The following is a 133,331-nucleotide window of genomic DNA, read 5'->3' on the forward strand; positions in this document are numbered from 1 at the left end:
GGGATGGGGCTGGGGATGGGGCTGGGGCTGGGGATGGGGATGGGGCTGGGGATGGGGCTGGGGATGGGGCTGGGGATGGGGATGGGGATGGGGATGGGGATGGGGATGGGGCGCCGTGCCCAGGGGAACCCCTCCCCAGCCCCCCCTGCCAGCAGACAGCCTGCCCTGGCGGGCAGCCCCAGGGCGGAGATCCCTGGCTGGGAGCCTGCCTGGCTGAGCCGGTGTGTGAACCCATCCCCTCCCGTCCCGCAGAGTGCAGGATGAAGCCGGAGGCATCGATCGTGCCTTGTAAGTTGATACGGGAACCCCAGAGATACCTCTGTGCCTCCCAGCAGGAGCTCTGGCCAGGGACCAGGCCAAGTTTACTCCATCAGTTCCCTCTGGAGAGCCATGGAGGGGACAAGTTGGCATCACATGGGACCTGCTGGGCCCAACTTCTGCTTGGGGGATCATCCCCATCAGATGACATCCTGCAGGAGCTCTCACCCCAAGTCTGGACATGGGGAGCTGAGCTCTGTTGCTGCTCCTGTCACCTCCTTACTGCAGGAGCGTGGCTCAGTTGGAGTGGCTCTCCTGGCAGACGTGTCCTTGCTGCTCTTGGCTGTTCTCTCAAGACCAGGAGTGTTATTTTTCACAGACATCCAAGCACTGCAGCTCTCACAACTCCTGTGAGTGCCACAGCAACCTGAGAGGGAATCGCTGCAGGTCCAGAGCCAGGAGCTGCTGCTGCTGAGCTCCTCTGAAGCTGCTGTCGATTCCCTTGTCAGGGATTCCAGCCTCAGGAGAAGCTGTCAGGACTAGCTTCTCTCATTTGAAGGCAGTGATAAATCCTGCTCTGGAGGGTGCTGGCTGAAGTGCTCTGTCTCCGTGCTGGGTTAATGCAAGCCACATGCTGCTGCATTCCTGAGCGGGCAAACACCCTCCAACACACTTCTAATCAAGAGCCATGGAAAATTTATACTGCCAGGGAGAAAGAGCAGGAGGTGTCCTGGGTGTTGGCAGAAATGAAGGGCACTGTGACAGCTGGAGATGTGTGTAACACCAAAACACCCCGTGTCACCCCATTAGCAGCTCCCAGTGGCCAGTTTCTCCCAGTGTCACCCTGAATTCCTCTTTGTGCCTAAAACTGTCAGTCCACATGAGCACAGGAGCGAGCACCCAGACCCTGGGACTTCCCCACCCTGTTCTCTCTCTGGCCACGAGTGATTTCCAGGGCGCAGAGGAAGCCTCTGAAAGCAAGTGATGCACTGGGCTCGGGATGATGCCTCCATGGCTACCGGGATTAGGGCAAGTAGGGGGAAGAAGGGGCCAAATACACATGGGAAAAGCTGCTGAACCAGAGTGCTGCCAATCTCTGGGTGGTTCGGCTGAGCTCTAGAGCAGCTCTGAGATCGGGACCCAGGAAATACAAAGCTCTGTGGGAGAAGGGGAGATAAGTACCGTGCTTGGTTGTTGCTAAGAATACAATTATCCACAGGCTAACGATTGCCTGCCTGATAGGATTACCAATAAAGACAAACGCAGTGAGGATCATGGCTTCACTTCCTTCCTCCCACCCGGGGATTTAATTCCACTTTTGTTGGAGTTTTGCCTTTCATCTGTCAATAAAAAAAACTCTGATCCTGGTGGTATCTCCGGAGCCTTTTCCCTGGAAGAAACTTTCTGGCGTGAATTCCCAAGTCTGCTCCCCTCACATGCATCCTGCTCCGTGCTGGTTTCACCCTGGCAGGAATAGTTTAGACCTTCTAATTTCAGCCTGAAAGGTTTCTGAAAGGTTGGCTAATCCTCCCAGCAGTCTTGAGAGGCAGGAAATCCCCAGTGGCAGAGTCTGGAGGGACCTGACAATTCCTCGGCCACTCTCCTTGCCAGGTCGTGATGGCTTTTGGGCACATCCTGGTTTTTGAGTCTCCTGTTTTTCAGACCTCCCTGCAGCAAAACGTTCGGGAGGAGGCTCTGGCAGCCCAGCTGCTCTCGGCACCAACTTCACCCGGTGGCTGTAACAGCAGTTTCTGGCACCGATATCCCCTGCAGCTCCCGGGGAAGGTGGAGTGATGCTCTGGAGCTTGGCATGGATGTGCTGCCAGATGCTGCACACCCAGGGGAGTCAGGACAGCCTTCCTGGCCCTGCCAGCCCCTCGGCTACCCAGCCAAGGCTAACAAGGTGCAAATGCTGATTAAACACTGTCCGGAGGCCAGCGGACACCCCAGTGTGTGCGAGCTCACCGAGCCCTGGGTGCACCGGGAGCGCCCCGGGAGACTGACACTTCCAATGGGATCCCTTAACGAGTGACAGGACAAGAGGAAACGTCCTCAAGTTGCGCCAGGGGAGGTTTAGATTGGGTTTTAGGAACAATTTCTTCACTGAAAGGGGTAATGGTCTTAGAAGTTTTTTCCAGTGTAGATGATTCTGGGATTTGACGGTGCAAGCCACCGCGAGCAGTTTGGGAATGACTTTGTGGATATAAGGCAGTGCCTAATGAAAGATCCCCTTGTCCCGAGCTGCACTCTCGCACGAAGCAGAGCCGGGCTGCTCGCATTTCAAGCCTTTCTCTCCCGCTCGCCCCCTCCCAGATCCCGGCCCTGGGTGCGGGTGGATGCGGGAGCGCATCCCGGGCGGGCGGGGAGCGGGGCCCGGCTCTGGCCCCGGCTCGGAGGGGGAGGTGGGTGCCGGGCCCGGGGGGGCCGTGGCGGTGGGCAGGGCCGGCGGATGACGCCGGGTAAAGCCGGCCGAGAGCCGGCCCAGCCCCGCCGCCGGCCGAGCGCTGCCCGCGCACCCCCCGCACTCGGGTCGGGCGGGCTCCGGGGCAGGGCAGGATGGACCTGGCCGTGGACTTGTACCTGGCCGTCCCGCTGCTCTTCACCGTCCTGGCCCTCGTCCTCGCCTCCGTCTTCCTGAGGCTGCGGGGAGGCGGCGGCGAGCGGGCGGCGGAGCCGGCTCGGGAGGGCGGCCCCGGGGGCCAAGCGGCGGCCGAGGGGCCGGAGGACGAGGGGAGCCGGCTGCCGGTGGAGGAGGTCGGGGTGGGAGACGAGGGGAAGGAGGCGATCGCCGAGCAGCGGGACGCGGCGGCGGAGCCGGGCCCCGCGGCCGAGCCCAGCCCCGCGGCGGCCGAGAGCATCCCCCGGCAGCCTCCAGAGGAGCCCCGGCAGCCTCCAGAGGAGCCCCGGCAGCCTCCAGAGGAGCCCCGGCAGCCTCCAGAGGGGCCCCGGCAGCCTCCAGAGGAGCCCCGGCAGCCTCCAGAGGAGCCCCGGCAGCCTCCAGAGGGGCCCCGGCAGCCTCCAGAGGAGCCCCGGCAGCCTCCAGAGGAGCCCCGGCAGCCTCCAGAGGAGCCCCGGCAGCCTCCAGAGGAGCCCCGGCAGCCCGGGCACCGGGAGGATGCGGAGAGCAAGGTAAGGCCGGCTCGCCGAGGAGCCTCACCCGGGACCGCCGGGGTCCCTCCAGTCCCCCCGTGGTGTCCCCTTCTCCACGCCTCCGTCCCCGCGGGTGGCGGGGAAGGAGCAGCGCTCGGGGTTTTTACCCCTAAAATAAGAGAGGTCCTGGCAAACTCCGTGTTTTGTCTTCGGGTGGGAACAAGCCCGTTGTCCCCCGGTTTGGGGGGGTATTTCTGGCTCCTTCCCTCCCCCGTCCCCTAAGGAATGCTCCTAAAAATGATCAAGAAAGTGACGATTTAAGGGAAGAGAAGCGTGTCTCAGTGTGAGCCTCTCCTGTGCGCACATCTAACCCCTGGGAGTCTTTTCCTTTCCCCAAGAGCTTATCCAGGTGCTGGGGTATGAACTTGTGTTTATTCTTGCCGTGCTCATCCCTTTTCTGTGCGCTACAGAAACTGTCCCCGTGCCAGCGCGGGTCCCTGCTGTCCCTGCCTGCCCCAGGGATGCTCCTCCCCAGCCCCAGCAGGATGCTGGCCCCAAGCTCTGACCCCTGGCTGAACTGGGGGCGGCAGCGATCTATAAACGCTCGATAAATCCTCCCTCCTCCCCCGGATCTTGTTTAAAAATAAAGGGGCGACCCACTGTCCATGGGAAGACCTTGTTCTGCTCTTGCCCAGCCTGGGTGGGACTCGGTGACAACCTGAGGCACCTGAACTCGCTGCCTTGGTGGCTTTGTCCCATGTGGCCGCTGTCCAAAAGCCGGGAAGGAGTGCTGGGGTGGCTCGGGGATGCGGGAGCATCGCCGTGTGCCGGCAGCGTGTTTGGCCCGGGGCTCGCAGGGCTGGGGCCCAGTCGCCTCCTGGCTATTATTAGCAGCATTTGTAATCCTCAGCAACTGTCTCCAGGCTGCCGGGCAGTGCGTAGACAGCCCTCGCCTTGGAGAGCACCTCCAGTGACTCACCGGACAGCCCTGGGCAGGTCCCGGGGGCTTGCACACCCTGCTCTGTGCTGTGATGCTCTGCAACACCCAGGGGTGACCTGCTCTCGGGCCTGGGACGTGGCTCTGCCTCCCTGCGCTCCTCAGCATCTCCCTTGGTGATTTGTGAGCCTTGGAGCTCTCTCTCTCCCCTTCCCGGTGCCCCCTGCCCATGGATACAGCTCTTGAGCAGCCCCATCCCTTGTCCCAGCGTCCTGGAAACCACATCTGTTTCCCTGTGGTGTGATTTATCGGTGCCTGTGAGTACCAGGATCTCTGGAGAGCTCCTGGGCCACCGTTAGCCAACTGGGTCCTGGCTGGGCCAGCTCAGCACTGAAGTTGGCCACTCAGGTGGAGCTGCTCTCTGGTCAGGGGCAGCACCATCAGGATAGAGGGCTGGATCCAGGGCTGCCAGAGCCCACAGGTTCCTCTGCTGCTAGTTCACATCTTGGGAATGTTTTCCTCCCCTCTGGCTGCTCTTCAGCCCTGATTTCTTTGAACAGGCACTGCTGCAATGCTTGTTGCCTTCAGAGAAGGGCTGAGCTCCTTTACCCCCACCCGGCACAGGTGCAGTAAAAGGGTTTTGTGTGCCTGGAATGAGTTCTTACTCCAGAAACGGGGAGTTCTGTGTCCTCCAGAAGCCTGGCTGGACTTTATGGGCCTGGGCTCCTCGCTGCCCTCAGCCCCTCTTACAGCAAAGGGAACACTGGAGCAGCAAAGGGTCCTGGCCAGCTTTTCCTCCAGGGAAATTGTTCCCTCAAGGCAGAACAGGCCTGGGCCTGAGCAGCATCCCTTTGGGAAGGACAGGGAGCAGGCACGAGTGATCTGGTGCTGGTGGGGAGCAGTGGGAGGGGGAGTGATGCTTCTCGCTGAGTGTTTGGGAGCTGTGGCCCCGCGCATGATCCCGCGGCTGCCAGCGCTGCCCGGGGCAGGGTGGCACGGCCGAGGGACTACGTGCACTTCCAGCAGGCACCAGCCACGTGTGGCACTGCCCAGTCTGCTGATCCAAGGGTTGGTCCTGTGGGCAGAGAGGGAGAGACCATCCTCTGCAGAATCTCCCTGCATTCCCTGGTTTAGCTCCCTATGAACATCCTCAAAGTTGCTTCATCCTTCCCCTCCTCCAGCACCACTCAGACCCGAGCCCGGCTACAGGCAGGGATGGGACAGGTCCTGGGCAGAGCAGTGAGTGCTTTGCAGGCGGCTGCTGATGGAATCGTTCCCTTTCCAGCCTGTCTTGGCTCGGCCCAGGGCTGCGGTCCCTGATGTGACTCAGCAGACGAGTCCCAGACCCCGTCCGGCTCCTGCAGGCTCAGGGATTCTCAGCACATCAGCAGGCAGAGGGCTGTGCTCCCCACTCGGAGAGCTTTCTTTCCTCATTTATTTTCTTTCCTTATTTTCTTTCCTGATTTTCTCTCCCTCCTGTTTGCTTAGCACGCAATGTGCCAGCCTGGCTCGGGCTGCCTGCAGCCATTAACTCCACCGAAATGCTGATGGATGAAGCTGCCCAGGGAGAGCAGGCTCGGTGTGCTAATGATGGGCTGGAGCCACACATCCCACTGCCTCCTCCTTCCCTGCTCTCTGCCTGTGCAAACTGGGATCTGCTGGGGCAGCTGCGTGTCTCAGCCTCCCTCCTGCTTCCACCTCCTGCACGGCTGAAGCTTCCCTGGCCCTCTCTGCAGTGACCAGGTCATTGCAGCATTGTGCTCAGGGCTACAGAATGAACCGGTGGCAGAGCAAGGAAAAGAGCCCAGGAGTCCTTGTTTCCCTTAACTGCTGGTAGTGGTTCCCCTTGTCTCTGCTTGCTCCCATCACTGAAAAAAAAATTTAATTAGTCTGTCATTGTCTGCTCTCATCCCCATCCCCAGCTCGTTAATGGATGAGGCAGTGCTGTCAAAGCAATCCCCTAATGAAAAGCTGCTGGGTGGGAACGGCAGCGTCGCTGGGGCTGTGGAGCGTGGTTCTTGTGAGAAACAGTCAGAAACTTCAGCTCTCTAATGAGCCATTCTGTCCTGGAGTGGCAGGTGGCAGGGACCGGGCAGGGGTTTCAGTGTTGGAGCAGAGCCACTGCTGGGATGCCATCCTGCCCAAAATGTTCTGGAGATGGAGAGTGGGCAGTGCCAGGGCACAGCAGCCTGGCTGCTTTGCCAAGGGTTAATTGCAGCTGAGGGCTTCAAAGGGAGCAGGGGAAAATGGGTGACAGAGGGGAGAGGGGGCACACAAACCCTGTGTTGAGCAGGACAGCCTGCAGGGCTGACACCTGGATAGCACAAAGGCGTCATCTGTCTCTTCTGCCAAGCTCCTGGTGCATTTTCCCTGTGCCCCCCACCCCAATCTCTTCCTCCCTGGGGGCTCCTGGTGCCTCTGGACACACCAGGCAGCACAAACCACACAGCTCCCACCAGAAGCCCTCTTTAAAAAGTCATAATTTCTCCCTCTAATATCTCCTGCCTGCCCTCCCTGTGCTGGAGGGGAGAGGGTGTCTAATTAAGTCTGGCTGTAATTGGCAGCTGTTCAGGCTGTGTCTGCACTGCCAGCAGGCTGGGACAGGAGCTCCAGTGTCCCACAGTGCACTGGGGAGGGATGTGGTGATGTGCTACCCCTGTCACAGCCTTGGCAGCAGCACTGCCAGGGAATGCAGGGCTCCCCACCCATATCCCTGACTGCTCAGATGTGCCCAGCTCTCACGCAGAGCAGCCTGTGCCAGGGACAAATGCATCATCTCTTGCAGTGGCTGCAAACTGGGAAGTGAGACAGGCTGCGTGTCACCCCCAGGGAACCTGTGCACGTGTCCAGCCTGCCCTGAACCCCAGCCACGGGGCTGGTGCTGGGACGTGGTGTGGGGCACTGGGGTCTGCACTGTGCTCCCTGCCCAGGCCCCTGTGGGCTGGGAAAAGCCCTGGGAGCTGTGCCAGAGCCAGGGCACTCTTTGCCTCCTGAGATGCCCACTCGTGTGAAGGGCTGCCAGGTGAGGGCCAGTTCTGCCTGCCACTGCTCCCAAGGATGCCATCCAGCTCACCTGGGCAGCAAGGGACGTCCTGGTGTTTGGTGTTTGCTTTCCAGAGGCTGTAGCATAAAGAGAATGTGATCCTGGGGGAGCCACGCTGGAATGTGATGGTGCCTGCAGGGATGGGTGCTGCTGAGCTGGGCTCCTCACCCTGCTGTGGGACACACCAATGTCTCCTCACCAAGCCTGGCACTGCCTGATCCTCATTAAGGGCTGGATGGTCCTGGAGCTTCAGAAATGCTCTGGTCACTCTGTGACTTGTCCTTGCCCATAGCAGTGACAGGGGAAGTGGCAGGAGCAGATACTCCCACAATTTAGTGGGCTCAGACCTGCAAAATGCCCTCTCCACATGAGGGACATCCTCTCCAGGCACCCCAGAGCTGGCAGGATCATCACCAGGACTGGAAAACTGCTCTTGTTCTGCAGCTGCTTCTCTGGCCAGCGGGAGGATGGAGAGCCCCAGTGGTGGCTGAAGGGGAGCTGCTGACAGAGCAGCTGCTCTGCTCTGCTAAACTCTGCCCAACGTTATTATTATTATTATTGAGTCTTTTTTTAAAGGCTTCTTCCTTCCCCTTTTCTCCTGGCTTTTCTCTTTCTGGCTGCCTCTCTCCTGTCTGCTTTCTTTCCCTCTTGCAGTGTCTTGCATCAGGCTTGGAGCACAAAGTGCAGCCATAAATGGCAACACACAGGGCCCAGGAGTTTAATCCAAGATAATTTTCTCTTCTTGCTTTGCAGCCTGGGATCTTCCCTTTTCCTGAAGCTGGAGCAGGGCACTTATTTGTCCCCAACCTGCCCATAAGTGCCAGGGCTGCCCCTGAGGAAAGAGTGAGGGACACACCACCCCCAAAGTTTCTTCTAGTCCTTTCTGAGAAAGAAGCCCATTGCTCAGAGGGGTTTGCACTGGGGGTGGAGGAAGTGGGGAGGAAATGGCCAGAAATGAGCTGAAAACCAGATGATGCTGCAGTGGGAAGCCTGGCTCCCATCTCCCACAGGCTGGGAGAGGGCTCAGCGCTGGCAGAGCCTTCAGGAGGCATTTTGGGGTCACAATGCCAAGCTCCTCTATCTGAGCCATCCTCCCCTGGGACATTCAGGGTTGTCCACGGTCAGTGTCCCAAAATGTCCCTGAAGCCTTGTCCTCGCTCTGCTTTGGTCCAAAGCCCGCTGCCAGAGTCAGCTTCACGCGTGGGCATCGCGGCCGCGGAGCTGAAGGGCAGCAGCAGCAGCAGGTTTGTGATGATCCAACAAACGCTTGGGCTCTGCAGCCAGGAGGCAGATGGATCTCTGCCTTGTTATTTAAGGTGGATGACTCGCTGGATTTTAACCCCAGCCTTTCCGGAGCCCTGGGCGAGCTGTGCCCAGGTATGATTGGGATGGACGAATGGATGTGCCCAGGTATGATTGGGATGGATGAATGGATGTGCCCAGGTATGATTGGGATGGATGAATGGATGTGCCCAGGTATGATTGGGATGGATGAATGGATGTGCCCAGGTATGATTGGGATGGATGAATGGATGTGCCCAGGTATGATTGGGATGGATGAATGGATGTGCCCAGGTATGATTGGGATGGATGAATGGATGTGCCCAGGTATGATTGGGATGGATGAATGGATGTGCCCAGGTATGATTGGGATGGATGAATGGATGTGCCCAGGTGTGATTGGGATGGATGAATGGATGTGCCCAGGTATGATTGGGATGGATGAATGGATGTACCCAGGTATGATTGGGATGGATGAATGGATGTGCCCAGGTATGATTGGGATGGATGAATGGATGTGCCCAGGTATGATTGGGATGGATGAATGGATGTGCCCAGGTATGATTGGGATGGATGAATGGATGTGCCCAGGTATGACTGGGATGGATGAATGGATGTGCCCAGGTATGATTGGGATGGATGAATGGATGTGCCGGCGGGCAGGGAGCGCTCCCAGCCCTGCACAGCCCCGGGGCCCGGCAGCTGCCGCCCAACGCGTCCCCTCGGCTCGGCAATGAGAGCTTTGTTTGCCGCAGCAGCTGGTCGGAGCGGCCCGTGTCAAGTCTCCTCCAGATGCTCCCGGATAATGACGTGCACAGCTCCCCGCAGTGCTGCTTCTCGCCTTGTTTTTATTCCTGCGGGGAGGTTTTCCTGCCCGGTGTGCTGATTCAGATCAGAGATGCTGATTTGGGCTGTTGGTCGGAGCACCCAGGTCCTTTCTTCTCCAGTTGTTCCCTCCTCACTCCCAGCTGCTCGAAACTCTCCCTGTGTTCTCCCCGGGCTGTGCTTCCTGCAGAAGTGCCTGGGGTGCCACCGTGTCCTCTTTGGTGTCCAAGTCTGTCAGTGTTGTCCCAACGCCTTCTCCTTCCCAGATGCTGGGACAGCAGCACCCACTGGCCATGGCAGGGCTGAGAGCTCTGAAATTCAGGGCTCTCCTCCTCTCTGGCTCACAGGGGCTGTAGGCAGAGCCAGGCTCGAGGTGAGGCTTTGTCCCTGCTGGCATTTCCAGCCAGCCCAGAGGCTGCTCCCAGCCCGACGCTGGTATTTCCCTGCAAGGCCAAGGGACACGGTGTCCCTGCTCCCTGCCCACGCACATCCTCCTCCACAGCCCTTCAGGCACCGCAGGAAAACCTTGATCTGTGAAGGTGTTGGACACGGAAAGCTGGCTGTGCACGAGGCTTGAGGCCATCCACAGCTGCAGTGGGAGTGAGAGGGCTGGGAAGCCCCAGGATTGCAGGATGGGATGGGGAGGTTTCCAGGGGGTGTTTTCCTGTGATGGAGAAGGCAGCTGGCAGAGCATTAACAAACCGAGCATGTCCTCTCCCTTCCTGCTCCTCCTGCGTGCTCATCAGCACCCCGGGAATCTGCCTGAGCCCCAGCAGGACACCCAGGCAGCCCAGCCTGGCGCTGGCACAGCCAGTCCCCCTCGCTGGTGGCTCCTTACACCGCTCCCATCCCACGGGCTGGGGCTGCCAGAGAGCTCCAAAGCCTGGCTGCAGGCTGGGCACTGCAGCTCTCTGTTCCTCGCTCCAGCAGCTGTGTCACAGCTGGGCACACGGGTCAGGGCAGCACAGGCTCGGGCACGGGGCAAGGTGGGCTACTGGCCACACTCAGGATTTGTCCATGTGTGCTGAAGCTGCCAGGGCTGGTTGGTTGAGCACAGGGGTGTTTGTGCTCAGAGATTTTGCCCTTTTCCAGATACCACCGTTGGGTGCCTCTCCTGGATCCGGCCTTGGGCACACAGGACAAGCAGAGGACATGAAGGGTCACGCAGCACTTTCCAGCCATGCAGAGGTGTGTGGGAAGGAGAGCCAGCCTGGGGAGGGTGGCACGGCTCACAGTGTCCCTGTGTGGGTGGGACATTGTCCCAGGTGGCAGTGACCGTGGGAAGGGGGGCAAAGCTTGCCTGCTGTTCTTCCCTGGTGGGGTTGGGTGGCCTCTTAATAACTCAGCCCATGTAAAACAGAAAGAAATGGTGTTTCAGGTGCAGGTTTGCTTCTTGGAGGTGGAGGGAGTGATGCCCTGGGGATGGGGGTCAATGAGACCCCCTGAGGTTTCTGGCTTTGGGAGGGAGCAGCCCCAGGAAGGCAGAGGGACAGGGATGTGGAGTCTGGGGCCACAGCCTGGGGGAAGGCAGGTGCTGGCATCTGTCTCCAAGCCATCCAAGCAGAAAAGTGTTGTGCTGTAGGGAGCTCCTGGCTGCCATGAGCAGGGGTCCCAGACAGCCCCAGCACGCTGCTCTTGCCTGCCAGCCTGGCATCCCTGCCTGTTCCCCCTCTGCTCCTGTCAAGTGTCTCTTCCTCTGTGTTGGAGCAGATCTATTTTCCCTCCTTGGAGGTTTGCCACCCAAATTTCTTGCTTGCTCTTGTTGTTAAATGCTCAGTTCCTAATGCCCAGGCAAGGAAGAGGTTAAAATCTCCTTCCTGTGTCTTCTGCTGGAGGGTTGGGTCTCCCAGGGGATGTCTCAGCTCCCAGGGAGAGGTGGATGTGATGGGGAACTGCTGCCCTGAGCTTGGGGCTGAGTCACCAGAGCTGAGTGTCCCCTCCCTGAGGCCACTCCTTTGGGTGCCTCCCCAGCCACCCTCAGGGGAAGTCTGGGTGTCCAGTGGGAAGTGCCCATGTTTGGAAGCGTGGCCCAAAATAGCCGTGGCTGCAGCAGGCAGGGGTCCCAGTGGCATCTCCTTCTGGGGAACAGAATGGCCAGAGGAAGCCAAGGGGCTGTGAATAATGCACATTCCTCCCCGATGACAAACTCACCCAGTTCTGGGCTGGGGCTGTGCTCCTGCAGCTCCTCCAAAGCTCTGCACTGCAAAGCCAGCACTCGGCTCTGTGCATGATCCTTCTTGGGTCAGCACCATTCCCCTTGGGTCTGCTTCACCCCAGCTTTTCCCACGTGTCCCCTGATAATGAGGGGCTTGGCAGCCTCCCTCCCTGCCAGGTGCTTTGTCGCTTTTGCCAGCCCATAGGGTGCACGAGGCCAGGAGGCTGCAGGAGAACACCCCAGGTGCTGGTGACCCTTGGGCTCAGTGCTCCCCTCTCTCCCTGCTTGGAGTTTCTGCACAGGACAAGGAATCTGGGCTTTATGAAGTTTGTTGTATCTTGTAGAAGGGAAGCCCTCTCACTGGAGCTCCAGGCTCTGCATCCCAGCCTTGCCCCAACCAAACATGGGTTATTCAGCACAGCACCTTCCCCTCATGGCTGCTCTGTTTTTAACTCCTCCAGGAGGAAGAGGTGGACTCAGAAAACGAGAAGCTGGTGGTGAGAGAGCCGGAGGATGAGGATGGTGAGTGCCAAGCAAGCCAGAACTTTGCAGGGAGATTATGGACAGGTCTGGAGCCCTGAGTGCTTGGGGGTGGTTTCCTTCCTCCAGGGAATTCCTACCCCTTCCCCAGATGCCCTTGGGCTGTTTGCCATGGGGTAGCTTTGTGATGCAGCTGCTCCAAAAGCTCCTTGCTTGAATCCAGGACAATCTCCAGGGGCTTTAGTCAGAGCCACGTTTAACTGTTTAGCCAATTAGTTGATTGGAAAATGATTCATTGACTAATTGGGGTGACAACTGCTGCACTCCTAAGAAAATGAAACAGATGGTGCAAAACAGGAATGTGTCTGAAGGGGACCCTGCTCTCCTGGGCAGCCCTGGAGATGCTGGGATGTCCCCAAGAGTCCTGGCTTGGGGTGGCTGGGGACAGCTGGGGCAGCAGGAGGCCTTGGGGTGCTCTCCCTTCCCTGCCCCACTTTCTGCCTGGCTGTTTGTAGGTGCTGTGTGGCAATCCCCCGGCTCAGGAGGATTATGCCTAATGCCACAGAGAATCAAATTTTAATCCTGGTGCCATTCCTGCAAGGCGGGGGAAGCGCTGTTGGAGACGGGCTTCCCAAAGTACACTCATTCCACCCCGCTAGGCTTCCTCGCAGCACTGGTGGCCGGGGATGTCACCATGGGGGGCTGTGGGAGGCCTGGTTTGAGGACTGATGGGTGTATCCTGCCAAATGGATGCTCAGCAGCTCTGCTCTGTGTCTGCTGCTGTGGGTTCAGCTCTGTTTTGGGGCACCATAGTGCATCGTTCCAAAGTGGCTGCAGTTTGGGATCGGGAGAAGGTGATGGCCCCAGGCTGTGGCCTGGCCAGCACTGTGTCCTCCCTAAGCACCTCCTGCAGGTAGCTCCTACCTCCTCTCCCGAATTGTTCACACCATTTCAGAAATATTACTTTCTGAAAGTAGTATTCACATGCATCCTGACGTATTCAGTATTTTATAATGGGGCTGGGCAAGGTGATGGCCCAGGCTGAGGAGGAGACAGTGGGATGAAGCTGGGAATACCAGCAGTGCCCTGGGATCAGCCCTGCTCTTTCCTTCACCAACTCCTGAGCATCCTGGCCCCACTCAACCCACGAGCAGGGATTCCCCTGGGGCGTGTGGGGATCCTGCAGGCATCTGTCACCAGCCTGGGATGCTGCCCTGAGCCAAACCCTTCCCTCCACTTTGGGCAGGGAGCTGGCAGGGATAACATGGATCACACCAGAGCAAGCATGTTCAGGGGAGAGGTGCTGTCTTGGGGCTGCTCTCACCCTGCCAGCTCAGGGTCACAGCACTGGCAGTGCGAGGGCAGAGAGAAGAAAGACAAATGTTTTCTTTAATATGAACTCATGGAGGCTCTCGGTAAGTAGGTCACCTCCTGTTCCTGTAGTGTTTTCCCTGTCTACGTGAAAACCCAGCCTCCCCTTCTCTGTGTGCTTCCTGAAGTTTGTTTTCGATCTACAAAGAAAGTTCCTGAGCTCAAAAACCAGCCAAAGGTTTCCAAAGCCACACACTGTCTCCTTTTTTTAATCACACCACGTGGGCAGAGAGATGGGGACCTTCCTCGTCTCCCTCCTCCCTTATTATTTTCTGGTGAAGTGGCAACTAAACTGCTCTTTTTTGGCCAGTGTAAATCCCACATCTCACTTCATTTGGCAGAAAACCACGCGAGGGAAACAATTGTCCTTGAAATCAGTCGAGCTTTACAAAGGTAATGAACAGCTCCTGCTCTGCACCAGCATAAGTAACAGGATGTTACACCCTCTTTTAATTTTTTTTTTCTTTCTCCTAATATCTCCCAAAGCAGCAGCCAGCTGAATTTTCTTTCCATGCACTTTATGGTTACTCAAAGTGCTGATAAGCTGCAGCATTGCTGCATGTTTCCAGCTGGCCAGGTTGGTTGGTTTGTTTGTTTGCCCATGGGGAGGGCTTCCCACCAAGGGAAGTGGAATATGGCCAAGCTGAATGTTTGGGGCTGCAGACCAGAGCTTTGGGCTGCTTGTCTTCAGACATTTGTGACAAAGCTGGATAAAGAGGTTTTCATCCCCTGGGAGCCCTGATGGCATTCAGGGATTAGAGAAACACTCCAGATCAGTAATTGAGCAGTAACCCACCAGGACTTCCCAGGGAAGCTCCCCAAGATCAGGAACCTGGAGATGTAAAGAAGTGAGGATTGAATGGGCATTAGCAGGGAGGAGGTCTCTGTGAAATTCCCATCCCACTCCCGTTGCTCCAGGCACAGTCACTGCAGTGAAGCCTTACATTGCTTGTTTCTGAGATCTCTGGCTTCCCCACCTACAAAACCAGGCTCTGACTTACCTTTCATAAGGAGGTCCCTGAGATCTGGCAGCAGCTGAATGTGGGCACGAGCTTGGGGTTGGAGAAATCCCAAAATCAAGGTATTAAACACAAGGAGAAAAATCCTTAAGGGCTGTATTGATTGGAAAATAGAGGGAAGCTGATGCTGATTCCTACGTGTGAGGAAGGGAGGGGAGGGGCTGTGAGGGGTTTTTCATTTGGGCAGGTGGAGGAGGAGAGACAATCATGAATATGACCCCAAACCAGTGGAGAGTATGGGAAGGGCCTTCCTGTGTTGCTGGGGGCAGAGGATGCATCCATGTGTTATGTCCAACTTGGGGCTTTCCCTCCTGCCAGGGGAGTTTCACCTCTCTAGGGGTGCTGCTTGGTGTCATCCTGGATATTGGTTTGTGGATAATATGCAATTTTTCAGGGCCATGCAGATAACGAAGTAACATCTTCCTTTTGCACCCCTTGGAAGCATCCCCAGGGCTCTGAGGGTTGGGAGAAGCAGCAGATGTTTCTGGAAATGTGGAAAGCACAGTGCTGGATGGTTGGATGTGAAGCAGCTGAGTCCTGCAGTCCTTGGGAGATAAAGGCTCTCAGATAAGCAGCCCACAGATAACCCACAAAGGCGACTCCTGGGCTGCCTTTTGGATTGACCTCCCCTCCTGTTGTTTTCTCCCATCTGTAGGAAGATAAAGCACAGGAGAGGTTTTTAAAAGCAAATAGTGCTCAAACAAAATCCGATTGGAAAAGGATTGGCTTTGGCTCAGAGTCTGAGCTTTGGTGCTCTAATTAGCACAGGGCTGAGGCTGGTGAGCCGGGTGGGAGAGTACCCAGGAGAAGGAGACCTCGGTTCCCTCCTCAGGGCTGGTGACAGAGGGTCTTGGACCCAGCTGTGTTGGTGCTCCTGGGGCTGCCTTGGATCAGTGCTGTTTGCAGCCTTGGGATTTGCCATGTGGCATCTTCTCTTTACAAGCTTTCTCAAGGGCTGCAGGAGATCTGCAGGCCTGTGTGGCCTGGGACAGCTCTGCTTGTGGCACCATCCATGAGCCCCAAGCTTGGGAAAGGGCCCCTGGATGAGGGGAGGGAGGGAGAAGGAATGCAAGTCTGGAGAGGAGAAGCGGAAAATGCTGCGAGTTAATCATGGCAGGATTAGCATGTCTTGATAAGCCAAGATGGGCCTGCAAGGCTTTGAATCCAGGGAGAACAATGGCATATGGTTCCTGTGCTGTAGGATTTACTTGGATCTGCTTCCAGCAGGCTGCTCACTCACAGCAGTCCTCGCTGTTTGCAGTGCTGCTGGGCTCCTGCCATCCTCTGGCCAGCAGCACCTTGGCTCTGCTCTGGGATCCACACTGCCTCCCTGACAGTGCCCAGGCTTTCTGGAGACTGGAGCTGACTCAGGGGATGTGCCAGAGCATTTGGGGTGCAGGAGCAGAGGACAGAGAGCACCCAAAGGGAACAATCCTGCTGCTGTCAGTTGTGGCCCTCAGGAGGTCTCTGTTTCACAGATCTCTTGCTCTCTTTTTGTCTCCCCTCTCCAGCTGCAGATGAGACCTTTTCTTTTAAATACAGTCCTGGAAAGCTAAGAGGAAACCAGTACAAGTCAATGATGTCCAAAGAAGAACTAGAGGAAGAACAAAGGTAAGTTTAGTTTCCTTTTTCTTCTTGCCCAAGCCCACCTGGCTGACATGCTCTTGGAGCAAGCTGGGCGTGCTCAGACCTTGCTCTCTCCCACTGCCCTCAGCGTCTCATTGCTCTGGAGTTCCAGGCCTCCTGGATATGAGAACAAATAAAGTCACACTGCTTTAGGAGATGGAGGCACTGCAGCCCTAAATACCTTTGGAGCTCCTCTGGATGCTTAGCCCAAATTTTCCAGCTGATGCAGCTGGTGTATTTGCCCTGATCCCATTAGTCCTGTGCTGATAGGTATCTATTGAGGACCTGATCTTTGGTTACTTCCCCTCCCTGGGCCCTGTGGATGGTGTCCCAACCAAGGACATGGGCATAGCTCAGAACCACTGGGGCAAAGTGAGGGAGCATGAGGTTCTAGAGCTCACTGAATGGGGCTGACACTGGACCTGTCCATCCCCAGGGCTGTCTCCTCAGCTGGATGTGGTGGGGATTTACCAAGTAGTGGGCCTGGTAGAGAAGGAGAATTGCACTTTTGGCTGAAGTATCCCCCTGAGCCCTGCATGAAGAAAGGTCGAACCTGTCCTGTCACTTAAAACAAGCTTTCTGGCTCGAGATTCCTCAGCCCATACAAGGAATAACTCCACAGCTGAGGGCTCTGCAACAGGCTACTCCCTTACAGGTGTTTGCAGCTCAAACCCTTTCCCTGAGGGTGAGCTCCAAGGAACTGATTTCCCAGTGGTGGCTCAACAAGCCCTGGGAGATGGTGTTCTCTCCTCTGCTGTTCCAAGGGACCCAATTCTCCACCCAGAGGTTTGCAGAGTGATGTAGGGGTATTTGTCACCCCTTGCCTGTCAAATTGTGTTCTAAGTACCACCACAGCTGGCCTGGTGTAAAGAACCAAGCAGAAACTTGAGTGCAGCAAGGAAGGCAGGGATGAGGGATCACACCTTGCCCCTGGCTCAGGCATCTCCTGCTGGCAAACCTTGCCTTGAGGCTCTTGGGCAGCATCTTTGTGATGCCACCAGCTGGGCTGCCTGAGGTTTATCTGTGTGAGGTGAGCAGGGCACTGTGGTAGGCAGAGTAAATCCAGGGACCTGCCCTGTGCTGGGGTCGGCAACAGAAATGAGCTCTGGCTTCCTCTGGCATGGGGTTGATTCTGCATTGGTGGCATCAGGAAAAAATGTTTGCTTTCTTCTTTTCCATGTATCTTTGTTGTGCCTGAAGCCCCCACCCTGTAAGCTGCTGAGCAGGGCTGTGAGTGTCACTGTGCTTTTCACTTGGGGAGGGTGGTGGGGGGATGAACTGAGTGAATATCAGGGACACCCATGGGGCTAGATGGGATTTGCTTTTCAGGATCCTGCTAAACAAAAACGCAAAAATCCACCTGCAGCTGGCAAATTCAAATCCTTTGACCAGCAGCTCCATCCAAACCAGCTGAGCAATCACTGCTCAGGTTTTCAGGGCCAGGAGTCCTGCAGGGCCTTGGGCTGGTTCCTGTGGGGCAGAAAATGATCTTATTGCCAGCTGGGGACACTGAGGGGACATTGGCTAAGGACAGCAGTGGGATGGGGGGTTTGTACTCGGGACTTTAGAACAGACTCTGGGGGGTGATGGACCTGTCCTGGGCACATGGCACTGCTCAGCCACCACTGCTCTTGTCTGTCTGGAGCAGTCCCAGGGCAGGACAGTGCACCTAGAACTGATGCACAGTGCCTGGGCTTTGCGTTCCTTGGAGGCTCTCGACAGCCACCCCCACTGAGGGCCACTGGCAGATGTGTTTTTCCTACTGCTCCTTTATTTTCTTCTCTTCCATATTTGTGTTGTTCATTTCTTTAAGGCAGCTTTGTGAATTTTTTTTTGTCTTGCTTTGTTGCTGGCTTACTTTTCCCCCCCTTCAAATCTTCACTGCGGCATCAGCAGCTTTTCATTGCAGGCCTCGCAGGTGGTGCAAGGGGGCAGGGCTGCTGCCAGGTAAGCTGGGAGAGCTGAGCACAGCGGCTCAGCCTTGTCCTGCATCCTTCTCCTTGCCCTTCCACCCCTCTTCCCCTCTCCATGCGCCCTGACCGTGCTGCTGACCTGCTGTGACCTGGGTTTGCCACCTTTATGTTGCAGGATTGAGCTGACCTCTGATCTCACATCTCTGTAGCAAGTACCTTAGGTCCTCGGCCACAAACATTCTTACAAATCTTTTTGGTAAGGACACGCTGCTGCTTAGAGGTAGTGGTACCACTGACAACATCTGCTCATGTCTTGAGTTATTTTGCTTTTTGGGTTATTTTCCAGGGGAGGGGTTGTTTTGAGCTGCAGTTGGTTGCCTGTGCCACCTCCCTCTCCACCTCCCTCCCCTTCCCTGCTCATAACAGATTAATGAGTCCACTCCCCTCTGCCTCCATCTCACTTTCCATGAGCACTCCAGAGCTCTCATGTTTGGATGCTCACATTTTTCATCTTGGATGCTTGAAGCCGGACGTCCCACAGACACTTCTTTGTACAGATTTGGGAAATTGCTGCAGAGTGGGTGATTGGTCTAAGGTGTGCTATCAAAACTGAGACAGGTTTAGTGTTTGCTTTTAGCCCTGTCACTCCTCCAGCTTTCTCATGGACCAGCAGGCTCCCATGTGAAGCAGCTGGTAAGCAACATCCCAGAAATGAAAGTTTTTCCTCAGAGGCTACTTGTTGTGTAGTTCACAGGTTTGAATTTTGGAACTCCTTGTTTTTGGAGATGCCATTGAAAATATTCTTTGTCTGTTCCAGGAAGAGCTGTAGGACTTCAGGCAGGAGAGTACAAACACGCAATAGATTAGGTTATTTTAGCAAAATACCCACTTCTGTTCTAACCTGCGTCCCTGCAGAGGCTGTGGTTGTCCTGTCTACAATTCACTTGAGTCTTGTGGCTTCCAGCTGGTGCTAAATCTGGACTAAAAGGGGAAGGAATGTGACCTTCACTGAGTGATGCAACTTCCTGCTTCTGGTGACTTCAGCCTTAAAAATTGGAGTGCTCACCGAGGGAGGAGGACAGTAAATCCTGTTGACAAATACATCTGCTGGGGTGGTGGCTGTGCTTGATCACACCTGGTGGGTCACCAGTCCTTCTGGAACAGAAGCACAGAGCCTTTGCCCCGCTGTGGGAGCAAAACAATCTGGGCAGGAAGGGGAAGAGTGCAGGGGAAGGATGCAGCTCTTGGTCCAGCCAGCACAGCTTATTTCCAAATCCTTTTCTTCTGCACCTGAGGCTTTTGGCCATCTGTTGCCAGTTGTAGCTGCTATGGTGCAAAGCTGGAGCTCAGGAAATGTGAGTTGTGGTGGTGCAGCTGCCCCTGCTCAGTCAGGGCTGAGGTGTGTGGGTGTGAGACACAGCCAGGCTGCCTGAGAGGGGTTGCTGGTCTGGCTGGGCAGCTCCTGTGGAGGAGGGAGGAAGAGCTCCCCAGTGTGTCTGCACTCATGGGTGGCTTGGAGTGGTCTCTGCCAGATGTTCTTCAAACATCCCTTAAGGTTGAAAGAGGTTAGTGGGGATTTTTTCTGTTAGAAATGAGTATGGCTGGGACTCTGCTGAGTGTTGACAGCTGCAGCAAGGCTCCACTCCTAAAACAATAGGAGAAATGGCCCCCTTGGGTCTCTGCTTTCAGTTCTCTCTTTCCATGAGGCAAAACAGGTCCCAGCCAAGCCTTGGTTGGCCTCAGTGCTGCCAAGGGATTGAGCTGTCTGTGCTCTCTCCTTGTCACTTGGCTAGGAGTGTTGGTGGGAGAAAGGAGAGCAGATCCCATCTGACAGGCTCGAGAAAGGTCTCTGCTCTCTGTCCTCTGTCTGGGATTGAGGAAGAGGTGGGGGTGAAGAGCCAGAAGCTGCCCCATGGCAGACCCATTGATGAATGGCACCAAACTGCTCTTGGCAGGGTCACTCCTGGATGGGGTGGCAGGAGATCTCCCAGACCACTGTCAGCCTCTGGAAGAGTGTAGGGAAGACAGGAATAGCTGCCTAGTTTCCCTGGCTAATGGGCTCAGTTCCCAGAGCCAGGTTACCCATGCAAGGAGCAAACTCCTCTCCTGCCTCTCAATCCTCTCCTCTCACCTCCTGGCCAGCCACGGATGGGTTGAGGTGACACTGTTTGAATGCAGATTGGGTTTAGGCCTAGGGCTCAACTGCAAATTGGAATTCATGCAATGGGAATTGGGTGGCTGTAAATACCAAGCTCAGCCCTTTTCTTAGTGGTAATTTAGCAATAGAAACCTGCCTCCTCCCCAGCTGTGTTCAGAGTGCCTCTTGGTTATGGGGCACTGCAAAAAACTGGGCTTGGACCCTGGAATTTCAGCAAGGCAGGGTAGACCCTGGTTATAAGGAATGTCAGAGAGGAGAGATTTTTTTCCCCTGCTCTACAAGGCATCCTGAATGAAAGTAGAATGCAGCTATGGCTTGAGGGACAACTGTGCTGAAGTTTGAATTTTGAATGAGACAGTGCTGGTGATGACAGCTCTGGAGCACACAAGGGCAGGAAGCAGCTGCAGAGGTTTAATGACTGTGTTGACAGACTTATTTCAAACATCTCCACTAGTAGCCCTCCAAAAATAGGTGGGTGGACAGGGCTAAGGGAGGTTGCATTTTGGGAGAGCTGTCCATTGGCATCTGTGCCTGTCCACCCCCTGCATTGCCATCACATAACCCTGCCTTGCCTGCTCACTCCCCTCTCCGTACAGCATGGAACTGGGCCTCTGCCTCCTCCTCTCTTCTGCTAACCCTCCCCCCACCCAATGGCTTTGCTGTCCTGTCCAGTCCTGTCCTGTCCTGTCCTAGCATGGTGCTTCTTTTGGATGAGGGAAGCTGGTAAGTTTGGGCTTTTGGGGGGCAGGGGTTATTATTTGTTTGCTTTTCATCTTCTGCAGCACGATAGTCGTCCTGGGCTGAGGGAGGAGGAGTAGCAGCGAAAGGTGCAGAGCCCAGGGCCATGGCTCTCTGCAGGGCAGGGTGGCCACTGCTTTACTGCAGCCACCAGCCAGGGGATGGCACCAGCCGTGGGCAAGTTTGCTTTCAGCTGCCAAACATCCAGGGCATGAGATGTGTTTGCTTCCCACCTGCCTCTTGTAGTAAAGGACATTGTATGTTTGGGGGTCCCTGCTGAGCTCCCCCTCGTGCTCACTCTGTAGGTGCCCAACTCCACCTGGAGGAGAAGGAAGTCTGCTGCTGGCCTGGTGCTGTTCCCTGCCTCCATATCCCTGGGGAAAATGTCCTCTGACCTATAAGATGTCAGTGGACTGGAGCCCTGGCCCTATTTATAGTCATGACTGAGTCATCGATCCCCAAAAGCTTTAAAAACAGAGTTACTCAGGATGCCTCCCTCAGAAAGCGGGGAAGGGGAGGCCAGGAAGCCCCTTCCCATCTCCTCTCCCACTCCAGAGGGGAAACCTTTGCAAACTCCCCTGCAGCCTTTGCAGGGTGTGAGTCACTGACCTTGCCTTGAGATTTTAGTTCAGACAGAAACTCTGCTTGAGCTCCTGGGTTGTTTTTTTTTGGCTCAGGTCCTGAATTGTCCTGGCTTGTGGCTGCTTCTCCGTGTCTCCCTCACCCAGTGCTCATGATTTGTCTTCATCTGCTTCTGCTTAACCTTGTGCAGCATGGGCAGCTGGCTGTTCTCTGCCTGCTAACTCCCTGGGAGCCCTGCTCTGCCTGTCCTGGGCTCCCCTGCAGCTGGGCAAGACCCAGAGATGCAGGGAACTGGGGCATCTCACCAGGCTGGGAGCAAACTGGTGTTCAGCAAGCTGGGGAACAAACACTGAGTGATGGAGGAAAGCACAGCCTGGCCTGTCCGTGGCTTTTTCCACTGCTGTGGTGTTGGCTGGGGTGGTCAGGAGTGTTGCAAGGGAATGGGCACACGACTGATGGATGGCCAGGAGCCTAAGCCATCTTCCTGGCTGTGCTCTGGCCTTTTCAGCTGTTGCTGCTCTGGCTGGGAAATGTGGGAAGCTTCTCCCTCAAAACAGTTGTGGGCAAGGTCTGATGGGGGTGATACAGCCCCCGACCCCACTGACTCCTCACCAGCCCCTGTGCTAAAGCCAATGAGATTTGTGCTCCCTGGTCACACTGGTTCTGGCAGCCTTGAGGCACATTAGGTATTTCCCAAAGCCCAGTCCATCTTTCAGATCCTCTATCCCAGTGGGGGAATTTCAGATTTGTTTTGATGAAGCTCCTTTTCGTACCTCTCACTCAGTTCCTTTTCTCTGTTCTAAGTACTGTCACCCTGTTCTGTATTTAAGTCCTCTCTGTGTTTTGCTGATTGGCTGAAGCAACTGGCTCACACTTTTGGGACCACCAGGAAAGCTTGGATTTAGTGTGTCATTCCTCATATTCTTCCTGCAATACCTCAAGACTGCATTATAGTCACCACCAGAAATGAGATGGTAGCTGCCCCCATGATAAAGAAACAGGGACATTGGTGATGGGACCATCCCCAGCAGGGAGATGGGAGGGAACTTCCTGGGTAGATTTTGACCACCCATTGCCAGGTCTACCCAGCACTAACGGCTTTTATTCCCTGCTCTTCATCCTCAAGGGTCAATCCTAGTTTGGAGTGAGAGGAGTCTGGAGCCATGTTGCTGTCCACCTTCCTTGCCAGGATTTCAGAGCAGAGGACTGATGGTCCTGACAAGGTCCTGAGCCAGGGAAAGGAGCTGGGAATGCTCTGTGCTTCTGAAAAATAATCTTTTGGAGTGAAACTATTCCTGAAAAGGGCACAAGCAGTTAGCAGACTGCTACAGTAGAATGTTCTGGGATCTCCTTAGAGTGAGTCAGGACTCCTTTGGAAAGCTGAAGTCTATGAATGGGTTACAGATTTCCTGACCTGCTGTGGATTTTTGCACACAGGAGAGACAGATGCACATGGGAATGCCACCAGTAACCTCTCTTTTTCAGAGCTGAGGTGCTGTCTTCTTGTCTGCCTTGTGTCAGTGTTGTGGGTGAGCTGGAGTGAAGGGAATGCTCCTGATGCTCCTGAGGCCACCTGAACATGCAGTTTCCATGCTTCTTTGAGACCTTCTGTCTCTGAGCTGCCCTCATATTCCAGGACCTGCTTTTGTCTGGGCTCTTTGTTATCCAGCTTTTCCTTGCACAGAACCATGTCCAGCTGACAAATCACGTGTCTTGGCTGTTGGCTTGGGCAAGAACAGAGATACCTGGATAATCTTTATCTGAAGAAAGGATACAGCTTCTGGCAAAAGATGACCCTAACCTGATTTGATTGATGAGCTGCTGGGGGCAAGCATGCTGATCCAAGGAGAATGGAATGGAGGCAAGAGCCAAGGATAAGCAGTGGCTCAAATCTCTGGGCCTCCATCCCAAGCTAATTAAGACTTTCAAGTTCTGTGGCTGAAATGCCAGAGCTTCTTAGCCTGGGGCAGTTATATGGGCCCAATGTCCCAGAGAGGGACTGCCTCATGTTCTTTAGTCCAATTTCTCTCACAGCTTGCTCCAGGACCAGAAAGAGGTATCCCTGATGTGCAGATGGCAATTTCTGGCTCTGAGGTACATCCTCCATTAGGGTCATGCTGGTTTTGAGATCTTCTCACCCCTGCTGTCAGCCTGGCCCTGTGGAGATGAGTATCCCTGGAGAGACTCACCCACCCTCTCTGGTGTCCCCCATCCCTCCCCACTCCAACTGTGGCACGCTGGAGGGGAGCTCCCCTCCTTGGCCCCCATGGCAACGAGCTTATGCCCTCACACGTGAAATCTGATTATGCTTGTGTGACTTGAGCGGGATGATCCTCTCCTCAGCACTGTGAATCCCGCAGAGCGATTATCCACTCCGGAAAATTTCCTTTCTTTGTCCTAATGGGACAGCCACTGAGCCTTGGAACATCGCTCCAGTAACCCCAGTCCCACATGATGCTTCCTTCAGCATCTCCCATCCGGGATCCGGGTCACCAGCTGTGCTCAGAAGACTGCTGGAGAAGGCAAGACTTTGCAGAAGAGGGAGGAAGAAATGACACTGTTGTTCACCCTCACGCTGTGGCTGGCAGGAGTAGGGGACTTCCAAATGTGGCTCAGGTGTTATGGACAGTGAACCTTATTGAACCCAGGAGGAATGAGGCTGGGGTGTGTCTGTATGTGTTTGTAGGGAGGTGATGGGTGTATAGCTTCCCTGTACCCCAGTGCAGGTCTCTGTGTCCATGGGCAGCTCTCCAGCCTTCTGTCGGGTGTTTCCTGATGTGGATGGCTCACCCATGAGATGCTGAGGCATTAAGGGCAGGGTGTCTGAAAGATTCCAGTTGAGAACAAGGGACCACATTTTTTAGACCCTGGTTCTGCCAACAACATGTGGAGGGAATGCCTGAATGTCCCCATACATTAAACACATCTCACCCTCCTTCCCTGGGAAGAGCTTCCCATCAAAAGGGGATTTTACCTCCTTGTCTTCGACAGACTTACCTGTAGAAAGACTGAGAAAGGTCGAGCAGTTCAGGCACACTGCCCTGTGAAGTCAGCACTTGTTCCTGACTACAGGAATCAGAGATGGTAAAGGGTGCCAGCAGCCCCAGGAGCCTCTGCACAGGACAGAGAGGCAGTAACCCCTGGAGTTAATTAGCTTGGCTTCTCCAGTTCTTATTAGTAGCTCAGAAGGGTTGTAACTTAGCTTGATGCCAGACAAGAGGATTTGCACTTCCGATTGGGTTTCGACTATCCTGCTGCAGTTGGTGAAGCAAAGTCCTTCTTAGAGGCATGAGGTTTGCAAACAGCAGCTTGTCCTGCCCTGAGGGGGAAGCTGCCTTGCCTTCTCCCCAACACACACACCGAGGGCTCTCCCTGCTCGTTTATGGGAATAATAATGAACCAACCTGAGGGGTGAAATGACTGAAATGATTTCTCTCCCTGTTTCTCTTTGCAGACCTGAAGACTATATGAAGTTGTCCCTAGCCTCCTCCTAAAGGCATCCCTTGGCATCATTAAAGGCTTGAGAGAAATACCAAAACCAACCAAACACACCCATAAGAGAAATCCATAAACCCTCAAAACTTGGGATCCCCTCTTGGTCTGAAGTTGAGTTCTACAAAAACTCCTGTCAAGTTTGAGGATATCCTGTTGTGTGGCTCCACGGACGGGGGCTGGGCCCAAGCAGTAACTTGAGTTGTGTTTGGGGGACTGGGAAGAACCTTCCTCCCTCTCCCCTCAACAAAACCCAAAGTGAACACTAAATATGCAACGATTCTATTAGCTGTGTTTGCTACATATATTAGGCCATGAAATCCATGTTGTTCCTTTCCTTGGGTGGGCAAACCATAGCTCTCAGACCAGCTAGGACCTTGTACCAGGATCTCAAGTTGTTTTGTCCTGGGGCCAAACTCCTCTTTATTGCTGGGGGGTGGTAACTGCCCGTGATTTCCAGTGTTGTACAAAGCTGCTTTACTCCGAGGGGTGGAGGGACAAAGTGGGGTCCATGTGAGGGATGGCTGGGCTGACTCAAATCTTGCTTCTGTAGTTATTTTAGCAGAGAACTGATTCTGTAGGTAGACAGGAGACTCAAGAAGTGATGAAGTTTGATAGTTTAGCTGTTCTGCTTGTGGTGGAGAGACCACACTTTGGCTGCTGTTATTATCTGCATCCTCACTTTTCCCTACTCCAATTCCCAAAAGGAGAGACCCAATGAGGCAGCTGTTGTATCAGGGGTTCCCTCTGGCTCAGGATGAGATAGTGGAGGTCCTGGGAGAGGCACACTCCCCATTTCTCTGCCTGCTTGCTGTTCCAGTGCTCTCTTCTCTTTCTGGTCCGTGGGAGCCAGAGCTCTGTGCTGCCCCTCAGCTCTGTCACACAGAGCAGATGAATTTGGCTGGGCACAAACTTGGTTTTAAATCAAACCCAGCTGGTTTTTGAGAGAGAGAAGAGGGTTTAAGTCATTTAGTGATGTAGAAACACCAGGCTGGGTGGGGATGTGTCCTCCAAAGTTTCTCTGTCACTGCCTCTTGGCTAAAACTGCAAACATATCAGGAACCCAACAGGCTGCTTCTTTCCCCCTCCTTTTTAATTCCTATGCAGACAATACTTGAAACCTTGTACACAGTTGTCCTTTCCAGCGCCTCGAGTTGGCAAACTCTCATAAATGGGCTCGTTTAAAGAACAGCAGGAGGCTTCAGCTTTAGAAGAGGCTGGGCTGCCCCTTCCCAGCCGACAACTGCAAGCGTGTTCAGTAGTTTGCATATGAATTTAGGCACATTTGGACCCTCTGCTTCAACATCCCGCTGGTACAGCCGCTGTGTCCCCTCGGTGCTGGCTGGCTGACTGTGTCCCAAGCACCCAACTATGCAAAGAATGCCTTATATCCGTTGTGTTTAAGTTACATGGCAATATGTACATCCAGCAAAGTCGGTAGTTAAGTCCAGATTTTTGCTAGTAGCAGCGAGTTCATTCATACTCTTTCTTCAACTCAAATGGCTGTCTGGGTATTTTTTACTTTTGTTTGTTTTTGTTTGTTTTGTATCTAATGGTGGCTCTTATACAAAGGACTGTAATTCTAGTGGCTTGAATCTGTAAAAATTGCCTTTGGTCCAATAAACCTTTGAATAGTTTATTTGGTTTGTGCTTGTTCTCCCTACCTCCAGCAGCTTGTAACTTCTTCCTCAACAGATTTGTGTTGAAAATCTGGATCTTAGGTTAGAGGTACATTCTGCCCTCCTATGACTTTTATCCCAGAAATGATAACATTCCCACAAATGATCAGAGGGCAAATCAGGGATATTCCCCTTTTTCTGCTGAAGCAATGCAGTGTTGCAGCAGGATCCTGCTCTTGTTTGGCTGCAGAGCAATTAACAACATTCCCAATGCAGAGCTCTGCCCAGGATTTCAGCTGCTGTGGACACGCTTAGCAGTGTGCTTAGCAGTCCCTAAACCCCAGATCTCTAACATACCTATGGCTCACAGCCCAAACTTCCAGCTAACTGTAAAAGTCTTGGACTGAAATGTCTTAAAAGAGTCTAAGTAAGGGAGCTAAGTATGCAAATGTAACTGCCTATGAATAAGAATTAGGCTGCTTCAAAAATCCTTAATTAATCTATTTTGTTAGCAATGAGTAAAATCCTGTTTGACCTCCTGAAGCCTAGTAGTTTCGAGGACAGCATTTATGAGAAGAGAGAATGATTTGATTTGTGAATGGGGTGTGTTTGATCTGAACTCATCCAAAAAAATACCCAAAACCAAACCAAGCTGAACACTACAAGGTTGTTTTGCAAGGTCGCCTCTGATAGGAAAAGCTCCTCTTCAAAGACAGTTTCATGTTTGTGGTGCCTTACTCTTCCTTCCCAGGCTTTTTTCTCTCTTTATCTTTATTTTGCTGTCCCTTTGTAGTAGATTATGTCGTGCAGAGAAGGAACAGCAGTAATAGCTCTTTTTTCTATTTTCCAAATGCACAGTCATGATATTTAAAGTTGAAGGGAGAGCCAAAATGCATTGATGTTGTGCTTCAAAAAAAGAAAGTGAATATTTTCTGTGATCCTGACTTTGGAGACAAGGAAATGGGCCTTTGGAGAGGTTTCAGCAGCGCTGATGTCTGTGAAACAAGAAGTGAAGGATACAGACCTGTGTGAGCACTCCCAGCTGGGATGCACAGCAGACCAGGAGACCAAGTGTATTGAATTTCTCCACACCAGACTGGCAATGTGCCCTCTGGTGCCCAGCAGTGATCTAAAATAAAATATTGATCACTCATGACCCTGCTTCCCTTCCTCTTGTCTGGAAAGGGCAGCTGGATGCTCTTCCTGTGAGCACAAAACATTACAGAGGACACAGAGAAATCCAGGCTTCCATAAGCGAAAGATCCCACATCATTATCAGGATATGTTTGGCCATAGGAACCATTGTATTTTAATTGCAAAAGAAAAGAACTGGTACATGAGCTTGTTTTAGTCAGAATGGGCTTGTTTTAGTCAGAATCTGCTTTTTTTCCTGCCCTGTTTGCTGAGAGGACAGGCTGCTACTCCTGCTTCTGCTGGGGTTTAGCCCAGGAGAGGGGAAAATGCAGAGCAGGAGCTCAGGAGCACAGGAAGAAGGTCCCTCTGCTCATTCTTGACTGTCTTCCTCTGATCTTGTTCGTGGTGTGGTGGCTGCTGGTGTGTTGATGCTGTCCTTTCTTTCAAGCAAAGATTGTGCCCTGGTTTTGCCTGTCAGTAGTTATTACTGCCCCTCCTGTTACTGGAACAGCTGATAACTCATCCACACAGGCCTTGCAGGAAGACTACCCCAGGTTATCCAGTGGCGTGCATTTAAATGGATTCATTAAATGGTTTAAAGTCCTGTGTGGGAAGCTGGTTGTGGCAGAAAAGAGGACTCTTGACAAGGTGACCACGTGGGAGTAAAATCCAGATTCTGTGTTTTTAGCCCACGGGAGGTCTAAGGGTGCTGAACAAGCAGGAAGAGCTGGGATTGTGGCAGGTCTGTGCTCTGAGCTGTCACTGAGTTCTGGCCTCACACTCATGCAGGGACAAAATGAGCCTTGAAGTAACAGGAACTCTATCTGCCTTGTTACAGCCATAAAGCAGCACATCTCCATTAGTTCTTTCCATCTCCCACAGGAGAGTCAGGAATGAGATGTGCTAGGCAATAGAGAAGCCTGATCCCAATCAGGTAGGAGTCTGGCAGTGGGAACATTCCATCCCTCAGCCAGCCTTGCCTGGAGCCATGTGCACATTCATCTTGCCCCAAAAGGGAATTTTGTAGAGTTACATCAGTTCATGCAAACAATGAACAATGGGTTTGCTGCCCACCCTCCTGTATCCCTCAGTGATGAGCAGTATAAGTCCTCCTATTAATAAAGCTCTGTCACAGATACCAATCTTCATGGGATGTACAATGGTTAACTGGCTCAGGGTAGGGAAAAATCCAGATATCTTCTGTTAGGGGGAGAAGGGTGTTAATCATCTACTATGAGACTGCGTGGGGATTAAAAATCTGAGCTAGGTGGTCCACTGGTGAGCCTCTACCTACACAGGGACCACCTCACTGCTGGACTGACTACCTGGGTCCATCTCACCATTGGACATGGCAGACAAACTCAAATCAAAGCAAATTCCTATCCAGGATCTTATCTTCCAGTGGCTGATTAAAGTCATGTCCACACTGGGAGGTAGTCTGCTCTCTAGTTTTAAGTTAGGATATGCATTTAAAATTTAATAGCTATTCCTGAATTGCTCTGTATCTACATTCTCTCATAAAAGAAGAAAAGCACACTGGGCTGTTGAATCTTAATCCAGGTTTGTACAGAGTCTGCTAAATTGGGATATGTTGGTGTTATAAAATTCTACATGTCAAGTTATCTTGAAAGTTTTAGCATAGATAAGCCCTAAGGAAGTCCAAAGGCAGTGTTAAAGCAGGCTGGTTTATCTCCATGTTTAGGGAGCTGCAGAGGGACGTGCAGGATGATGGGATAGATGGGAAGGGGGAGGAAGGAGAACCAGAGACTATCTCTGCCTTATCTCACATGGACAGATTTCCTGCAGCCAGTAAGGTTTGTACAGAGACCGGCCTTTGGCTCCATGTTTCATTTGACAGTGTGTTCTTGCTCCTGGACTGGCTATTCCTACTTCTCCTTTTCTTCTTGACAGGGTTCAGAGAGAGCAGCTGGCTGCCATCTTCAGACTGATGAAGGAAAAAAGTGACACATTTGGAGAGATGTCTGAAGGAGACATGAAGGAGCAGCTCAGACTGTATGATATATAACCCTGCAGCCAAGGGAGGCTGTGCCCAAAAGCCACCTTGGCCCTTGTTCTGCCAGACACTGGAGGCTGTAGTGCTTTAAAAGTGTCTCAGTAGTTATTTTGCAGTTCCAGTTTGTTTTACAAACACATATAGGCCTGTGTTATATATTTCAAAAGACTTGTAATTCCTCAGCCTTTTAATCAGTTTTCTTTGCAGAGCTACCATCTCATACAGCGATTTTTTTACCTCTTTCTGGCTGGGTCATATGTCTCAGTCCTACAAAACAGTTAAACTCATAGCTTTTTTCCTGGCTGTGCTTTATGCAAGTGAACTTTCAAGACTAGTCTTTCTCAGTTTGACATCTGAAGAAAGCCAAAGATGATAGGTGTAAAATGGATGAAAATAATAGAATAACTCAGGTTGAAGGGTCCTGTAGTCCAACCTCCTGCTAAAAGCAGCATCAGTTGTGAGACCAAGGTGGGTTACTCAGGGTTTTATCCTGTTGGGTCTTGAAAAGCTCCAGAGATGGAGACTGCACAACCTCTCTTGGCAGGGAGGCTTCCAACCCTACAGCTCGAAAACAGAGAGCCAAAAGCAAGGCATCAGTGCTCTGATCAGGGGCATGCTGCCCCTCATCTCCCTGGAAGGAACACTTCATCCTCCTTCACGCTGGCTTTTGAAAACAATCCAGGCTGGTTCCAGCTGACCTCATTGAGATCATTCTCCTGCCTGAGGAAGCAGCAACAAACTCCAACCTGGAAACACAAACATCTCACCTCCTGACACTGGTGAAAGAACCACAGAAAGGCTGCTGGGTTTGTCACAAGGATGGTTGAGTCCACCTCAGATCCCACTCTTCTCATACAAAACTATGTGGGAAACTACATACTTAGGAAATCTCTGTGATTTTATCAAGTATTTTGAACAGGCTTGACCATCCCTTGGTGGTTTGAATAGAGTAAATCAATGAGCATTCCTAATTATAACTAAATGTCTTCTGGTGTGCTTATCTCTCCTATGAAATCCTGTTAAATACTTTCTTATCCGGAAGGATTTTCTTGGTTTTAGTAACTGCTCACAAAGGGAAGCAACATTTTCTGATCCATTTTAGGGAATGATCACTTAAAAAATTAGTTTTGCTTTATTTTGTGTAATCCTCTTCAGTCTGAGAAACCTAATATCTTGTTATCTGGTAACTGTCTCCCAGTACAGGGTGTTCTATAACATCAGACACTTAGACTTTTAAGAATAATTTTATCTTCTAATTATTTTCACTTAGGTCAAAGCATATTTATAATGAGATCAAGCTGGTTTTACTACCAATCATGACTTAATTTAAATTTAATATCTGAAAACTAACTCTTCTTCAACACAAATGAATTAAGTGGGAAAAGTAGTCCCATGATGTGAAATACCATGCTAGCTTGCTATGTCCCTAGGACACATCTTCCTTTGTCAAGATGTTCAGAGGGAGAAATGTAGATAATTTGTATATGCAGTTTATCCCTAGCTCAAAACTGAAAGCAGAATCTTTTCCAAAACTCTTCATGAAAGCAAGCAAATGAGAGAGAAAAGGTGTAGTTGATTTTTAGTCCTTGTCTTGCAGACTTCACAGTTTATTTCCAAAATATTTTTATATTTCCTATGTTATGGTTGGGTCTTCTCTGAATAGGAACATTTCTGGGGTAGAAAAAAAAAATCCTCAAACCCTTCAGCTTCAGAGTATGCCAACAATGGTAACACTGTACAAGGGACAGCAGCTGAAATGAAACCTGTCCTGTCCACACCAGCTCTGAGCATTGTCACCAAAATGTTCAGATGCTGCTGACAACAGGACAGTGGTGAAAAACCACCATTTACTAGGCTCAAATTTAAGAAAGGAATGAAGATAAATAAAAAAGCCTCTGCCCCAAACATGAAACGAAGGGGTGTCGAGATGTAAAACTCATGGATTTTGAGCAGTGCATTCCTCCATGTGCATTGGCAAGGCTGTAATGAAGAGCATCCCAGTGGACACATCCCTGTGGGTCCATGGAGGTGGTGAGGAACGACCTGCAACTATGGGGTATGTCCAATTTGGCTGGGCAGCTTCTGAGGCACTTCTCCCGCTGGACTCATCAATATTTATACAGGAAATTTCACGAGCTGCTGCAGCAGTATCTCCCCTGGGTATTGTCCTCTAAATAATTGCAGAATCACAGAATCCATCACAGACTTATTTGTGTTACAGTGACCTTAGAGGTCATCTAGTTCCACCCCCACCCCAAAAGGGGATGGTGACTGTTGCAGTGAGGGTGGCTGCAACAAAACTTTTGGTCCCCTGACTTCAGGGCAGAGGGTGGCAAAAATAAATGGGAGTGGGAGCGATGGTTAGCACCAGGAAAGTAACACTTTAATAAGAAATAAAAGAAAATAGGGATGATACCCAAAAGCTGACCACAGTAACCCAGGGAACTCCATGGGGGGGCAACCAACCAGAGATAGGAACAAAGGAGAGTACAACAATATATAACTTTAGGGGAGGAACATTCTGGAAACAGAACCATATAAGGAACACAACTAACCAATAGAATAGAATTGGGACCACTTAACATAACAACCTCAAAAGCTCCTGGGAGGAGAACTCAGGCTGTCCTGAGTTAAACAAATGTTTCCCAGGGCTTAAAACTGAGGCTCGGCTTATCAGGGGTGAAATCCACCTGACCCTGTGTTTTAGTTGGGCCAACTCCCACATATGGCACTGGGGGATCTTTATCAGGGGCAAAGGCACCGGGTGTCCCCAGGAGAGCATGGCAGCACTGGGGGTCCCTTATGAGGAGATGGTGGCACTGGGGGTCCCCATAACAGGATAATGGCAGTGAGGGGTCCTTCATGAGGGGATGGTGGCACTGGGGGTCCCCATAGCAGGATAATGGCAGTGAGGGTCCCTCATGAGGGGATGGTGGCACTGGGGGTCCCCATAGCAGGATAATGGCAGTGAGGGGTCCTTCATGAGGGTATGGTGGCACTGGGGGGTCCCCATGATGGGATAATGGCAGTGAGGGGTCCCTCATGAGGGGATGGTGGTACTGGGGGGTCCCCATGACGGGATAATGGCAGTGAGGGGTCCTTCATGAGGGTATGGTGGCACTGGGGGGTCCACATGATGGGATAATGGCAGTGAGGGGCCCTCATGAGGGTATGGTGGCACTGTTGATGGCAGTACTGTTACCAAAACTGCAGGAAAAACAAAAACTCTCTAACATTTTTAAAGTTAGAGAGTCAAGGCATTACTTTATTATCCAGCCAGGATGTTTTTGTGGCCAGGATGTACCACAGAAATCATCTCGTTCACACATAGCCCGGGTGTGCAGAGAGAATTATTCCATGACACAGGGCTTTAACTAGATTTTTCAGATCTTCAGATACAGTCAAAACTCAGAAACTAATTGGGTCAGTGTTCACTGATCCCAAGTTGCATAGTTCTTAGTATTTGATCTGCTATTGGATCTGGATGTTTTCACTTCAGATGTGAATTAGATCTTCAATCCTTGATTTTCTTACCAGTGTTTCCCGTTGGAGATGTCTCCACCCGTGCCGGAGGCAGAGGCTGGGGAAGGCGTTCATAGCTGGCTGCTGATGGTCCCTGGTCTCTCGGGCTACTCCCAGCCTGTTGTTATGCTGAGCTCATCAGGCCTTACCTACAGAAACAATGGCCTGGAAAGAAACTTAAAATTCTTTTTCCCGGGTGAAAGGCAAACAAAACCCCTTGATAAAGTTACACAAAAATTTTTAAACTGGTATGTTTTCCAACAGTACGGGGGGGTTCCCATGACAGGATAATGGCACTGAAGGGTCCCCTGCCCTGTCAGGGGACAGCGGTACTTCCCATGGTCGCGGGCCGCCGCTGCCATGGCAACAAGTGACGATCGCCATTGGACTGACATGTGCCCAATGGGTTCCCGTACGGCAACGCGGAATGGACTCGGATTGTCCCTGTGCGCCCCCTGTACCCCGCCGCGGCGGGGGCGGGGCTGGCTGGAGACTCGCCGGGACGGGGGTTACTGGCAGCGCGCATGCGTGACGTGTGACGTCACGCGTTACGGATGACGTAACACCGTTGCTGCCTGAGGCGAGGTTGGTCCCGCCCTCACAGCGATGGCGGCCCTGAGGGGTATCAGGGTTCTGTGAGGGCTCTGTCAGGGCTCCCTGAGGCCTCCGATCTTCTGAGCTCTCCAGTCACGGACACAGAGTCTGGATGAGAAGGGACACATTGTTTATACTGCGCAGAGCGCAGGGGGGAGGTTTCCACAATCAAACCGCTAAATGGATGAAAAGTCACCTCTTTTATATAGTAAAATTCACATGAATTCACCTGTCTTAATACATATTTATTTGGGCAGTTGATCGTGGAACACAAAATTTGCTTTGTTCATCGAGAAGTGAGAAAATTCAGTCCGGGGACAGATAATCCAACTTGAAGATATCAAGGAGACACTCTTTATTGTGCACAGGGTGTGAGGTGGGGGTTCCACAAATCGAGTACACCAAGGGGTGAAAAGTTACCTTTCTATGCAGTAAAATAAATGTGAACCCATCTGTCTAATTCATATTCACCACCTACCTAATGCATGTTTGCTTGGGTGATGTAATTTTACTCAATGCTTGCTTGCTTTGGGTGAATCTTAGAGGATAAGAAAAAAAAGTTTGCCTTTTCCTCATGGAGAATCTTCTGTTGCAGAAGTTATTAGAAGCTACGTGATGACATCAGTTACATTTACAAAAGGTGAGAGAATTCAGCCTGGAGACAGATAATTCAAGTTGAAGACATCATCCACGTCCATCAGAGATCCAGGTTTTAAAAAATAATCTGGAATGATTTGCTAAAGGAATTTGATAGGTGGGGGAGGCAAAGGCAGGGGAAGATAAAAATGAACAGAATTCCCTTCTGGCTGTGCAGGTATCTTTTATAGATACCTGTGCAGGGATCTTGGATTTCTTTACAGATTGTTTAAAGGAGCTTTTTGCATGGGTTGCTTCTGGAATTGGTGAACCTTGTGCTCCATGATGTGACTGCAGGTGTTTTCCCCTCTTGAACTGGTATCAGTTCGGGGAGTTGGGCTTGTCCCAGCACTCACACCTTGCTGATAAAGTCTCTGCAAGAGAAGAGGTGGGTTTGCACTGTCCTTTTCTTGGAAAGAAATGTAGAATAGTTACAGGTTGGAAAGAGTGGGGCCCCACACATACCATGAACCCGCTGCTGTTTGCACCTACAAGGTTATTTTCCACCTTGTGTTGCCTCCTGTGCTGTTCAGGGACATTCTGGGATTTTTTGCAAACTATGTCAAATATTTTGAATAAATTCCTCAGGGGTATTTCTCAGAATGAGCCAAAGGCAAAATTCTTCACAAATACCTGCCAGGGGAGAGCAAGCTGGAGTTTCCAGACCAGCTTTGGAGTCAGAACACTAAAAAACACCCCACTACTTCCTTCCTGCCTCACCCTTCCAAGTCCCTCGTGTCTCTTAATCACTGTTTCCAGGCAGGGAATTAATTTAAAATAGTCAGGATTTATCCCCATAAGAACAAAGGAACAAAGTTCAAAAATCATGTGGGTAACAGTCCATTTGAGATGATATCATTTTCCCTGGAAGGTGAAATAACTCGTTCTGAAAGTTTTTGTACATAGTGCCTGTGGGGAATTTGGGCAGTAATTAAGCAGGGAGTGTGGGGCACAAGCAGCTCTTGTTTTAAGAAAGAAGCTTCACTTTTACTGCCTTTGTTTTGTGAATCACAAAATTCACCTTTGTTGGTGAATCACATTTTGATATGAGGACTGTATAAAAAGTAACCCCCTCAGCACTGAAGCCTTTTCTGTCTGCATTTCTCTGGAAGTTTTTTGACCAACATAACCTCAGAGGTGGTGAAAAATATACAATGGTGTCTTCTACCTTCTGGTTGTGGCAACTGAGTGGTATTTTGGGTTTTTAATTCTTTCTCCATAATATGACTAAAGTTGTTTTTACAAAAGTGACTGTTCTTAGGGATTTTGATGTGCCCTAAGAATTATCTTGTGAATTGTCTCTCTAAATATCAAATGAAGCAGCTGAGGTTACAGGTTCAGGAAGCAGCAGTAGATGATAAGAATTTCTAAAGATAGGCTCAGGAAATGGGGATAGAGTGCCAGTGCCATGGATTTTAATCTGATTTTGTGCTAGGACAGGGACAGAGCAAAACATGGAAGACCCTGTGATTTGCTTTGTTGTTTCTCTTTTTTAAACTTCCAATAGATATTATTCAGCTCATCCAGTCACTGGATCCCAGCCAACACTTCTGGAATAGTGTAGCTGTAAGACACTTTTTTTTTTTTTTTACCTAAAGGGGAAATTCTCCTGTCTGAAATACTTTCTTAATTCCCAAAGTAGGTCAGGAATGCAGCCTCTGAGGTTTGTGATGGTGTGCTCAGCTGTTGGGAATGCTCCCATTTGTCAACTGCTAAATTGCACTGGGAACAATAAACACAAAGTGGAAGTATTTCATAGTTTGTTTCATCTTCATTTGTCTCAAAGGAAGGAGATAATTGATTTTGTTTTCCATGAGAAGCTGGTGCCAAACCTGCTGTGGGGATTGTGACTTTTCAGGCGTTGAAGCAAGTCGTTAGGGCTGCTGCTACAGGGGGAGATGAGCCAACCAGCTGACATCACCCTGGGGAAGCACAAACAGCCTCAGCTCATCTCCAAAACCGGCAGTGGGACTGGGCCAAGCGTGGCAGGGAGGCTGTGAGCCTCCTCCCCATGTGCCTGGGGACTCACCCCACCACCACCACTGCCTGTGCCTGTGGTAAATCAAGGTGAGGGATGATGAGTCCTTACAGTGCAGTTTTTCCTCCTCTGCCTGGTGCAGAGATTGCAGCCCTGCAGGAAGGAACACTGGAGAGAGATGGTGCTGCCTGGCAGTGCAACGTGGGGTTCTTTCTGGAGGTCTTTATTACTGCCCTCCTGCTCACATTTGCTTACCCAAGGGTAACTTGAACGCAGCCCTGCAGTGCTCCCAGTTGGAATAAAGCTCATATCCTGCAAGTGTAGGGAAAGATAATGTGGTGGGAGAGGCAGAGCCAGCAGTGTTTATCCTCTGGATGGTGCTGTTGTGTTGTACAAACAGCAGAGAGGGCCCGCAGAGCTCCGACTGAACATTTCAGGTGCTGTTTGTTCCGGGGAGGGTTAAGGATGTGCTCAGTTCTTTTCTATTCGCAAATCTCTCGCAAATCCCATATGTTGTGATCCACCTGTTCTCCCGCATTCCTGAGACTGGCTAAACTTAGCTAATGACTACTGATGAGAAATATCACATTTTCTGAGCAATTCCTCCTGCTCAGGACCAGGAGGTTTTTTTAGCATCTTATTTAAAACTTCCCTCAATCCCCCAGCCACCAAGAGTTAAGTTCCATTTCACGTGTGGGATGAGTATTTGTTGGCTCGAGGGAGTGCACTGAGCTGCCTGGACTCACAGGGCAAAAAAATGCCCTTGTTTTCAGTCTTGATTAAACTTCACTGTGGGGGAAGAGAAGGCACATACCTTTGAGGAAGCTGACGTTCCAGAGGCCAAGACTCTGAATGTTGTTTGTCTTCATCACTTCAGATAAGATCTGAAATAGGTATTTCCTACTGTAATGTGCGTGACCTTTTCCTAATGGTCTTGGAACTTTATTGTTTCGTTTTATAACTCTGTCATAAAGATATAACTGCAATCCTTAAGGAGGAGAGGACGTTGTGGATCATTGCCTCTGTCATTTGTCTTCCTTGTCAACATTGTTATAACCCTTTTATCAGAGAGAAAACTAGCAGCCCGTGTGGTGTAAAATATTGTTTTGCAACTGCCTGTGACTCAGTTCTACTCCTGATAATTGATGGAGGTAGAAATTAACTCAAAATGCTTTTTTTATGGAAATGGGAGGGTGGTAAAGGAGTAGTAGAAGTGTTTAGTTTGTATTAAGTAAGAAAGGTCTCACTGGCTCAGTAACTCTCCTGAAAGATGGTGCCTTGACTTCGTAGTGCTTTCCAGCATCAGAGAACTGGCTGTCAACTTCCTTCTTTGCAGATACCCCAAACTGTGGGAGCAGAGCAGAGCATTGCAGAGAAAGCTGCAGTCTGCTGGCAGTAGCTGTTTCTGACAACCACTTGCAAGTCCATGGGGTACAGGTAGAACCCCCTGTGTGGCAGCTCAGAGCTGCATCTGCTGTCCCTGGGCAGGCTTGCGTCAGTGCTGGGTCCCTGCAGCAGCTGTGGGGAGCTGAGCAAGCACTGGTGGCCGGGATGTGTGCAGAGATGTGTAACCAGAGTCGGGGAAAGCAGAGGTCAGCAGAGGGAGTGTCTGACTCTGAGATGCCACGGCTTCATACGTGAAGTCCTGACTTCAGATGAATAACAGCATCAGATTCATGCTTTAAATGCTCATCCTACTGTAACCTGTTTGAACACAGTAGTGGTTCCCCACTGATCTTTTTAATCCCTCCTGTCACCCTGAATTCCCTTTAGCTGCCACTCTGTTTATGTGGAGCATGTCTGTTCATGTCAGCAAGGACCACTGAAAAATCCAGCTGTTTAATTTTGGAGGAGAAACAGCCCAGCAGCTAAAGGAGATGACTGTGACCTCTGGTGGGAAGAGGCACTTAGTGAAGATGGGACTGGAGGGATAAACCAGACTGCCTGGGGAAACAGACTTGCAAGGAGGTGGAACGACTGACTGCTCAGGCTTGTCCCAGCATCTGACTCTTTACTAAAAGTTAGAGCTAAAATGGAAGTGTTATTGTTTCTGGATATTTCCAAGATGTGGTCAAAATGGCTTGGGAGACTCACACCTGCCGATTTCTGAACTTTCTGTTTGGTTTGGCTTTTTGTCAGAAGCTCTCCTCTCTGTGTGCTTACCTACTTCAGTTTTGAAGAGTTTGATCAGATATTGTCCATGCCTCTTCCCTGTTCTTTTCTTTGTTTGTTTTTCCACTGTGATGTGAAGCCTGTGGATAACACAGGCTGTTATCTGCATGGCATCAGTAGAAACACCAGCAGAAACCAAATGGAGAAAATAGAAACCCCAGCTTTCCTCTGTACAGACCACACTAAAATTTTCACACCCACACACTTAAATCAACTTTGTAGTGGTGAAGTTTGACTTTTGGCATGAGCAAAAAAACTTCTATTTCAGGCAGCACGACATGAACATTTTAGTTTGGGTATGCCAATTCTTTCTTCTCTGTGGGCTGTGTTTTTGTCCAGCAGTAAAGGATTCCTGTGCCTCATCTGCTGTCCTTGTGGCAGGAAACAGCTGTGTGACTTTAGTGAAGGAGTGACACTGTGTCTGAACCCAGTGGCCTTGAGATAGGAGCAGAGGCATTCTGAAAACTTGTTTTTAGGGGAAAGGTTATCTTCTACCTGTTTTCAAGCTGCCCATGAACAGCCAAGAGTGTTGGGCCTCATTTTGTGTGTAGACCATGACAGTTTCAATAGCCCTACACAGTGGCACTGTTAGATTTGCAGTGCTGTGAGTGGGTTGATGGGATGGTTCCTAAATTTCCTGAGGAAATTGCACTGTCCTACACATCTCCTTTGCTTTTTAAAAACTTCTGGCAGCACAGCTGAGGTGGGAAATGGCTCCTCAGGGAAGTGGTCACAGCCTGAAAGCTGCCAGAGCTGAAGCTGTGTTTGGACAGTGATTTCAGGCACAGGGTGGGATTTCTGGAACTGTCTTGTGCAGGGCCAGTAGTTGCACTTGATGATCCTTGTGGATTGTATTGGGTTTGCATGGCCAGGTTTTGGTAGCAGGGTAGCTACAAGGGTGGCTTCTGTGAGAAGCTGCCAGAAATTTCTTCCATGTCCAGTAGAGCCAGCACCAGCTGGCTCCAGGGTGGACCTGCCACTGTCCAGTGCCAACCAATCAATAACACCTCTGTGATAACATAGTTAAGAAGGAATAAAAAGTTATTGCACAGAGGTAATTGCACTCAGAGAGGAGAGGGATCAGAATATGTGAGAGAAACAAGCCTGCAGACAGCAAGGTCAGTGGAGAAGGAGGGAGAGGATGTGCTCCAGGAACTGAGGTTCCCCTGCAGCCTGTGCAGAGCATGGTGAAGCAGCTGTGAAGGTTCACGTGGGTGCAGAGATCCACTACAGCTCCTGCAGGAGCCCACGCTGGAGCAGGGGGATGCCTGAAAGAAGGCAGTGGACTCCGGGGAAGCCTGAGCTGGAGCAGGGTCCTGGCAGGGACCTGTGACGTGTGAGATCCCATGCTGGAGCATGTGACCTTGTGGGGGATCCACACTAGAGCAGCCCATTTGTAAAATGTTTGAGTGCCCAGGCAGAGGTGTAGGACTTGCATCCAGTACATGTATTCTTTATGTAGGTATCCAGCAGCAGTGCTGTCTTGGATGGCCCCTCCATTCCCAGGCTGCTTCATAACACAAGTCTGTCTTTGCCAGCCAGCCAGCTCCTCCTGTGACCTTTTGTGGCAAATGGTTTCTTCCTAAAGGCTGGATTATCCTTGTTTGTACATGGATATATTGCACCTAGGAGTGGTTTCCATCGTGCGTGGCACTTTGGTGATATTTGTACTGACAAGCCCGTGATGGTGGGGCTGATGTCCCTGCTCACCTTTCTGCAACAAGAAATGAGTGCAGAGAGCCTCAAAGTGGTGTGAGCTTTATCCTGCTCTCTGCACTCATAGCAGCTGACTCAGCTGAGGAAAAGTGATTGTTGCAATGTCTTTGGGGGCACAGACACACAGACCCTTGGGGCTGGCACCTGGGAGCCCAGGACTCAGCCACCGTGTTGTTGTGAGGTAGGAGTGAATGTGGTGATGGTAATGGCAGGGTTCTGTCCCAGCAACCTTGGGGTCATCAGCAGGTGTCGTTATCCAAGGCCCCCCTGTACAAAACTTCTTTCTTTACTTTAAACAAACCTTCCAGAGCACAGGAGATCTTTTTCTTCCTTTGTGAGCACAAAATAGGACAAAATTATATGTACCTACTTTTGGAGAAGTTGGCTAGGGTACTGAATGTGTACACTCACCATGGTTATTTCCAGTCATGTTTAGGTGCATGTAGGAAGGGATGGTGTAAGGGTGATCTGCTCATCTCTTCCCCAGGTATGACTTCCACTTGCCAGTTGCAGTGTTGGAACAAAATTTGATCACCTAGGCTCTGCTCCGAGTCAAGCCAGGTAAATAAAAGTGTCTGCAGGCATGAATATGTCTCAGTTTGGCCTGCAGTTTGGCTGTGTTGGTGGCCACCAAGTCCTTTTTAATGAAGAATGCACTGATACATGGAACTGCTTCTGGTTTGCTTGAAGTTGTAAGGCCAGACCTTGTCAAATGTTGGTACTAATAGAAGCACGAAACTGGCTTGGATGCAGTATTGTACAGGGAACAGTAAACAACTAAAGGAAGTGCTAGGAAAACTGACCTTCAATTCAGCTGCAATCCCTAGACAAGAAATTATTTCACAGGATAACACAAAACTCAAACACTAACCACATGGCATGACAGGAACTTTTTATTCCTGGTTAGATTAGATAGCAAACCACGTGAAATTACACAAGTAAGATGCCATCTATTTATCTTCAAAGAGGAGGAGGCAAATGTGCATTTTGTAGATGAAGCTAATTCTCAAATCAAATTGTATATGAACTTCCATGCATCAAACAGTGCAGTTATTTTAATGTATTTGTAGAGTACTTGACATATCAACATATTTTTAATAGATTGGTCTCCTGAACAATGGTGAAATATTTTGGCAGTGGCAAAATAAATAACCCATCTTTGACTTGTGGGCTGCTGGAGCTTGGGGACTTCAGCCATCAGGGCTCCGAGGATGTTGTGGTGGAGCCATGAAAGATAAAAGCTGACAGATAAAGCTGAAAGCAAAAAGATACCTATGTCATTTTGGGCAAAAGCAGAGCTGTTGGCACCATCCTGGTTAAGTTCTTGATGTGATTAACTGCTTTTACTGCTCTGTCTCCTTTCTGTTTATTTCAGAGATCTGTCTGGGAAAGTGTGGTGCTTTAGGATGGCTCCTCATCCTCCTGGCAGCCAGGACTGCCTTTCAACATCAACTGAAGGACCCACAGTAAGGTAATTTACAAGTACTTCAGGGTAAATGACACAAAGTTTGTCAACCCAAGGGCTTGTTATTTCTCGGTGATTCTCAGAGCGCTTTACCATATGGTTTCACAGATAACACACAGAGTTAAACAACCAACATAATAACTTTTCATAGTTCTCATTTTAATACAGAACAATTTGTCTTCTTGCTCTTGCGTGTTTTATGCATTTAAGATGTTACTTTAGTTAACTGAACATGTGTTTACTTATGGTTACAATATCAAGGGGTAAATATGAGCTTAGATACTGAGCAAGCTGCCATGTGGGGTGGAGCAAAGGGGATAAAATGAGTGTGATGCAGTGGTGGAGTTTGCTTAGGGAGAGAGAGGGGAAGCTCAAACACTGAAAGATAGACAGGACCCAGCTGACATCTGCTTGGAATCCTGGGTCTGGTTAACAGAAATGAACACAAGGGCTGGACAGCACCCACATTTGTGGTGTGTAAACAACACTGTTTCTGTTTGTAGGCCTGATCATTCTCAGATGATAACTTCAAATGGGGACCCAAGGCTTGAGGTGCAAACTGCAGAGCTGGGAAAATGCACACTCAGTGTATGTCCTGCCTGACTTCTCTGTGGCACATGGTTTGGAAGTAGAGCTCATGGAGGAGATGATGAATGTCATTGCACATAATTAGTAGAAACAGGCTGGCTCATCCTCTTGGCTCTGGCTGAGACTGCAATAGAGGTGTCCTTCCTGAAATCTTTGAGACAAACCCAGACTGAACAGATACTAAAGAGCTCCCAGGGAATCAGGAGAGAATGTGGCCCTTCCTGAGCACCAGGATCTCACATTTCCACTACAACAGCACAGTGCTGCTCTCCTGCCCAGCAATTTCTTTGCCTGAGGATTTCCAAGTATGAGATTGATAGATGGTGTGTATCTGCTATGGCAAAGGTTTCCCTTTTCTGCATAGCTGAGAGAAGGCTCTGTCAAGTTAACAGGAGAAGGATGGAGATAAGTTACACCAGGTATGTATCTAAATAAAGCAGAACTGTTACAGAGAAGGCAATACACAAAAGGGAGAGAAGGGAAGAGAGGCATCTGATTTTCAGCAGCTCCTCACAAGACCCTGTGGCTGTCCCAGTCTTGCAGCTAAAAATGTGTCTGCACTTCTGTGATGTACCTATCAGTCAGGAACAGAGAGGAAAGCACTATGTGGCCACATTTTCCCAAGTGTAAGACAGGAACAGGATGATTTATACCACTCAAGAAGCAGGCTTACGTCTTGCATTCCCTGCAGCACTTTTCACCCCAAAGGATGCCAAATAGCACATTTGTCCTGCCAGAGATGTCAAGAGCAATGGTTTCTGATGTTAAGGTAGTGGGAAGAGTCTGAGAAAGACCTTTACCAAGAAATATTTCACTTCTGGCTCTAAAATTAATGGATCCCCACAGAGATGTGATCCTGTAATTCATATCTGTGCAGGGCCTGAGTTTTGCTGCCAGATATGACGTGTGGAGATAATATGCCTGCTTTTTTTTTTTTCTTTTTGCCAGGGATGTGGAGAGGAATTTGGGCTTTGTGATTCTTGTGTTTCTTTCTCTGGAGCAGTGGAGTTCTTGAATGCTCTTATTCCTGGCAGCTGTCAGGGACAGGAGGTGGATAAGCTGCTTTTCTGATGGGAGGCCAACTAGCCATGAGTTTAATAAATTACCTCTTCACCTGTCTGCAGTTCTGCCCTGCTCCTTGGAGGACCAGCTCTCTGAGAGATTCCCAGTCAAGGAACAGATTTTTTTCTTCCTTTCCAGCAACAGATTTTAAAAGAGGGGGAAAAACTCCACAACACCCGTCTTAGCCCTGAAGTGGTGTCAGTTTGTCTCTCTGTCTGTCAGCTCTGGGGTGATGTGCTAGGCTTCCTGCTGGGATGGCACAGACAAAAAGCTGCTGAGGGAGGCATTCGGATAAAGGATCCCTGGTTCTTTCCAGCCTATGTAACTCCAGATGATGTTTCCAGCCATTGTTGCTGGGAGTGTATTTTCCTGTGGTTTTTTAAAATTCTCACAAATGAAGAGGCTCATCAGTCTTCTCAGCATTGTGTGTCTGAGGAAGGAATGCTGGGAGCAGAGAATTTCAGTGAGATGGGGTTAATGTGAAGAGCTCGAGGAGCAGAAAGACTGAGTGATGGCAGACTTGGTCTGCTCCACTCTGTTCAGGGAGGTTAATTATCAGCAAGAGCTGTGGCCACAGGGAACTACTCAAAAGCTGAGTCCTCACTACGCTTACAGAAAGAACTAAAACAAGTTCCAGCAACCAGAGCCTGTAATAGGGCCAGATTCAGTGCACTTACCCCCCATCTCCCAGTGATTGCTCCAGGCAAGGACACTCCCTGGTGTGTGGGCACTGGCTGGAGGAACCTGCCCAAGTGGGAGAGGGGGAAATATTCTATGTTGGACCCATGGAATCTGCTGTTCCCACACAGATCCAAGGCAGTTTCTTTATGGGGCATCAAATGGCTGGGGCTGGACACCAAGCACACAAATCAGCACTAATGAAAACCTGAAAGGGTTTGCAATCTCTGCAGCTCTGCTCTGTGGACACTGAGCAGTCACTTGCTCTTTCCACCATCAAAACCACTGTGTCTTTCCCTCCTGGAGCATTTCAGCCCATGGAGAACACAAACCAGTTGACTAATTAAGCTGTTCCCTCACTCCTGGCACAGTTTACTGGGGCTTTACTCTGTCACAGAACTCTGGGTATTCTTAAAAGTGTCACTGTATAAGATGTGGGGGCTTTACTACAACAAATACTGTTGTCTCTGAGTGCTTGTTTAGTTTTTGAGAGAAGGTTTGGTGCAGAAGGGAAGGAACTAGCTGGAAAATGGACAGTGAGTGTGGAAGCAAGCTTGGGAGTTTCTGGGCTATCAGTTTCATTTGGTGAAAGCAAGACAAACAGCTGAGCAGAGTTTGCTCTCTTAATTTCTTCCCCTCCAGATTCCCAGCCTGAAAGCATTTGCTTCTGAAGATGACTGCTGAACAAGGAGGGAAAAACAAGAACCTAAGATTGCCAAGCCAAGCCTTTGCTAGCCCCAAGGCATGACCACTGAGCAGCTGCATGCTGCAGACAATGTAATTCTTTTTCTCCCCCACTTATATCAGTTCTTATATCATCAAATAATACTGTGAACATATTCAAACACCCCCAACTTTTTAATCAGTTTTATTCCACTGGCTTCTAGTCAAACACTGGTTTGGTAGGTTGTAGACATCACTTAAAGACAAGTTTATCCTGCAGCAAGGATGGATCAATCTGTAGAAGAGTTCTGTTCTTTGAGCACATCTTGTGATGTTCTGTTCTGTAGACCAGAGACACGGGAGAGTGGAAAGCACACAGGGCACAGGCAAGTAAACAAGATTTGATACACAGCCCCATGAAGAACGTGTACACAGGTAAGTTTATGGCACAGTTCAAATGCCAGCTCAGTTGGCACATCCACAATTTAAGATCTAATGACAATCAAGTTTGTTTGTGAATTAAAAAAAAAAACAGAACAAAACCAACAACTAGGTGAATCTGCCTTTCATATGTCCAGGATGTAATTAAGGATGTAGTGAAGTGGACATGGAATTAAATGGACTATTGGAGATCAAAAAGACAAAAAAACATCTTCACTTGATGATCCCAGGTGCAGTTTGCTTAAATAAAAAAGTCATCTTATTTTTACAGTACTGAAGAATAGAAGAACTTCTGCAATGGGCATTGATACTGAGACTGAGCACACCAGCAGTGCTGGGCTTGAAATCTCTACACCACAAAAGAAGCAGCATCTCCTGGGATTGGCAGGTGGGATTGCAAGTAGCACTGCAGAGAAACATGCATTTGGAAAAGGATGCTGTGGCCCTTGAGAGGCCATGCCCTGTGCATTGTGCAGTCTTCACTTTGTACCTTCCTGACCTTGGGCTGGGAGGCCTGTGTATCCCAAAAATTTTCTTACAGAGCTGTTTAAGAGACCAGCTCTGCTCTTGGCCTCAGTTTTCACCAGGTCATCCCTGGAGAGTTCCATACATCCCCATTTCCCAATCTGACCTCATGTTTGAGTGAAGCAGCCTGGTGCCTCAGTTCTGACAGGCTGATCTCAGCAGTGGGGGTGGATAGTGAGGAAATGATGCTCCTAGGAAGTGAAAGTCTGTACTCTGATGGGGGGGTTAGGTTTTCTTTTCTTGCACCAAGAAAGTAAAAAGTCCTGTTTTGCATATAGCAAGCCTGCTTTTGGCTAATGCACTTGCCAGAGATTTGGATATTCCCCCAAGTACAATCCCTGCTGAACAGAGAGTGCTACAGACAAGTTCTCCACAATCACCAGTGCAGATCCTTAAAAGCAACAAAATCCGTATTTTTCTGCTTGTAGGAATTTTTCTATCCCTTGTGGCTTTTGGTTTCACCGTAATGTTACATGGAGGAGATTAAAGGAAAATGTTTCCTAGCTCCAGAATTTCCCTTTGGGACCCCTATTAACAAAAAAAGTCTTGTAGTTGTGAAACCTGTTGACTGGCTTTGCTGTGATATAAAACAGGCACCTCCAGTTCTCTGGGTATTCAGTAACAGTGTGAGTGCTTCTGAGATTTGAGATACTGTCAGCAAAAGCTTTTTTTATATCTGAGCTTAATTTTTTTATAAGAGCTGTGCCAAAGCAGCCTATGCATAAGAAGTAATATGTCCATCTCTCCTTGAACTTTCAGGGTTAATGTTTAACAACTTAAAAAGTTAAAATAGCCCTTTGCTGTAAAACTACATCCCTGGTAGAAATAAACATTTCTCTGGCTGTGGTGTTCATTTTTGCAAATCCTAAACTCTGCTGGTGAGGTGATGTACTCTGGACTGCCAAAGATTGATTTCACACTGGCTGGGGATTTTCCTAACACAAACTCCTCTTTTCTGTGGTGTATTTGCACCAAGTCTTACTTTGATTTGTTTCAAACCAACCACAAAATAAAGTGGATGTGTATCTAGCTTCAGCAAAGGGGGCAGGGTTTGCTTCTGGATCAGAGCTGCAAGAAATTACTGTGTGAAGAATATCTGGGTATGGTTATGTCTAAAACCTTGGCAGGTGCTGGTATGAAAGCTTCTTGGGTTTGTAACTATGGCCACTTCCGTAGTTCACATGCATTCCCAGTGATGTTTCTTCCAGGAAGAGATAAGGGGTTTCCATTTTAGGGCGGGCCAACATCATTAAGATACAGGAAACTTCCATTGTTTGCAGCAAAAACTGTTCCTTTCCCCGCTCTTTGTTGAATAAACTTCTGGTGATAGACAGGAACAGTACAAAACTGATGCCTTGCCTGAGAAATTGGATCTGTGTGCAGAGTGTCTGGGAATGCTGGGAGACAGGGTGTGCATAGGGAAATCCAGAGGGAAGACCAGCCCAGTCCTTCCACACACCTTGGTGAGGCAGTGCCTGGCGAGCGCCTTTGGGCAGCGGCAGCAGCGCCTCTGCCACTCTCAGGTATCGCACCATGCGCTGTTCCAGGATAAGACTCCCGAAAATTGCCAAAGCCCTGATTTGCCTCGTTGTTGTAACACAGTTCTGCCTCTTCATTGTCAATTCCAGCTCCTTGTTTGATTTGGTGAAGACAAAGATTTTCAGGTAAGGGACCTGTACCTTCATGGCATGCTCTGTCTGGTGTGGATGGTTGTGCTCGTTTTCTCTCTCTGTCTTTTTTACCCTGCAACTTGCACTTCTGATCTGAGTTTAGTAACGACTTTACTTTAGCAGAGCATTGTGTTGGAAGATCTCCAAGTCAAAAGTCAAAAACCTGCTTCTCTTGGCTCACTATTTTCCAGGGCTTCCTTTTGTAAAGCAGCTTTTGCTTCACTAATCCTACCTGTTTTCATACTTGGGCACTAGATAGCATTTGCTTTTCCAGTTGGCTCCTGAAAGAACCTTATTCAGCCCTAATCCAGATTGCATTGCTGGACAGTGAATTTGGTGGGATGGCTTTGAATTTATGGCAAGTTCAGCAGCTGATTCCTAACACAAAACATGCTGCATACTGGGACATCAGTGTCATGCAGACATGATATCTTGATATCTATTTTCTATAAATGGTCAAGTAAATCCTACAGGAATGTGTGTGGAGGGAATTGCGGTGAAATGTCTCCAGCATCACTGTTAGGGAGCACTGCTCCTTGCATGAGGCCTTGCAGACACGTGAGCCTTTCCCAGTACAGATATGGCTCATGGATGCTGTGCATAGGAAGCACCACTCTCAGCCTCCCCACCACCCTCACCTGGTCCCAGCTCTCCCAGTGAGCTCATCTGGTTTGGCTTGGTTGTGTTGGTTCTCAGCTGAATGTCTGGGCTGGTGCTGTGGGGGCAGGCAGGAGGAGTGAGGCTGGGAACATCTGCAGCTCTTCTGGAGGTGATTTGAGTTCAGCTCAGCTCTAGGAGCTTGACACCACGCTTTGAGGACAGCTGTCAATTTGGAGAGGATGGAATCTGCACAAGGGAGGTGGGAAGGAAAGGACAGAAGGAGGAGGTGTAGAGAAGGGATCCCATAGCCCATCAGTGGCAGAGCTGGAGCAGTGGCTCTCCATGTTCAGCTGCTTGAAGCCATTTCCTTCTACTGTAGTTTCAGAGGATGGAAATACCTGTATTTATACAACTTAAGTAAAACACAGCAAGTTATGAGCTGTGTGTGGTTGTCTGTGTGGCAGTTCTATTTCTGTATCTTGTATGTCACGTAGAATACACAAAGCAGCATTTTCATGGCTTTATCCTCTATTTGTCCTTGAGCTTTGTAAAATGGGAGGAAAATGACAGTAAATGTCATTGAGCTTCTGCAGTTGTTTGCCAGCTGGACTCTAGAGCCTGAAATTCACAGAGCTGCTTTGACCATTTGTCTGGATTTAAAATGCTGGTCAGGAGAGCAGGGTCCTGTGTAAGCAGGAGTGCCTGGCCACGTGGGTCTGACTGCAGAGAGCAAGGTTTGGGATGTGAAGAGTTCTCAGTTTTACATTCTGGTCTCTGGCACAGCATCTGAAGTTAAAGTGTAATAGACTGAGGTAGAATCTGCCCTGCAAACCAGCACATAGGGAAATAGGGAGCACCTATAGGGAGCACATACAGGGAAAGCCTGGAGTGAAGGATGATTTCTTATACTGAAACTCCTATTTAATTTGTTCTCTGCACTTTAATTTCAACGTTTTAAATATCATATTAAAAATACAACAGAATCTCACCAAGGGATTTAAGACCTGCCTGAGCTACCTTACCAAATTTCTCTTTAGACTGTCCATGTAAAATCTTTCCTCCATTTGGACAGTAAGCAGTAACAGTAAGTTTATACATGAAGCACCATGACAGAAAGCACATGCTGTACACTTGGTTGAAACTGGCTAATGATTATGAGAGAGGCAGAGCTGATAGGCCATTTGCTACAACCGCTCTTTTTCAGCCTTGCAAAGGTTCATGTATTTATCTCATACAAAATGATTTTTAAAAGTGTCCTTAGTTGATAATTTCCTGAACACTTTCAGAGTGGTATGACAGCCATCAAATTTCAGCAGCAACTGAGCTGCTATCTGCAGCCTGTTATCTGTAGAAGTGCTTTTTTTCCCATTTATCACTTCGGAAGCAATCCACAGCATTCCGAAACGAGTGCGTCATGCAACGGCTGAACATGAGTGTGGAATCAGGCTGCCACAACCATGCTGGTTTATCCTGAAAAGCTTTGCTGTACATAAAAGCTCAGCTGCAGATATTGTTCACCTTCCTTTTTCCTGTTCTACCCTCCAGCCTTGTGCAGTGAAGAGGGAATGTTTAGGACAAAACCCCACCACTTCTGCCTTGATTTTTTTTTTTCTGGGTTTCAGCTCGGTCTTGTTGCAAGTGGCTCTTCTGCTGTCAGCAGATGTGGCCTCCTGTGATAACCTTGTACCTGCCTGTGCCTCTGAATCAGACAACAGGGGAGCTGCAATATTAGAGGCAAATGCTAAAAATGTAGAGATTTTACATTTTAATAGCTTCACAGTGTCTGCCTTCAGATACATATGCCTGGTGAGTGCTCTATGATGCCCTTGCATTACCTGACCAACGTGGAGTAGGAGAGAAAGAAGTGCCCTGTGGCCCCAAAAGATCAAGAGGTGATATAGGGTAAAGAAATGAGTTTCACTTCTTCTTAGACTTCCCTTCCTGAATTCTGGAAGGTCTTCATGCTCTGTTGCTGAAGCACAGGGCTCTGCTGGCAGAGGAGAGAGGCAGATGGCTGCCTCCATGGTGTGTGCCATGCCCAGAGCCCAGGATCTCCAAACCAACCCCGCAGTGCTCTGGGGACACTGCCAGGGGGCCTGCCCAGTGCGTGGCAAAGCTGGGCTGTGCTGGTTGGCTGCTACTGCCAGTGTGAATGTTTCATGTGCCAAGTGCTGAGGAGAGAATGTGTGCCTCTGGGATTTGCCTAGTGGGGAGATAAGCAATATTCAGGCTAGAATGGTGTAGAAAGTTGAATAACATTTTGGCAAAGTTTAAAATGAAATTGCTCTAAAGCACAGAGAGAGGCTCAGAGTCAAGAGCATTATAAATGGGCTGAAGGGTGTCCAGTGTTAAGCTTGTGTGATGTATCTGCTTTTCCTTTGATTTCATTCAGGAAACTGAACATTTTCCAACATGCCCCAGAGACACAACAAGTGGACACCCAAAAGCAACAGGGTTTAAACTGTTCTGATAATGGGAACTCCAGGAGCATTTTAAAGGTGACTTTGGGAGGACACATCACAAGACTCAAAGATGTGGTGGAGAAGACACCAAGATGGAAAGGAAAGGAGGAGCAGGAGAAAACAATGAAACCAGTTATGAGCATTAAGGAAGCCAAGGAGAACATGGCTGTGAAACCACCACCCCTGTTGGAGGGAATCAAGAAGACAACAGTGAAAACAACCCCTATGGTGCCGGGAAACAAGGGGAAAATAACAGTGAGGCCAGCTCCACAGGTGGAAGAAGCCAAGGAAAAGACAACAGTGAAACCACTTCCCAGGGAGAAGGGAGACATGGAGAAGGCAACAGTGAAACCATACTCTGGGATGAAGGCAGCACATGAGAACAACACATCCAAAGACCAAGCAAAACCCAAAGCATCAATGAAACCTGTAAGACCTGTTCCTCAGGCTACTGCAGTGACACAGAAGAGGAAACTGAGTGCTGCTAACTTCCAATCTGAGCCACAGTGGGATTTTGAGGACAAGTACCTGCTGGATAACTCATCCCCACCCTCGGTAGGTGGGATGGTGCAGATGGTCACCAAGAATGGTGCTTCCCCATTGACCTCTTTGTCTGCTGGCCCCTGGGCATGTGTGCCCTTTGCAGCTGAGGATGATTTCAGAGCTGGTAGGTCACTCACTGGTATATGCAGGTGCTGGTGGGACCCAGACGGGAAGATCTCTATATACAACATCTGCATTCACATGAAGATGCAGGTTAATTAAATTTGAGCAACTCGTAACTACTAATGTCCAGGAACAGGGCCTTTAGGAAAGGAGTAAACTACAGCAGAGTTCTCAGCAAGCAGATGGGACAGGTTGTGGTGTCTCATACTGTCTCTGTCCCCCATCCTATGCTGGTAAATCTTTGTAAAGCTTACCCAGAGCAGTTTTCCCTGGCAACCCTGTTTCTGGAAGGCTTGGAACAGGTGGGTCGCCTTCTCGCATGTTCTGTCTCCCTCCCAAACCTGATCTGTAATTCTGCAGAGAGAGGGAGTCTGTAGAAACTCCCCCCTCCTTAATTCCCTACATGATGAGAGTTTTCCCTTGTTCCTCTGGTGCTGATCCAGTCTAGCTCAGGAGGCACAAGAGGTACCAAGACAGTACCTGCTTGAACAGAAGGGAATGTCCCTGTTTCTGGACATGAAATATGCTGTGACTGAAATGATTGTCACCATGAAACCCTTGACAGTGTTGTCCTCAGTGTGCTCCTGTGGTGACAGGCAGAATGAGGGCTGTCTCCTCAGGCTGTTACAGGGTTGTCATCCTCATCCACTGCAGAGAGCCCAGCCCAGCCATGGAGCACTCAGCAAGGCTTTGGCAGCCATAGCTGGGGAATTGAGCTGGGCATGAGGGTCCATTTGGTCTCTGTTTTGTCTTTCAGTAGGTGTTTGGGGAAGGTCTCTAAGAAAGTAGAGCTCAAACTGACTCAGCAGAACATTCAGTGTAGTGGAACTATTTGCTTTCCATCTGCACACACAGCCTCACTCTTGCCAGCTGCAGAGAGACCCCACCTTTTAGGATAAGCTGGATTGGATTCCCTTCTCAGATGCACATTTCACTGATTTATTTAGGATATTGAACAAGTTGTTGCACATTTTTTCTTTCACTTAAAGGGAATGGCAGTGGTGATCTGATTTCACTTGTTCATCAATGTTTCCTTGGGTGCACTATCAGGACCTTGTGAGGTTACCAACAGGGATTGCTCATTATAGCATGTATATATTATTGTAGCATATTCTTAGTGCTTACAGCTTTTTTTTTATGCATCTATGTTAGACCTTTTACAAATGTTAATTTGCATCAGCTAATGAGGCCCTAAGCCAGTAAAACATTTAAGCATGACAGGCCTGTTGCTCTGAAGAAGAAAGTCTCAGAGACTTGGAGTCATCCTGGCTCCCTTGTAGGTGACTTTTCACCAGCCGTTTATGGATGTAGCACTAAAATTGTGCTTCATGTTCCTGGTGATGGGGATTATGAGGGGAATGGATGAGGTACCACTGGAGTTTCTGTGTTTCTCTTTGGCCCTGCCACTGACAGGCACACAAGGACTGGCACTAAGGTTTATCTCCTCTGCTCATCAGTTGTTCCTGTTTCCTTTTTGTTTTTTAAGACCTGCTCTGAATCAGTGAGGGCCAGGGCTGCCAAGTCTGACTGGCTTCGGGATCTTTTCCTGCCCAACATCACACTCTTCATAGACAAGAGGTACTTCAGTGACAGTGAATGGAACCGCCTGGAGCATTTTATACCCCCCTATGGCTTCATGGACCTGAATTATTCACGTGAGTCCCTCAGGGCTTGCAAGGATGGGACTTTCAGACTCCTAACAGGAACCTTATGCTGAGTAACTGGAGGTTTGCAGCATCTCCCCATCAAAGGCATCAGTCTAGGAGGATCTCATGGTGGAAACTCTGGTGGTTTCACTGTGTCCATCCCAAAGGCTCTTGATAACTCTCCACTGTGTTTGCTTCACAGTCGTAAAGGAGGTCATATCCCTGCTGCCCCCAAAGCCCCAGCAGCAGCTGCTCCTGGCCAGCCGTGACAGCAGTGTGCCCACGTGCATCAGCTGTGCTGTCGTGGGGAATGGAGGAATACTGAATAACTCTGGGATGGGCCAGGAGATTGACTCCCATGACTATGTCTTCAGGTAAGGCAGCCTCCCTTCTCAGCAGATGCACAGCTAGCTTATTGTGGCTAGCCCCTAAATGTGACCGGATCACTTCATCTCTTCTAGTGTTCCACTCATTTCCAAGTGCCAAAATGATGGATTCCAGGAGATAAAAAGTTCAAAAATAATTGGAAAGTTACTAAATATCCAAAGCCTGTGGTCACAAATGAGCCATAAAGAGCCATCTCCACAGCAGGGGCTCTCCTGCAGATCAGGGTGCCAATCAGAATGGGCCTAGTCTTCCCTTCCTCCAGGCTAACACTGTCTTTTCCTATTAGGAATGTAAATGTAAGGGGTTTCAGTGGTCACCTAACTCTGCTCCTCTGTTTGATTTCCTTGGCCAGGGTGAGCGGGGCTGTAATCAAGGGTTATGAAAAAGATGTGGGAACAAAAACCTCCTTTTATGGATTCACAGCCTACTCCCTGGTTTCCTCTCTTCAGATTTTGGGACACAGAGGGTTTAGCAACATCCCACGAGATAATGTAAGTGAGGTCTCTGCTTTGTGCATGCACAACTTTGACAGGATGCTGTTTGTCTGTGTGCTTCAGTTCTGCTCTTGCCACAAAGAGCAAAGGGGCTGAGGCAGCCCTTTTAGCATTACCCTCAGTGAGGGGACCTGCACTGCCTTGGCTCGGAGTGAGTGTTTGCAGTGGCAAGTTGTGTCAGTGCTACCCCAGCCTTTAGAAGGAGCTGCACATCAGATACTGTCTCCACTCTGCTACTGAGCTGCAGACTGAAGATGTGTGTCCAAGAAACTCAGGGAGACAAGATGTTGCATTTTTTTTGAAGTGCTGTTCACTAATGCTCACTTGTTTTCTTAGCATGTCAGATACATTCACTTCCTGGAGGCAGCAAGGGATTATGAGTGGCTAGACGCTCTTCTGTTCAACAAGGACATCAGGAAAGGATTCTTGAACCTCAGCGGGTAAAATAAACTATAGCCCCCTCCACCCCTCCAGTGACAAGCTCTCTGTTGTGCTCTTTTCCTCTCCCAGTGCTCAACCCAACAGAAGAGCAGACCAGGGTAAAGCCTCCCTCCTCTGGCAGACTTGCAGGCAGAAATCTCTCATTTCCTCCACAGCTCTGAGCACTGCTGTAATCAATACACCTCCTTCCCAGAGGTAGCTGATTTCAATGACGTGTGGCCAGAGCTTGTGGCTTTTGGGGATGAACACATGCTGCTGACTGGTCTGGTGTGGCCTGCTCATTGGATCACAAATTTTTGCCTATACAAACACATGCTTTTGATATTCCTGTCTCCTTTTGTTGCCTCTCCTCCCTGATCTCTTCCTCTGCAATGCACACAGGCTATGGAGGCTTTGTCGTAATGTTGGAAATGTTACAGAATATCTTCATGGTGTTTGTGGTTCTTCTCTTACCACCAAGTGCATCAAATGCCTCAGGGCTGATCCTTTCCAGCTGTGATGAGGTGTAGGAGCTTGTACTGAGTCTCCCCATTCCTGTCCTTAGGCAGAAGCCCCGGCAGAAATTCGATAAAGATTTCACAATGGACAAATACCTGGTGGTTCATCCTGATTTCCTCAGATACATGAAAAACAGGTGAGCTGCAGGTTGAGTGCTCTGACAGGCTTGTTTTTCCTGGCTAGCACCATCTGTCTCTGTCTCTGGCCTCTCCTCCCAGCATCCTCCCCTGTAACCACAGTTCTGCCACACCAGCAGCTTGGAGATAAGTGTCAGCAGTGTGAGCTCAGCTGAAACTCTCTGTGGTGCTGCAGTGGGATGCTGGTGGTGGGTAAACAACCAGAATCTGTGAGCTTCAGAAGCAACAGCCATCAGACAGTTTGGTTTTCTGCATCCGAAAGAGATACAGGGCCAATTGGAACTTTAGGTGTAGGAAGAATGTTGCTGATGTGCCAGAATGGAATGGAATAGGAATAGGAATAGGAATAGGAATAGGAATAGGAATAGATAGGATAATATAGAGTAGAATAGAATAGAATAGAATAGAATAGAATAGAATAGAATAGAATAGAATAGAATAGAATAGAATAGAATAGAATAGTTGATCTCTAGTACAGGACCAGATTTTCATTCCCCCTTGCTCAGCACGTTGGAGGAAGGCTCTGTAACAGACCTGCTCTCCAGAGATTCTTTCAGGAGGTTGGTTGTGCCCTCAAGCACAATCACAGGCTCTTCTTCAGCATCCCCTTTGCCTGGCCTGGCTGCTGCTCTTCTGTGCCTCTCTAACCCTTTCCACAAGCCTGCTGGCCACTGTCAACATGAGATCTGCTCATCATGGGCCACACATGACTGAGAGATGGAGGAACAGGAGCTCCTGTTGTGTCCTGCTTAGGCTGCCTTTACCCTTCAGTCTCCTTGAGAGCTGCTGCCTTCCCTGGAGCCAGATGGCCGGCACTCCCTGCCCGCTCTGCTGTCCCCACTCTGACTTGGGTCCTTTCCAAGGCCAAGAGGACTCCATGCTATTTTTTCCCAGTGTTTACTCCTACTTTCCTAACAACTCCTGGCATAACACGGTGCAGGTCCTGGCAGGTTTTGTGATGCTCCTCTGCAGCTTCCCTATGTCTCATTTCACTCCTAAATGTGGGTGGGGAACAGGATATACCAGGGTGCTTCAAAGCCACCTCGGCACTGCAAAGCAGAGGACAGATTTAAGAGTAGAGGGCTTTAACCTACGAAATCCTCTAATCCATTCCCTCTTTACTGCCACTGCCTCAAGACCTAGCATTTCCACAAAGCTGGGGCAGAGCTGGCCTTACGTTGCAGTGCAGGTGGTGAAGAGCTCTGGGCACTTGTGGCTTCTCTGAAATGCTTCATATGGCCCCAAGCTGCTGCAAGTAGGGAAGGTCCCACATGGGCCACAGGGGGACAAGGTGTGCCCTGTTTGAAACACCACAGCCAGCAGCTCCTCAGTGCTTTCATCTCTCCTTCTGCAGGTTTTTAAAGTCTAAAAATTTGGAAAAGCACTACTGGAAGCTGTACAGACCCACAACGGGGGCCTTCCTGCTGCTGACTGCCCTCCATCTCTGTGACCGGGTAAGGGTATGGTGTTTCTTGCATCCAGAACTGTCTGGAAGTGGGAACAGGGGACAGAGAGCAGAAGTGGCTGCTGTCTGCCTCAAGAGTATATGGGCTCATGTCAGCTGTAGATGAGCCCACTGAAGATGAGAAACAGCCCCAAAATAGCTCCCATAGAGGTGGTGAAGCCTCCTGTGACCTAGAGCAGATGACCTCCCAGGGAGGCAGTGAGGGGACAGCAGGATCTCTGGAGCCAGTGCTCACAGTCTGGTTCTTCTGGACCCCCACACAGGGTCACCAGAGATGCCCCAGCTGGATCTCTGTCTTGTGCTCACTCCCTGTTTGGGAGCTGTGTCCTGAATTTCAGCTGCTCCCTCCATCCCTGCTACCCCTGCCCAGTGAGCCCTGCATCTTTCCCAGGTCAGTGCCTATGGTTACATCACGGAGGGGCACGAGAAGTACTCGGATCACTACTATGACAAGGACCAGAAACGTCTGATTTTCTACATTAACCATGACTTCAACTTGGAGAAGCAGGTGTGGAAAAGACTCCATGATGAGAATATCATGAAACTTTACCAGAGAACCTGACTGTGGCAAGGGCCATTGCCTGGGAAATCTCAACAACACCTCACTGGGAACAGAAGAGGACCACCAGAGCCAAGGTTAGCTCTGGACTGCCAGGCACATTTCATTCCCACAAAGGCATTTCCTCCTTCAGCACCTCTGTTATTTCACAACATTTCAACAAATGTGTGAATGCTGCAGATCCAAAGACCAGCAAGGTCATGCAGTGTGTTAACAAAGTCCCATCTAGGTGAGCTGCAGGACTCTTGCTGGTTGTTGTAGGAACGGGTATTAGGAGAGCAGAATCCAGGATGGATATGGTCCCATGTCCTTTATGTAATCCAGGTTTTCTCTCTTTGCAAGGCGATGCTCCTCAGGCTGGGGCCACTTCTCTTCTGGGTGCATCCTCTCCATTAGCAATGTGCATTTTGGAGCTGGGTATTGTCTAAAATTCCCTGAGGAGCTGGAATGGATGGAGGTGGAAACACAGATCCTGTTTCAGGTTGATTTAATTTCTGGGGTGGGGGCGCTGCACTCATTCTGCTCCCTGCAGATAAAAAGGATGGACTGGAAACTTCCAGGTGACTAATTCGAGAGAGAATGAGTTTCACCTCTGCTCCCCAGTGTGGCCTTGCTATGACACTTCCAGAGGAACACTGCCATCAACTCAAGGGCAGGTAGCTGCTCTCCATGGTGTAGCAGACCTCCTGTACCTGGTGTCTTTGCCCCAGGGCTCCCCTGGCTGCACAAAATGTGAATTCATGGCATGGACCTGATGTGCCAAGTCCTTGCATAGCTGGACTTTGTCATGCTTGGCTCCCAGCTGTGCCCAGAGCACTGTGTTTTGTCCTGTTGCCAGAAGAGGTGGGAGCTCTCCAAGTCCAGGGATGGATGCTGTCTGTCCTTGCTGCTGGCTGAAGTGCCTGTCCCCCATGATGCTGAGATGGGCCCAGCTGCAGCCAGGAGTGTGTTGGCCTCCTGTAAGTGGTTTGTGGCATAAATAAATGGCACTAGCTTGGCCAAGCTGATCTTTCGTGCAGCCCTGTGGGTTGTGGTTATTTAGTGTCACCAGAACTGATGCTTTAAAGGCTGAGATACAGCAGATGGCAAAGTCAGGAAAGGGCAGGACTGAGGGATAATGAGATTACTTCCACCTGGAGAAGCTCTGCAGCTCATGTGGACATACCTGAGCATCCCCCAGCTGTTCACCTTGTAGGACAGGGATCAGCACCTGCCAAACACCTCCCTGAGGAAGTGCGTGAACACCTGGCAAGTTTGCTCTTGTCCCAGCAACTGCTCTCCAAGTATATCAGATGCTCAAGGCAAATGCTTGAAGGGCTGGATGTTTCCCCCATGACACTATGCAGGCAAAAATCCAGCTCCAGTGTCCCAGCAGGTCCAGTGCATCTCCCTGGGGTTAACCAGCTACACACTCACTGGACCTGCTTTGGTTGTGAGTGTTTTTCCATTTCTGCAGCATTTTTGTTGGGGGCAGCAGCGTCTCCAGGGACTCTCTGGGCTCCAAGGAAGGCATTTCAGCCGGGACTGTCAGCGGGGTTTGTTAGGCTTGATTTCCTTTGTCCCTTTTCCCTTGTGCTGCAGAGAGGCCAGGCAGTTTCTCATGTCTCACTGAGCTTGTTTGTGAAGGACAACCTCCCACATTGAGAATCTAAATGCAGAATTCAGCTTCTCTGGAGAGGGTGTAGCCTGTGCCTGGCTGCTCTGCCCATATGAGCCCGCAGTGTCTGTGGGAGCAGGGAGTTGTCCAAAATGCACAGAGCCTCTGTTGGGAATGGTGCAGCCCTGTGGGAACACCAGGCCTGTAGGGAGCCACAGGAGCAGACCAGAAATCCTTCCTGAACAGCAAACAGGGAAGCCTGAGTGAGGTTGGTCACTGAGGAGAAACTCCTGCACCCAGGAGCGTTGGACCTGCTGGATGTCTCAGCCCCTCATGGTGGCCCTGGTGGTGTCCCCTGTCCCCAAGCCCTGCAGGCTCTTCCTTATGGGCTGTGGGTGGGCAATGAGGCGTTGTCCCTTGTTTTGTTCCTTGCCTGTCCCTCAGGTCGTACCACATTGCTGTGGGTTGCTTAGTGACAGCTCCACCGGGTATTTTTCCTGCCTGAATAGGGCTTTTCTCTTCCCGAGAAGTTGGAAGAAGTTTCTCTTAGACCTTTCCCCTCCCCCTCCTCCTCTTTTGTTCCTCTGTCCTTTGGGAAGCAGGAAGGGGCTGAGTCCCACTGAGCAGGGATTCCCCAGTGGGTGAGGGGGTTTGGGGATGGGCTGGCACCCCCCAGCTCACCATTTCCCCCAGTGCCGAGGCTTCCCAGAGTCAAGGGAAGGAAACTTCCCAGGAGACTTTCCCCAGAGCCTGTTCCCTCAAGGCTTATCTCTCAACACAGCTGACTAAGTTTGATGTTATCAGGGATACTCTTGGCTGGAGAAGGGCCTTTGCTGTGCTCTGGAGTTTCCCAGAAAGCTCAAAGCCACATCCTTCCTAATCCCAGGAAAGTGACTCTGACCTGATGGTCCCCCTCAGCTCCTCACTTTGCTCCTGTCCCCCTGCACCAAGGCATCCTGTCCCTCCGTGGGCTGGCAGAGGTGGGGCACACACTGGGACATCCCCTGGAGCACAAGTCCAGCTGTGCCTCACCAGAGCCACCTGATCTTGTGGCATCGGGTCTGGAGCTGCCACAGGGAGCTGAGTAGGAGGTTGGAGGTGTCATTTCCCAGCCAACTTCCAGCCTGGCACAAACTAACGGAGAGTTCAAGCCTTCAGAGAACAGCTACAGCTGGAGCATCCTTGGCAAGAGCGAGGATTCAGGACTGGGCAAGCTCTCAGCAGAGTGAGTGTCCCAGGGTGAAAGCAGCACTGCCTGGGCTGTACTGTACTAGCCCCAGCCTGCTTAGTGCTGCTGGGCAGAGCCAGTGTCATAGTGCAGGACCACCCCAAAATCCAGGTCTCTGTGATTGTCCCTGTGCCAGCAGGTGGCAGCTCCTGTTCAGGCATCTTTGTGCCGGGTCTGGCACATCCTGATCTGCCGCTGTATCCTGGTGCTGGGCACAGCCCTGCAGCTGCCTGCGATGTACGGCCCGGGGGCTCCCTGGGGTACACGGACACACGGAGCAGAGGTTTGGTACCTTGCAGTCACAAGGTGTGTGCAAAGGTGTGGCCTCTGCTCCTGCAGCATGGCATGGAGCTGAAGGCAGCACAGAGGGACTGATGGTGGGATCAGGTCTGACATCCTGACAGATGCTCACATACAGCAACTCCTCCTGCACGGACACAACACCCAATGCCAGCCACCAGTGGATTTCTCACTGCCAGCTAGGAGCTCTGGGGGCTGCAGGATTTAAACAGAGACATTTGATTTGGGGGACAAATACACCACTGTGCCTCAGCATGTCCAGAAGTTGCTGATTTTTCAGCCCTGCTTTTTTCCAAAGCTCTTGGAGAGTACCATGAACTGTTATTACAGCTGTGCCAGACTCCTCTTGGGGTTCCTCAAGAGTTAACAGCCTTTAAATATTCCCCACCAGACTGCAGAAACCAAAACCACTTGTCACCCAGAAGCTCTCATGGTGTCATCTTCCTGGCAGGGCTTCAAATTTTTTTGCTTCACTTCCCTTTTTTGGTGTGACTGCTCACATGTGTAGCAGAAGCAGAGACCACCCTGTGCTGCTGTGTGTTCACACAGCTCCTTCACACAGACATGGGGGACAGCGATGCATCCTGGGGACGAGTAAAGGTGCAGAGCCCATCTCGTCCCTGCTCCTGGTCAGTGCAGCCCTGCTGGCTGGGTCCTGTCTGGGTTTGGCCTTGTCAGGAGCGGGGATAAGGTGGGCTCTGCACCATGTCCTGGGGTCAGAGTTACCTTCTAAAGGTGGCAGCCAGCCCCAAACCCAAACAGGTGCTGGAGGGAGCCACTGTGTGTGTCACACAGACTTGTGACATGGTGGCACATCCATATTGTCAGTCCTGTCTCTTTCCTTCCCAGGGAAGAAACTGAGGCACAGAGCAGCCAGAGCTGGATAACAGCACCCAGCTTTCCCAGCATGGAGTTGGAAGTTCCCTCTGGATGTGTTACTCCAGAGCTTCTGTGGCTGACTGGATGCTGTGGGAGTGTGGCAGAGCTATGTGCCAGCTCCAGGTCAGCACAAAAGGCTCTGTGTTGGGGACAGCAGGTGCTGTTAATGTTCAGTTGCTGAGAGGTTTGGGGCAGGCCTTGGGGGCAGAGGGTGGGAGGTTCCCCCTCCTCGCCTCTGCTCTGTGGACCTTCTCCCTTTCTTGGGGATGTGGTAGCTGGTAAATCCAGTTGGACCAGAAAAACTATTGATAATAGGGGAGGGAGAACAAGATAAAGGAGCAGCCCATGGCTTTGTTGTGCAAAAAGCAGCAGCTGACCTGCCAGGAGCCCTCACCTCCAGCTGCTGGAGCAGGGCCCTGCAGGTAAACAGCTCCAGGGGTTGCAGCAGGGCTCCTCTGCCAGGCTGAGCAACAGGACCTTGGGTGCTGCAGAGCTTTCCCAGCTTGGCCTGGCCATCCCTTGGGGTGGTATATTCTGGAAAGACACTTTCTGAGTCCTGGGGACATCCCAAGGCTCCCTCCATCCCTCCCATGGCAGCCATGCAGTGTCCGATGGGACCACACGGGTGTGTGGACAAAGGGCTGGGTCACCCACCCACACTCAAACATGGTGTCCCCTCTCCCCAGCTCTGGGGGCAGAGCCTGGCCTGACCCCAGGGACATGTGGCTTTGAGCAGGCCTCAGGGACTGGTTGCCTGCCAAGAACAGGTCAGGATTAGCCCACATCTGCTCTGCCTGGTCCAGAGCTGGCAAGAAGGGGGAATGCAGTGGTTTGCATTGTCACCACAATTTCTCTGAGGTGTTTCCCAGCTCTGCATCCCTCCAGGCATTGCTCAGAGCCTCCCAGGTTGCCTCATGCCAGTGGAGAGAGGATGGCCTTTGAACCGTGTGTTTGGCTTATCTGGGCCCTGGTCAGCGGTCCAGGGCTGACCAAGGGCTCTGCCATGCACAGGCACCAGCGATAAGAGCTGGGCTTGGCCAGCAGGGCCATGGGGAGAGAGCCAGCAGCCTAAGCCACAGCCTGCCACTGTTCCTGAGGTCCCGACCTGCCACCTCAGCCTATGGTTGTCCCAGCAACCTTCCTGATTTGGGGAAGAGCAGGAGGGGACTGTGTGTCCCCCTGGTGTGTTTCCCTGATGGGCCATATCCTGCCATCACTGGCACAAAGATCAAAAAATGAATTTGTTTGGAAAAGGCCTCTGAGATCATTGATTCCAACCTTTGACTACACAACCCCTTGTCAACTAAACCATGGCAACTGAGTGCCACATCCAGGCCTTTCTTAAACACCTTCAGGGACGGTGACTCTACTGTCTCCCTGGGCAGCCCATTCCAATGCCTGACAGCCCCTTCTGTGAAGAAATTCCTTCTAATGTCCAACCTAGACCTCCCCTGGCACAGGACTATGTCCTCTCATCCTGTCACTGGGGAGAAGAGACTGATTCCCAGCTGGCTACACCCTCCTGTCAGGGAGCTGTAGAGATAAGTCATCTTCTCCAGGCCAAACGATTCCAGCTCCCTCAGCTTCTCCTCACAGGATTTGTGTTCCATACCCTTCACCAACTTTGTTGCCCTTCTCTGAGCAATTTCACTGCATCCCTGAGCCCCTTTCCCCACCTGCAGTGTAGGAGTGTGGGCAGGGCAGGAGGGCAGAGCACAGCCCTGAGCATCTCTGGTCCCACAGCTAAGCTCAGCCACCGCCCTGCTGTCACCCCCATCTCCAGGCTTCCTCCGTGTGGTCACTTCCCCTGACTTTGCTCGCAGTAACACCTACAAATCCAACACAAAGCCAAGCAGAGGGTGCCAGGGAGCACCCTCACTGGGCACTCAGCCTGACCCTGTTTCCCCCAGGCAGGGAGCCTGGTGAGAGGAGCAGTGGCTGAGCTGCTCCCGCTGCAGGGGCTGTGTGTCAGCCTCCCGGGACATCTGCTGATGAATTTTTCATGGCTGTGGTTCTGCAGGCAGCCATATGGCCCCGTGTTCTCGGGAGGTGACACAGCCACCCGCTCCCGCGGCCAGGCTCCGCGTTTCAGGGACCTGCTCTATGAGCAGATTTTTGGCACTTTCCTAAATGTACCTCTGACCCGTGCTGAATGAATTTGGATATATAAATCCTCCAGGAGATTTTTGGAGATCTCGTTCTCCCACCTGCACAGTTCATCATGGCAAAGACCAGGACATTTTCTTCCACCAACCTGTGGCTGGCAGCCAGCTGGTGCAAAATATGTTTATTCTCCTCTTGTGCTCTCTAGCCATGGGGAGGGATTGGGTTCTGTTTCCAAGAAGTAATCACTGGAATAAAAAGCCCAGGCTAAAAATGATACTTGCTGCTTTCCACTGTAATTTCTTTTATGTTCTTTTCCTAATCTTTGTTTGGCAACTACCATCCTAAAAGGTTTTTCACACTTATTTAACTTCTAAATTAAGCATCACTTAATTTTGGGGCATAGTCCAAAATGCATTGTAGCACAAAACAAGCAGAGCAGATGAAGAACTGTGCATCTCATTTTCACCCCGCTGAAAATAAAACCAACAGTAGAAAACCATATATCATGGAAACAGAGATGTGAAGAAACCAGCTCCTCCAGCCCTTGAAGCTGCCACTCCACCAGCATTTGCATGATTGGGCCATAAATGTTTCCAAATGGCAAATTCCTGACTTTCCCCAGGTCACTTCCTCTGGACCATTGGTCATCCATCTGGAGCCAAGCCTTGCTGTGTCCCTTGTGACTTACTTGAGCAGTTGGTAATAATTAGCTGTGCTTAACGAAGGGCCAGAGTCAAGGGCACGTGAGCCAAGGCAGCAGATCGCAGGGAGCGAATCTGCATCAGAGCGAACAAGGCAGACCCTGAGTCACAGCGGGTGGGGACAGCTCCAGGACCTCCGAGCAGGACCCCAGACTCTTAACCACGCTCTGCTGTTCTGAGTCTTTCAGAAAATGCCTGCACCCTTGAGGGCTGGGAGCAGCTTTTAGTGATAGAGGCAAAAAGCATCAAATCCCTCCATCGATGCACCCCCATTTCCCTGAGCTGCCTTTTGCCACTGGGGTACGTGTGACCCCCTCTTCCTGCCTGTCCTTCCCCAGCTTTCCTCCAGCAGGGCTTGAAGCTGGATTTCACCCCTGTGTGTCCAAGTGGTCATGGTCTGTCCTGTCCTTCCAGCTTCTTGCCTGTTCTCTCCTTCCCTGAGACAACCCGTGTCCAGCTAACCTTCCCTGCCACAGCTCCTCTGCATAACAACAGGGTTCCCTGCAAGTCTGCTTTAAAATCAGCCTGACCACGATCCCTTTGTGGTGTCCCAGGTCTGGTGTCCACTTTCCCTGTGGGACAAAGCCAGCAGTGACACCACTGCCAGCCTCAGACACAGGCACCGTGTTCACACCACAGCCTGGGCACTTTGTGGATGCCAACACGGTGCCATCCCCACACAGCCAAAATTCCCAGAGGACCAGGGCTGGCAATGGAGGGATCTCTAGTAATGGAAGCAAGTGGAGATTGAAGCAAACTCCTGTTAAAATGTGCTTGGCTTTTATCTTCCTTTGAACCTGTCTGGGCAGGCTGGAAAGGAAGCTGGGAGTGGCTGGATCTGAGGGGATAAAGGAGTGTTGGGGAAAATGCAGCCACAGTGGGACTCAGGAACAGGGATGGGGTTTGGGCCCAGGTTTTGGGGTTGAATAATGAAAGGGGGTATTTGTGAGGGGCTGGAGGTGTGTGACAGCTTGGAACAACACACAAGTGCTCAGGGAGCCACAGGCACAGGGTTTGGATGGAACAGGGCTCACCATCGGGCTGTTCCCCCGAGTCTGGTGACTTCCTAAAAATCCAGGCCCCCAAAATCCCTACAGTTCAACTGTAAAGGCTTGTTTGCCTGCTGAGTCCCTTCCCCCGCTGCAACAAACATTTTGGTATGCATATCCTTCAGTTCACAGGCTGGTTCTTTCAGAGTTGTACTAAAATAACGCCGAAATATTCTTTCAAAAAAGAAACTGGAGCACATCCTCTCTGAAAATACCAAAATAATTCATGCAAATTCCCCCCCAAAACCCGTTTTTCCTTTCTTCCAGCCCAAACTCTTTGTCGAGCTTGCCACAAAGCCCCCAAAGGTTTTGTTTGCTGCAAATGCAGGCGATCCATTCAGCCAGAACGTGACCGGGGACCCGGGGGCGGCACCCCAGCCTTGTGCCCCCTTCTCCTCGGGGACAACCCCACACTTGTCCCCCCTTTTCCCCCCACATCTGCGCCCTCCTGGCGGAATCACCGGGTGGCTGCGGGTGCTGCTCTCGGGCACCCCAAGGTCTGTGTTGACAGCAGAGCCTGCAGTTTCTGATAAGCACGAAATAACCGGCAGGCCCCCGCGGGGGTGGCACAGTGTCCGTGTGTCCGTGTGGCCGTGTGTCCGTGTGTCCGTGTGGCCGCGTGTCCGTGTGTCCGCGTGTCCGCGTGTCCGTGTGTCCGTGTGGCTGTGTGTCCGCGTGTCCGTGTGTCCGTGTGTCTGCGTGTCCGTGTGTCCGTCTGTCCGTGTGTCCGTGTGTCCGTGTGTCCGTGTGTCCGTGTGTCCGTGTGTCCGCGTGTCCGTGTGTCCGTGTGTCCGTGTGTCCGTGTGTCTGCGTGTCCGTGTGGCCGTGTGGCCGTGTGTCCGTGTGTCCGTGTGTCCGTGTGTCCGCGTGTCTGTGTGTCCGTCTGTCCGTGTGTCCGTGTGTCCGTGTGTCCGTGTGTCCGCGTGTCCGTGTGTCCGCGTGTCCGTGTGTCCGTGTGTCCGTGTGTCTGCGTGTCCGCGTGTCCGTCTGTCCGTGTGTCCGTGTGTCCGTGTGTCTGCGTGTCCGCGTGTCCGTCTGTCCGTGTGTCCGTGTGTCTGCGTGTCCGCGTGTCCGTGTGTCCGTGTGTCCGTGTGTCCGTGTGTCTGCGTGTCCGCGTGTCCGCGTGTCCGTGTGTCTGCGTGTCCGCGTGTCCGTGTGTCCGTGTGTCCGTGTGGGTGCAGCCCGAACGCGCACGTGTTTGAGTCGGACAGGAAAGTTACAAAAAGGGGAACCCTGTTTACGAGCCGTGGGTGGGTGGCATGAAAAGGAGGTGAAAAAAAAGAAAAAAAAAAAAAAAAGAAAAACTCAGTTCACTTCTGGGCTGGGTAAATGTTTAATCCCCAGCTAGGAGAAAAAGCAGCTCAAAAGTGCTTTTTTTCTCAGCAAGTCTGAACCAGTCAGCCGGGTGCCTCCTCCCTCCGGCTCACAGCCTCCCTCCCACCGCTCCGGAGGAATATCCCAGCCTGCTCCGAAGTGCGGCCGGGCAGCCGGGGCAGGACGGAGCCAGCCCACAGCGCTGGGCGAGCTGAGGCTTCGGCAAGTGTTTGTGTCCGGGGCCGGCTGCCACGCTCCCGCTCGCCTGCGCTGCTCCAGCGGATGAATCGCCCGGGATGGGGTCCCCGCACTGGAAAAGGCTCTGCCTTCTGCTCCTGGCCGGTTTAACATCCTCCCTGCTCCTCTACAGCCACTACCACGCTACGGTGGAGGCGCCCACCAGCCAGAGGATGATAGCCAGGTAAGGGGACGGGGATGGGACAGGGGCGGGAGGCAGGGATCTGTAAATGCAGCACGAGGTACCCTGCTCTGGGGTGGGGAGGGGGAATCGGGGTGCCACTGTGGGCCCCTCAGGGCAGGTGATCCCAGCTCTGCCCCCGGCCGGTTTGGATGTGCTGGCCGCAGGCTCTGCCCCCGGCTCCGGCTCCTGCCCGCGGCCGCCAGCCGAGCCCAGGGCTGCCCAGAGCGGGACCCCGAGGCCATCGGGGATCTCCAGGGGTCCCCGCCGGGGTTCAGCGCATCACAGCCCAGAGAAACCATTGCTGAGTGCAGGGACGGCTGAGGGTGAGGATCAGACCCGCTTCAGCTGCCGGCCAGAGCCGCCGCGTGTTCCCGCCGGGCTGGTGCGGGGTCGGATCCCGCTGCCTGTCCTGGGGGAGGTTTGGCTCTCATGGGGCTGCACCGACCCCTCCCTTGCGGAGACAGGGCACGGCTGCCCGGTCTCGGGTCCCCCGGACTGCCCTCACCGCCCGCCAACTCGGGGCTGCAGCCTTTTCCAAACTCCAGCAATTTGTAACTCCCCCTTCGTCTGCCTTCCCTGCACCCTCCAAACCTCCCGGAGCCCCTTCCTGAGCCTCCCCCGTGCCCAGCGGGACGGGGAGCCGGGGTGCCCCGGGGAGCTCCGCCGGGTGCGGGGGAGCGGGCGGGGAAAGGAGCCCGCACAGCGCTTGGGCTGCACCATCAGCTGCCCCGTCCCCTGCGAGCATCAGGTGCCGGGCCAGGAGAGCGCTGTGGGTGTCACCCACTCCTGCCGGGTGCTTGTGGGTGCCACCGGTGTGACAGAGCCCAGCTGCCTGGGCGCTGCCCGGGAGCGAGGGATGCTGTGGGGACCGGAGCCGCTCCTGCACAGGATGACATTTCCAGCGGGGTGAGGATGCAGCCGGCTGAGCTGCCCTGCCTTTCAGACCTTCTCTCTTCCCCAGCTTGGAGCTCTCCTTGCCCGATCCCATCGTGCCAAGGGCAGAGGTCCCCTCTCCTGCCGGGCTGGTGGATCAGCAGTATCTGCAGCAGCCCGGGCTGCTGTTGGCTCTTTCCACCCTCGCCGTGCCGGGTGTGCAGCAGCTCCCCACAAAGAGCTTCATGGCCATGAGAGGGGAAACTGGGCCCCATGAGGGCAGCAGAACGTGCTCATGGACCGCACTGGAGCTGGGAATGGAAACCAGCCACGCCCTGACACAGGGTCTGTGGCCCAGTGAGAGCAGGGTATGGAGAAAACCGGTGGGATGGAAGCAGGGAGCAGGGCAGCTAACCCTGCCTGGACCTGCTGCAGCCCCAGGTCACCTTCCTTGGAAAGCCAGCCCAGGCTCCAGCCCCTTGACTGATGGCACCAAGGGTCAGCTTGTCCAGCCCCAGAGAGGGGTCCAGGGTGAGGTAACACAGAGCTGACCCGTGCTCCAAAGCTCTCCATGGGTGCTGCTCGTCCCAGCAGAGCTGTGTCCCTGCAGTGCTGGTGCTACCCTGCTGCTGGATGTGCAGCTGAGTCAGGAGCTGGAGCTGGGCTGCCCATTTCACATGGCTGAGGTGCCATCGCAGAGCGCTCTGCCAGTGGGGACAGGAGGGGCAGGGTCCTCACCTGTGGGTGCAGGTGACTCAGTTTCAGCAGGAGGTTTGTGTGAGCCGTGTCTCCATGTGGAGATACAGGGGGATGAAGGGGATCAGCAGGAAGCTGATCCCCTGATAGGTGGTGGCTGCTGCCAGCACTAGGTCACCCCAGGACCAGATCCCCACAGCAATGCCAAGTCCTCCTCCAGTTCTGCACAAAGCTGGCCCAATGGAAGTGGGCAAATGCCCTGTTCCCTGCAGAGCTGGGATGGAGGGAGCCAAATCCCCCGGGGTTCATCTGGGCACAGCCCTGTCGCACTCCCTGCCCGTTTGTCTCTCCCAAACCCCACTGGTGAGCTGCTGGCTGCACTTGTGGCTTTATTATTAGGGCAGATGGGGTGAGCATGGAGCTCTGCCCAGCCTCGCTGTGCCACTCCTGCTCTGCACCAGGAAAAGATGCTTCTGGAGCTCAGCCCTTCATGGAGATGGAGCAAGAGCAGGTTCTTGTTGCTGTTTTGGCTCCCTCAAATGTATCTTTGGGGCCCTGGGAGTATTTGATGAAGATAAGGCCAGATTGTGTGCTCACAACACTCACACACAGCGTTATCTTCCGGAAATGAGGGATGGCCTTGGACCAGAAACGTCATATTTGTGAATGTCACGATGGTGAGGGAGCGCACCCAGGCTTGGCTGGCTCTGCTGCCACCGCCGGTGCCCGGGCAGCCACAGCCACTCCTTGCCACAGCCCCATTGTGCATCGGTCGGTCCCGGGCAGGATTGTCATCTTCTGAGTCAACCAAGCAGCACGAGGTGCTTCACCACATCCTGGCAGGTGACGTCAAAGCGCTTGGCTCCCCGTCACGCTGCCAAGCTGCTGTCTGGTGGGGGGCTGGCTGCCCCACGCCCTTGCTGGCAGGGTTTGGGCAGCAGCAGTGCTGGAGAGCTGGCTCCAGCACCCACAGCTGGCAAGCCAGTGCAGGGAGGTGCTGGCACTGATTTATCAGTTCAGCACACAGCCTGGAAGAAACGATGAGCAGGTGCCACCCACTGTGTCCGGCCATGGGTGGAGTTGGAAGGAGCCAACCTGCCAGGCTCCCTCCATCCTGGGCACAGCCAGGCTGAGCCCCCTGGGTATCCCACAGGTCCCTGGCAGCTCAGAAAGCAGTGCAGCACCCTCCCACTGCCACTGCCCAGGGCTTTGCCTTGTGCTGCAGCCACTTAGATGAGCTGGGGAAGGGATAAATAAGAGCAGGAGAGCTTGGAGAGCTGGGGAGGTTGGGCAGAGATGTTCGGTTGGGGCTTGGGAACCTGGAGGGAAGGGCTGGGGAGGTGGTGGAGCTGGGAGAGGCTGCTTGGATCAGCTCAAGCCTGGACATGGTGGGTGAGGGTAACAGCCTTGGGGTTTGGAGCGGGGCTGCACCTCTGTGGCCAGAAAATGGGTGAGTGGCCAACCCAGGGGCTTTGCAGGAGCCAGCTCTGGGGTTGGAGCAGGGAGGTTTCCCCAGTCCCTGGGCCATCAGCTGGGTGGTGGAGGTGTTGATAAGCTCTGCTGTTGAGGCACATGGGCTGGGGTCACCTGCACTGTGAAATGGAGGCAGCAAGTGGGGCTGGGCAGCTCCCTGGGGTGAGCTCCCTGCACCCCAGGGCAGCTCACCAGGGCTGAGCCCACTCGGGGTCCAGAGATCCAGGCTGTGGGACACTTGTGTGGGAGAGCTTTGCTCTGGAGGATGTGCTGTTGGTACCTGGACTGAAAGAGCAGCTTCCAGCGTAACCACCAGGTCTGGTACAGCCTCTGACAGCCCTGCCCTTGCTGGGAGCACACCCTGCACTGCCCCCTGCAAGCCAAGGGAATGGACAAGTTTGCTCAGGCTGGGATTAGTTGGATGCTTGCAGGGGTAACACCAGAAAGGCCCTGCAGAAAGCTGCAGCTCTGCATCTCTCTGAGATGGCTCAATCCCATCTTGGTGGGCCTTCTTGGGGATTTGCCCTCCCTCCTCTCTGCCTGCTCAGGTGATCTCAGGATGAGCCTCAGGGGTGAGCTGGTGGGGGCTGTCCCCCCATATCATTCCATGCCCCCAGAACGGCACAGAGCAGGCAAATGGGTTTGGATCTGCTCCTGGGCAGGGCTGTGGGCGCTGCTGCTGTTGACAGGGACAGAAACCCAACTCCCTCTGTGCCCCTGTGCCAGGCAGCGTCGTGTCAGTGGGGGCTGGGGGGGGGGTGAAGCTCCGCTCCCCACCTGCCTCTACCTGTCCCCAGGCTCCCAGGCAGAGATCCCATAACAAGGAGCCCTTGTCTCCTCCACAATACCTCCCTTCTGGCGCAGCACCTGCCGCCTGGGCTGGCGGCGGGGCCGGGGGCTCTGAAGGGCCTTTCTGTGCAGGGATGAATGGGAGCCTGTTCCCCTCCGGTGGGCTCCCACCTCCTGCTTGCCTGCCACCCCCAGCCCCAGTGCCCCCCCAGGGGCTAGGTCAGCTCAGCCTGGCCCCGTGGGGCTCAGGGCACCCCAAGCTGCTCAGGACAGGCAGCCCCTGCTACTAAGGAAGGATCAAGGCATGCCCCAGCTGCCCCCATGGCACAGGGGGTCCCATGGACCCAGAGAGCCTCCAGACCCCGGTTGCTGATTGCTTCTTCAGTATAACAACCAAATGTGTCCTGCTGGCCTGTGCAGTTTATTCCAGCCCAGGCCTCTTCGGTCTGAGGAATGGTGGGATGGTGGGAAGAGCCAGGGGGGTCTCAGCAGGATTCCCCCAAGGCTGCAGGCTGGATGTGGTTTTTGGTATGTGGGAGTCCTGAAGGTGGGGCCCACCAGGAGACAGTGATTGCACAAACCCTGTTTTATTTGTTTTGCAAATCCTCCTCTCTGCACTTGCAGATGGGGGTGGGTGGGCACAGACAGCAGTGGAGAGGAGATAAATGGAGGGGTGGTGGTCCTGCCCTGTGGCTCTCACAGGTTGGGGGCTGTCAGGGTGTTCAGTGTCACCTCCTCAGCTGAGCCCTCACTTGTTCTCTCCCAGTTTGCTGCAGCCAGAGCCGCTGGTCTTGGCTCCCTCAGGGACACCACACGGAACCGGCAGCCACAGGTGGGCTCTTGGAGACAGCTCGGAGAGGTAAGGAGGGAAGATGCTCAGCCATCCTGGCAGGAACTGGGAGGCCCCTACCCACTGTGGGCTTCCCCAGTGCCCAAGTGATGGATTTTTAACTCTGCCATGTTTCCCCCATCCCAGTGGGAATTCCTTCAAGCCCTCTGGAGAGCTGGAGGAGCTGGAGCCCAGCGGAAAGCAGGTAATCATTAGCACAGCACGGTGACATCCATGGTGCCCCTCTGTGTGGGGGTTCTGTTGGATGAAGGGCTGTGTGGGGAGGCTGAGGAGGAGCAGCATCCTCTGGGAGGGGTTTACAGAGGAGCAGCCTTGTCTGTCCACACAAGTGATTTTCCCGTGTGGAGGCTGGAGCCAGCATCATAACCCCCTCTGACTCCTGCAGCAGTCCAGGCTGGAGACTCATGGGGATGGACCCAGGCCCTGGGGGGCTGTTCTCATGGAGCAGAGCCCTGATGGGGCCCACACCTTTAACACCTGAAGGTGCTGAATCTTTCATGCCCTCAGGTGACTCTGTAAACCCTGGTTCTCCCAGCCCCACTGAGCCGGGTGCCAAAGGCTGTTTTGCAGCACAAAACCAAAGTATGAGGCCGTGCCCTGCCTGGGTGACCCAGCAGAATGTGATGGACAAGGAACATTTCTGTCCGTGGGTTTGTTCTCACCTTGGTGCCTGCTGAGGGGTGGAGGTGTCACAGGGAAGGCAGATCCCTGCTGGAAATTGAGCAGGAATCCTCCTTCCTCCTTCCTCCCTCCCAGCCCAGCCCCTGCCTCCACTCAGTGATGGCCAGAGCAAAGGCAGACCCCAAGTTTCGGGAAATCTTCCACTTCAACACCCCTGTGCTGATGTGGGACCAGCACTTCACCCTGGAGACCTGGAACAGGCTGAAGGCACGACACGTCCCCTACGGCTGGCAAGGCTTGTCCGTCGCAGGTACAGACCCAGCTGGGATGTGGGGCAGCTTGAGGGGACTGGGGAGCTCAGTAGAAGGGACTGGAGATGTGGGACAGGCAAGGAGCTCTGCAGAGGAGCCAGGAACGCTGATCTCTTCCCACCCCACCTCCCAGGGCACAGGGAGGGTGCGGCTTTGCAAACGCCTCTTGATGCATCTTGTGACATTTTCCCTGAATAAAAGCTCCAGTGTGTCCATGATTATTAACTGGGGCCAGAGGAGCTCGGACAACCAGCTCCATTGTTGTGCATGGAGATTGTTTCCCTTCCCACCCCAAACCCACTCTCTGTTGTCCCTGGCAGCTGCCAGCTTCAATCCCTGGGCTGGGAAGTGCTGGGAACAGCGAGCAGGAGAGAACCAGCAGTTGCTGAGACATTGTCAGGAGGGGATGTGGCCAGCACAGGCAGCAGCATCTGCAGGGCTGGGGCTGGAGATACCTGGATGCATCCCTGTGCCTTGCACAGCCTTGGGTGGCCACTGTTTGTAGCAGGGTTAGGAACATGGAGAGATTGGTGACACCAGGCTGGGACAGGAGGGCCTGTCTGGTGCCCCCATATCCCCCAGACCTCTCTCCTGCACGGGGCTGGTGTGAGTTTGTTTTTTTGTGTGCTGCTCCTGGCTGTGCCAGCTCTGTGTGTGCTGCTGCACGTGGGTTGACAGGCACCTTTTCCCTGCTGACTGGTCACATCCTGCTCCATTCCAGTGGTGGGCAGCACCCTCCGGCTCCTCAACACCTCGGCCAACCGGCACCTCTTCGACAGGGCCGCCTTCTCCGGGGGCTGTGTCCGCTGTGCCGTGGTGGGCAACGGTGGCATCCTCAACGGCTCGCGGCAGGGCAAGGCCATTGACAGCCACGACCTGGTCTTCAGGTGAGGACGAATCCCAGGCAGGGTGGGGCCAGGGGTGCTGGGAGATGCCAGCCCTGGACACGTGTTCTCTGCTTTTCCTGCAGGCTCAACGGTGCCGTGATCAAAGGCTTCGAGGAGGATGTTGGCACCAAGGTTTCCTTCTACGGCTTCACGGTGAACACCATGAAGAACTCCCTCATCTCCTACGAGGAGTATGGCTTCACCCAAATTCCCCAGGGCAAGGTGAGGCCCTGAGGACTTGTTGGGGGGTTGAATGAAATTGTCCCTTCAGGCTGGGCTTGCTTCTGAGACCTCCTCATCTTGGGAGCCCTCAGTCCTTGCCTGCAAGCGTGGGCAGTGTCATTAAAACCCCCTCCAAGTGCCCTGTCTGTGTCCCTGCTGCAGGACCTGAAGTACATCTTCATCCCCTCGGATGTCCGTGACTACGTCATGCTGAAATCAGCCATCCAGGGCAGCCCAGTGCCCGAGGGCTCAGACAAGGGGGACGAGTGAGTAGCTCCCCAAGATTTCCCCAGCACACCCGAGGCATGACTCACCTGTCCTCACCCCACATCTATCCCTACTGGGATAAACCCCAAAGAGCTCCAGGACTCCCATGACAAAGTTCTGCTCTTCTCCTTGCCTTGCTGCAGGCCACAGAAGTATTTTGGACCAGAGGCATCTGCAGAGAAGTTCAAGCTGCTGCATCCTGATTTCTTGCAGTACCTGACAGCAAGGTGAGGGTGATGAGCACTGTGGCTGCTCTCTGGCTCTGCTCTGGGATGGGCTCAGACTGCCTCCCTCCCCCTCTGCTCATCCCAGTACAGACCAGTAGCTGCCCAGCATCAAAGTACAGTCCCAGTCTCCTCCAGACACTGGAACCACCCCTGCCCTGCTGTCTGCACACAAGGCAGAGGTGTCTCTCCCCTGCCACTCCTGCTCACTGCAGCACAGCTCACATCCCCTCCTATTCCTCCCTGTGCTCACCTTGCTCCCACTCCCCAAAACAAATTACATTTTGTCCCAGTCTAACAGGAGCAAAGGCAGGGCCCAACAGGATGGTCTTTTCCTGCCTTTCATGAAAGCAGGTGCCTGGGTTGGGGTGGCTCCAAACAGCAGAGCCAGCCTCTGAACAAATGAGAGCAGCCATCAGAGAACCCACCTGAGCCCCGTGTTTCCCTCAGTGCTCCTGCCTTACTGGGCACCGGTGTCACTGGGGAGGGCTGGGTGTGTGTGGGTCTGGGGTGCAGGGCTGTGCCAGCCCTGAGCCCCACAGGCACCGTGTCCCCGTCAGGTTCCTGCGGTCGGAGATCCTGAACACCCAGTACAGCTCCCTCTACATGCCCAGCACCGGCGCCCTCATGCTCCTCACCGCGCTCCACACCTGCGACCAGGTATGGGGCCACAGGGCCACCGGTCCCTGGGGAGAAGGGAATCCCCCCTTTGGCTGCTGTGGGGTTCCAGTGTATCCTGGTGGTTGTCCTACGTGTCCCCTGTCCCTGAAGGGAGTGATGGTGGTGATGGAACACCCCAGGTGAAGCCTTGACCCTGTCCTGTCTGCCTCGCCTCATTCCCCACAGGTCAGCGCCTACGGGTTCATCACGGCCAACTATGAGCAGTTCTCAGACCACTACTACGAGGTGGAGAAGAAACCTCTGGTGTTTTATGCCAACCATGACATGATGCTGGAGGCAGCACTGTGGAGGAGCCTGCACCGTGCAGGGATCATCACCCTCTACCAGCGCTGAGGCCGGGAGGTCACTCACAGGGGCAGGTCCAAGGACACTTGTGGCTCTTCTCCTTTTTCCTGAGGGTCACCTTCTCTCTCCTGAGGGCTCTTCCCAGCTGGCCAGGCAGCCCACGGAGCAGACTTGCTGCACCACAGCCAGCAGTGATGTGAGGATAATGGGGAATCTGAAGCTGGTGGAGGAATGTTGCATTTCCTCAGGGATCAGTGTGATTGAACGTGGCCTTTGGGGCAGCCAGAAGCACCACAGCACGTGGCTGTGCCCTGCCAGCCCCAGGAACATGGCTATGGGGCAGCATGGCCCCTGTGGAGCACAGCAGGGCCAGGGTGGTGCTGGAAGAGGATGCTGGAGGTACTGGAAAATGCCCTTCACCTTAAATGCTCATCACCATGGTGGGACCACAGCAGGAGGGATAAATCCTTGCACTGGAGACCAGGTGACAGGAGCCCTCTAGAAGGACTGCAGCAAGTCCCAGCTGCAGCCAGTGGGTGTGTGCCATGTTCCAGAAGGATCTATCTGCCTCCCTGGCCAGTGGCACAGACAGCAGGGCAGACACAGTGGCCCTGTCACTGTCCCCTTCTTGAGCTCTGGTGTTTTCTGACAAGGCTCACAAGCCATCAGCTGCGAGGGTCACGGCAGCTCAGCCAGGACACCAGGAACACGCCCAGGCCCTGAGCAGCCCAGAGGTGACACTGGCCTCAGGCCTCAGCCGTGTGTGGGACACTGGGGTTGTCAGCTTTCCACAGGGGCTCTGGTGCCCTCTGAGAGGCAGCCCCACACAGGTGGGTCAGTGATGGTAACTCTTAATTTCCTTCCCCAGACCCCAGGGGAGGGGAGGGTCCTGAACCCTTCAGCTGTCCCTCATACACCAGCACTGCTCAGGGAGACCCACCTGGGGAGGCTTCTCCAGCTGCTGGGGGCTGGGGACAGAGCAGTGTAATCCAAGACACTTTCCCACTTTGTGTAATTACATAAATGTTGAATGATTGTTTTCCTTAACACCTGTTTCTGTTGTTTTGATGAACTGGGTGGGGTGAGACCTCCCCCTTTACCTCCTACAGCAGAGGATCATTAACAGGGAATAGACTTCAACTGGGAACAGCTCCAGAAGCAGATGGGGATGGAAAGCTGTTTAAATCATGGAGACTCAGACTGGGAGACCTGTTAGCAATGAGCACAGCCACTTTCCACTTGGAATGCTATTTGCTGTACGAGGTTGATGTACAGAGATGGCAAAAGATAGCTTGGCCCTGAGCCAGGGAACCTCCAAAGCCCCTGAAGCTCCCAGCAGGCTGCTTCCAGCCGGTTCACAGACGCAGGTTAGGCTCCAAGCCTGTTCCAGATGTAATCTCTAGCTTGGGGCCCATCTTGTGTTCCCACGTTTCAAATTAACCTTTGTTCCCATCAGAGCCACCTTACACTGGTACCACACCAGCCTGTCAGGCCTGTTTTGTGCTCCCAAACACTCAGCAAAACCTTTAGTGACAGGAATGAGCCTGATCCTCACATCCCCTGGCCAAGACACTCTGAAACCTCCTCAAACCAGCTCTGGCCAAGCCTCAGGTGACAGCAGCAGCAGTGTCACACTCAGGACAAGATGAGCAGGATGGTGCTGTAATCCTGCCTGGAGTCATCCAGCTCACAGGCACCCCATCAGAACTGAACACCGGGAACCACAACGTGCACCACAAGAACCATTTGGCACCAGACCTTAGCCAGAAGTTGTTTTGTCACACTGTTCCCATGAACTGCTTTGGGGACAGAATCTGCAGACACTCAAGTCTTTGTGTTATCAGGTTTGCTATGAAGGGTAAGCTCACAACTGCCATTTCAGGAAGGGTTTTAATCCAAAATCCTTCCTACCTGCACCAAACCATTTCTGTTCAAGAAGAAGCAGAAGCATTACAGTTGGAAAATACCTTCAAGAGCATGGACCCCAGCCTTTATAGAGATAGCCAAATAAAACCCAACTTCGACTTTTTAAGATCTTCCACAACTTATTTTATTCTGGAACAGAAGAAAGCAGGGAACCACTTTTTCCTCCAGGCAACTGTAGATCAGGTCCTGGTGAAAAAAAAAATCAAAAAACGACAGTATCAGAGCAGCTGCAAAGTTTCTGATTTACACTATTTAATTTGGAGTACAGGTCTCAGCAGACAAAACGTTGCTCCCACCCAGGCCAATGGCACTAGTACTCAAATTCTTTTTGGTTTTAGCGGTCCCTTACCCATGGTGTGGCTGCAGCAATGACTGAGCAATGAGGAGGAGCCTGTGGCTACACACAGGCAGCCATTTCACATCTCAGCAGTCATTTGTGACACTCAGTCCAGAGCAATCTTCTGGATCTGTGAGAAACCACAAACCAAGACTGTAACGGTTTTCCTAAAACATTCTGAAACAATTCCTACCTGTCTGGTCTCAAAGCACTGAGCAGCTTTTACTTTTCCCATTTATCATCAGGCTGCCTCTCCACTTCATTTTCCCTGTTACATCCTGGAAGCCAAAAGCTCCAGGTGTTTGTTCCCAGTGCCTGGGAGACAGCTGTGCTGTCAGAACACGCAATGTCCCTGATTTGTGGTACCATTCCCTCCCCTTTCACAAACCAACCCTGACTCCTGACGACACTCCCTGTCATCAGCTCTGCTGGGCAGCCTGTCAGAAGTTATTGACCTTCTGCAAACAAAGCCAAATTCTGTTCAATAAAGCATAAAATCATTTAGAAGAAGGCAGCTGTCAGCTGCCCAAGACAAAGTGTTGTTCCAGCCTGTGTGTTCAGTGACTGTACATCAGGCAAGATAAAAAATGCATTTCTTATCTGCCCTTCAACCTGTCACTATTTGCACAAGGAACTTGAAAGCTCTTTGCAGCTCTAAACTGTGCTATGACAACGGCAGCTCTGCTCAGCTCTGTGCCTGGGACTGCTCCTGGCTGCTGTCACACGGCACAGGGTGGCAGGACAGGGGACAGATTCTGTCACACTCACACCTGTGCACCCTTTGCAAGGGGCAGGGGACCCACTAAAGGAAGTACCTGAGCCTCAGTGGACACTTTCCTCCTCAAGCTGAGTGTCAGACAGGGATAACAGCACATCACAGGCTCAGTGTCTGTCCCACCCATGGCTACACAAGCCCCTCATGTTACCCAAAACCACACACAGTACAGATACCCAGCTGTTCTCCCTGGGGTTTTTCCTGGTAAACCTTCAGAGATTAGGCTCTGATTCAATGTGCCCACAGGCCTGGCATATAATTAATGATTTAAAAACGAACAACACACAATATTGAAGAATTCAATTCTCTTACCAGCCTGAAGCCAAACATAGCAGCTGCCCTCTGGCCAAAGCTGTCTTTGGGCAACAGCAGCCCCAGGATCCTGCAGGACCATTTCCTCCTAAATACAAGTTGCAATGAACACTGTTAGCAAAAGTACTTTAAATAAAGTTTAAAAGAGAAGTCCTCTTTTCCTTATCTTTCCCCCAGAGAACCCCAGCACTGGATCACAGAGCAAGAATTAGACAGAAATTCTCCATTCAAAGACAGGCAACTTTTGTCTCACAAACTTAGCAGAGAGAAACCTGTCCCTCAAGACACAGAGGAGCATGTTTGCCAGGGGGCTGTCTCATTCACAGACAAGAAACTTTGGGAGGTGGATGCTATTAAAATCCTTGCTTAGGGAAAAACTCCACCAGCTCTAAGACGTTGGTGGTTTGGACCCTTTTAAGCTGTTAAATCTGACATTCTCCTCCTCATCTTCTAGAAACCTCCCAATCCAACCTGTTCGCTGCACACAAGAATAACCCATCCATCCATGGTGTAATCTGTCTATGGGTTTATCGTAAGAAATGCATTCATCAGACCTAGGACAGCCACATCCCCTCAGGTGATGGATTCCTCAGGGCGTGTCCTTCACAGGATGACCCTTTGGGGCAGGTGAGCTGCACCTCCCCACCCCCAGCAACCTGATACAAGTTTGAAACTGTCCCAGAGCACCTCCAGGTAGGCAAAGAGGGCAATTATTCTGTCACTAGGTGTATTTCTGTGACAGATACAGTTATGAGATGAGCTGTGTCAAGTGTCTCCATAATGGGCTGTCACCCAATCCCTCCTACCTCTAATCCTTCTACTCTGGCTCATCTCTGACCATGCTGACAAGCAGGTGCTCTGCCATGCTGCTTTTCAGCTTGTGCTCTGTGGCAGCAAAGGGCAGCACAGTCAGGTGGCAACTGTGACAAAGCTACATCCTTGATTGACTTAATTACATTCATCAAGCCGTTGGGGTTTTATATCCCCTCCCAGGAGCTCCAGGGATGTGGGAGGGTATCATTTGAGACAGCAAAGCAAGTCCTTCTTCCATAATCGCCCAGGAGGAGAAAAAACCCCAGACTATGCCAAGACAGATGCAGCTGTTTCTCACCATCGTGCAGGGGCACTGTGGGTAAATCAGCTCCCCAGCCAGGGGAGTGTTTTTACCCCTTCTTGACACGGTGTCATGCTCTGAAACCGAAAAAGGGGACAGAGTTAATTCGGGTAACAAATCATCCCTTTACCTTTGTGTCTCTAACACTGAGCCTCAGAGTTATGTTTCCACAGAGGAAAGATCAAATTCAGACAGGGATAACTTTTATCATCACTAGCTCAGCTTCCGGATCAGCTAAAGAGTGGAGGACCACCCTAAATCTCAAATCTGTCCTTGCCCTGGTGCCTGTCACGCTCCTCACCGGCGTAGCACCGACGCCTGCGGGTACACGCAGCTCCTCGGCCCCACCGTGCGCGGGGTCTCGGCCCGCTGAACCCCCACCTCGGGGTGCTGGGACACAGCTCCGACAGCAGCGCTCCGCCTGAGCCGCACCCGCTGCCCATAAAACGCTGAGCATCGCCCGCGGGTCCCGGCGCAGCCCCGTCACGGCCGGGCCGGAGCTCGCGGGACAGAGCCCCCGGCCTTGCTCTCCCCATCCACCATGGCGGGGGGAAGGGACAGTATCTCGCCCTCCCATGCAGCCCTACGGGCGGTTCGGCAGCGTACGGGAGTTCCCCGCACACCGTCCCGCTGTCCCCGCGCCCCTCGAGGCCGCCGTGCCCGCAGATGGCGGCCGATGACGGCCGGGCCCACTCACCACACACCACTCCGGCGCCATGCTGCCTCAGAAAACGCGGGGAGGGCGGGGCCGCGGGGGCTCATGGGAACGGTAGTCCTGTTCCGTGAGGGCTCATGGGAACGGTAGTCCTGTTCCGTGAGGGCTCATAGGAACTGTAGTCCTGCTCCGTGAAGGCGCATGGGCGCTGTAGTCCGGCCCCCTGAAGAGCGCGGGGGCTGACGGGACGTGTAGTCCTGGCCCTCAGGAGTAAAGCGCGCTCCTGCCCGCCTCATCCCACTCCTTAATGATATTTACTAATTATTTATTAATTCTTTATGTCCCCTGTTCATTATGGAGACACATATAATTGTTCTTAGTAGGCTGAATGCTTCAAAAGGCTGAACATGCATTAGCTCATGGAGAAAGGGGCTAATAAACTGGAAATCTCTTAGAGATTAGTCAGAGATTAGTTAGTAAATGCATGTGCCGCACTTTGAACGTGCAATACTTCCAGGATGTGCTGTGATTGTGCTTTGCTGTTAAAACCTGATTTGAAACCCACAGGGTCCTATTTAGCTTATATATGAAACTATAAATGAAATTATAATTTACATATGAAACTAGGAATGGTTCCACTTAGCTTGTATATGAAGCCTGTGTGAACGTTAACAAAGTGCAAACAGAACCAAGGAGAAGAAACATAAGAACTGCTATTGTCTACTTTCTTGCCCCAAAGGCTTATCCATCCTTGAGGTAAAAAGCTCCAGTGAATGGGAATGGAAAGCCAACAAACCAGAATCTGAAAGCAGCCAAGTGTGAGTACAGATTCCAACCCCTGAAATGTCTGGGAAGTGCAGGATTCGTGGTCCCTTGGGATGTTTGGGTCAGAGGTGTGCCTACAGAAAGCTGCCAAGATCCCACACTCCCTTTGCTCTCCAGAATGGCCCACACTGTTTTTAAAGTTTCTTTCAAAAAGTCCATGGGCTGAAGGAAGCTTTAAGAAGGAAGGAATAAAAAAGTGCAAGAAGGCTGCAGAGAGATGCCAATGTGCTGTTATAAATAAGCTGCTTCCAGCACAAGCAGCTGTCTGTGGTGTTCCCCAGCCCCCTGTGCCCCCCGCTAGATGCAGAAACCCCAGTATTGTCCTGGCTGGGAAGAGCAGCCTGCAGAGTCCTGGGCTCTGACATGAGGACACGAGAATCTTCCTGCCCCACAGGAGCCTGTGGAATGGGTGTTTGGCCTGGTAGGAAGGCAGATGATGGTACAGAACAGTGGTAATTAACATTGCCTTCATTGAAGCAGCCTTTGCTCCATGAAGATTTGGCTGGTGATCTGCCTGGCTGATTTTAGCTTCTTAAATAAGCAAATGTAACCCATCTAATTCAACTAGAATTAGCCCTTCAAGGTCCCAAGGGAGGCAAATTTTAAAAAATAAAACAACTAAAATTCTCCTTAAGCAGAGTTCAGATCCTGGAAGAAGAGAAGATGTAACTTGGATGTGCTGAGGGATTTGCCACTGTCTTGATTTTTGGGTGGAAGCCACAGAGCCCATGTGTACCTATAAAAGGGAGAAGCTCTTCCAGGTACCAAGTAATGAATGGACTCAACAATTAAAACCTTTTAACATTAAAATGTTAAAGAACAGCATGAGCTAAGCGTGCAGCCAATTGGATGTAATAGTTCATGTTTGCAGTGCACGGATAATGTTTCCAAGGATGTCTTGGAGTCAGAACAAAGACTCTGGGTGAAGAGGGATAGTCACCGCCTCGCCCATGCCCACGCTTTCCTAATTCTCCACAACTTTGCCTGGGTGGGAATTAATCGCATTTTCTCGGCTCTTTCCTTTAGAGGGCGACCGCATCCCACAGATGTCCTGCATGGACAAACCGGGAGCTGCAGGACACGGCAGAGCCTCCCCGAGGTCAGCAGGATGAGGTGGGTTTTATGAGGGTCTGTGAACCTTCCGAGATGTGAAGGAAGTTACAGCCTGGTCTGAGGGTTGTGTTTGAACATACTCTCCTTCCTCAGGCAGCTGCAGTGCTGTCCCAAGGGCAGTTTGGACATAATTTGAATAGATTTCCTGTGGCCAATCTCCAGCAGTTATGGTCTTACTCCAGTCTCTGAAAGGTTGAACAAGTAAGAAAAGCTATGAAAAGGGCACGTAGTTCTCTTGTACATGAACTTTTGGAGGCTGCTGTCAATTTCCCTGCAGAGGATTTGGAGGGGATTGCTTCCTCCTACAAATCATACCAGAGATCATTATCTGACAGAGGAAGGAAGGATGGAAAAAGAAATGGAAATCAATGACAGAACCACTCCATCTTCAGCAAGGCTTTGATTCCATGCTCAGATTGAAGGACAAGGTCATCGCTCAGTTTTCCACCCATTTCTTCTCTCAGCTGCCTGTAAATCCCTTGAGGGAGAAACTCTCCGTGGTTATTGACAGTAATTTGATTTCCTCCTGATTTCCCCTCTGCCTGCCCCGGTCCCACCCTGCAGACAGGGCTCCACAAAGCCTGGAGAAACAAAACATCTGGATGTTCAGAGATGCTTTGCTGTGGTTATCTTCAACATATGGCCAGGGGGAAGCAGCCAGGGTGTTTGAACCCATTAAAAGGCCAGTTCCCCCCTGGCAGACCCCAGCCCCCTGCCAGGCTTCAGTGTACAGAGCAAGAGGAGATGCTGAGGTGCAGGGATTGATGCTTGTTTCTGTCAGAAATGCTGGGTGCCCAACAAAAACCAGTCCCCTCGGGTAAGGCTGGAGATTGCTTATTGGTATTTCAGGTGCCAGACTTCAGAGAGAAAAGATCTGTACTATGAAAAAAAAAAAAAAAAAGCCTGCCACAAGGTCCTAGATCCTGGTGTCAGTTGCTTCAAATCAGTCTCCTGGAATGGCAGAAAGGCTCTTTGGAGCTCAGCAGCAGACAAGCAATGTCTTCCCACACAGGACAAGGCACACTGCAAACAAAACATCTTCCCTGCTCCTGGCAGAAAAGCTCTTAAGCCTTCATTTAATATTAAATACACGTTTAAACCTAAGCCCGTTCCTCAGCATGTCTTGTGTGCTTATGTAGAACTTTAGCAGGATCAGAAATGCTCTGCTGTAACTGGAGGCCTGTGCACTGAATAACAAGAGCTTTATGCTTACAGAACATCTGTGCAAAGAAGGGATGGCTTCTCTGGGATGGATTCTGCAGGTTGAGAAGAGAAAATGTTCCCATTTCTCCTGATGGTGCAGAAGAAATTGCAGCTCCTGCCACTCAGCTGTTCATCCTGCTTCTTCCCCTTTTTCTCAAAATTGAGTTTTGAGCACAGTGCAATAAAGCCAGTCTCAAGGTACCGTTTTTTGAGTGCAACACAGAATGGATCTTGGGGAGATTGTGTCAGTGGGATGGAGACAAGCTGATCAACACTTTTGATCCTTCAGGTCTGTGTCCCTGCCAGGCAAAGTGAGCCAGGTTCTGTTCCCAGCTCCTTGGAGGAGCGAACAGAACAGACAACACACACAAAACATTCTAATGCCAGTGCATGTACAGATAAATCCTAGGGCCAGATCGATGCATCTCTTGAAAAACAGCAGCAGGAATCCAGCTTCTTCATGGATGAGCATGTTTAATTGAAATATATGCCCTCTAAGCATACCCAGAGGTGGGAGATGTGTACAGCTACACAAGTGCACCCAAAGATAGTGGGAAAACGTAAACATTATAAAGCTACCGAGACCAGGAGAGAGATTTCCTTTTAGGCCAAGTTAGATGAGCAAGGAAAGGTGAGTTGTCCTTGCTTTGGGCAAAGAGATGGATCCTCTCTCTCCATTTTCTGTGACAGCCTGAGTGATTACAGCACATTAAGCAGAAAGGGAGTGAGTTTTTGGTATAAAACCACCCAGGTGATATTAACGGGAAACTTCTCAGGCCCTCTTTTATCACAATGTTTGTTTGCTTGGATTACATGGCCAACCAGCCATTGGTTCAGCCATCCCCATCTGCACTGTGCTACAAGCAATATTTCATTTTTCAGGCTCAGATACCAGAAATATGCTGGGCACGCACAGAGCAAGTAAGCATTTTCTTGCAAGTAATTAGCATAAGCTGCACTGAGGTCAAGCAGTTGTGTCAGAGCACAATGCAAATCAACATTTCTTCCTACTGCAGATGGAAAATGGAGAATTGCAAATGTCATATCTCCAGCTCACCTCTTGCTTCTCACCATTTATTCCAGAGGAAGAAGATAATTGTTTTGAGGTACTTTTGAGAATAGCATCTCTGCTGCTTTCATTGCTTAATGGGGAAAAAAGTGTTTAAATGATGAAAGGCCACATTATTTCAGGACCTTTTAGATAATTTTTCTTGCCCTTGTGCAGGGAGAGCAGGCCAAATGCCTAATTTGACCAAGTCTGAAGGTAAACTGAGGCTTTTCAAGATGACAGAGGGCAGCTGGTTAAAGGACAGTGGTTATTCCTCCTGCTGCTTGTAAAAAGGTTTCTTGAGAACGGTTTTCCACTGACATCTGCTTGCAGGAGCCCTGCTGCCAGGCATCAGACCAGGGGCCACCCAGGCTCATGTCATTTTTGAGGGGTGCAGATTCTGAGCTAGAGGTCAGTTCACTGCCCCTGCTAATGAGTGTTCTCTGGAAAGGAGATTTCAGTAACTTTGTTTTCCGTGGAATTGTTCAGTGAATCTGTAACAGCCATTCCCTCCTGTGGGGAGGAGAGGGACCAGCTTCCTTTTGTTTGCTCCATGTCTGGCTCCTGGTGGTTTTGTTTGGTGGCCCCAAGTTCCTGCACAGGAAGAGACCATAAATGGCCTTTTCTATCAGCCCTCACTGTATGGGCCAAACTCATGGATCTGCTTATCCTAGTCTTGTCTTCAGGCTCACAGGTGTGATCTCTTCAGGGTAGATCAAAGAGTGTAGTGCTGTTTTAAACCACTGTTTTCCTCCAGAATGTGATCTATCCACTTGCAGATGGCTTTTATGGTCTCTGAAGCTTCCCATGGATTAGCCTGAGTTTGACTGTATAAACATTTTCTCTATCCCACATCCTGCTTCCACAGCATGTCTCATATTCACTCCTCTGTCCTTTCACTCAATCCAAACATCCTGCAGAAAGCCTCCAGCTCCCCTGGACAGCCTTCCTCACTCCCTTTCCCCACAGGTTGCAAATAAAACTCAGCCAGACACAACCCCCAGATATTTGAAGACTGCCTCCAAGGGAGAGGCTCACACGCCTGTCTTTCTGATCCAGCTACCACCACTCTGCTGCGGTGCTGCTGCTGCAAGGTCGGTCTGCCTTCAGCCATCTCCCCCCCTGCACTTCCCGAGCGCTCTCCTCTCTTCCCCCAGCTGTCATCTCCTCGCTGCTGAAGGAGGTGGGCGGGAGAACACGCTCCGCGGGAGATGCCTAATCTTCCGTGGCGCTTGTGCTCGGGGATGGGAGCGCTCAGCATCCTCCTCCACCCCTCCTCCCAAGGTCAGGGCGAGAAAGCCCCACCGTGGCTGCCTGGGAAGCGCTGCTGGGGGTTTGGGGTGTGTGTGGGGAGCTGGACATGCACCCCTTTATCCCACAAACCAGGGGCTGCACCCAGCACGCTGCAGAGGAGTCTCAGGGTAACCCCTTCTTTTGGGGGGCAGGACTGAGGCTTAGGGGGTCCCTTTCTGCTGGAGCAGCTGTGGGGCAGGCAAGGTGAGGCAGGGGGAGCAGCACAGTGTGGGTGGTACTGCCACAAACCGCAGCACCTGGTTTTCCAGAAGTTGCATGTGAAGTGCTGCTGACTTGGAGCAGCTGGCAAAAAAACTGGAAACAAATCCCTCCACCCCAATCATTATTTAAACAGTATAAAGGTCTCTGTAAATGTTTAAAACAACGTGGTTGTGAGGGGAAGGAGGAAAGACAAACAAGTTTGCTGTTTCAGCTTTGCAGAAACAGATCTTAATTTTTGGCAGGGTTTTATTCATCCAGAAGATCCAGCTGCTAGCCCGCTTTGGGAGGCTCCAAATTCATAATCACTTCCCAAACATCTTCCAGGAGGCTGCAGTTTGGCATGGGCACCACTTTAATGTCTGTGTTTGGTCAGGGCCTCATGCCATAGGATCTCGGTTCATGGCCAGGGCACCTCTTCTAGGAGTCAGTGGCTGTGAGTGCTTGCTCCCAGTGGTGTTTTGCTTTCCCAGACCTAAGATTTATGGTGGCCAAAGCTCAGCCAGGAGGAAAAGCTCAGCAGGAGCCAGGGAGCTCAAAGGAGTGAGGTGTTATGGGCTGGCTGACTGCCTGGGTACCTTTCCTACATCTGAGCAGGGCAGGAATCAGGAGCCCACTGTTCCCTGAGCACCTCTCCCAGTTCCAGCCCACTGCCTTTCCTTCCTCATCTGTCTTAGCAGCACTGCCAGCACCTGCTGCATTACCACAGCAGAAACCCTATGTAATTCCTGTTTAAATACACAGCTGGCACCATGACTTCAACTAATTCAGCTTTTTGCTGTTGAAGAGCTGGAGCTGCATCCTGGTTTGGCTCCAGGCTGAGAGGGAATTGATCTGAAGCACTGGGCATTGCGAGTTGCAGGAGATCCGTGGCTGCTCTGCAGCCTCCATGCAGATCTGATGCCCTGGGTCCCAGATCCCAAACCCTGGAGCATCAACCCTGGAGCGGGACCATCATCTGTGTGGGCTCTCAGGGAAAGGAGGGCATCCTGTTCAGCATGAGGGAGACTTTGGACTGGGAAAAAGAGGGTTCATTCACGAAGAAGATATATCAGAAACAGGACCCTGGGGAGCAGAGGAGGACTGTACTCACCACCAACTTGCTTGAGGTCTCAGCTTGTCCCCAGCCCCCAGTCAGGGCTAGCCTCTGCCCAATCCTGCTCTGCTCCTGTCCAACCAGGGAAGGAGTTTGTTCTCCTGCTCAGTCTTGTGTTGCCCTGGTGTCCTTCTGGCCTCATCCTGCTCAGCCCAGCTGTGGAGTATAGATCCCCTCAGCACCCAGGGCTGGGTGGCTGCTCTCTGCTCTGAGTTGCTTTGTCCAGTGTGTGCAACCTGTAGTGCTACAGAAATGTGCTGTGATCCCCTGTATTTGCTCTACAATGCCTCTAGAACGACATCCCTTCCTCCTCCTGTTCAATCTGACAATGGTGCTGGGCTGTGATTTGAAGATGCTGTTTTCAGAGAAGCTCAAGTACCTCTTGTGTGGCTAAAGAAGTCTTGCTGCTGCTGAGGTGCATGTGGCTGTTGCTCTGTAGGTATGGGAGGAGGATGTAAATGATGGTTCCTCATACAGCCAGTCCCAGCCTGGCTCTTGCTGCTTCTGTTTCTGGAGTCACCTGATCCAAAACAGAAAGACTGAGCTCAGCTGGGCTGGCTCTTGAGCAGGGCTGCTCCTGCTGCCTGGGACTTCATGTAGTTTGGGGGGGAAAACTCTGATGCTATTTTCAACCAAAGCCTGAGTGATGTGATGGACCAGCTGCTTGTGTGCTGTCCTGCCTTCCTGGAGTCCTCTTCTACTCAAATCAGTAACTGCCCACAGACAGCACCAGGAAAAGCTGTTGCTGGGGTCTCCTTTGCTTTTCTAACTTCAGCCAGCTCCTGTGCAGAGCCTACACTGAGATAAAAGAGACTGACACAGTGTGAAACCTTCCTCCTCTTCAGCAGATGGTGTTTGTGACAGTGGACTTTGCTTGTGTTGTTGTAGCAGAACGGCCTGGGCTAGCCAAGAAACAGAAGGAGAAGCTGCAGCCTAGGCTTGCTGGAACTGGCTTGCTGTGTAAACCTGACCTGAAAGCCTGGATCACAAAGGAATTGTTGATTTTTCAAGGATTGTGTTTCTCTGTCATCTCCAGCTCACAAGCTAAAGTACTGCCATGACTTGCCTGCAGTCAGCAGCTCCAGTCTCTCTGAAGCACTCCTGGCAGTCTCCTGGGAATCTCAGTGAGCAGGGAGGTGATGCGTGTTGCAATGTGAACTTCACGTTACCTTCACAGAAAACCTTAACGCATCTTAAGTGGGGCTAACCTGGTGTTGCTGCCTTAGGCTTCAGCAGATCAGCGCTGCACCTGTCCTAGTTCTGAACTCTACATGCTTCATGCCTAAAAATCCTCGTGGTCAGAGAACCTGCCCTGACTTGAGTGAACCAGAGGTGCTGCTCACTGAGCCTGTTCCTGCATATCCTGCTAAAATGATCGCTGAGAAAGTGAAGCTGAACCTCCATCAGACCCATTTCTGTCAGACTGAGACTGCTGAGCACTAACTGCAGTGGATGGTTTCAAGATAAGCCTCAGTCTCAATCAGGGTGAACAGGAAAAACATATTGCCTTCATATTGTCTGAAGGCTGCCTTCTGCACCATGACTGAGGGTGGAACCCTGTTATCAGCAAGGAGCAGGTGTCAGCTGGCATAAGCCCTCCAAGAAACTGGCTTGCCAATATTTCTGTCCTTATTCTATCTATCACATTCAAGATGTGAGTGAACACAGAGCAAATGTTGTTCCTTCAGCTGAAAGGGGCAAGAAGCCATGTGCTTTGAGGCTGCTGTATGTCTCATTCAGCAGGTTCCAGGCTTCCAGAAACACTTTCCTCAGTTTTCTGGCTATCTCTGACTCTGTTCCCAACCCTGCCAAACCACAGCAATCTGTGAAGAAATCGGTGAGCATGACAGGGAGACTATTACAGGTTCTGTCCTCCCACTTTTGGTTAATAACTGGGAGAGATACTAACCTTCATGGGGAAAGGGTTATGTTCATCTGGGAGCTCTGCTATTCAAGCACATAGAAATCCCATGGACACAGATACCTGCACATGCAATCCACACTCAGCTCATGCAGCACCCTTGTGTACTTCTCTCCTTGCCAATCTGACTCTGATAGCACCAGATTTCCTCACAGCACTTGGGGACAAGCTTCTCTTAGCCCTGACAAGCCTCAAAAACTCTTTCACAGCAAGCCATGTGTGAACTTAATGTGCTCCATATCAGCACCACCTACCTGCCTCTATTCTGCCTGGTTACAATAGTGCCAGCAGGCCTGGGCAGGTAGGAGGACACTGGACATAGCTGGACTTGAACGCTGGGGGGTTCAGCCAGAGTGCACTGCTCCCCACAGCACAGCTTTCAGCTAAAGATCAGATCTCTCTTCACCTCCTCTTTGACTCAAAGCTCTCAAAGCAGTGCCGTATGGATGTGATCACAATGTTCATTAGTCTCTGTCTGAGCCCCCTCATGCTGCAAAATCCCTGGAGGGGATGGGCTGCAGTGGGATGGGGTTTACTGCTGCTGAGATCTGGTGGTTTTTCCCCTGGGGTTTCAAGAAGTTTTGTTCTACCCATGAAAAGTGCCAGGCGTCAGGAGGAGATTTGTTTCTTGGCAGCTGTTCCCGTTTTGCTCCAGAAAACCAATGCTGTGCTAGGAATGCACCATGACTAAAATGCCTCTGGGTTGCTCAGGTCAAATAGCAGCAATAGGGGAAACGGGGGACAGAACAGCAGTTCTGCTCAGCAGAGAGCAAACAGGAGGGCCGAGCCCTTTCATTCCCCTTTCATCCTTCCCTGAGCCAAATACCTTAGGAGCTGAGTAGCTTGAGGGAGAGGAGGAAGCTGGGGGTTAGCAGGCTGCTTCCTCCCACCTCTGGCAGCCCTGGAGCACAGGCATGCATGCTTGGCTCTGCCTGTTCCTGCTCTGGGAAGCTTTGACACTGTCAGTCTTGTTGCTTTTGAGGTGGTGTCTGATCCCTGTGGAGAACAGACCATGCTCTCTCCAGTTGTTTTGCCGAGGGCTCAGGAAAGCTTTCAGGATCAGAGGTTTAAACAAGGGGTGTGACAAGCAGCGACAGTTTGGGAAAAACACAAGCAGCAAAAGGTTTTGGTACTGTCAGAGAACATGACAGGCAAGTTCACAGCCCCTGCAGGCCTATGGCTTCCTGTTTTCTTTTGCCAAACGGAGAAAGCAATCCTGGGCGGTGACAGAATCGCAGGTGGTGACCCTGGGACAGGCAGGACAGAGCTGGAGATGCTGAGAGCAAAGCAGCAAGCCTAGGCAGGGACTGGGATGGGGAGTTGTTCTGCAATGGCTAGAGAGGATGTTGTGAAGCATCTGGAAACTCAGCTCCTCCAGTGTGCTCAGCTCTGTTCTCTCCACCCTGGATGCTGAAATTGCTCTCAGGGCATCTCTTCCTGCTGCTCAGAGGCTGCCAGGGTTGATAGGAACCTCTGGAGCTGGAGAGTGGGGGGTGAGAGGAGCCCAAAACTTGTCTCCTTGCCCTCCAGCAGCTGAAGATGCCAGGACTGGTAATGGGGCCAGTGAACCCTGGGTGGGTGCAGTGTGGGGGCACAGCCCTGATGCTCCAGCCCCTCAGTGCCCCTGCAAAATGGGTCGTCCCATCAAAACAGATCTTGCCTTGTTCCCAGACTAAAGAAGGGGTTTTGTGATACAAAGCTGCAGCTGGTCTTTCTAATCTTCCACCAGTGTCTGCATTAACTGTCAAGACAGTGATTTCCTTGATGCTGAGCAATTTTTTTCTGTGCACGCATCCAGCTAATCAATTAAGTTTCTCGGCAGCTTCCTCCAGCATTCAGGCTTGGAGGGTGCAAGGAATTTGTTATTCTAGGCACTGTTGGAGAGGCTTGAACTGTACTAAAAGCAAATTGGTTGCGCTTTCCAAGCACTGACACTCTTCACTCATCGCTTGTCTCGCTGATCCTCCTCTCTCTGCCTCCTCCCTGCTCTCCTGAGCAGCTCTGGGTGCATCCCTGGTCCCACCAGCTCGCACAGCGCTGGCCTGAGGCACATCTGCTCAGCACAAGCTGTGCCCAGCTCTGATGGGGCTGGGTTTTTGAGACACTCAGTGTCCCAGGCAGAGGCATGGGTGTCTTCCTTGGGGCAGGGTCTTCCTACAGCAGGCCCCTGGCTGTCCAAGGGCTGAATGGTGCTGGTTTGTCTCTCACCTGCTTTCCCAGCTGCAGCTGGTACAAGGTGACAAGGCTGGGTACCACACCACAGTCGTGGGCACATCCCAAGGTAGGTTGGTTTGTCCCTCGTCTTTTCCCTCTGCTAAAAATTTATTCTCTCTTGATGCTTTTATTCTTTTTCCCTTCTTGTTTTCCTGTTTCTTTTGTTGCTCCTTGACCTGCCTAGGTGTGGTCCTGTGCATATGGGAGGCAGATGCCATGGGATATCCATATCCATTCCAGGAACCTTGGGCTCAGCCGAGCTGAGCACGGGGCTGAGAAAGGGAAGTGCAAGGATCCAGCAGAGTGGGTGGAGGCACCAAGAAACATGGGGAATTTGGGGTGATCTTGGGAAGATTTATGGATGGTTGAGGAGAATCTCCTGCCAGATCGGATACACCCTGTCTCTCCTCTGCTGGGAATGGGGATGTTTTTAATGAGTGTTTAGCAATGCAGTGGCTCAAACATGGGAGCGGCAGGGTTGTCGGAGTTGGGAGGGCTGCAGAGGTCTGTTAGGAGCAGAGCCAGTTGTGTAAAACTCCTCAGTCCCCACTCTCTGGCCTGTCAGGACATACTCACGCATCCTCCCGGGCCAAGGAAAACTTGGCCCCAGCAGAGCAGAGCCGGGTGGCTGGCAAGTAGGGATGGCCACAGCCTGAGCCCAGCCTGGCCTGGAGGTGAGCAATTTTCCATGAAGGCAGCCTCAGGAATGCCTGCTCAAAGGCTTTCCTGCAGATTTCTTGCCCAACATGTCATTCTGCTTGGAAGTCTCAGCTCAGAGGATAAGGAGGAACTGGGTGAAGAAAATGAGCCATGCCTTCAGAGGGTTGTCTTTATCAGCAAGAGGATTTCAGCCACCTTCAGTCCTGTTGCTGCTAATAACATTCCTTCTGTAGGTGAAATCCCATAGATGTTCTGCTTGGGAAGTGATCTGGTGAACAAGGAAAGAGAACCCAGGATCCCTGCTGCCAGTCTTCTTTCCAAGCTGTTACACAATACTATTCTGGAGTTAACAAACCAGAAACATCTGGGAATAATCAAAGCTATTTAGGCTCTGAGAAAGCATGGCTGGAGAAAGTTTGAAGGAAGCAACTTGAAAGCTCAGCACTGTTAAAAACAGTCTGGAAGCCCTGAAAATTAAAACTAGGGTAACATCTACAAAGAGTGAGGAAGTATCAAAAGAAGGATCTAATATCCTCTGAGGAGCAAAGAGAAGCTGGAATGAATTGTAATGCTTGAGCTTCTAAGCTACAGGGCATTAAAAAATTGCTTCAGAACAAACAGATCTGCCTTTCCTGTGGCTTCCACTGGCATGAGAGCAGAGGGAAAGACCAGGGGTCTGGCTTAAAAGCAGCTTGGGGATTGGAAGTGTGATTTAAAGACAGATAATTGCAATCTCCAAAAGCCTGGTAATGGTGATGGAGAGCCCCCAGCGAGTGATACCTGCCAGGGCTGGGTCAGGGGGGACTGAGGGCACACAGCAGACATTCAGGGCCCAATGGTATCTGTGACAGGGGGCACCAACCAGGGTACAGCTGGGGAAAGGAGGTGTGTAACCTGCAGGCTTTGCTTTGCAAGTGGCAGGATGTGAGCTTGGGCTGACTGATGGCATTGCCACCATGGGGTGTGATTCCTGAGGGATGTTCCTCATGGAGAGTGGCAGTGCTTTGCTGTCTCTCACTGCAGGGAACATGCTCAGGTCTCTTCTGGTGTGGGAGCTCAAATGATCCTGGGATCACCCTGGTGGGTAAGCCAGGGCTGGCAGCTGGAAACACCATCCATGGGGTGTCCAGCTGGCAGCAGGGACTGTGGTGCTCTGTGGGCTTGCTGAGATACCTGCAGCACTGACCCTGCTCCTTCTGCAGGGGCCTGGAGGCTGCTGCCTTGGAGTGACTCAGGGAGCCAGCCCTCATTGATGGATATCCCCTCTTTTAGCATCACAGGAATCAAAGTCTGTCCCTGGAAATCTCACTGCTGCTGATTTATAGAAGCTTTAATCTTGGAAGGCCTCTCTCAGTGCTTTCCATTTTCTCTTATATCACTTTACATCTCCTGCTATTCCTGCCCCTGGCTGGGTATGGGGTACAAGCCCCAATATCTCCAAGAGATGGAAAAGTTGCCTGGGTGTGAGGAGAGTGAACACACTGCAGGAAGGACAATGGCACAGCCAGCCACCACAGGAATTGTGGAAATTGCTAAAGATTTGGGGAATCCAGATTTACTGCATCTTCTGTGGCAATCTGGCCTCCCCAGCATCCTTGTAAATGAGAAACCACATAAGCCTCACACTCTATTATTGCTTCAGAGCATCAGAGTCCCTCATTTAGGATAAACATTCTCATCTCCAGCAGAGCATGAATAACATTAAATGAGATAGTTAAAATGTTTCAGGCCAATTATAGCCCTGGTGTAACTTCGGCAGAATTACACCAGGGATTAATTTGATTCGGAGAGCTCTGCCTCCTGTTCCAAACTGGGATTCCAGCACGGGTAATTACATCCTGCCTCTCTGCACTTCCTCTGGAGTTTTAATTGGGTTGAATGGACTCAACTTCTGCTCTTTTCTTCAGAAAGCCATGAAATTTCCAAACTGCTACGTGAGTTGAGGGAGCTGTGTGCTGTCTCTCTGCTGTGCTGGTGTGGGCCAGGACTTCCCTGGGTGTGGGTGCACAGCAGCCTGCACCCCACTGTATCTTCTGCTGGTAAACCCACCACCCCAGTCTTACGCTGGGGGTCCAGCCCTCCTATCCCAGCCTGGATCCCAGACCCAGACCCCTGTGCACTGAGACAGGCAGCTGGACTGCCTCCCCCTTCCACTTCCCAGCCCTCTTAGTAAATCAGCATTAATGAGGGACATTTGACCCTCTCTTTCCCTGAACAGCGTTATGAAGCATTTTTGTTCCATGAGATATTTAAGAAACTTGAAGCAATTTCCTCTACTTGCTTCTACTGTTGTTTTTTTGGTTGATTTTGGGTTTTTTTAGAGAAGGAAAAGTTATAGGCCACACACAGCCTTTAGGATGCCTCAGGAGTGGGGGCAGAGGAGAGACAGCAGGGTCTGATGTGGAGGGGATGGAGCAGACAGAGCAGTTGAGACGAGGTGACCCCCGTCCTGGTCTGCTTGGTTTGTCAGAGACCACGTGTGCAACTGAGACAAGAGGGTCAGAGCTGGGAAAGTGCACATGCTGGCTGTGATTAGGAATTTAATTGGGAAGAAATTGAATTCCAAGGCATCATCTCATTGAGTTGGAGCAATACAGAGCCATACATCCTCCATAGCCAACAGTTTACAGGGGCGACAGCAGAGGGAAGGGTGCTGGGAACAGTCTCCCTCACAGATTTCCAGGACTTTCTGCTGCTGTGTGGTCCACTTCCCTTCTCAGAGAGAAATGATGAAAACAGAGAGTCTGATAAACCCTGGGGAGCTGGGTCCAGCAAGGCCTCACAGCTTCACCCCCTCCTCCAGAGTGTGTGGGACTGCTGGTCCCACACCAGCTCCACCCCCCAGTGGGGGTAGCCCACTCAGCATTTCATTTCCCTTTTTAGTTTTTCCCAAATTGTATTTTAGTGGGGACAAACATGGAAAGAAGAGCAGAGATGTCACAATCCTTCCTTTCTCCTCAAACAAACAGCTTCTCCTCAGTGGGATCACAACAGTGGGACCATGATGGGGGGACCATGTCCATCAGCAGCCCTCAGAAAAACACTGGTGACACCATTCCTGACCTGTGAGGGCTGCCACCACCCCTTCTGTGTTTCTCATGACGTGGAGGGTGGTTTTGGCCAGCAGAGAGGACACAATGAATGAATTAAGCAAATTCCCACTCCCACCCACCAAGGGCCTTCCGGGACTATCCCAAATCTCGGTGCAAACAGCAAACACCTCTCCATGGCCAGCAAACCTTGCGCAGCCGCTGGCTGCAGGCACTCACCCGCTCTGAGCTCAGCTGCTGCCTGTGGCTGGCTGAGTAAATACAGAGCATTTCTCATGAAATCCAGCCACGTGGAGAGCTGGCCTTTCCATGGGTCAGGAAACCTTTATTCCCCAAATCTACAACACTCCCCTGCAGCTGATTTAGCAAGCGCTGTTTGCACACCCAGGTTTGCAGGACAGTGACCCTGTCCCAGCAGCACTGAGACATTTGCAGGCACCATTTCCATCTGGCCCCATGTTGTCCCTTCTGGGAGTGATTTTTGAGTGCTAGTCCAGATGGGGAGAAGGGTTGGAGTTCTTGATGGAAAGGTCCAGACTGAAATCTGAATTTTCACTAAGCCCAGAATGTGCCTGGGCTAACCCTGCAGATCAGGGCTCCAGTGGGCTCCCCTCAGTGAGGCTCTGCTCCAGTCTTTGGGAGTCTCATAGCCCCAGCATGCACCCATCATTCTTGGGGCTCCTCTCTGTCCCGTTTCTGACCTTGCAGATCCTCCTTGTTGCCCATTTCTGCCCACCCAGACTGAACAACACCTCTGCAGCTAAGCCCTTGACCTTTATTTCCCCTTAAATCAATACATAAAAGCCATTCTACAGCAATACCGGCATGTCAGGGGAATCCAGGCAATTCATATCATCAGAGGAGCTGATTCTGCTTTTGAGGCTCAATCCTGGTAAGCTTTTGTCTTTTCAGATTCCAATCTTTTCTGTGCTGCCTTCAGCACAGCATTGTATTCATCCCCTGACCCCCCCTTCCTGGTATTATTGACTCTGTATCTTGTTTATAATCTGTTATAAAATGAAGGAAGCTCCAGGTAAAACCAGTTTTATTCCTCCTGATCATAATACTTCTTTTGCCAAAAAGAAGAAAAGAAAAATGTTTAACATGAGTTGAGGCTGAAGAAGCTTAATTTAAAAGCTCACAGGGAAAAAAATCTATTAGGAAAATTCTGTAGACCTTTGTGAAATTCTCAATATGGAGAACCAAGCTGCTGGGAGCTCTTGTCCATATGTCTGGCCTTACCTCTGAGACAGGGAGGTGACCCTACAGCTGCAGAATGGGGAGAGGGTGTTGATATCAACCAGGAACATCCTGGGCAGGAGACACATCCCAGGTTTCTTCCCACCATCAGCCTCTCTCCTTCCCCCATTCCTGTGGCTGTCAGAGGTGGTTGGCTCTCAGAAAGAGCAACAACCCGGTTTGGGTGCAAACTGGGTGTATTTGGCACTGAAAATTCATGCTAGCCATGGTGAGGCCAGCACAACTGTGCCCATGGAAAAGATTCAGCTTGTGACTACTTCACTCACCAAAAAACTAAAGGCCTGTCTCCTTCTGTCTAATATCTATTTGCAAAAGCTTTGTGAGCTGCTTTTGCAGTTAGGTTGAAGCTGATGTTTGTGAGCCCACCACTCCCAATGACTGATCAGCACACCCTGATAGACTTTTCCCATCAGAGCATTTATTTTTACAACAGGACACCAAGTCCTCAAACAAACGAAGGCTTGCACAAGAAATCGTCTGCCTCAGTTTGGCAGCAAACAGGAATATTTCTCTTTATTCTAAATCCAAATTTTTGTGGCTAAATAGAGCCAAAAATATATCTCACCCCGCTACTTCTCCCAGACACAAGACATCTCTGAATGCCGAAAGCAACTCTTCCCCTGCCACAAATGGACCAAATAAACCCAGCACGAGACTGAGCTTTAGGAGAAGCTGATGTGCCTCTAATGCTGTCATCTACAGCGAGCTGTGTCTCCAAACTGATCTTTTATTAATGGGTTTATATCCATGGGAAAGCTGTGGAGCACGTGAGAACCCCATGGCCGGGAGCAGGACCCCCGATTGCTCCGTGCCCACATCTGGGGCTGCTGGCCACAACCCAGGGCTCAGCCTCAGACAGGCAAATTTCCTTCCTGCCCCACAGCTTGGCCCAGAGCCTGGTCCTTCCTGAGCAGCGGGAGGGCAGCTGGGTGATGTGGCCTTGTTGCTGTCATGGGTTGTTTTGCCGAGGGTTCCAGCAGATGCCGAGGCTGGGATGTGCTCGGTGCTGGCTGCAGAGCACAGGGGAGCTGCAGGAGGAGAAGGAGTTGTGGTTAGTTGGTAAATTGTGGTTAATTGTTTGTTGAGAGCTGGGACAGATGAGGTAGAAGCCTTGGGGCATCTGCTTAAGGAAGGGCAGGGATGGTGAGTCCCTGAGCTGCCCTGGGCATTCAGCAGTGCCCGGGAGGAATTAGGAAAGACAGCTCTGGCCCAAATTTCTTCCCATAGCCCAACCATAGGAGTGTCCCCTCATCCTTGAAGCCAAAGATTCCCTCCCAGAGCCAAGGCAGTGGTGTGTGAGTGACCCAACCTTTGCTGGGAGCTGCACATGGACACCCCAGAGCCAGCCCTCACCCCCTGGGGTCACTGGGTAGGACACAAAGCCACATCAGTCCCAAATCCCACAGAGAAGCACAGTATGGCTGAGGTTGGAAGGTACCTTAAAGACCATCTTGTTCCAAACCTCTTCTATTAAACCAGGCTCCTCAAAGCCCCATCCAACCCATCCATCAACACTTTGAGGGGTGTGGCATCCACATCCTCTCTGGGCAACCTGCAGCCACCCCTTGCACCCCATCCCAGCTGGATCACCGCTGCCTCTGCTGCCTTTTCTGTCCCTTTGAGATGCTCCTGGCATCCAGGCAGCAGGTAGGAGGCCACAGAGAAATGGCTGGGTGTGCCCTGGGAACTGAAATGCTATTGAAAGTAATGGGAAAATGGGGTTTTCCCTCCCAATCCAGCCATTCCAGGTTTAATTTTCCTTCTCCAGAGCAAGACACTTTTCTTGATACTTCACAGCCTCACCAATAGGCAGGAAAGCCAATAAATCCTGGGTTAAACACCAAAAAAATCACCACTAAAATGCTTGAAGGTGAAGATCAGGCTTTTTGCACGTTCTATCCCCAATTTCCTCAGAGCTGCATTATCCCAGATAACTGCTGCATCCCACCTGGCCTTTTCTCTGAAGCGCTGTTACGTGGCGCGAGTGTCAGAGCCAGCCTCTCTCCCAATCTCTTCTTCTCCCTCGGAGTGCCTGGGGACAGAGGAGATGGGGTGAGCTGTGGGCAGTGGTGCTGATTGCAGCCCCTCTCTAAAAGGAAGTGATAACTTGCTCCAGTAAAGGGCATTTTTGCACTCAAGAGCAGAGCCCTCAGCAACAGCAAGCCCTTCTTTTCCCCACATCCCCCCAGCTCTGCAGAGCATCCTGCAGCAGCAGGGATGAATCTCCCTTACAGGGGACCAAGCAGCTCAACTCCAGTCCCACAAGGAATTGCTGCAGCACAGTTTAGCCTAAATATGCTGATTTTATCCAACAATTCTTTTCTTCTTCCTTTTTATTTCCCAGGAAATAAATAAATCATGCGAGTTTTCCATCACCCACTCTCCAAGCAGCTGTCCCTGTATCACGGCCCATGCTTCCCCTGGGCTTTGGAACTGGGTCAGTGAGCGACATCCAGCACTGGTTCTTCCCACTGAAATTCATAGAAAGCAGATATGGCCCCTGGCTGCTTTGGAGCATCTTTGCCTTTTTAGCACAAATCTCAGCCAGCCTGGGGTGGGCTGGAGGAGCAGGCCCTGCCCAAGCACAACCCTCAGAAGGACCAGGGGATCTGCCAGCAGCTCTTCCCTGCATCCCTTTGCCACGTTGATGCTCATGGCTTTGCATGTTTGCTACCTGGTGGGGAATGGATTTCTTTGAACTTCCATTCCCTGCCAGACTTGGCTGAAATAAGCCAGCAGGCTTGAAAGCCATCAGGGAGAGCAGGCATGGACACACACACAGACACACACACACAGCACACAGCACTTACTGCTAGGGAAACCAGGCAAAAGAGGGAGCAGCTTCATCCTGTCATTGTGCCCCTGCTCTTCTGACAGTTTATTTTCTGCCCTGTTATACTCCATGGTAAAAGGGAATTTGTTCTCAATGGGTTGGGAACCAGATCTTGGGACGGAGCTTGTCTCATTATAGAGAATATGGCTGAAACAAGTCCAGGGATCTCCTTAAGCTGCCAAAGCAGGCCTGCAGAGACCAGAAAGGTGGGTAAAACCTATCCCTACCTCCAGATACCATTGGCTTTCCCACTTGTGCTCCTTTGCAGTGCTAGAATTTGGGGTCACTTTCAGTAACTCACTCCAAAATCAGAAGGAAAAGCCAGGGATGCTCTCTGAGTCACTGGCATGTTGTTACCAAGGACACTAAGGTTCCTGATTTTGAAGAAGAGATTAATTACATTCTACAAATAGACATTTTATCTGCACTGAAGAGCAGCAAGATCAAGTTCTTTTAGCGTGGCTCATTATGTATCAGCAGGTAGTATTGTGACAGATGTAGGAATGCAGTCGTATTGTCACTGGGGTTTAATCATCAGAGAGCTGTCTTCCCCAGGTCAGCTCCCTGTGAGGATTTGTAATATTTACATAGCACTTGGGGCTGGCTTCTTTATTGCCAGAGTCTGTATTCACTCGTCAGTCTCTCATTATGCATATGCCAGTATTAATTGCATTTAGAAATGAGATTCTAAAGCAGAAGTGAGAGCTATTTAGACCTCCATTCAGCTTGAAAGACAGCAGCCTTCTGTGTGACAGCTCTCGAGATGTTCTTGTGCTCAGCTCTCTCCCCAGCTGAAAAGCAGGTGTTGGAGAGAGTTGGTGTCAGAGCCACTGTATCAGCACTGCCTTTTGTGCATGCCCAGACATTTATATAACCGACAGGATAATGACTCCGCAGAAGTGGCACAGAATTGACCCTTCTGGTTCTGGATTGAAAACAGCCAGGGAGAGAGTGGATCTGCTCAGCTGCTGTGCAGATATGGGGGAAAGCTGAGCCCTGTCTCCTGTGGGAAGCAGAGGGGTGTTCCCTTGCTGGTGGGTTTGGGGGTTATTTATCGGCTCGCCTGTGCCTGAAGCACTTTGGGGCTGTGTTTGTGGCCTTGCTAATGGATTTAAAGTGTACAGAAATTTGGCTGACACTTGTCTGTGCCTGCCTGCTGCACACTGATTGCTCCAGCCTGGAGAAGCAGAGCTGTGTGCCCCTGCTGCTGGCTACCAGCTATGCCTGGCCAGTGGAAATGAGGAGGTCACGTCCTGCTTCCCAGAGGGAAATAAACTGGAAGGTTAATCTAGATGATGCCAGGCTACCGGCTCTGTTTTCCCCAGCCTGAAGTGCAGAGGGTCTGTTCTTGCTCTACAGCACAGTGTGTGGGGTACAACGAGGATGTTCTGGGGAGAAATCAGCACAGGCACTAAACAATCCTTCTCTCCCCGGCCCCGGCTCCCAGTCCCAGGAAAACAACCCCTCTGGGGCCCAGGGGATTCATGTCCAGCCTTTTGGGAGGGGAGTCAAAAAACAGCAGTAAAGCAAACCCATGTTTCACTTGCCAAAGCACCCCTTTGCTTTGCCACAGTCCAGCACTGCCCCACCAAGCCTGAGACTCTCCAAGAGCTCTCCATGGAGGACATCTCACAGACCTGGCTCTTTCCTTTGTGTGACCTGTGCCCCTTTGGGTGCTCCTGTACTCCCTTGGGTGCTCAGTCCCCTGCATCCCCCTGTGCTGGACCAGCACCAGGACCAAACCTGGTCCTGTTCCACACCAGCAGCATCTCTACCTCCCCAAACCCAGGAGCAGGCGATGAGAAGCTCCTGCCAGGAAGAGACTGGAGGGGAAGAACATGAGAAAGGCAGAGCAGACATCCATAGCCAGCCCTGGCTCCCAGCCAGGACCTTCTCGTTAAATATCACACAAAACAAAGAATAAATCACTGCTTGGTGAGGAAATCCAAGCACTGGAGCCCAAGGAGTCCCTCTTGACCTTCCTGTCTCTTGACAGCGGGTTGGTCCAGGAGAGTGTTCCAGTTTGCGTTTTAACTCCAGCAAGAACTGGGGATAGCAGACCCCAAAGCTGGGATGCTGGGAGGAATCCCTTCAAACCCCTCCATTTGTGATGGTGGCAGACAGCTCCACTGGCCACCAGTAATCCCATGGCTGAGCCCCCCAGCTCTGGGAGGGTGGGCCAAGGACAACCTGTGCCATTCCTGGCAGCCCCAAGGTATATAAATAGAAGACAGGGACGTGAAGGAGGTCAAGTGAGCAGGGGATTTCACATAATCTGATCTTGCCTGTGCTGCTCATTTGTGTCCTTTGCTCAGGATGCGTGCCCTGCTTCGCACACAGGGACGTCAGAGGCAGAGGGTTGATCCTTCACCAAGCCAGGTTTATCCTGTGGAACATGTGGGCTCCTGACTTTTTCTTCACATGTGCTGTTTCTCAGGGATGTCTTTAATCCAGCAGTCATCCAGAGCAGTGCACATATGGAAAATTCTGGTCTTTGTTGCTGTATGGAATCCTGGTGCCTGAGCAGCCTAAGCCCGGTCATCTAGCTGGCCAAAACCCAGTTGGTTCAACACAGTACTGGGGCCCTGGTGCCTCAGGTCTGTTCCTGCCCTTCCTAAGGTCCATGTGCCTTGGTCTCCTGCACTACTTCTCCCCAGTCCCAGCAGCACATTTTTCTCTTGCTTCTGCTGCTTTTCTTTTCCAGGACATGAAAGTCTAGAAACAGAATCTCTCTTGGTGTAAAGCTGTCAGTGGAACAGCTCTGATTTATGCCAGCACCAAGCAAGGGGAGTCGATGAATCTCCAAAATAGATGAAGTAGAAAAGCTGTTAATAGCCACTGGTCTTTTATGCTGAGAGCAATTAATCACCAAAAAAACTAATCTAGGAGCGTATGGCTTTTCTATGGGCTGCATCCAGGACAGGTGCCTGTCTGAAGACTGCAGCAAGGCTTGGAGGAAGTTTTTCTTGGCCATCCAGCTCTGAGTCTCCCTCATGCTCCCAGGTCCATGCTGTGATGGGAGCCCTTGTGCTCATTCCAGCTTTTTGCTGCTGGTGCTGGCACCAGCCACATTCTCTCCTTATGCTGTGCTGCTGCTGCTGCTGCTGGTGATGATGATGATGATGATGCCAGTTGGGTGAAAGGACTGACCAGACCGAAGGGCTCCAGGCCTGCAGTTTAAATGTGATGGAAGGAGTGCCGATCCTGCCTTGAGTGGAAGTATCCAGGGCAGCACCATGCCTGTCCCAGCCTGTTCAGCTCCAGGTTCCTTCCTATCTCCTCTTGCACAGATCTGTGCTGTATGCTCTGCTCGCTCCTAAGGAGCTGACCCTGCTCACTGCTCCCCCGGGCAGGGCTTGTGCTGCAGCTGGAGCTGCGTGTCCAGGGCTGGGGCACTGGGCTCACTGCCAGCTCTGCTGCCATCACTCCAGGTGTCTTACCCCCCAGCCATTCCTCCTGCAGCTTCCCAAGGGATGGACCTGCAGTCTGCCAGCCTTGCCAGTCACCGCTGTACCCTCTGCCCAGCGACAGCCCCCACCTCTGCAGTTCATTTGCTTAGACACTTAATGAGTGTTTAATTCAGCCAGTGCTGCAGGTAGCACAGGGACAGCCGGGGCACAGAGGCCAGGAGATGCCTTCCCTGAGCCTTGTTTCTTCCTCCCCTGACTTAATCGGCTCATTAAGTGCCAATTTGACCTCCCCACTTTCAGATGTCTCCAGTCTCCACTGGTAAATAGATTTGTGTGTCTCCAGCGGAGCCCTCCGGGGCTGAGCCTGCTGCTGGAGCAGGCGGCTGCACCGCGAGCGAGGGCGATCCTCGGGCTCGCCGTGACGGCCCCGCTGCTGCCGAAGCCAAGCCGGGGCTGAACGGGACCGAGATTCCTCCCAAAAGACACGGGGAGCTGCGGGTAGTGGAAGCCGCAGCCGCCGGCACCGTGCCCGTGGCGCAGCGGGGACGCACCGAGCAGGAGGTGACCCTGCCCTCCTGTCGCAGCTTTGTCATTGCCTTGGTGTGGGACTGCAGCAAGTCCCTTCCCATCTGCTCCCTGCCTTCGCCTTGGAGCCAGGATGAGTGTGAGCGGGTGTGTGAACACGGAGCACAGCGCAACAGGCTGCGGGGTGCTGGCTGCTGCCTTTCCTCAGAGCCAACATTTAGCTGATGCTCTCCAGCATTCCACGTAGCCAGACACTCATCCAAGCTCCCGGAACGGCAAGGATGGAGCGGGACCTCCCCAGGGCTGTTTAACACCAGCTGAGTGTCAATGTCAGCCTGGTGATGTCCCCACAGCTGAAATCACTGCTCAACCTGCTCCCGGGCCAAGGCATGCACACAGCCGAGGACTGCTCTGTTTGGGAAACACCTTGATCAGTGCATGTAAAAGCATCCCAGTGGTTCATCCCTGGCCCTTTGCACCACACAAACAGGAGGACCAGTCCTACATTTCCTCCTTCCTGCCACTGGTGCATTGGAGAGGAGGTGACAGCACATGACAGAACACTCCTCTCTACCCAGCCTGAGCTAATGTCTCCTGGTGTCATCCAGAGAACCAAACCCAGGAGGAACCCAAATATCTCCATGAATATGACATAGGTTGAGGAGTGAGATCCTCCACCCCAGGGCCCCCCCTCACCCTTCCAGCCCCAGCCCCAGCGCCCTGAGGGGACGGGAGGGGGACAGGAGAGGACGTACGGTTCGACTTTGTTGCAGAAGCGGCGCCGTAGCAGGAGGACCAGTGGACCCAGGATCAGGATGGTGGTGCACATGGTGCTTCCTCCATCACCACCAGTGCCCAGAGCCCTTCACATCCCTCTGGAGGCACTGCTCAGCCCAGGGCTGTCACCCGTGCTGCGCACCCAGCTCATGGGCACCCCTGCCCAGCAGCCACCTGAAAGCTCTCAGGGAAGGTTTTATGAGGAATTAAGGCAGGATCAGATGTATTTAAGAGGCAGCAAATGAGGACGCTCTCCTCTGACCTCTGGATGGGAGGGAGCCCTGGAGCTGGTCTGTGACCCCTTGAGCATTTAATTAGTTTTGGTGTGTGGTGCTCCTGCCCTGCTCCTTGGCCAGGTGGGTGCTGGGGGTGACGTGCCATGGACCAGGCCAGTTCCCACCTCATCCACCCCATGGCACCCCCAGTCTGTCTTCCTACCCCCACCAGCTCCACACCACCAGGGCTGGGTACTCCCCTCTTCTCCCCCCTTTCCCATGTTCCTCCCTCCCCTCTGTGCCCACCTTCCCCTTCTCCTCTCTTTCCCTCCAGCTCCTCCATCCCTCCTCCTGCCAGAGCTGTCTAAACCCGCTCCCCCCCTTCCTGGCTCCAGTAATCTGACAGGCTCAGACCTGCCTGTAATTCCCAGTGGACTCGTCTCAGCCAGCTGATCCCAAGACCTTGTCTGCATCCTTCCCTCACCCAGGCTGGGTTTGCCTCCTCCTCCTCCCCACTCTCCCATGGCTCAGCAGCACACACACCTTTCTTCTCAGAGCTGCTCTGGCTCTGTGCTCTCCCCAGATCTCCTTGCCCATCCCATCCTCTTCCCAGGGAAGCCTTTCCCTCTGCTCTGAGCTCCATGGGCAGTGAATTGCCTTCACACATCTTGTCCCAGCTCAGCCCTTTGCAAAGCAGGACCTGTTCTGGAGTGACTTTGTGGGTTTAGGTTAAAGAGAACAACTGGGAAGCGCCTCTGCAGGAGGGGCAGGAGGAAGGCAGCTGTGTGTGCCCTGCAGATCTGTGGACACACACATGGGGCTTGATGGTGCTGACCTGGAGAAGAGCCCCAGCACAGGCAGGGAGCTGCAGACACTGCCTTTGGGGTTGGGTTTTGCCAGGAGGATCCTCCCCACCCCCAGCACTGCCAATCCCACATGGACACCATGGAAGTGGGCTCTGATCCATGGTGCTCATCAAATTTGGGATGTGTCTCCCTTTGGGACTGTGCACACAACCCTGAGGGTTCTCCCCATGCCCAGCTCCATTTTGGCCTCAGGGCATGAGACAGGGGCTGATATGGGATGGACATTGGCCTCAGCAGGGAAGCTGAGAAAAGCCCCAGTCTGGGCATTCCCAGAACTCAGACAGAAAACAGCTTCATCCTGTAAAAGAGTTTTGAAACCAGAACCAAATCCAAGCAACCCAGATGGGTCCAGGTTCATTGAATGGTTTGGTCTGTAAGAAAGCAAAACTGAACTTTCCAGGAAGCCTGGCTTTCCATCCCCATCCAGCCAGGGCCAGAGATGCCCCCTAAGTCCAGCCACAACAAGGGTCTGGGACAGCAGTGGTTAATTCTTTCCTGGTGGACATGTCCTCTCAAAGTACTCCAAGCCCTGAAAACAACAGTCTCAAGCAGCACTTCAAATGTCAGTAAAACCAAATTCCTCTAAGGCCATCCAGTAAACAGCCCCCATTCCTGAACCTGGGGGTCAGCTGGAGCAAAGGGGATGGACCTGGCCATCATTACTGGCACTGACAGGATGGGAAACCTTTGTGAGAGTGGTGGAAGAAACATCCCAAGTGTGTCCTGCAGCCAGATGGAGACAAGAATGAATAATTCCTTCCTGAGTGTAAGTCAGGCCGGACAGAGGGTGCGGAGCTGCCTTACGCAAGGCACCGGGGAGCACGTGGGGTGGCCAAGCCCCGTGTCCCAGCCAGCTGAGCCCCCAGGAGCATGGTCCGGTATGCTGGGAAGTCACTGGAGCCAAATAAACAGCGGCTTCTGGCTGAGCTGAAGCCCAAGAGGCTGGAAGGACCTTCTTTTCCCTGGAAATTGGCAGCCTGGCTTTTGTAATCCCTGGGAGGACACTGCTGCTTGTAAACTCTTCTCCCCTCGCTGAGACCCAGCCAGGCCGACACCAGCAAAGTCCCCATCCTTGGACCTCAGATTCTGCCTGAGGCCCTGAGCTTTCTCCTTCAGGGACTTGTTTATAACCACACAGCCCTCTCTAACCAAACAGGGCACCATCACTGGGCTGCTCAAGCATCCCCCTGTGGGCACCAGCCCTGGGTGCCCCCTGAGTGAGAAAGGCAGCCCAGTCAGGGGGCAATGCCTGAGTGCTGGCCCCTGCACTCGCTTGGGTGACTTCTGCAATGCAAAACACATCTTCTGGAATCAATTGACTTTGGCACTAAGGTCATTGGGTGACCTTGGGAGACAAAACTCACCCCTGTGCGGGAATGTATCACCTCCAAACACTTGATTGATGCTGAGAGGTGCTTGGTTCAAAGGCAAGGTAATGTGAGTGGATTAGTTAATGCTTCTTGCCCTGGCCCTTGAGAGCAGGGCTGGAATGACGGGGCAGACAATGGGTTTTGAAGGCTTTTCTTTTTAAGATATGAATCAATGAAGCTGTACAAGGAGCATGGATAATGTGATCAGAATAAGAATCAGGGCTTGTCTTTGAACCAGAGCGAAGTCCCTGACGGTGTTTACTTCACGTCCTGGCACCAAATGTGAGATGATATGAATATATTAGCTTACTGGCTTTCCTAAGCAACCTCTGCCATGCTCAGACCAGCTTCAGGAAGGAAAAGAGCAGCAAAGAGAATCAGTTTGGAAGTGTCGACTTGTTTTCCAATAACCTTGTCACCCTTGCTTACCACTGAAGGGTCTGGCTGTGCTCCAGGGGGGAAGAGCTGGGTCCTGGGGGTGAAGGGGAAGGTGGTGACACCAGAGACTGCTCAGGATCTGGGGAAGTTTACCAGCTGCCTAATGCCTTGCTCGTGAAGCCCTGTGGTGCTAGATCTCTCATCTGCTTCCTGGGTGTCTCTTGCTTCATCTCCCTCTGTTGCATCACAGGGTTTCAGTTTCTTTAAATCCCAGTGTGGAACTGGGAGTTTTTGCAACATTCCCAGTCCAGGAACAGGTTGGTCTGGGTTAGAAGTGTTCTCCAGGGTTATCTTGGCAGCATCTCACCCTGCCCTACCCTGCCCTGCCCTGTCCTGACAGAGAGCTCTAGCACCAGCCCCACCTCCCAAGGCTCCTTTCTTCCTATTCCCCTGGATTTCCTAATCCTTGGGGATTTTTAGATTGTGTGGGTTGGTAGGGATTTTTTGGAGAGGAAGCCAAAAGCTGTCATCAGGTTTAAGGTCATGGGGAGGTTGTGTTGACCCCATCAGACCCAGTGCCTCTACCCTGCCTGCTGCTGCCAAGGGTCTTCATCCCCTACTCCCTTCCCAGACATCACCTCGGTGCTGCTGCTGTCCCAGTCCCCAGCATCCCACACCTTCCTGCTCCCACACATGGGGGTGGTGAGCTGAGACTGGAGTGGCCACAGGGTTTGGGGTCCCCTCTGGGATCTGGGGGCTTGGGGCAGGGTGCCACTCCCAGAGCAGGGGAGCCCTGTTCCCACCTAAGAAGGAACTGGTCGTTTAAGCCCATTCCCCGCAGCTCTGGCAGCACCACCTGCAGTCTGGATTCCATCAGCAGAGGAATGTCTGCTCCCAGCTTCACCCCTCACCACAGCCCACGTATCACAGAGCTGCCCAGGGCTGGAGGGGACAGCAGCTCTCATCATTGTCACTTCCCTGTCTCTTCCCAGCCAAGCTGAAGACAAATGGAAATGGGGAAGCCCCAGTTTCTCGGTACTTCAGCTCTTTCCAAGGAAATCCGTGACCAAGCCTTCCAGCAATGTGGAAGTGGATAAACTGGGATCAGCCCCGCCTTGGGATGGAGATTCAGGCAGCAATCCAACCCCAGCTGGATCTGGGGGGGGGTCCTGCTGCCTGCAGCCCCTTCTGTCCTCCAGCCTGATCCTGCAGAGATGGCTCAGGACACAGGTACTGCCAGCACAGAGCGGGAGCATCAGGATTGCACACGGGTCTCCTGGGATCAGAGGAGCTGGGGGAAGGAAACCTGCAATAAGCACAGAGCATTTATACAGGCTTTAGGCTAAATCCTTCCCTCCCTGGGTAGCAGCACTGCAAAGCCATTTCCTCAAGTCTTGTTATTCCTTTTCAGGCTGGGACTTTGCAGTTGACAGCAGGGCTGGATTAGGAAAGGGAGAGAGAGGCCTGGCCTGCTGAGAGCATTTCTGGGTGAGCTGGGCTGGAAACCAGAGGCTTTGTTTCACTGAAGGTCAGGGTGACAATCCAATATCTGCAGGTCAGATCCTGCAGCAGCCCAGAGTGGTTCTGGGAGGAGAATGAAGGAGGAACACCCAACCTGGCATGCACCACACTGGTGCCTTCAGCCTTATTCCACCCAGAAGACTGCTCCTGTTCTGGCCAGGTTGGTGTCTTGAGGGTCTGGAGAAAGGATCCTCGCTGCATCCCTGGAATCCCACCAGCACCGAGGCCTTGGGGCAGCTCCTGCAGCTCCTTCCCAAAGCACTCCCTGATGGATCTCATGTGGTGTCTTCCTGGGATCACCCCAAGTAATGGTGTCTGTCACAAGGTCCCAGGGAGCTGACATTGCACAGGACACAAGAAGTGACCTGTTATTCTCCAGGAACCAGATAACAAGGCTGTCCCCCTGCACCAGGAAGGGTGGACTCAGACCCAAAGGTCTGGATTTGGGATGTCTGCCTTCGCCCCAGAGACAGTGAAGTCAAAGGTGGGGATCTGCCATCATCCACATCCCACACACCGCTGTGGAGATGAAGTCTTGGGGTTTTTTGCCTTCACCTCCCACTCAAGGATTAGGAGCCAAGTATATTTCTCATTGCACCCAGCACATAAGAGGAGGAGAGGCAATGTGGGAGGGCACGGGAGGAGTGGGAGAAGCCGTCGGCAGGTGGGTACGGACCCCTCAGGAGCACAGCATGCCACAAGCAGAGGCTTGGAGGGCCTGGAAACCCATCCTCACCTGCTGTAGCCAGGATGGAAGATGGCCTGAACAAGCATTTGATCTCCTCCTGCTGTGCAGAAGCTCTGGGAGAAGCAGGCTCAGGTTCAGCAGGGACATGGCACCACTGTGTCATCCCATCACGGGGACAGGTCCACAGGAAGGAGATGGAAAGCAGGAGGGCTGTGATGCTCAGCTGGTGAGGGGAGATGGATCAGGGTGTTGAATCAGGATCTGAGAGAGATGGATTGATTTCTTCAGTATGGATTATGCAGGCTGACCCCATCTCAGCCTCTGCACTGGCCACGGGGACCAAGTTCTCTGTCCCCCTCCTTGAGTGCCATGGTCCTGAACTGCCCTGAGCAGCAGGCACCGAGCTGAGCTCCCCTCTGGGCCAGCAGGCAGCAATGGTGTCAACACAGCATCTTTCTCCTTCTGGAACAAGTCTCCTCCTAACCCCAAGCCCTTGAGAGCAACAGTCATGGGAAACCATGGAAACGGGTGGCAGGCACGTGACAGCGTGTGCCTGCACTCCTGCCCTTGATTTATGTTCCACGTCTGGGACCAGACGCAGAAATGCAGGGCTGTTGGGATCATTTGGGATTTTGAGGCAGTGTAGAATCACCACTGCTTTACTCCCTGTCTCCTTTTGTGGAGCAGGATGGGAATGGGGCTGGGCTCCTGCCAGGGCCAGACGTGATGAGCCCAGAGAGGGAGGCAGAAACCTGGAAAAGGCTGGGGGATTTCTCACTTACTTTTCTAATGTTTTCTAATATTTTAATATTTCTAAATGGAGACTTTTGAGCCCTGATATTGTGACTTCTGGTGCCAGGGAGTGAGGAAAAGCACTTGCTGCACACAGGAACCACGTGCCAGTCTGTGAGCCTGGGGTTGACTAAGCCACCAGATACAAAAGCTCAAAGACTTCTTTTCTGTAAACACACAGCAAGTGATAACTAATGCTCGACCCAGACTACCCTCCCCAGGGTTCACATTGGTCAGTATTTGATTTTTCCCCCTTTTGACAGCACTTGCCCTGCATTGCAATTTTGCTCTGGGTTTAAGCTGGGTCTCTCTGGGTTTAAGCTAAGTCTAAAGCACCTCTTCCCCTGCACCTGAAGGGAAGGTGATAAGCTTGGCTGTGCCATCCCATGTCCAGGGGGGTTTCTCTGCTGCCTGGTGACCACCTGGGGACCTTGTAGTTAATGTTTGAGCTGGGGCTGTTCATCCCAGGGGCTAATGGGCACGAGGCAAATCCAAACTTGGTGAGAAGCTGATGATTCAGCAGCTGCTGGTGGTGGTATCGAACAATTCCTGACCTCTGGCCACATCAGGCTGGCCACAGTGCTCTGCTGTGGGGGCTCAGCAGCTCGCAGCTGAGCTTTGCTGTCGATCCAAGGAGCTCTGGGACGTGTGGGGCTCCCGGTCTGTCCCAGCACAGGTTCCCTGGGCTCCCACAGAGGGGGATCTGCGGGCAGCACGTTCTCCACCAGCTCTCATCAGCTCTGCAAGAGCAAATCTGCTGACACCACCAGTCTGGCGGCTGCTAATGGGGAGGTGGCCAAGGCTGGTTCGGAGGAGAAATACAGCAAAAAAAGCCTCGACAGCTCTGCAGTAACAAAGCTCCAGCCCCTCAAGGGGCTCAGCCACCCCGCAGCCCGTCTGTCGGTCTGTCCGTCCGTCTGCCCTGTCCTGGGGGGCGGCGGGGCGCTCCCTGCTCCGCTGCTCCCTCCCGGGGGGACCCGCGGTTATTTCAAATCCCCGCAGGATTTTCCTGCTCTGTGTGCTAATGGTCTGGGTTTAACACGCCGGATTGTCAGGGAGCTGGGAATGGCATTTGGGTAAAAAGCAGCCCCGAAAGCACACCCACGGAGGCGGCGGGGAGCCTGGAGTGGAGGTGTTCCCTGCCAAGGCGCTGCCAGCAGCGATGCAATCCACAATAATACCTTCATTTCACAAGTGCCTTAACTCCGGCTCCTGCCACAAGAACGGAGAGCAAATTCTCAGCATTAAAAAAGTCCCTTTGGGACAGACCGCGATCTCTTTTGTGGGGCAGAGAGATTCTCGCAGCTCTCCTCTCCACCCAACTCTTGGCAGCCCAAGAGTTGGAGGTGAGGGGTTTGTCCTTCCGAACCTCCTGCAAAATCAGGGAGTGCAAAGAGCACAGCCGGGATAAAACCGAACTTTAACTCAGCACTCTGGATTCTGAATTTCCTCTGAGCTGTTTACAAAGGGCTGCAGAAAAAAAAACTTCCAGCACTACCTCCCCCCGCCAGCCCCGTCCTGATGTTGCCCAGAACATCTCTCTCATCCCTCCCTTTCAGGGAGAGAAAAAAAAAAAAAAAAAAAGAAAAAAAAAAAAAAGAAAGGAGGGAGGGAGGAGTGGGAGAGAGGAGGAGAGAGGGAGAAAGTGAGCTCACGTTCACACATTGGTGAAGAGGCTGGTCTTGCAATGCCTTTGAATATTTTACTTTTAGGCAGTTCCTCATCAGTCAGGCACACACATCCGAGGCGAGCTGAAGCTAACTACAGCCATGGACAGCACTAGGAGATCTCAAATCTAATCGCACGCATCATTCCTCCAGGATATTTTTTAAATTCCATATCTAAACACGCTGACAGGCAGCTGCACTCACACTCTCTCACACACACATCCACATCCACACGTCGCAGAGCCGCCGAGCAAACACCTTGTCTCCTCTCGCAGGATATACCCGCTCACACACATCTCTCTTTATCTCCTCCTGGCTTCCTGGAGGATCCTGCCGGCTGTTTTTCATGGAGAAAGTCCAGGGAGAAATGGAGATTGAGAGATGGGAAAGAAGTGAAGAGATTTCAGACGCAGAAAAAAAGGTTATTCAAGAGATATGGAGCAGAGTATACGCAAACTGCGAGGACGTTGGGGTCTCCATACTCATCAGGTATTTAAAAAACAAACCAAAAAAAAGGAAGCAGCAAATCCAACTGAATCTCTTTATAGCTGAGAAAGAGGCAGAACAATATATAGAACTGAGTGGAGATGAATGACAGCGAGTGGGGAGCTGGCTGGGTGTATTTGCTGCCTGGGAGCAGGGAGGGATTCACAGCGCTCCTCGGATTCCCACACCTTTGAGCCGGGTGGCAGAGCAGGGGGAGCGGGGGGAGCCTGGCCGGGCACTTTGGGGGAAGCTGTTTCCATGCTGTTTTCACCTTAAGCTGCGGCCGGGGCTGGGGGCGGCGGAGGCGGGGGCAGCTCAGCCCCGGCTGCCTTGGGGGCCTGGGGTTTGTGCCCCCCCAGGGCAGCGTGAGGATGGCACGGGTCCGCAGCAGGCTGGCGGGTGAAATAATGCGAGTTGGGAGCCAAGATAAAACCCAAGCAGGTGTGTCTCCGAGGGCACCATCTGTCCCTCCGGCGGCAGCGTCGGCGGGAAGGAGAGCGCTGAAGTTGGCGGTGGAAGGGGGCTGTGGGGGGCACAGCAGGGCGAGGGGGGCAGCGGGGGACAGCAGCCCCGGGAGGGGGGTGCGGAGCATCTCCCGATGGCAGTGGGGCACAGACAGCAGCTCAGAGCTCTGCACATGCAGCCAGAGCAGGGGAGATGCTCTGGAGGTGGGGAGCAGAGGCAGGTGGGGGTTCTTGTGTTGTCTGGGAGTACAGCCGTGTCCAGGTACACCGGGAAGGCGCCAAGTGGAAATGGCACGGGGTGCCAGTGGCACCGGGAGTTTGGGCTATCGGTGGGGTATGGCACCAACAGGCCGTTTCCCCTGTTTGGGAGGGGATGGGAGGATGGGCAGGGCAAGGAGAGGGGCAGGTGAGGTGCCTGCAAGGACCTATGGGCAATCAGCAAAGATCCTGTCCAGAGAATCACACCGCTCATCCCTGGGGTCAGTAATGCTGGGGTGTCCCCGGTCAGACCCCCACCTGCACCAAACCAGGCACCCCAGTTTGGAGACCTGAGACTGGGTTGTGTCCTTCCCATCTTCTGCAGCAGGGGACTGTGGGTGTGCAGGGAACCCCTTGGACGGATGTGCTGTTTACTAATAATCATCTGAAAGTTTTCCAGCTGACTGAGCTAAAGCCCAGAGCCCTCGGGGTCTGCAGGGAGCAGAGCCTCCCTGGACATCACAAGCAGAGCCAGTTCCCTCCAGGCTCGCTGCCAGCACTGCAATGGGATTTTCTTACCAAGACCCCTCTGCAGATTCCAAAATGACATTGGAGCCCCCTCTCCACCTCCTTCACAAACATTTCCTTCTCTCAGAGCCAGCTGATGGCTGAGCCCATTCTCATGGCCCCCACTCCGTGTAGGCAGTCAGGGCAGTCAGGAGGTGCGACAGCTCCACGGCTGGGGACACCAAACCTACCTAGGCTGGGGTTGAAGCAGAAGGAGCAGATACCTGGGGGCTGCATGATTCCCCTCAGCCCCATCCCATGAAGTTCAGCTTGGGGCTTGGCCACCAGCCATGCACGGCCAGCCCCTTGCCCAGCACCTGGGTCATGCCATGGCCCATCTGCCAGCACTTCCAGGTGCCCACTGCCCACAGACACAGGGAGGGTGGCTGTGTGCCCTGGCACCGAGGGACTCGTGGCAATGCCACGAATGGGGATTCACCCAGGGCAACTCGTTGCTTTTAGAGTCCCCATGGTGCTTGGAGCAAGGTTGGGCATGAGGCACAGAGGTGTGACAGTGGGGACCGGGCAGCTGAGCTCTGATCCCGACTCAAACTTTCCCAGCAGAAGTTTTTGGTCCAGTTTGGTTTTTATTTTAAATCCAAGCAGAGTTGTGCACTGTGGTGAAGGTTTTGTCCTGCTGTGACAGCAGGGCAGGACAGAACTAGGATGAACCCTGGCTCTTTGGGAGCCCTTACATCCTTAGTCATGGCACATGCCCTGGCACATCCCAGCTAAACCCACCTGAGCCAGAGCTTCCCTGGGATGCCTAAAGTGCAGTCTGGCCTTGTGCATGTCCCTGGGGACAGTGATGCAATTTGGGAGAGGTACCATCCCCTCCAGCAGCACCGGCTGGAGCAGCACATCCCCCCTCACCCGCATGGCACAGCTGTCCCCAGGTCACAAACCCTGTCCCCAAAGAGGTCTTTGCGCTGTTGCTCTGCCCCGCCGTGAGCTTTGAGCTGCACCTGAGCTCCCTGGGGAAGCAGGTGCGGGGGAAGCAGGGCAGCCCTGGCCGGGGCTGGCAGCTCGGGCACTGCTGCTCTCCCAGCAGCGCTGGCAGCTGGCAGCAGCCGCCGGGAGAAGTGGGTCATGCGTGAGCCCGGCCCGGAGGCAGACACTTCCCAAGACGTGATTCAGCAGCTCCAGAGGTCGGGGCTGCGGAGGGGGCAGTGGCTGGCCGCTGGTGGGGTCGGTGAGAGGTGACCCAGCACATTTTGGATGGGCACACACGACGTGCCGGGGGCTGGCAGCTGCCCCAGTCAGCCTCTGTTTCAACAGTGCCCGCCTGGTGCTCCTGCTCACCTTGCTAGGGAAACTGAGGCAGGAAGGGGTTTGCACCGGTGTGGCCAGGGAGAAGGAAGGGTGGCTGTGGACCTGCCTTTGCTGCAGCCCCCACGGGCAGAGCGCTGAGAGCAGGTAAATCTATCAGCACATCTTATGGTCGGGGTCACGACTTGGCTCCAGGGACTTGGTGGCAGAGGGTCTCTCCCTGCTTACCTGCTCCATCCTCTCTCCATCCCTTCAGAGCTGCTGAGGGCAGGGAATTCCATTTTCCCTTGTGGGAAGGCCGGGGGGGGTGTCGCAGCACTATCGAAATTAATCCGGGGCTGATCCTGTGCCCCAAGGGGGGAGGAAGGGAGGCAGAAATGCCCCCCAAAAGGCAGTGATGGGGGGTCTGCGGTGTTGCCATCCTGCAGGAGCCCAGTCCAGCTCCCTCTGCCTCTACCAGCACCCCAACCCTCCACCACCAGCCTTCCCATGCTTTCCAGGTGGGGAAACTGAGGCACGGAGTTGGGCATCATGCTCCCATTGCTCGTGGCTGCTGCTGGTGCTTGAACCCACAGCAAACCCCTGGAGTCCTGCCCTAGCACGATGGGTCCCTGATCTCACAGAGCTCTGGGACCCCTGGGGACACAAACAAGAATAATGGGGGCTACGGCTGAGCAGCCACCGGATCCTGGGAATCTGCGCTCTGTGGTTAAAACTATGTCGCTAATTGACAATTTCCTCGGTGGGGAGCCTCGCCCCGGAGGAAGCAGAGTCTCCTCGCCACGCTCATCTTCCTCCTCGGGAGCTCTGGGGCCTCTGCAGGCTCCATCTCACAGCTGCCTTAACCCTTGCTGGGGCTGGGGCTGGGGCTGGAGCTGGAGCTGGGGCTGGGGCTGGGGCTGGGGCTGGGGCTGGGGCTGGAGCTGGAGCTGGGGCTGGGGCTGGGGCTGGGGCTGGGGCTGGGGCTGGGGCTGGGGCTGGGGCTGGAGCTGGGGCTGGGGCTGGAGCAGGAGCTGGGGCTGGAGCAGGAGCTGGGGCTGGAGCTGGGGCTGGGGCTGGGGCTGGGGCTGGAGCTGGAGCTGGAGCAGGAGCTGGGGCTGGGGCTGGAGCTGGGGCTGGGGCTGGAGCAGGAGCAGGAGCTGGGGCTGGGGCTGGAGCAGGAGCTGGGGCTGGAGCAGGAGCTGGGGCTGGGGCTGGGGCTGGAGCAGGAGCAGGAGCTGGGGCTGGAGCTGGAGCTGGAGCTGGGGCTGGGGCTGGGGCTGGAGCAGGAGCAGGAGCTGGGGCTGGGGCTGGGGCTGGAGCAGGAGCAGGAGAAGGAGCTGGAGCTGGAGCAGGAGCTGGGGCTGGAGCAGGAGCAGGAGCAGGAGCTGGGGCTGGGGCTGGAGCCGGAGCCTGGAGCGGCTCAGTGGGGCTGTGGCTCCTTGGCTGAGTGGTTCCCTGGAAGGCCGGCTGGGAGCCCTGGGCTGAAGCTCTTCCGGAGCCTCCCCATGCCCCCAGGCTCCTTGCTGCGCCTCAGTTTCCCCGTTGTTGTTTAGAGAGCAGTCCTTTTTGAACCCTCACTCACCACAGAGAGCAGGGCAGCCTTCAGAACCTGCATTAGCCCTGGCTGTGCAGTGCAGGAGCCTTCCAGCATGTGGCCATCCCTCCCAGGGTCCCCCTTTTCCCTTCCAATGGTTTATTGGCAATACTCTGAGACAGAGCTGGGGGATGCAAACACCTGGGAGTGGCTCAGAGCACCCAGGGGTGAACATCAGAGGGGGTTTGGGACCCTCTCTGCTTTGCAGACCCCAACTAAGCCCAGCACCCAGGGCTAAAACCGCAGCCTGTCCCAGCGCTCGCTCCCACACCCACACACACGTACCGAGGCACAGATGTGGGACCACAAAACTTTATCGATCCCATCTGGGGACAAAACCCAGGGATAGTTTCTATTCGATCCCAGGAGAATCTGGACCAAATGTTAATGCCATGCCAAGTGCAGGGAGCACAACCTGGCTCAGCCACCACGGGCTGTGCCACCTCCACAGGGCTTCTCCACCACTGCTCCCTCCGTCTGCACTTCAGAGCCATCAGCATTCCGAATTTCCACCTTCTCCATCACTCCTGATGTGCTTTTTCCCCCTCAAGAAGTGTAGGAGGGGAAGCAAAAGGTTTGCCAATGCAGGATCAGGCGCCTGGATTTCAAGGCTGCTTAGTCTGAGCAAACACACCTGGATTCAGACAGTTTGCAAAGAGATTTAAAATATGAAAGCACTCCTTGGATGCCAGACGTTATTGTGAGTTCTAGGTTAAAATAGCAAAAAATCTGAGTAATGAGTCTGGCAATGCAGAAAACCATTTTTTTTCCAGCTGAATCAAAAAAGTATGGTTTGAATCTACCCAAAAATAGCATTTAAAGAAGGGATTTTGCAGCTACCCCCAAAGCCAACATGTGTTTTGCGGAGGCGTCCATAGGGAAAGGCTCCGTTCCTGGCTGATGAAGGACACATTTCAGGGCAAAGTGGCTCAGAGAGATGCAATATCTTTCTTTGAAAAGAGCCCACTGAAAAGACCAGCAGCAGAGTCCCTGTCCCATGTTCACGAATAGTTGTGGTCGAGCTGAGATGTTTTCTCTGGGGACAAGGAGAGCCAGAGGGCAGCGGGGCCCTGCTCTGCTGGCACAGGCAAGCATCAGGGACATTTCCCAACCTTACAACCATGAGCAGTGAGGGGGTGAGTGAGTGTTTAATAAGCTCAGTCTCAGAGCAGCCCCTTCTCCTACCACTGTCTCTGGTCACAGCTCCCAGGACGCCCTTCTGGCTTCCTCATGGCCAAGGCAGCTGTGTGGGGATGCCTGTGGCACATCCCACACCAGCCACGGGCTCGGGGCTGCCAGCAGCTCTTGGGATGTCCAGAGAAAAGCCTTTCCCATGTTCCCTGTGCTGCCCTTGCATCACCTGCAAGGCACTGAAGTAGAAAAACCCCACTCAACACGCCGAGAGCTGCGAGGACACCCGTGACCAGGGCAAGCAAAGGCTCAGAGGGTGGGACACCCGTGACCAGGGCAAGCAAAGGCTCAGAGGGTGGGACACCCATGACCAGGACAAGCAAAGGCTCAGAGGGTGGGACACCCGTGACCAGGACAAGCAAAGGCTCAGAGGGTGGGACACCCGTGACCAGGACAAGCAAAGGCTCAGAGGGTGGGACACCCGTGACCAGGACAAGCAAAGGCTCAGAGGGTGAGTGGTTTCCCAGGCCAGTTTCCCTGGCTGTGGCTGAGGATGGGTCGGTGGCAGCCGTGACAATCCCTGCTCCAGAGCAGGCGGCGAGGGAAGGCCGAGGCTCGGCTCTGCCAGCCGGCCCCATTAATGAGGCTGCTGCTGTGGAGCGGGGCCGTGCCCGCCTGCCGAGCTTCAGGGCTCATTATGGGCAGGGAAACACCAGGACAGCCCTGGCCAGGCTGGCACTGAGGGTGCCTGGGGAATGCAGGGTGCTGGCCCGCTGGCCATCCTGCCCGAGCACAGGCACGGCTGAGCCGGGGCTGCTGGAAATCGCCAAGGGAGCGTTGGAGGGCAGAGGTGGTGGTGGTGGACACCAACAACACACAAGTTCACAGTGTTAGTGGAACATGGACTACGTCCTTGTGGATGTGTGTCACTCGCCTCTTTACCCAGCCAGGGGTCTCCTTCCAGCTCCAAGGGAGGTGGGTCTCCAGAGACACGTGGGAAAGCTGCTTTGGTGCTGTTAATTCACTTCTCCCGTGAAAGGTGTCCTTACCCCTACCCTAAAGGTTCATCCGTGCAGCCAAGAGGCTTTTGGCTGAATCCACATTTGTGGTACAGAAAAACAACAGCAATGAAGACTTGAAGGTATGAGTTGTGCACGCAGAAGTGAGCAGGACATGCCCTTGGGAGTTTCCAGCTCACATCCAAACGAATTTGGTGGAATCTTTGCTGCTGAGTCCACTCCCAGACTCACTGGGGTGTCCTGGTCCCTCTGCCTTGGGGCATTACAGCCTCTGAGCACGGTTCAGTGCTGTGCAGGATTGGGAGCCTGAAGCTTGGATTGAACCTGTTGAGCAGGTTCAGTGTTGTGCTGGATTCTGCCCCCAAGGCTTTGCAGTGGGATGTGGGTTTCACCTGGAGGAAGGCCAGCTACACACTCCCCTCAGCTGCAGAAGAAGCTGAATTTAGCATTAGTGTGTGGATGGGGGGCTTGGCCCTTTTCCCTCCAGCCCTCCCATGACAGAGCTGGAGATGTTACCCACCACCATCTCCACCTGTCCAGGAGCTTTCAGAGAGAGGACATGGAAGCAGGCAAGCACAACCCCTTTTTTATTTGTTAGATTTGCCTTTTTCTGTCTTCCTGAGCTGTGGCATGGACACCTGTGAGACCTCCCTCACCCTGGGTTGGGTAAACAGCCAGGCAGCAGCCAGCAGCATTTCCCCAGCCTGAAAAGGGGATGATGGGCTACAGGTGGCTGGGAGGAGCAGGGGGAACGTGCAGGCGAAGCAGTGAGACAGCCCTTGGCATAATAAATAGCATCACACACCACCTGCCTACCCATTATCAGCTGCTTTGTAGGCACCCGAGCAGAGAGGAGTTGGAAGGAGAGGTTTGAAAAGGGGACACAGAGGCTCCAGGCTGCCTTAGAGTTTCTCCCACGTAGAGGGACGAGGTGAGAGAAAACATGAAAGCATTGGTAGGTTGAGTCACCAACCCTGGAGGGAGATAAGAGATGTGCACATGTGGCACTTGGGGACATGTTTTACTGGTGGGCTTGGCAGTGCTGGGTTAAGAGATGGACTTGGTGGTCTTAAAGGCCTCTTCCAACCTAAATGATTCTGTGGAAATCTAGAAAAAAAGCAGTCTCTGCTGGCTGGGGGTTCAGCTGAAGCCTCCCAGCAGATCTGAGGGCTCACAAGCATTTTCACCTCACAGTTTGCAAAGAGAGTAAGTGAAGTATCAAGAGTTTAGGTGCTTGGTGGAACCACACAGCATCCAGGTATTCTCTTTCCAGCTGGGGATGCAAGGAGGTGGCTGGGTCTGGAGGTTTCCTCCATGCAGGATTTGCTCTGCATGCTCTGGGGAGATGGAGGAGACACCACTCCTCCCTAACAGAAAACAGGTTTCCAGTAACTGCAGTGGGTTTGCACCTTAATTATTTCCTTTGGCTCTGCTACTGGGAATGGTTGTGTCCTTAAAGTTGTTATAAGGGCAAAAGAGAGAGGAAAAGCAATCCTGACATCCTGTCCACTGGGTCCAGATGTAGCTGGCAGAGTACAAATTAGCGGGTGGAGAATGGAATCACTTAAAAAGAAATTTAATGAGATCGGTATGCAGGCATCTGGTTCCTATCAATCATCATTTTGTGTGATATGAAATGGTAAATATCATCTTTTAATGACTCTGATGGAGAAAAAAAGCCCAAATCACACGCACACACATAATGATCAAAAAAACTTACAGAACCCAAGAGGTTTCAACTCTCAAATTTTCTGGAGATGGAAAAACCCCAACCAACACCTCTTGTAACTCACTGTTGTTGGAATTATTTTATTTTTTCTCCTTTCCTCTGGTTATATTTAACCTTTGTGTTAAATTAATCTTCTCTGTTTATTAACAACTACCACTGAGTGAATCTCCTTCCTCTTTCTTTGTGGTTTGACAGCTCAAATATTTGCTCCAGGCAGAAGTTCTCGCTGCAGGCGCCTGCTGCTCTCCAAAGAGAGGTGGCTGCAGGTCTCTGGCCATCCATGGGCTTGCTTGAAGCAAAGATGTTTTAGGGCTCCTCTGTTTCAGTTCCCCACCAAAGAAATCCAGCAGATACAGGATTGAACATGAGCTGAGGGTTTGCTGGTTTTACATCCCCAGCACCGCAGATCCCCTGGGAAAGCTGCTAGGCTCAGCTCCTGTAGGGCCATCACCTGAGGCTCTGCAAAGCAGGGAAAGATGGAAACCCAGTATTTGGATCCTTCATTTGTCTGGTTTCATGCAGGTTGGGGTATTTTCAGGGTTTAACCAGTCTTTGCTCCTGGCATATCTGGCCAAGAGCGGGGAGAGGTGAAGGTGATGGTCCCAGGGTCTCCTCTTGGCCCTTCTCTTGTTGGGGACTCACTGTAAATCCTGATGATGCAGAGATCAGTCCCCCCTTGCTATTCCCTTCCTGGTTCAGACCAGGAATTTTTCTCAACTCATTTCCCATGCCTTCAGAACATCCTGCTCTTCAGCTGAGATAAAATACAGCTTTTCAGGGAGCTTCCTGTGGTTTGGGGTTCAGAGGCTGAGGCATGCAGGGACCAGCTGGCAGCCTCCATCCCCTGTCTGGGGCAGCAGGTCCCACTTCCAGTGACCCCCCTTGCTCCCAGTGCCTGGGGGGAGCGTGTTAAGGGGAAAGATCCACTAGCAGGGATGGTAAAACCCTGAGCTCTGACCCCAGCAGGATGATCCCTGTTGGAGCTGGAGGGCTTTGCTGGGTGGCTGGAGCTGCAACAGCTTGAATAGAGGTGGAGAGTGATGGATGAGGGCAGAGGGATGATGAGTCCAGCTGGAAAAAATGGTTCCATTAAATCAGAGTGGAACACTTGCCCTTCTGTGGGGAAATGCCCAGGGCAGAAGCCTTAAATCCTGGGAATGATGTTATCCGTGCAGCCGTGGCCAGCTCCATCCCCCAGCACCTCTCTGACAGCTCTGGGCTGAAGGACTGAGCATCTCTGTGGCAGCAGGAGCTGGAGACAGCCAGGCCTGGGAGTGATTTCTCCCAACAGGGACCAGATGTGTCAGGAGGAGCTGTGCTGGGGGTAGGAGGCTGCACAACAACAAGAGGAGTTTTGTCATGGGTCCCCTCTGGGTTTTAAAAGCAACACCTTGTCTCCCCCTTCCACCTTCCTTCCTCCCCCACCCTTTCTGCTGCACACTCTTCACACCTCCAAAACCTATTTTGGGCCATCTGATGAATCCCAGATGCCTTGGGGAAGCAACAGAAGCGATGGTGCACTCCAGGCGCTGCTTCACGCCGCTTCCTTGGCAATGCCCCCAAGCTTTCACAAGCCAAGGGAGCGGGGGAAGGAAGGGAGGGGGGAAAAAGGAGGATAACAAATTGGTAAAGGAGCCTGGTACTCAATATTGTGATTATTCATGGAGTGGTGAGTGGAGAAGATCCCACCTGGTTCTGGAGAGAAGCAGTGATGGTTGGAGAGAGAGGTGGGATGGGTTCAGGTTCCTGTGGTTTGGGATGGGGGTTAGGGAGGGGAGCAGGCAGCCTGCCTGAAGCCAGGAGTGATGGGGGACAGCCTGAGAGCACTCTGCTGCCTCCTGAGCATCCTTCAGCAGTCCATAGCCAGGGAGAGCCCCGTAGGAGGGAGGGAGCTGTGTGAAAGCGGGGAACAAACACTGACGTGGTTCTCTCCTGCATAAATTAGGTGGAAGGGGGTGGTTAATGTGACTCAAGTGGCAGCCCCAGCTGCAATCCTGGCATGGGTGGTGTTGGCACTGGTGGCTCCAGCCCTGCTCTCTGTTACCTTGAGCCCTTCAACTCCCTGCCCTCTCCAGCCCTCCACCTCCCTGGGGAGCTCAGCACATCAGCTGTGACCACAACTTCATTTCTTTCAGCTGCATTTCATTGGGGTTGATTTAATCCTGCAGAAAAGAGGGTCCCCAAACCACACACACACACAGAGGGGCTGGTGAGTTTTGGGAGTATCCTTGTGCTGGGAAAAATGTCACAAATGAGCAGTGACATCAGCTCAGGCCTTAGGTCCCGCTGGAGACTCAGGTGGGGCAGCTCAGGCAAGGGGAGACTGTCCTGGGTGGCAATACAGAAATAAAGCCCATGGGAGCAAAGAGAGGCTGGGTGGGATAAAGAGAGGTTTTCCTGCTCATCTCCAGCTCTCTGAGGCAGGATGTGATGTTTTGATATATGTGGGCACGTATCCAGCATCTGGCACGCCTGGGTGGCATCTCTGGGCATCAAGAGCTCAGTCTTGCTTCTGCTTTGGGAATGAATATCCAGCTGTGATGACCTTGTAGCAGATGGGGTTTGGGGAAAAGGCATCAACCTGCTGGTTTTCAGACAGCTGAATGCTGCAGCTCCTGGGGAATTGGATAGGAAAATCAGCCCTGGCTGTGTGAGATGCAGGGGGTGGCTTCCAGCATCTCCATCCCCTGTGCTTTGCTTTAACCCTTCAGCCTGCTCTCCCCCTCCTGATGGCATTTCCTGTCTGTTCCTTCTGGAAGGTTTTTTGTGAACTTCCCCTCGGCCAAGCAGTACTTCAGCCAGTTCAAGCACATGGAGGACCCTCTGGAGATGGAGAGGAGCTTGCAGCTGCGCAAGCACGCTCGGAGGGTGATGGGGGCCATCAACACCGTGGTGGAGAACCTCAACGACTCTGAGAAAGTCTCCTCTGTCCTGGCCCTGGTGGGCAAGGCCCACGCCCTCAAGCACAAAGTGGAGCCCATCTACTTTAAGGTAAAGGATAGGAGCAAAATAACCTTTGGGCTGCTTTAGGAAGAGGGCAGGGGAGCAGGAGCTGGTGCTGCCTGTCCTCGGCTGGAGAGGCTGGGCTGGATGTGGGGGCTGCTCTCCACAGAGCTGGAGTGTCCCACTGTGACAGTGTCCTGTGGAGACCACCATCCCCACAGCCAGCCAGTGCCAGAGCCCCCAGCACCTCCCCCTGCCCAGGAAAACACCCCTGGCTCCATGTTGTGCCCGTGTTGCCCTTCTTTTGGAAATTAAGCACGATAGCAGGGACTCAATTAGCTGGGTAATTAACTGGTTAGAGTAATAACACCAAGATTGCGGGTTTGATCCACATGTCGCCATCCACTTAAGAATTGGACTTGATGATCCTTATGGGTCCCTTCCAACTTGGAATATTCTGATTCTGCAAATAATTTGTGGTGCCCAGACTGGGGAGATGCTTCAGCCTGCCAGCAGCTCCCTCCCCATGCCTGGGTCTCTGCCCTGCTGCCTGGGCAGGCTGGTTACCTGTCCTGTCTGCTCCCAGGGGTGCCAACTGACCTCCAGGACATCTGTGTCCTACAGACAGCAACAGGGTTCAAGTGTTCCTGTAGGAAAGAGCTGAATTTGCTGTGAGCAGCTCCCTGGAGCGTTGCTAACCCCTTGCTTGCTGTCTGCCTCCCCTCAGAAGCTGACTGGAGTCATGCTGGAGGTCATTGCTGAGGAATACCCCAACGACTTCACCCCCGAGGCACACGGAGCCTGGACCAAGATGAAGACCCTGATCTACACCCACGTGACAGCAGCCTACAAGGAGGTGGGCTGGGCTCAGTACCCCACTGCCACCCTGTGAGCGCCCAGGGGGCCACCAGAGGGGCAGGGAGGGCTTTGCTCACCCCAGGACTTCACTCTGGTCTCTTCTCAAGATCTTTGCTCGGTTTGGGGAGCCCTGTAGGGCCAGTTCTGTCAGCTGCCAAGTCACAATTTGATCTCCACGGGGTTTAAAAAACAAACTTAATAAGCCAAAAAAACCACAGAAGCATGAAGGGTGTGGGTGGGTCGGGGTGAAGCAGTTGAAGGGGATGCAGAGGGCGAGGGGAGAGCATTGGTTGTTGGCTCCATCTTCCTGTTCTGGCCTGTCCATCACCACCTCCCAAATCCTGCACCTCACTTGCACCATCTCAAAGTCCCTTGTACAAGTGCTGCCCCATTCACTGACCAACAACACAACCCTCATTTTCCATGTGAAGCCCCTGGGCAAGCCTGGCTTTTGGGGGCACACATGGAGACCTGCGACTGGCACCGAGAATGCTTTGCTTTGCACTTTCTGTATCACCTGGCAGGGCTGGCAGCCAGAGCCACTCCGGGTGCCCTGTGCTCCAGGTGGGCAGCAGCCCTTCCCTCTCCTGTCACCCACAGTCCCTGCCCTTGGCTGGCTGCTGCAAACCCTCCTGGGCTGGGGGAGACTGGGAGGGAGGGGGATGCCTTTGGGCTGCCTCCCCTCGTGGTTCGGAGCACGGCGTGTAGGTGGGGTCCCTGTGCCACACGTGGGGAGCTGGTGAGCCCACCCACTGCCCTTCAGCTCCTTGAGGATGGGCTTGGGTGGCACACCATGTGCCACTGCCCTGGCAGCTGGTGTGTGTAGATTTGTCCCCCTCTCAGTGAAAAGGGGGGCTCAGGCTGTGACCAGGAGGAGAAAAGATGGCATGGACCTATCAGGAGGGATTTCTGGTTATGAGGAAAGGTCCCTTCTCTGTTAAAATTGGTAAATACCTTGTACAGAGCATATTCCTGCCCTCGTGGTGAGACTGGGCTCCTCCAAACAAAGTGCCTGGTAGAAATCAGCTCACGCAGGAGCTGTGTCCCTCTGGGGACAGCCGTGCTCCTGCCTGTGCCTGACAAAGGCTTCTCCCACACCCCCCAAAACGTGGCTGCACGGCTTGGAGCACTCATCCCGCCTCCAACACCAACTCCTCCTGAGCCTCCGGGTGAGTCTACCTGATTTGTGCCTCAGTTTCCCCTGCAGTTCTGAAAACGGGAGGAGGAGCAGCCCCTCCTGCCCACATGTGGTTGGATTTAAAAGATTTCTGGGAACTGAATGGCAAAGGATTGAGGATGAAATGTCAGATGTGCTGGGAAGCTTTGGAATCCTTGCCACCCAATATTTCCCTAAAGGCCTCTGCTATTTTTAGAGCTCTAGCAAGCAGTAAGGGCAATGTTATCTGCTGAAGAGGGAGGAGGGTTCCCTTCTGAGATTTCCTCTGGCCTCGCTCCACCGCTGTCCTGGAGAGCTGGCAGCTTCCTGAGGGAGACCAGCTCCTCTCCTGGATGCCAGCTGGACAGGCAGCAAGCCCACAGTTCCAGCTGGGATCCCTACAGCCACCTTGGGGACATCCCTCCACTGTGGGGACACTGCTGCAGGGGGCAGCGGTCACTCCTCCAGGCTGACCTCCCTCCCCCAGAGCAAACACACAGAAGCTCCTGCTTTGCTCACCTGTGCTTTTCATCATCCCCAGGGACAGGTTTATTCTGTCTCAAAATAGCCCCAGGACTCCAGTAATGTCACTACAGCCACTCTGGCCTTGCAGCTCTTTCCTTTCTGCATCCCACATTACCACTGATGGAGAGGAGCAGTGGAGCCTGGAGCAATGGCACGTCCTGGGCATCCAGGGACAGCTGGGTGGCACTGACAGCTCGGGCACCGCTGTCCTTGGCCTGGCAGCGTGCAGCATCCAGGGGGCTGTGGGGAGGGGACAGGCAGTGGGTGCTGAGCCATGCTGCTTTGCTCATGGGGTTGCTGTCAGAGTCAGCACCCCCAAAATTCAGCCCAGCAGCCTGCACGGGTGAGGGTGCCACCAGCTCACACTGGAGTGCCACAGCAGCTGCTCCTCCCCGAGTGTCAGTGGAGGCATCCCTCAAACAGCCGCTGCTGCCTGGGGCAGGGATGGATGGGAAAAACCTGTTCAGCCATTGACTTCCCTCCAGGGCAGGACTGGAGGGAGATGGCTTCGATCAAGACTGTTAGATGCTGTTTGTGTGTGTGCACATCACGGGACTCTCACGAGCACAGCTTTGCTGACTCCTGCCAAGGCCGTGAGGCCAGCAGCACGTATTTCTGATGAGTTCATGCACTCCCTGTGCTCTGCAGATGCTGGGCCAGGGATGTTTCCGTACAGGGACGTTTCATCTTTCGACAAAATTTGCACATTAGCCTTTGAGGTTAATAATCTCCAGGTGGAAATTTTATTTTTGCAGCGCAAACCCTTCCCCTCCCTTCCCACAATCAAAACTGGGTGCCCAGTCCACAGAGAAGCCACTTTGGAGTGTCTGGAAATTCCCCATGTTCATACCCAACCTACCCGTGTGCCTTGGCTTTTGGGGAGCAGCATCAGGGAGGTTCCCCCCACCTCCCCATTAAACAGTGCTTTGGTTTCTCCTTTCTTTTTCTACATCCCTAGGAAAAGCTGGCCCGTGGCCTCTGCGCCCACACGTGTGCTGGGCTTGGGGTTTTTTCCAGGCACTTTTTCCTAAAGCAGATCCAGATGTGTGCAGCTGCTGTCCCTCGAGGAGCACCCCCCACCCCCTTCAGCCAAATTGCAGGCCACTCCAATAGATGCAAACAAAAACATGTTTATTTTTATCAGCCTTGTAGGAAGTAACATGAAGCAGGAGGGCGGCCAGGGCAAAGCTCGGGAGGGGAGGAGATGGAGATAAAATGAACACCCCCTCTTTGCCGCCCGCAGTAGAGGAGGCATTGCTTAAATCCAGGAACATTCTCCTCTGGGGAGAGATGAAGATCTACTGAATAAGGAAAAAGTACCATTCCAGAGTGACAGGGCTGATAAATGCCATGTGGAAGAGCAGAAAGGCTGTGCGTGGCTCTCTGGCACACACACATCCATGCACAGCCATTCCCTGTCACTGCCAGCCCACTGCTCACCCCCGATCCCACCACAGCTGACTGGGGGCCCCTTATCCCTGCTTTGTTCAGGTCTCGCTCTCTGGGGCTTGACCTTTCACTTCCTGGCACACTTAGGCTGAGCTAAGGGCACTTTGGGCTGAGCTTTGCTCTCCTTGGTGCTGGCAGGTAAGGACCAGCTTACAAAGTCTTTCCCCCAAGCTCACAGGTGAGAAGCTGAGGCTCAGGGCATCCTTGCCAGCGCATGTTGGGGTCGGCTGGTCTCTCTCTACCCTGTGGAGGACCCCTGTGCCTCCCAGCCCACCCCTGGCACTATCATCAGGGCTGGGAGCTGTGACCGGGTGGGAAAGCCTTTGTGCCCCTGCCAGAGGTAGAGAAATGCTGAGTGAGGGGGGGATTCGGTGTCCCTGGGGCAGGGTCCCCCTTGAGCACCTTGTCCTGGCTCTCTTTGGCAGCACCCACTCATATCAACCAACTCTCACCCCCTGCCCTGCAGCTCAGTGTTTGGTCAGAGGGAGGTGGGCACTGGAGGGAATGGGAGGCACTGGGTTGGGGCACAGATCCCACCCACCATGTCTCCCCCTCCCAAGGCAAACATTCACAGCAGGCTTAGCTCTGCAGGCACCCAGCTAGAGACACCCCCCAACACCACCAGAACCTTTATGGGCCTTGTGCCACCAACCTCATCTTCTCTTGGGGGGTGACAAATCCCCAAGGCAGCCGAGCCCTGAGCTCTCCCAGGGGAGTCCTCTCGCGTCTCTGCCGCTTTGTCCCACCAAAGAGGTCGCAGCGTCCCCCCACTCTCTGAGGGGATGCTCAGCGACTTCAGGGGGGACCAGACATCACCTGGCTGGACTCTGGTGCCAGAGCTCAGCCTTCCCTGCCCCTTGCCATAGGGAAGCTGCCCTGGCGTGGGGATGCTGGAGCGAGGGCTGCTGGGGGCCAGCACCATGGATGCCAGGCAGAGGGATAAAAGCGAAACCCACGCGCTGACCTTGGACCAGCTTAGGGAAAGGGAGGGACAAAACCACCTGCCTGGCTCCCACCTCTTTGCCAGGCTGCAGCACTAATTATTTTCCATAGCTGAAGTCGTCTCTAATTGTTAGTACGTCTGAAGCAGCCCCAGCGTGACCCACAGACGTGAGCGTGCGCGGTCTGATGTAACTCCGTGTCTTTCCCGTTCCTGCTGCGGATCCTGTTCATGTTCGTGTTCCTCGGCGCTTCCGTGCTGGTTTTATACCTGCGTTCCGTGTATATGGGTGTAACTTGTTCTTTCTTTTTGTAGGTTTTTAGTATGTTTGTAACCGGACAAAATGGTGTTATTAAACTGAAACTTGTATCTTCAGTGGATAAATCAATCAAACCCTCTCCAGCTCCGCTTGGTTTCTTTCTGATGGGGTGGCTGGAAGGTGAGGGGGTGTTGGGGGGCTGCCCCATGGCTCTGTGGGTCTGGGGGGTCCTGCTCATTCTCAGGGAGCTTTTTTGGCTGGAAAGCAGCAGCAAAGGGAGTGGATGTGCCCACCAAGGGTGGTAGAGGCATCTTAGCAGCGCACTCAGGTGGGGAGGGAAGGGTTTGTCCCTCCTCCAGGCTCTTCGCTTGGCTTCCAGGTACATTGTGCAAACCACTGGAGGGTCCCTGGATCAGGAGCTATTCCTCTGCCTTTGGCAGCCTAGACAACCCAAAATGCTTCCTGATGGCCACAACATGCAGCAACCACAACCACCGAGGGCTGTGAGCCCATTCCCAGCCTGCAAAAATAACAAACAGCTCCCTGAGCAGCAGCAGCAGCCCCATTTTCCATGTCCCAGTCCCTGGTGGCTCATCCTGTGCCTCTTGCTGAGGCTGGATCACGTTGCAGGGGGATGGGTCCCAGAAGGGTTGGGTCACTCTGTGGTTTCTCCCCATGGCTCTTTCCAGCTCCCTCATTTGTGAAACAGGCCCTCTCAAGTTCAGTTGACACCGGCCAACCTTTCCAAAGTTGTTTGCAGGGGATGGATGGACAAACAGACAGATTCATGCTATTGTCCCATAAGCTCCATTGCTGTGGGGTACAGGGCTTGGAAAACAAGTTCAAGCAACCCTGTTTATTGTTACTCTTTACCCCGAGTACAGAACATTCTTTCAGGGATGGGAAAACCCATCCCACCAGAGTGGTAGAAAATACCAGCACCTGGCCACAAGGTATTTTACGGGGAACAATCCCAGTTTCAGACTGAGGCTGGGGGGAAACAGTTCTGAGAGGGAGGAGGACAGAGATTGGTGTCTTGGAGGCTGCTCAGGGTCTTGGAGAGCCTTGTGCCAACTTCTCCTGTTGGGCTGAGGGCAACAATGCCATTCTACACCCCATTATGTTGGGAAAAAACAGCAATTAAGTGGTGTAGTTTTTCATGGGCAGGCACTTGAGCTACTCTGGAGTCCCCAAGCCACAATTACAAGGGTGGCCTTACAGAGGGAAGCTTTTTCTTTCCCTACAGCTTCACAAAACTGAGCCCAACCAGCCACGGAGAAGGGATCCAGAAGCCTCCTCATGTGGGGAGGGGAAAAACTGCCTGGTTCAATCTGTCTTCTCCTGCTGTGTCTTCTCTTGTGGGGTAAAAAACCACTTGGTGTTGTTAATGTGATTAATAAGCCATCCTCGGAGTCTCTGCCACATCCTGTACACGCTTCCAGGCGGAAGTGAACAGTCAGCAAAGCCTGCACACTGCTGTGCTCCAGATGGGAAACCATGAGCAAAAGGACTCAGCTCTGGGGTGGGGAGCCTGCAGTGGGGACCCGAAGGTCACAGACCTTTGCGTGCTGAGCTGAGAGTAGTCAGGACCAGCAGTGGCCAGAGGGTGCTAAAATGGGGCTGTTTTTTCAAACAGCTTGTTGAAAAGCAGCAGGGAATTTCAGCATTACCTTGCAGGGAGAAAATATGTACACAGCCCTTCACTTCGTACTAATATTTACCCCCAGATCCTGTCACGTCAGGGTGGCTGTGACGATCACGCCTTGACCCAGACCCTGTGGCCTCGCCAGTGCTCTGCAAGTGCTGGTGGAAAAGGAGACCGTGGGAGGCTGTGGCTCACACCACAGAGGAAAACTGGCCCAGGGGCTGGGACAATGGGCCCACACCCTCACTGCCCTGTGCTCGTGGAGTGCTAAACCCGCCTTGTTCCCAAGTGTCCCAGCCTGGGGATGCTGCTCTCCAGGAGCCACCCTTCACCCAAGGTGGAGATCCAGCTCTGAGAAAGCACCTTGGTGACCCCAGTGATGTTTTGTGGGCTGGGAGATGGAGAGGAGGAGGAATTTGATAGCTAAACCATGGCACAGGGTGTGTTTCTAGTCCACTTGCCATGCTCCAGCTCCAGGAAAGCCCCTCCAGCCACTCCACTGGCCACAGGGCCCAGTGCTCCTTCCTGGGGGAGTGATGGCTCCACCATCCTGTGCTGCTGTGGGATCAGAGGTGACACATCTGCACCGTGTGTCTATATCCTGCTGGCACCTGGTGACAGCTGAGGGGAGGGCTGGGAGGTCACTGTGAGGGACAGGCAGAAATACAGCTGCAGGGGGGAGATTAAGAAAGAGAATATGCAATAACTGCATATTTTAAAACCGCAGTTTTTAATAGGGTTATTGAATTTCCCCATGGAAACCCCATCCCATGGAAGCTGGCAGTGAGAAGTGCTCCCCTGGGTGTGGGGTAGCACAGGGTGAGAAACCTTGGGAGACAGAACTTGCAGATTCCCACCAGCTTGAAGGACACGTCCCTTCTTCCTCTCTGTTATCTGCACCAGGATAAGAGCCAGGAGCTCCAGGCTTCACTGGATGAACCCCACCACCGTCACCCTCACCAGGGTGGGGGTTTTGGTGGCTCCTTGTTTGGAGCAAAGCCCCCAGGGAGAAGAAAAAAGGCAGGAAAATACCCTCGCAGCCCAGTGGGGCTGACACTGAGCAGGAGCCAGCCCTTCCTTCCCGCCCGGCTCCTCTTCAGCTGCGCCGGCTGATATGGTTTATCTGAGCAGCGCTGAATGTAAACGCTGTCAGCGCCGGCCGGGATTAATTCCCGGCAGTTTGGCAGCCGAGATGAAATAACAGCGCTGCGGGGGGGGAGAAAGGGGGGAAGTGCACATCTCAGACTGAAAAATCCTCCCGGTTAATTTACAGCCGGGTTTCTCTTCTCCCAGGCACTCTTGAAAGAGAGCCGGGGGCAGACGGAGGATGGGGAGAGGTCCAGCAGCAGGAGGAGGGCTGCTGTAGCAAAAGGCTGGGATCCCAGGGAGAGGGGAGGGTTGTGAAACCACACTTTCCCCATGCTCACGAGCTGATCCCATGGTGCCAGGGGCACGGCTGGGGTGGGCTCATGGCCCCCATCCCATCCCATCCCATCCCATCCCATCCCAGCCCATCCCATCCCATCCCATCCCATCCCATCCCATCCCAGCCCATCCCATCCCATCCCATCCCATCCCATCCCATCCCATCCCATCCCATCCCATCCCATCCCAGCCCATCCCATCCCATCCCATCCCAGCCCATCCCATCCCATCCCATCCCATCCCATCCCATCCCATCCTATCCCATCCTATCCCATCCCAGCCCATCCCATCCCATCCTATCCCATCCTATCCCAGCCCAGCCCAGCCCATCCCATCCCATCCCATCCCATCCTATCCCATCCCATCCCATCCCATCCCATCCCATCCCATCCCATCCCATCCCATCCCATCCCATCCCATCCCATCCCAGCCCAGCCCATCCCATCCCATCCCATCCCATCCCATCCCATCCCATCCCATCCCATCCCATCCCATCCCAGCCCATCCCATCCCATCCCAGCCCCCCTCCGGGCCCCCGTTGTCGCTGGAGGCACCGGGATGCTCCCAGACACCTGAACCTCGAGGGGCGGCACCGTGCCCGGACAGGAGCCCCCTCTGCTCCCCACTGGCCTGGGAGGGCCACTCCCAGCACCCACTGTCCTCTCCTTGGGGAACAAACCACCAAAAAAACCACATTCCCACTGCATATCCCCACCTCTCACCAAACACCATGAGATCACCCAAGGACTTTGCTGCTGGGGGCATTCCCAGCTCGAAATAGGTGGGACTTTTACTGCTGTTTATTGCAAATCCTTTTTTATTAATTGGGAAATGTATTTTCTTTAAGGGAACACTTTGGAAAACTGCCCTGCAGACGCTGTTGTTTTGAGGTTGATGCTCCAAAAAGATCCTGAAATAAAATAATCATCAGGCTCTGCCACATCGCTATGGTTTATATTTATACAGCAGAGGGATTTGGTTTGAGGATACTTTTCTAAGGAATAGTGTTGGTTTTCGTTTACTTTCTTTTGAAATTTAAGTAAATAACCACAAATGTGTTCACTTATTTTCATTGTTTTCTTGGTAGAGGATTGGCTGGACTGAAAGCCCAGCAGTGCACAAGCAGATAAATTGATTTATTTTGAACTTAGGAAAGCCCATGCCCCATCTGTCTGCCAAGAGCTGTGCACCACTTGGGGCTCTGCAGCCAGCAAATTATGATTATACTCAGGATTTAATATATTTTTATATATTTTCTATCTACCTACATAAAATGTAGTCCCTGGCCTGCATCTGCCAGAGCACTGGGTGACATCTGCACCAGGTCGAGAGGTGAAGAGAGGGTGCAAAATGCAGGAAGCAGATCCTGGAAATGGTACTGTCAGTTTTGGGAACGTGATTTAGAACTAATCCTGATGGTGGTGGCTGAGCAGGAGGTCAGTGAGACAGTGGCTGCTCCCCGCTCCAGGAAAACCTCCCTGTGCCGGGATCAGGGGCTGGCAGAGGGTTTGGGGTGATGAGAAAAAGGGGTCCCTGCGGGCTTGGGGTGTCTGTGCCTACAGGTAGCGGGGTGCTTGTGGGGAGAAGGGGTTCCAGCAGAGACGTGGGGGCTGCTGGCGATGCACAGGGGAATCGCCTGCCCTGGCAGTGCAGCCTCGCTCTCCACCAAACCCCATCTCCCCTGGGATGCTGAAGCCCCCTGGACCCCCAGCCAAGAGGGGCTGCTGGAGCTCTGCTTCCCTCCCCAGCCCAGCTGCTGGATGCAGCACGGGCGGCAGGAGTGGGAGCTCTCCGGGGGTGAGCGCAGGTAAACACGGCGCTGAGAGCTGCAGCCTCCGGATCCGCACAGCCCCACCGCCGGCAGAAGGAGCCCTGGGAATGCTGGATAAATAGCAGTAGGCGAGGAAGATCGCTTCTCAAAGGTCAGCGCTTCCTCCGCGCTGCTGTGAACTCGCCCACTCCGATCCCTCCTCCCCTCCAGGGCAGCATCCTCATCATCCTCATCATCCTCATCATCCTCATCATCCTCATCATCCTCATCATCCTCTACCCAGCCCCGGTCCCAGCAGACCCCCGGAACCGGGGGCAGAAGCAGGTCCCCTCCGAGCCAAGCTATTCCCAGCTTTGTCATCTGACCGGGCAGTCGCTAGAAGGAAAATTCCCAAGGCTGGACTATCCTAGGTTATTTCACAGAGTCACAGAATTTGCTGAGTTGAGGGAGTAGGCAGCTCCCAGCCTCCTGCCCTTTCCTGCTCCACTAAATCACTCCGGAGTCCTCCCAAGTGTTTATTCTTTGAGAAAGCAATAAAAGAGGAGGAAACCCCAGAAGACAAACTCCCACCAGCCTGCCTTTGATTACGTTTGATATTGTTTTATTTCTTAATGCTTTCCCACCGCAGGCTGGCTGAGGAGGGAGGGAGGGCCAGAGGGCAGGAGGAGACAGTGCTTGAAAGGGGTAAATAGACAATTTTTCCCACTGATATCTGTGGCTTAGGGTGGCTCAGTCAGGATCTGAGCGTAACAGTGGCTCTGAGGACGGGTGTCAGGGTTCCCCAGTTGTCCAGGCTGTGAATTTGGGGTGAGCAGGAGCATCCCCGTCTCTGCTGGGGTGCCGAGCACGGCCCGGGTGGGCAGCGGGGGCTGGTCCCCAGCAGGGACAGGCAGGTGAGAATGACACCACAAGCTCCCTCTGTCACACAGCCGGGTGGCGCCGCTGCCACCAGCTCCGTGATGCCGCTGGGAAGACCTTGGAGGAGATTTTCCGTGCGCTCCGCCCTCCCAAAACCAGACCCGAGTTCCCAGTTTTCCCGACGGGAAAAAACCTCTCCCGTCTTTTCATGAAGCACCAAGAGCCGCAGGGCTGTCCCCAAGGCTCCTCGTGTCACCAGGAGCTGGGCAGGGGTGACAGCTGTGGCAGCCGGCGCGGCACCAGCAGAGCCGGTGGGAAGGAAGGGAGAGGGAAGGGAGCGCTGGGCGATGGCAGAGGCTGAGCATCCCCTGCTGCTGCTGCTGCTGCTGCTGCTGCTGCTGCTGCTGCTGCTGCTGCTGCTGCTGC

At 52.7% G+C, this 133,331-nt stretch overlaps 4 protein-coding genes, 4 long non-coding RNA genes and 1 other non-coding gene across 21 annotated transcripts; 5 read left to right on the forward strand and 4 right to left on the reverse strand.

Moving 5' to 3' along the window:
- The first annotated feature begins 2,747 nt into the window (after positions 1-2,747).
- On the forward strand, positions 2,748-30,712 carry MXRA7 (matrix remodeling associated 7). 6 transcript variants are annotated; one of them, XR_015278067.1, is made up of 7 exons: positions 2,748-3,387; positions 10,527-10,622; positions 12,051-12,111; positions 15,971-16,070; positions 17,995-18,032; positions 18,174-18,254; positions 24,931-26,607. XR_015278067.1 is itself a non-coding variant. In XM_086857529.1 (7 exons), exons 1-6 carry the CDS (start codon positions 2,815-2,817, stop codon positions 18,205-18,207), a joined length of 918 nt encoding a protein of 305 aa, XP_086713655.1. In that variant the 5' UTR covers positions 2,748-2,814; the 3' UTR covers positions 18,208-18,254; positions 24,931-26,607. The 6 variants fall into 6 exon arrangements, 5 of the variants coding, with proteins under 5 accessions (XP_086713655.1, XP_086713656.1, XP_023794716.2 ...); XM_086857529.1 differs by having other exon boundaries at positions 17,979-18,032; XM_086857530.1 differs by having other exon boundaries at positions 17,982-18,032.
- Positions 27,869-33,641, reverse strand: LOC147649798 (uncharacterized). The gene is made up of 2 exons (XR_015278069.1): positions 33,270-33,641; positions 27,869-31,905 (listed from the first exon to the last, which is right to left on the reverse strand). It is a non-coding gene; the product is annotated as an uncharacterized LOC147649798 (long non-coding RNA).
- Positions 33,642-37,242: 3,601 nt separating this feature from the next.
- On the forward strand, positions 37,243-63,184 carry ST6GALNAC1 (ST6 N-acetylgalactosaminide alpha-2,6-sialyltransferase 1). Of its 7 annotated transcripts, XM_086857525.1 has the most exons (13): positions 37,243-37,358; positions 41,729-41,824; positions 44,789-44,923; positions 45,522-45,638; positions 47,404-47,439; positions 50,438-51,062; positions 52,660-52,828; positions 53,022-53,193; positions 53,559-53,697; positions 54,037-54,140; positions 54,686-54,775; positions 56,131-56,230; positions 56,633-57,807. In XM_086857525.1, exons 6-13 carry the CDS (start codon positions 50,631-50,633, stop codon positions 56,801-56,803), a joined length of 1,377 nt encoding a protein of 458 aa, XP_086713651.1. In that variant the 5' UTR covers positions 37,243-37,358; positions 41,729-41,824; positions 44,789-44,923; positions 45,522-45,638; positions 47,404-47,439; positions 50,438-50,630; the 3' UTR covers positions 56,804-57,807. The 7 variants fall into 7 exon arrangements, 6 of the variants coding, with proteins under 6 accessions (XP_086713651.1, XP_086713652.1, XP_023794308.1 ...); XM_086857526.1 differs by lacking the exons at positions 37,243-37,358; positions 41,729-41,824; positions 47,404-47,439 and having other exon boundaries at positions 44,829-44,923; XR_015278066.1 differs by lacking the exons at positions 37,243-37,358; positions 41,729-41,824; positions 44,789-44,923; positions 45,522-45,638 and adding an exon at positions 60,775-63,184 and having other exon boundaries at positions 47,024-47,439; positions 56,633-56,877.
- Positions 63,185-65,217: 2,033 nt separating this feature from the next.
- Positions 65,218-75,621, forward strand: ST6GALNAC2 (ST6 N-acetylgalactosaminide alpha-2,6-sialyltransferase 2). Of its 2 annotated transcripts, XM_086857527.1 has the most exons (10): positions 65,218-66,395; positions 70,993-71,085; positions 71,203-71,260; positions 71,833-72,007; positions 72,730-72,895; positions 72,979-73,117; positions 73,280-73,383; positions 73,528-73,611; positions 74,169-74,268; positions 74,455-75,621. In XM_086857527.1, exons 1-10 carry the CDS (start codon positions 66,271-66,273, stop codon positions 74,620-74,622), a joined length of 1,212 nt encoding a protein of 403 aa, XP_086713653.1. In that variant the 5' UTR covers positions 65,218-66,270; the 3' UTR covers positions 74,623-75,621. The 2 variants fall into 2 exon arrangements, with proteins under 2 accessions (XP_086713653.1, XP_086713654.1); XM_086857528.1 differs by lacking the exon at positions 74,169-74,268 and having other exon boundaries at positions 65,280-66,395.
- Positions 75,622-76,599: 978 nt separating this feature from the next.
- Positions 76,600-79,838, reverse strand: LOC111937269 (uncharacterized). The gene is made up of 5 exons (XR_002868533.2): positions 79,736-79,838; positions 79,036-79,115; positions 77,925-78,012; positions 76,850-76,967; positions 76,600-76,686 (listed from the first exon to the last, which is right to left on the reverse strand). It is a non-coding gene; the product is annotated as an uncharacterized LOC111937269 (long non-coding RNA).
- LOC111937597 (small nucleolar RNA R38) lies at positions 79,185-79,260 on the reverse strand. Its single transcript, XR_002868668.1, has one exon. It is a non-coding gene; the product is annotated as a small nucleolar RNA R38 (small nucleolar RNA).
- LOC147649799 (uncharacterized) lies at positions 79,830-84,660 on the forward strand. Its single transcript, XR_015278068.1, has 3 exons — positions 79,830-80,511; positions 81,545-81,631; positions 81,725-84,660. It is a non-coding gene; the product is annotated as an uncharacterized LOC147649799 (long non-coding RNA).
- Positions 84,661-95,993: 11,333 nt separating this feature from the next.
- LOC111937271 (uncharacterized) lies at positions 95,994-103,312 on the reverse strand. The gene is made up of 3 exons (XR_015278070.1): positions 103,119-103,312; positions 97,544-97,627; positions 95,994-96,623 (listed from the first exon to the last, which is right to left on the reverse strand). It is a non-coding gene; the product is annotated as an uncharacterized LOC111937271 (long non-coding RNA).
- Positions 103,313-106,252: 2,940 nt separating this feature from the next.
- CYGB (cytoglobin) lies at positions 106,253-127,349 on the forward strand. The gene is made up of 6 exons (XM_023938544.2): positions 106,253-106,286; positions 106,962-107,199; positions 107,381-107,650; positions 107,816-111,126; positions 121,836-122,067; positions 122,747-127,349. Exons 4-6 carry the CDS (start codon positions 110,984-110,986, stop codon positions 122,909-122,911), a joined length of 540 nt encoding a protein of 179 aa, XP_023794312.1. The 5' UTR covers positions 106,253-106,286; positions 106,962-107,199; positions 107,381-107,650; positions 107,816-110,983; the 3' UTR covers positions 122,912-127,349.
- Positions 127,350-133,331: the final 5,982 nt, after the last annotated feature.

Source organism: Cyanistes caeruleus, chromosome 19 (assembly GCF_971803275.1).
Source record: "Cyanistes caeruleus chromosome 19, bCyaCae1.hap1.1, whole genome shotgun sequence".
Taxonomy (NCBI): domain Eukaryota; kingdom Metazoa; phylum Chordata; class Aves; order Passeriformes; family Paridae; genus Cyanistes; species Cyanistes caeruleus.

What these genes read in the sequence shown, in the direction of transcription:
- MXRA7 (XM_023938948.2), top strand. Translation starts at nt 2,815, where the DNA reads ATGGACCTGGCCGTGGACTTGTACCTGGCCGTCCCGCTGCTCTTCACC. An exon ending in GGGAGGATGCGGAGAGCAAG is followed by an intron (nt 3,388 to 10,526) that starts GTAAGGCCGGCT and finishes GCCCTTTTCCAG; the next exon opens with ATACCACCGTTGGGTGCCTC. An exon ending in AGAGCCGGAGGATGAGGATG is followed by an intron (nt 12,112 to 15,970) that starts GTGAGTGCCAAG and finishes TCCCCTCTCCAG; the next exon opens with CTGCAGATGAGACCTTTTCT.
- ST6GALNAC1 (XM_086857522.1), top strand. Translation starts at nt 47,309, where the DNA reads ATGCGCTGTTCCAGGATAAGACTCCCGAAAATTGCCAAAGCCCTGATT. An exon ending in GCAACATCCCACGAGATAAT is followed by an intron (nt 53,698 to 54,036) that starts GTAAGTGAGGTC and finishes TTGTTTTCTTAG; the next exon opens with CATGTCAGATACATTCACTT. An exon ending in CTCAGATACATGAAAAACAG is followed by an intron (nt 54,776 to 56,130) that starts GTGAGCTGCAGG and finishes CTCCTTCTGCAG; the next exon opens with GTTTTTAAAGTCTAAAAATT.
- ST6GALNAC2 (XM_086857527.1), top strand. Translation starts at nt 66,271, where the DNA reads ATGGGGTCCCCGCACTGGAAAAGGCTCTGCCTTCTGCTCCTGGCCGGT. An exon ending in GCAAGGCTTGTCCGTCGCAG is followed by an intron (nt 72,008 to 72,729) that starts GTACAGACCCAG and finishes GCTCCATTCCAG; the next exon opens with TGGTGGGCAGCACCCTCCGG. An exon ending in AGCCACGACCTGGTCTTCAG is followed by an intron (nt 72,896 to 72,978) that starts GTGAGGACGAAT and finishes CTTTTCCTGCAG; the next exon opens with GCTCAACGGTGCCGTGATCA.
- CYGB (XM_023938544.2), top strand. Translation starts at nt 110,984, where the DNA reads ATGGAGAAAGTCCAGGGAGAAATGGAGATTGAGAGATGGGAAAGAAGT. An exon ending in GGGGTCTCCATACTCATCAG is followed by an intron (nt 111,127 to 121,835) that starts GTATTTAAAAAA and finishes TCCTTCTGGAAG; the next exon opens with GTTTTTTGTGAACTTCCCCT. An exon ending in TGGAGCCCATCTACTTTAAG is followed by an intron (nt 122,068 to 122,746) that starts GTAAAGGATAGG and finishes GCCTCCCCTCAG; the next exon opens with AAGCTGACTGGAGTCATGCT.